A 144179-nucleotide genomic window follows, 5' to 3' on the forward strand; every position below is an offset into this window, starting at 1 on the left:
TGCCTTTCCGGACACCGGAGGATTAACCGGCACTTGAGGTGGCTACCATACACTGCCTGGACGCGGCTGCGCCAGGATTATCCTGTTGGACCTCCATTACTGTGAGTACCCCACGGTGGGAAAGCTACACTCCATTCTTTTTGGCCCTGCCAGTTTTGCCGAGCATACCAAATACACCGGCGCCTGAACATTGATCACCGGGTGCGCCTCAGAACTGCGATTGTGGTCTGGGCCCAACTGCTGTGGGACCCTAATTATTACTGCTGCGGCTGCAGATTAAAGTACTTTGCGGACTCTAGTCTTTTATTTTCTAAAATGGCTGACCACACCACTCCCCGCTCACTTACTCCGGAGACCCCGGAAAGCCTAATTGTACCGGTGCCCCCACAACGTTATACATGGTTGGGCACCTTTGGGGAGAGATATGAGGAGGATGGGTCAAAATGGGTAGAGGCCTACTGTGGCTGTTAGAGATCAAGAGATCTCCCAAGCCTGGTGAGACTTGGAGGCCAGATGCCCCTATTGCAAGACCGGCTACTGGACTGAGCCCTTGATTAGGCCACAGGGGCCCTTCTCTGATAAGGGTGCCAGTATCTCCTTAAGCACCACTAGGTCTGCAACACCAGCGCTGGTGATGACGCCACAAAACCCTATACCAACTTCCCCTGAAGAATCATCAGGGGACATACTGCTTTCTTCCTCCAAATCCTCCAAATCCTCAGAAAGTGAGGACCTCTATTCGACACCCGCAGAGACAGATACAGGGTATGCCGGGGAGGTGAAAGAGACAAGCACTATAGCTGAGCACACATCCCAAGAAGAATGTTGTCTGAGGCTACCACAGCAGATGTAAAAGTTGGAGGTACTGCTGAGAATGAAATGGCTGAAGCTCAGAGAAAATGTGAACTTCTGGGCATATCCATGTGCAAAGGAAGGGCGAGACCTATGAGCCAAGGAGAGCCAAGTTCAACTTCGTCCACAGGGAGTGGCATGTTGTTGGGAAGCGCTGTCCGATGCAGGTACCCAAATCCTAACTGGGGCCTGATGGATTTTGGCCCTCTACCAAAGTGCACCTTACCAGAAGAAGAATACAAGTTTCAGTCCTCAGCCTCAACTCCAACACCTAAAGGGAGGGGACAAAGTCTTCCACCGAAGTGGCCGTGCACTCCACCACCCCCATATGCCTTCAGTAAGGACAATTCCTGCTGGGTGGCGCCTGGGAGAGCTGACCCCGAAAGGTACAGAGTGGGATCTAGGGTCCAGAGACTTATCAACACCCAAATCTATGAGAAGTGGGGTTATTATATTCCGTACACCCCCGAGTGGGTGTATGATGAGGTCACCAAACACCTTGACAAGTGGCTGTATGGAGAGCTTATCCGGCAGGAGAAGCTCGGAGAAGGTGGTGTGCTTAAAAGGGATCCCGAGAGGCGCAAACAGGATGTCGATTATCTATATGATATTTCCCAAGAGTGGTGGTTCGGACACACCATCCTCAAGCACAGAGTCAAATCTTGTGGAAAGTATCAAGAGGAGCGTATGTTCGCTTTGAGCTCTGATCTCCCCAGTGGAGGATGCATTGATAAACCTCACCCAGCTTACTATGTGTCCTATGAGGTCACTAAGGCAAAGTATGAGAGGAACATGCATTGAAAACCCCATGCCGGTTCATTCCCATACCTGATGGGATTTTCCCCCGGGTGGGAGGTGGGTTGGTTTCCTAAAAAGTAAAGGAGTCACCCACTGCATTTTTGGGCACACTTCCTAAGGATAGTCTTCACAACTTAAATAACGCAACAGCATCGCGTCTAAATTAACGCAAATATCCTTTTAGTGAATCGTGCGTTAAGTCGCGAAAAATAAGATGCTCTAAATATTTTAACGCATGCTATAAATAGTGCTTGTTTTAACGCACCTTAGTGAGTCAACCCTTATGTGGGGATACAAACGGGGGCCTAATTTAAAAGATCTTTTAATGAAAACAGACCCCATTAAATGTTATGACTCTAGTTTTTGTCTCTTAAATACACTGAAAAAGGGTTGCTATAAGTGTGCAGGGTGCACAACATGTAGATACATGGCGCCAGGTAAATCATTTAGACATCCCCACTCTGGCAAAGAAATTAACATAAGGCAACGTATTTCCTGTACATCAACCCACGTGATTTATATAATTACTTGTCCCTGTGGTTTAACGTATGTGGGCATACACACAGGATCCTGTGTCACACACAGGATCTAGGAGCAGTTTAAAGAAGTTTATTCAGTGTCACTAAATAAACGTCTTTAAACTGCTCCTAAGTCCTGTGTGTGCGGATTCTGAACACTGGAAATTTACTTAGGCTTTGAGGGCTGTACCCAGGCATAACAGCTCCTAATAACGTGAGTGCCGACACTTCTCTCTATATAATATACTGTATATATATACATTCGCTATACACTCATACACTCCTGGATACCAGGAAAAATTCCCGGTGGGCCCTCCCTGCCGCCCTCCTGCTCACTCAGCCATTTTTTTTGTATGCCTTTTCCATGGTCATTCCTCATTTCTATATGAGAACAAGGAAAATAAATAGAATGAAGAATAAATGATATATATATGTATGGGGAAGTGATTAAGAAAAGAAATAATGTGAGTGAAGAGAGACGGAAAAATTGTTTGGATACTGGGCCCACAATGTAAGGTTTTCTGATGGGTCCCTGCCACCCCAGTCCGACACTGCACTCTGCAAAAGATACATAACCTTAATAAGAGGGGTAATATTATATTATTGTACCACTATTTTGACTTAGATTAGGCAAACCCAGGCTAGTAGCGTAGTGTAGAGCATATGTTACATGCAACCCTTAATTCTTAGGTATGGGCCTCCGGTATGTGGGAGAAATAAGATGAAGCTGAGGGTGTAGTTAAACTACAACTTGCTGTGTGCTGCGGATGGTATAAATGGGTGCCAGAGAGGTTCTTATGGTACATAAACTATAATACAGATTTATTGTCCAAGACAAGTAGTTGTGGAATCAGGGTAATGATATACTCACAAGACAAGCAGTAAGATGGTACAATTGAGGAAATGCCCTTAGGCAGAAGAGAGGGTATGCACCTTTTTATGCCACCTCTTGGTAGAGTCTGGGCCTGGATACACACCTTTCAACCAGTAACCCTTGGAAAGGTAGTCCAGGTAATAGGGACTCCTTCAGGTTGATAACCTCTAGTGGATGAGTCCTCTAGGTGAGTAGGATCAGGAGTTATACTGCCTATCACTATCTCTACTCCGTGCCCTGCACTGAGGCAACATTGCCAGATAGGAGACTACTCCTGGATCTAATCACTCCTTTGGTGGGGCTAATGGCTGCCCTTTCTAGCTAGAGCTGACTATGCTCACTCCTCCTAGAAAGTGCTATTAAATAATCTACTGTGCTTGCTTATCCTCGTTCACGGGGCCCTGTCCCCGACTTTCACTAGAGGTATAATGTCCTCTAGGGTACAATGGCTTCTGGGGCCTACAGTCTGCTCCCAGGCTCAGATGGAGCTCTGCTTGGGACACAGCATGCAGCCAAAAGAGGAAGCCACTCCTCCTTGCAAGACACTATATCAGTCTGCAAGGGGAGTGGTCAACCTGACTAAACCTATAGGGAGTAGTGTTAGAACTGTAACTCAAGTACAGGGGCTCTTACCCAATAGCAATTAAGTTGTGAAGAGGTAGGGGATACAGCCATAGGGAGCTTAACCCTATGGGTCCCTACAATATAAATAATAATAATAATAATAAAAAAAGATCTCCTTCACAAACACAGCAGATATTTCTGTACACACATCAATTAGGTCAGACGTTTACCTGAATGGGAAGGGGAATGAAGATAATAGTGGCTTAGCTGCTGTGTTTATGGTAAGCTAGTCTACTGGCTAGGCAAGGTTCCTGCCCCTGCAAATACATCTCCCTTAAACCTATTTAGTAAAATACTTCTTGAGGCTTCATTTCATACCTGCCAATATGACCCCTTAAAAAGGGGTTTTATAAAAAAAACAACAGTTTTTGTGTGTTTTTTGCTCTTTAATTGTTAGCAGTAACCACTTAGGGCAACAGCACACAGGACGTTGTGTCGCTAAATCTGCACGAGTGCAGGCGACAAGACATCCTTCCCACTGGCAGTAATGTGAATCCCCAGTACGAAAAAATACGCGTCACTTCCATTTTCTGAAGTAGCCCAAAGTTGCCTTATGAGGATGTTATATTACCTGCAGATTTACAGCAAAAGACAAAGATGTTATATAGGGCTTAGTGGATCTCCAAGTTACCAAGCACCTGCACCAAGTTACCAAGCACCTGTAGCCAAAAGTGGTCATTTACATTACCCTGGGGCACAAGTTCTAGAGAGCTAAGGGGCACAAGTTCTAGAGAGCTAAGGGGCACAAGTTCTAGAGAGCTAAGGGGCACAAGTTCTAGAGAGCTAAGGGGCACAAGTTCTAGAGAGCTAAGGGGCACAAGTTCTAGAGAGCTAAGGGACACAAGTGCAGTTATATTCTGCTCTACATGCTGGATTTCACCAAAATACTGAGCCTTCTCCCATGTGTGAATAACATGCATGTTAGGCAGCGGCTGGGGTCTGGTGATGGATTTCTACATCCCTCCTGCCCCTTAGCAACACAATGCTGACTAACACAATCAGCTACACAGCCTGTACACCCTAACTCTGTGTGACTTGATAGATCTAGAGCTTGTGTGGTGTAGATGTAATAATGGACGCCAGAAAGGTTCTTGCTGATGAACTAGTAACTTATTTATTATACAAGACACTTATGAGGTGGTGCAGCAGGGTATTATACTCACAGACACAGCAGGTTCACTTGAAAAAGGGCTTTGCCCGAAACATGTAGTGTAACACACTATTAAACACTAATTTGCAGCAAAGCCCTGCAGTGTCAGGTGTCCTCCATTACCCTATATCAGTGCTGTCCAACTTCTACGGTGCCGAGGGCCGGAATTTCTCTAGCATACATGGTGGAGGGCCGCTAATGAAAGCCAATTTTGACCACTCCCCTTTTTGAAACCACACCCACTTCAAGCTACACCTATTTTATCACAATGGTGGTAGCACAGCAAAATCCCAAATGCTTGGTCCTTACTGTGGAGATATCAACCATCATTCATATGTGAAAGAATTATGTCATATTAAGATATACCCTTAAATTCCATATGCCTCCTCCTCCCCTGTGGATAGCAGAGCAACCCCCAGTACATAATTACACACCTTAGGGACCATTTAATGGCTATTTCCAACTGCTAACAAACTCCCACAACAAACCCCCTGCCAGGTTCACCTCCCACAAGCAGCATAGGGCAAGCAGAGTATGGCACACACAGGAAGCACTCTGCCTGTCCTAAGCTGTCTGTGCGTGCCATACTCTGCCTGTCCTACCCTGCCTGTGTGTGCCATACTCTGCCTTCCCTATGCTGCCTCTGTGTGCCATACTCTGCCTGCCCTACCCTTCCTGTATGTGCCATACCCTCCCTGACCTATGCTGCCTGTGTGTGCCATACTCTACCTGCCCTATGCTGCCTGTATGTGCCATACTCTGCCTACAGTACCTATGTCTGAGGTGTGAAGAAGTAAACAATGGGAGTGATTACAGTCTGAGCCTGAGGTGTGAACACTGCAAGGGGTGAACAATGCAGGTATTAAAAGGTGTGAACAACACAGGGGATTACATATTTAAACAATACAGGAGGATTACAGCCTGAATCTGAGGTGAGAACCATGCTGTGGGCCAGTTAATCACAGTACTGATACCATTTAATGCTTACTCAAAGGAAAGCCATCAAAGCAGCCAGACAGGTGGGGGGCCACACAGAGGGGGGTCGCGGGCCGCCAGTTGGACAGCACTGCCCTATATGATGTCTACAGACACAGCAGGTATAGATATGGTCACAATGGAGAATAGCAGATGTGACACTTAAGGAACAGTATAACCCACTTGAAGGATGTGCAGAGTATTAGCTGGATACCTGAGATGAATACCTTTGCAATAATGGATTACTCCAGAGACGGTGGTCCAGTGGCAAAGTACTAAATCTCTGAAGAAAGCGGCTCGCAAAGCACCATGGTCAGCCAGAGAATGGATAAAACTCGAACTTTATTTACATTCTTAAAAACCCAGAACGCCCAGCTCAGAGATTTGAGTTTGCTCCCTTGGGCCACGGGTTCGGGGCTCCAAGCACCCGAACCAAATTTCGGCATCGGTGAGTGTGTGTATATTTATGTGATCTTCACTGCTTGTGTACTAACATTTGAGATATTTGGCGAGGGACCTGGGGTATTTACACCCAGGTCAATACCTATTTTAGGTAAAGATTTTTGTCTTTAACTCTGATCTCTTTTATAAATTGTCTAATTAAACTGTGTTAGCACACTATATATATATAAATTTTACTGAATTGGGTGTATTCTTTGAGGATTCAGTGGCAAAGTACTAACCTGAATCCTGTGTCTACTGGTCCCTTATAAAGGCAAACAGAGCCGGGGTAGGCTAAACCCTTAACACTCCTTTGATGGGGCTAAATACCTGCCCTTACTAAATAGACTAACTGTGCTCACCACTCCTAGAGGGTGCTATTATATACTTCTGACTGTGCTGGCTTGTTCTCGTTCACGAGGCCCTGTCCCCGACTTCAGATGAATGGTGATTCTCTTTACTGGGGCCTTATGCCTCCAGGCTCAATGGACTGATGCCTGAGACAACGGCAGCCAGAGAGGAAGACACTCCTCCTTGCAAGACACTATATAGTCTTCAAGGGGAGTGGTCAACCTGGGCTAAACCTATTAAGGATAGCTTAAGAACTGTAACCTGAGTATAGAGGGCTCTACCCTATAACAGTACAGATAAGGAAAGATAGGGAAGTAAAGCCATAAGGAGCTTAACCCTATGGGTCCCTACAATTATTTTCCTATGGTTTGATATTACACCTGCTTAATGAATGAAATCAGACTTAACTGTTCCAATTTGCTGGGCACAATCTATGAATAAATTAGCTTGCTGAACTGTAGGCTTGACATTTTAAAAGACTAAACACACAAAAAAATATAATAAAAGTGACAGAATAATGTAGTTGCAATAATATATTTTAAATTATGCCCCCTGATTCCATGCAAACCCATTTGATTTTTAGACTGATTTGAAGTGGGATATTAGATGGGAACTCCGCCCAAATACAACTTAAGTTTTTTGAAAAGTAAACATAATTTCAAACACCTTTGTAATATATATCAGAAAATAAGCAGCCTCTTCATGATTTTTAACTGAATATTATGGTTTGGAACAGTTACCTAAACCTGGCCCCCTGATCCCCTGCTGATCTGGCTGACTACTTTGAGACCGTCGTCTGTCCTCAGCCTGCCTTCAGCCTGCATCTTCCAAACCCCACAATTCCCTGCACACGTGATATAAGGAGCGGAAAATCACAGTGCAAAGCATTGTGGGTTATGTAGTTCCTGCATGCTGTCTGTAAGCTGTGGAGAAGTTGCTACAATTTGTAACATCAGTGTTTTAGCCCCTCCTCCCCTGCCAGGATTTTAAATGATGCAGAAAGATAAGAACTGTTTTGCAGCTGGATTTTGGCATATAAAATTTCATTTATTAATATAGATTACATTGATAGGTATTTACATATTTTTAAGTGTCCAGTTACATAGTTAATGCTCATTTGATTCATATATATCATTTTATTTGAACCAGTTCGTAATGCTTGGAACTGTCCTATAAGACGGCGCTTCTTTTATAGCTTTGCATACTTTGCAGTAATGGCTGTTCAATCTGGCAGGCGCCACTGGTTTTAGACTTCTCCTCCAGTAAAAATATTGTTTGTGTCTATTATCATCTTTGTCAAGTGCGTGTAGATAATCAGCAAGTCCCTTGGCAGTTGGAAAGTCATCTACATGTATGAATGCGTCAGGGGGTAAAAACCGCTCATAGTTAGCACGGGTGGGCCCCAACACAACAGGCACAGCCCACGATGCAAGTGCATTATGCCAGAGCTTCTCAGTTATGTAGTCTTCATGAATCGAATTTTCAAAAGCTAGATAAAATTTGTATTTGGAAAGAGTTTCAATATGTTTCTCTCTAGGAAGTGGTAAACGCTGGTTGCCAAAGACATCAACAGCTAGGTGATTCTTTAACTCCCCATAATATTTTACTCTTCTAGAATTTGGGTTCCAGTTACTGACTACCCAGGCTACTAGTTTTGTCTTCTCGGGGATGGAAACATTTTCTGTCCCATCATGCCTTTCTAACCAGCCATAAGGGGTAAAGATGTCTGAGTCAGCACGGTAAGTCATGGTCAGATTTATAAGTTTCTCCATGAAACCTGTGTTGGGATTGTGGCTTGGGGACTCCATGGTAAACCAAATCCAATATTGATTTGGGGGTCTTTGCATCTGCGGTAACTGGTTCTTAGATGAACATACATCTCTGCTGTGTAGAACAACAGCTGCTGCTTCTGAATACAAGCTGCGATTGACTGTAAAGAAACAACCAGTTCCATCGAACTGACTCGGGCACTGATTCAGGGGAAATGCAGTACCAAAGGGCCAAGTCCACAGCAAAATAATTTTCACTGGCTCCTCTGGCTTAGAAGGAACATCAGTCACAAAAATATCATCAGGTTTGACTTTGCCTTGGAATGTAGCAGAGAAGAAGAAAAATGCTACTACTACCTGAAAAGTGAAGAAAAAAAGACAATGTTTAAATGACAATGTCTGTATTTTCAGCTCCATTGTAAAAAAAAAAAAAGATTTCACTGCCTACAGCATAGTGAGCTTAATTATTTTAAGCAAGGAAAGCAGTTGAAATCTTCTCTCCAGCAATGGCTTTGCCCAATGTCCAAGTCGCTGGCACTAAAAGGGAACAGAGATAATAACAGATTAGCACACAAGATTTTTGCAGGTATTCATAAACCAGAAAAATTGGTTTGACTGTAACAGTTGTATGGTATTTATCTGCCTTAGGGGTGCCAAGCATCCGGTTTGGACCCAGACAGCCAGGCTTTTGGAAGGGCTGTCTGGGCCAAAAACTGCCTTACCTGTTTTCCTAATTTAAAAAGCTGGGCTGGACTTTCCTAGATTGATGTGGAGATTGGCCAGTCACCAATTGCAGCGTCATAGGCCCATCCCTGTGATGTCACAAGTCTGCCCTGGTGGAGTCACTGTCCCACCCCATGACATCACCCCTGCCCTCCTGCCCAACTTTCGGAAGGTGGAAAGGTGGCAACCCTAATCTGCCTATAGTGTCTAAGGTAATTTCAGAGTTTATATGTGTTAAAAAATACGCTTGGCCATTAAGTTAGATTCTTTATTGTATCACTAGGCTTCAATAACCAGAAAGCAAAACTGACACATTAGGGGTCTAAGACAAATGAGGGGTCACCGTCTCATGTCTCTCTAGCAGTATGGATGTCTCTCTAGCAGTATGGATGTCTCATGTCTCTCTAGCAGCATGGATGTCTCATGTCTCTCTAGCAGTATAGATGTCTCATGTCTCTCTAGCAGCATGGATGTCTCTCTAGCAGTATGGATGTCTCATGTCTCTCTAGCAGTATGGATGTCTCTCTAGCAGTATGGATGTCTCATGTCTCTCTAGCAGCATGGATGTCTCATGTCTCTCTAGCAGCATGGATGTCTCATGTCTCTCTAGCAGTATGGATGTCTCATGTCTCTCTAGCAGTATGGATGTCTCTCTAGCAGTATGGATGTCTCATGTCTCTCTAGCAGTATGGATGTCTCATGTCTCTCTAGCAGTATGGATGTCTCTCTAGCAGTATGGATGTCTCATGTCTCTCTAGCAGTATGGATGTCTCTCTAGCAGTATGGATGTCTCATGTCTCTCTAGCAGTATGGATGTCTCATGTCTCTCTAGCAGCATGGATGTCTCATGTCTCTCTAGCAGTATGGATGTCTCTCTAGCAGTATGGACAACTCATGTCTCTCTAGCAGCATGGATGTCTCATGTCTCTCTAGCAGTATGGATGTCTCTCTAGCAGTATGGATGTCTCATGTCTCTCTAGCAGTATGGATCTCTCATGTCTCTCTAGCAGTATGGATCTCTCAAATCTCTCTAGCAGCATGGATGTCTCATGTCTCTCTAGCAGTATAGATGTCTAATGTCTCTCTAGCAGCATGGATGTCTCATGTCTCTCTAGCAGTATGGATGTCTCTCTAGCAGTATGGATGTCTCATGTCTCTCTAGCAGTATGGATGTCTCATGTCTCTCTAGCAGCATGGATGTCTCATGTCTCTCTAGCAGTATGGATGTCTCTCTAGCAGTATGGACAACTCATGTCTCTCTAGCAGCATGGATGTCTCATGTCTCTCTAGCAGTATGGATGTCTCTCTAGCAGTATGGATGTCTCATGTCTCTCTAGCAGTATGGATGTCTCATGTCTCTCATGCAGTATGTGTGGCAAATGCCAGAGGGGCTGCTGTGATATACCTATACCCCTCAATTGTGCTAATTTAGCTCAGATGGTCCTGAGCAGAGGATCGCAGAATGGGCAGAAAGTGGGGAGCATTTAGGACAGATTGTGGTAATTTCTGGGCACAACTGGGAGTGACCAGGGCAGATTGGGATTTGTCCTAAAATGTCTTGATTTTTAGCATTCATGAAAGGAATATACATTATATTCCAGAGGCACTTGGGAAGCTGTTTAAAGCTTGCCCCCTGGGCTTTCTGTATGTGATGGTTGAACAATAACTAAAGTTGGGTTCCCCAACCAGTGGCTCGGGGACAACATGTTGCTCACCAACCCCTTGGATGCTGCTCTCAGTGCCCCCAAACCAGGTAGTTATTTTTGAATTCCTGACTTGGGGGCAAGTTTTGGTTGAATAAAAACAAGATTTGCTACCAAATAAAGCCCCTGTAAGCTGATAGTGTGCATAGAGCCTGCCTAATAGCAAATCTTAGCCCTTATTTGGCACCTCCATTAACTTTTATGATGCTTGTGTTGCTCTCCAAGTCTTTTTACATTTGACTCATGTGGCTCACGAGTAAGAAAGGTTGGTTATCCCTGAACTAGAGGATCACAGGTTGTACATCAAAATATCCAACTATAACACATCTATATAAATCTGTTTTGTCGTTTCCTCTGAGGCGGAAGATCCAGACAATATTCTTCTGAACACTCCTGTATATTTGTGCATAGAAGCTGAGACAAACATTTGCACAAACAGGGAACACACAGAGAACACTCATTCACGTAAGATTAAAACAAATGTGCAGCAAGTCTTCCAAGGAAAAGTTATATATAAATTATAAATAATACAGCAGCCGCCCCACTCAGCTTTTGCACTGTGCTCTCTAAAAAGTTGCAGAAGGGAAAATGTACTCTTACCTTTATTAAAAACAAAGCGAGGGAACTCTAGTTCCAAGGGATACATTCACTCCTCATTATAATGTTCCAATACCTTGATTACATAACTCAGTGATTTGCAAAACATTCCACATATTAACTGACTGATCAGTAAATGGCACAGAAACCATCGTTAGTAAGGGAGCCTGAAAAAAGACATTGAGTTGAAACCTCCCAGAACCTTCTATATCAGTGCTGTCCAACTTCTGCGGTGCTGGGGGCTGGAATTTCTCTAGCATACATGTTGGAGGGCCGCTAATGGAAGCCAGTTTTGACCACTCCCCTTTTAAACCACACCTACTTCAAACCACACCCATTTTATCACAATGGTGGTAGTGCAGCAAAAACCCAAATGCTTGGTGCTCACTACAGGGAAATCAACCTTCATTCATGTGTGAAAGAATTATATTATGTCATATTAAGACACACCCTTAAATCCATATGCCTCCTCCTCCCCTGTGGATAGCACAGCAACCTCCAGCATATAATTACACACCTTAGAGACCATTTAATGGCTATTTCCAACTGCTAACAAACTCCCAGAACAAACCCCTGCCAGGTTCACCTCCCACAGACAGCATAGGGCAGGCAGAGTATGGCACACACAGGCAGCACTCTGCCTGCCCTATGCTGCCTGTGTGTGCCATACTCTGCCTGCCCTGTCTGTGTGTGCCATACCCTCCCTGCCCTATGCTGCCTGTGTGTGCCATACTCTGCCTACCCTATGCTGCCTGTGTGCGCCATACTCTGCCTACCCTATGCTGCCTGTGTGCACCATACACACAGGTAGCATAGTCCAGGCAGTACATACAACGTCTGAGGTGTGAACAGGTGAACAATGTGGATGATTACAGTCTGAGCCTGAGGTGTGAACACTGCAGGGGGTGAACAATGCAGGGATTAAAAGGTGTGAACAACACAGGGGATTACATTTTTAAACAATACAGGGGGATTACTGCCTGAATCATAGGTGATAACCATGCAGGAGGCCAGTTAATCTCAGTACTGATACCATTTAAATCTTACACAAAGGTAAACTGGGGCCACATGGGTGCGGGGCCACATAGAGGAGGGTTGTGGGCCACCAGTTGGACAGCACTGCCAAGGGTTATGCTTTACTGTGGGAACAGAACTTTTGGAACTATTTTTAAAAAAAAATTTCTGTAAGAACACATATTTTTTCCTGATATATTAAAAAAGATTCTTAACTCTATGTTGAAAATCTTCTGTCCCCAATATTTAGATATGATGTGTAATAATATACATTGTGTATTGTTAATGCTGTTGATAATTGCTAGGAGTTATATCTTTGTATAAAATATGTCTCGCGACTATTCTGACTCGCGACTATTCTGAATCGCAACTATTCTGGAGTGCGAAATTTTTTACAGCAGAAATGACATAACGGAAGTGACGTCACGTGCTTTTTTCACGCGCTTGCGGTACCAAATGAAGTGCGTCTTATGGGTATTTAAACTTACATAGAATGCCTGCACATCAGAATCCCCTTGACAATGGACTGTGTTCCGAAACGTTGGGGTTTTCTCAATCCACACGTGTCTGCTTTTTCTGTATATTACATTTTGTCCTACCGGTGGTATGTATATTATGTATTGTAATTGTATTTATTGTTTTGTGAATATTTTCCATATAAAGAGCATTATATGTTAAACATACCATTTGCTGCCTTTTTGTGGTTAGTAGGTGTGCATTGAGTAATTGATTGATTTGTATTAATATTCTGTTTGCCCCTATGTGGGCTTGGGGAACAGATTCAGATTAAGGAGCATGTTAATGCAAGCATTGTAACAGAGATATAATAAGGATTTATATATTTAAAAAAAACTTTACAGAGACAATAATTCTAGATATAAATATTGTTTACATGAGTAATATGAATGAAGTACAGGTATGGGATCTGTTATCCAGAATGCTCTGGACCTGGGGTTTTCTGGATAAGGGATCTTTCTGTAATTTGGATCTCTGTGCCATAAGGCTACAAAAAAAACATTTTAACATTAATTAAACCCAACAGGATTGTTTTGCCTCTAATAAGGATGAATTATATCTTAGTTGGAATCAAGTACAAGGTACTGTTATATTATTACAGAGAAAAGGGAAATCATTTTTAAAAATTAGAATTATTTGCTTATAATGAAGTCTGTGGGAGATTGGCTTTCCGTAATTCGGAGCTTTCTGAATAATGGTTTTCCATATAACGGATCCCATACACGTAGCATATTTTTCCTTGCAATATGAATACCCAAGGCTTGCTACAAGGTGCACAGAATGCCCAACTAGGGAGATGAGAGATGTTTTTTCCAAGTGCTGGTACCTCTGGTGTCACAGAAACAGGGAAATGAATGCCTAGATAGGCTGTTAGTTTGCAAATAAAGCAACACTTTGGGGAGCAAAAATGCCAGTTTGGGGTCATAGGAATAAATAATGAAGGCTTATTTAAATTCCAAAAAAAGAGACCAACTGCTCTATAAAAGTATATAGTTAGAAGCTCTCCCATGCAAAGCCAGCTATTTGTAACTTCCTCCAATGTAAATTCACCCTCCTGCTGCCCTTTACAGGGGCCTGTGTTATAAGTAAATACGAACTGTTTTATTTACTGTAGCAAGTTAGAATTCTTATTTGATCCCAAGCTTCTCTTGTATTGCCCCTTACTCATTAACTGTTCTTGTCATTTTCATTATTGCCATGCTTTTCCTATTATAACCCAAAAGGATTGTATTAAAATGATTTCACTCACCTGACAACAATGCGACTTTAGAATCGAGGTGTCACTGGATCTTGTAGTTAGTGATATCCCAAATATATTTCTTAAAAAAAAAGACTGCCTTTAGCCTTGGGCTAGTATTTACTTAATGTGAAAGTCAATATAATGTAGTTGGCATAAATGCCATCCCAAATAATCTAGCAGCCTCTGTGTCTAAGGAACCAGCTCACATGAACCAGTCTGCTTGTGGCAGGAATTTCTCATCTAACTCTCCTATATATATATATTTATATACAGCAACGAAGAGATCCGCACTCACAGGACTTATAGAATTAATCTGGTGTTTATTGAGAAGACTAACGTTTCGGCTACCTCAGTAGCCTTTTTCAAAGTGACTCACACAGCTAAACCAGTGTCTAATTAACATTCAGGGGCGAGAGATTGGGATTGATATACATATCAATCCCAAAAAGCACTCTGTTTATTCTGATGTGGGGTGCATAGTCAAAAAATGACTATATATATGTATATATATATATATATATATATAGTTGAAGGATCAGCACTCTCTCTGTAATGTGTATCCTTTATTTTCACAATAACATATAGTATCTATTCCAATATCTATTCCTTTTATTTCAACTTTTCTCACTTTTTGCACCTGATGGTGAGGCCTATTTATCAAAATTCAAATTTGTGCAATTTTCGTGACTTTATCTACCATGAAAAAAATTACAAATTTAAAAAGCACCAGTGTTGACTTATTTATTATTTTTAGAGCTAATAAGTACAATTTGGGAAAATGAACAATATAGTTACATAGTTACATAGGGTTGAAAAAAGACCAGAGTCCATCAAGTTCAACCCATCCAAGTAAACCCAGCACACACAACCCTCACCTACCAATCTATACACGCACATACATAAACTATATATACAACCACTAATACTAACTGTAGATATTAGTATCACAATAGCCTTGGATATTCCAATTGTTCAAGAACTCATCCAGGCCCCTCTTATAGGCATTAACAGAATCTGCCATTACCACATCTCTAGGAAGGGCATTCCCCAACCTCACTGCCCTCACCGTGAAAACCCCCCTACGCTGCTTCAAATGGAAGCTCTGTTCCTCTAATCTAAAGGGGTGACCTCTGGTGCGTTGATTGTTTTTATGGGAAAAAAGAACATCCCCCATCTGCCTATAATCCCCTCTAATGTACTTGTACAGAGTAATCATGTCCCCTCGCAAGCGCCTCTTTTCCAGAGAAAACAACCTCAACCTCGACAGTCTCACCTCATAGTTTAAATCTTCCATCCCCTTAACCAGTTTAGTTGCAGTCTCTGCACTCTCTCCAGCTCATTAATATCCTTCTTAAGGACTGGAGCCCAAAACTGCACTGCATACTCACGGTGAGGCCTTACCAGGGACCTATAAAGGGGCAAAATTATGTTTTCATCCCTTGAGTCAATGCCCTTTTTTTATACAAGACAGCACTTTATTTGCTTTAGTAGCCACAGAATGACACTGCCTGGCATTAGACAACTTGTTATTTACAAAAACCCCTAGATCCTTCTCCATTAAGGAAACCCCCAACACACTGCCATTCAGTAGATAGTTTGCGTTTATATTATTCCTACCAAAATGCATAACTTTGCACTTATCAACATTGAACCTCATTTTCCAGTTTGCTGCCCAGTTTCCCAATTTTGTCAAATTGCTCTGCAAAGCGACATTTGTACAAAGGCCCCTAATTGTTATGACAAACAAAATGCACAAGGCTACCTCTGCTGTTAGTACTTTAATAAGTCCACTTGAATTTTAAATTTCTGCCTTGAGGATTGGTCATCGAGTGCCTGCTCTCATACATACACTTGTTACAGCTATTGCCCACCCTTGGTATAGTGCCAGTGTTCTCCCCTTGCCTAATGGCTCCTACCCCCCAAGCTATCTCTTTTGCATTGGAGCAGGTTGAGGGGCTGTATTTGCACTTCCTGCACTGGAAGAGCTGAATTTCTGTTACCTCTGGTAACCTGTACAACTGAAGAGATCATTTTATACATGGCCTACCTACAATGTTCAGTCCAGTAAAAAGTTTATAAGTTTAAGAAAACATTCTAATATAAAAAATTGATTGTATGAAACCATAAGAATAAACTTCAAAGATCAAATTTGTATTTTCAGGTTTTTCTTGCTTAATAATTAAAAACATTTGAGTTTAGGATCTTTGGGAGTTTTTGCACACAAAAAAATTGCGGCAACAATTCGAATTTGAGCATTGATAAATCACCCCCTAATTGCAGATGCGCATCTATAGAATGACATACTTACCATGATGAGCTGTGAGTATCTTTTGTTACGGGTGGGCAGCAGTAGCACTTCTACTAACCAGGATTCTTTCTGGTGCCAGTTCAGAAATAAACAGAACTCCCTAGAAATTGCTCATAGTGAATTGCTGTGAGTCCTTACGCACATGGGCATAGCAGCAGATACTAAACTAAACAAAACCGGCTAGTTGACCCAGAATTGCTCCACTCTATCCATGGGGTAAATCAGGCGCTGCTGTCCCATCTCCCTGCTCAGCTGCCTGTCCCAACTTCCCAAACCAAGCTGGAAATTCTGGGGGGGGGGGGGGGGGGGGGGGGGGGGGCTTGTGTGCATTTTGTCACAACTTATTTTTTTGTTTTTGCCCTCAAACATAAAAACTTTTGAATCTTTATTACAGCTTCTATCTAAGAAGCCATCCAGGCACCATTTTTGAAACAAATAGGGCTTTTTTCTATGAAGAACAGTTGTAGCATAGTGGACAGGAGCTTCTTTAACAAGTAATGTATACGCTATTGCAGAGTTAACCTCCATGTAATATTTCCTTTCCAATGCATTTTGGTGAAAGTTTTCCATTTCACAAATTCTTTTATGGTTTCGTAATCATTGATTACAAGTTTAGAGCATATATGTCAAATACAAGGCCCGGGGGTTTTATGTGGCCCTTGGTGAGTGTTTCTGACCATCCAGCCTGATCAATTTCCATTTTCCTCACATAGTGACTAAGCGGTATATTTATCATGCTGTGTAAAAAGTGGAGTAAAGCATTACCGGTGATGTTGTTCAGGGTAACCAATCAGCAATTAGATTTCAACAGTTAGAAAATCAAAGTAAATCATCTGATTGGCTGCTATAAACAACATCACCGGTGATGTTTTACTCCACTTTTTACACAGCATGATAAATATACTCCTAAGACTAAGGGGTATATTTATCATGATGTGTAAAAAGTGGAGTGAAGCATTACCAGTAATGTTGACCAAGGCATCCAATCACTAATCAGATTTTAACAGTAGCAAAGCATCTATTGGCTGCTATGAGCAACATCACCGGTAATGTGTTACTCCACTTTTTACACATTGTGAAAAATATACCCCTTAGTATCTTACTAAGTATATTAATAAAAAATTTGGCCCGCGACTTAGCCTGTGTTTTAGATTTCGCCCCCTTATATGATTGAGTTTGACACCCCTGGTTTAGAGAAAGACTGATGTATCCCATAATGCACCATCAAATGTTTATTTACTGGAGGTTAACAGTGGATCTTGGAAAAAGCGACTGAGGATGAATTAATGTGTGCAATGTTCAAACTAAACTTTGTAAAAAAAACCTTGACAGGCACCTAGACGTAAGGGATAATGTACCCTCCACTGTACTTTTTTATGAATATTAGAAGTTCTATTAACGTATAAAACCTACTGGGCTGCATGTTAAGCTTTTATAAAGGTCACAGAAATTTTAGTTAATAGACCTTTACATTTTAGCAAGCCATCTTTCTTTTAAGCCCATCTCTTAAGTGCCACTGGCACTGCACATGCTCAGTGTGCTCTGGGTTGCCGTTAAGAAGCCATGCTTTGGAGTTGTCAGAAAACATTAAAACATTAGCAGAAAGTGAAGTTACATCCTTCATCTGTATTGGGGCGTCTTCAGAGGCACAGATCTAAAGTGCTAGATATGTTCAAAAGATAAAAGAGGAGGAGCCCTTGTTACAACTGAGAACTATGTCCCAGTGGAACAGGCTGTTCAAAGACACTGGTATGTTGAATAACAGGATATGTTATCAGAGATTCCACCAAATATGCCTTTCGGTCTCTGTAATGCTCCAGCACTTTCCAGCATTTCGTCAATGATGTCTTCAGGGACTATTTGGACGTTTTTGTTATTATTTACTTAGATGACATCCTAGTTTTTTCTAAATCTGTGGCAGAACATCGAGTCCATATGGAAAAGATATTCTCTCAGCTCCGTTCTCACCAATTATTTGCTAAATTTGAAAAGTGTGAATTTGACAAGCCTTCTATTGAATTCCTTGGGTTTGTTATTTCCGCTGATGGAATTCAAATGGACCAGAAAAAGATCTCAGCCATTCTGGACTGGCCGGTTCCTGTGTCCCGAAAAGACGTCCAACGTTTTATTGGATTTGCGAACTTCTACAGGAGGTTTATTAAAGGCTTCTCACAAATTATTCTGCCTATTACTCGGTTAACCAGCTTAAATACTAAATTCTTCTGGACACCACAGGCTCAAGCCACTTTTGAGACTTTAAAAACTCTATTTACCTCAGCACCTATCCTTCAACACCCAGATCCAGCAAGACCTTCATCTTAGAAGTCGACGCTTCAGAATCTGCAGTAGGGGCTGTACTTTCTCAGAGGTTTCCTGCTTCTGGAGCCCTTCATCCGGTTGCCTATTTCTCTCGGAAGATAAATAAGTCTGAACAGAATTAAGATGTAGCCGATAGAGAACTCCTGGCCATCAAACTCGCTTTAGAAGAATGGTGGTATCTCCTGGAGGGTGGCCCTCATCCCATCTTGATCTATACTGATCATAAGAGTCTGGAGTATCTCCGTGTCTCCAAGAGACTTAGTCCTTTTGCCTCAAAATTTTTTGTTCATTCAATGCTCCTTGATTGACCAGATTAGACAAGCCTCAGTGTCCATTCCCTCTTGTTTGGATCTAATTCCTAAAGATGGACTATTCTTTTTTAAGGATAAGATCTTTGTACCTGAAAGCCTTCATCTAGAAGTCCTTCGTACCATTCACGACTCTAAGTTGGTGGGTCACCCTGGTATTAAGAAAACTATCATTCTAGCCAAAATACTTTTTTGGTGGCCAGGATTAACTTCAGACTGCACTAAATATACCAAGTCCTGTGAGATTTGTGCTAGATCCAAGGACTCACATACTAAGCCTTTGGTCTCACTGCTCCCCCTTCCAGTTCCTTCCAGACCGTGGGACTCCATTTCTATGGACTTTATTTCGGACTTACCTCCATCTTCAGGACAAACAACCATTTTTGTCTTAGTGGATCGTTTAACCAAGATGGCTCATTTTATTCCTCTTCCCAAGCTTCCCTCTGCTGCCTCCACCGCTGAATATTTTGTTAAGGAAATTGTTAGACTTCATGGGGTACCCGATGAGATAGTTTCCGACAGAGGAACTCAATTTACGTCTCAATTTTGGAGGTCGTTATGTCGAGCCTTGTAAATTAAGATGTCTCTTTCCTCTGCTTTTCATCCTCAATCTAATGGGCAGACGGAGAGGACCAATCAGACCCTAGAGCAATATCTATCGCCAAGATGATTGGGTTTCCTTGTTGCCCCTTGCAGAATTTGCATACGATAATTTTCATCACTACATTCAACAGTCTCCTTTCTTTGCCAATTACTGATTGCATCCTGCCATCTTTCCTTCTTCTTTGAATGAGATCTCAGTTCCTGCTGTGAAAGATCGATTATTATTTTTAAAAGAAAACTTCAGGACTCTTCAGGAAACTATCAAAAAGGCCCAAAAGAGCTTCAAGTCATATGCAGATAAAAAGAGACGCAAAGATCTAGAATTTAAGGTGGGCGATAAGGTGTGGCTCTCTTCTGCAAACCTTAAATTATCTTGTCCTACACGGAAGATGGGTCACCGTTTTCTTGGTCCTTTCGAGATCCTCAAGCAAATCAATCCTGTGGCGTTTCAGCTGAAGCTTTCTAGTTCATGGCGTATTCATTCAGTTTTTCATTCCGCTTTATTAAAACCGGTGACTGCTAATTCTTTTGTTGGACAGGTTCCTATTCCACCTCTACCCATCAGAGTCGACAGTCAAGAGGAATTTGAAATCGAAGACATCCTTGATTACAGGCTGAGAGGGAGACAACCTCAATATTTGGTTAAATGGAAGGGTTACGGTCCAGAAGAAAATTCTTGGGAACCAGCTTGTAATATCCATGCACCTAAATTATTACAAGATTTTCACCGGAAGTGTGTTCCTAAAGGCAAGATTCGCGTCTGAAGGCCGCTCCTAAGGGGGGGGGGCCATGTAAGGATACTCACCGCCGCTGAGTCCCCTTCCAGGCGCGTGGTACATGGTGAGTGAGAGTGGAACGCATAGCCCATTTACGTTTTGACGAGGGCACGCGCAATGACGCCATGAAGCACGCTACATCGGCGGGGGATTTAAAAAGCATTGCAAACAGTATACTGCGCTCGGTTATCGCTTCTTGTGTGCCCAGTGTTTACTTCTTGTTGAAATTTCTGGTATTTGACCTTCTGCCTGATCTTTCGCTTGTGAACCTTGCTGCCTGCCTCGACCCGGACCTGTTTTGACTACGCCTTCACGTACTCCTTGGTACCACGCTATTTGGTCTTCCAGCCTCTCTCCACTGCTGCGCTTCCTGTCTCACTCTCAGGTTAAGCCTCCAGCCTAGTGTGAGGTGCTTGTGGGTGGCAATCTCGTCGGACTCACCTGGCTTGACACATATGTATATATACAATGCATAAACACAATACCTATAGAAATGTACATGCAGTGTTAAGATAACGCAACCCTTTAGAACATTATTTAGAACACAAAGGCAAGGGATCAGATGAGAGTGAGTATTCCCAGCAGTGTCAGAGTTCTTCCGGGCAGGTAAAGGTGGCCATACACACTAAGATCGTCTTCCGATATCCCCACCTATGGGTGGGCAATATGGGGCTAATTCGGTCATTATATCTTAGATGGGATCAAATACAGGGTACGGTTTTGTTATTACAGAGAAAAAGGAAATACATTTAAAAATCTGAATTATTTGATTAAAATGGAGTCTATGGGAGACAGGCTTTCCGTAATTCAGAGTTTTCTGAATAATGGGTTTCCGGATAACGGATCCCATACCTGTATCACACTCGTAACACTATATACAAAATAAAATAATTGAATACAACACAACCCCTTTGGCTTTGGTGCTTTCCTGATAATTATATAAAACACAAGAGCCATTAATAACCAGTAAAAAATATATCTGCAGGTGTGTGCTGAAGAGGGTCTCCCATAAATAAATTAAATCAACAACGCAACCAAAAAAGAAAACCTCACTCATAAAGCACTACGGAAGGGTTTGTCAGTTAATCCTTTCTTGCAAAAGGTTTACTGTAATTGTGCAAATAGAAGGAAAAAAGAATACACAAAACACGTCACATGCGGAGATAAAGAACCCACATTAACCCTAAACAGGATGAGTGAGTTTCTTTTTCTATGTGTTATTTCTGTGTGTTATAAGATTGTAAATGTAGATTTTTCCTCTGGTCACAGTTACAGAGTACATGCTGAATTAAAGGTATGGACTGAACAGCTGAATTTTGAGCGACTTGGCCATAGGTGGATATGACCAAGAGCTTCTTAATTCTGCATCTACTGTGAGCTGAGAATAGGGATCAGCAGAGGAGATATCTGTCTGGGCAGAATAACTGAGATACACAGAGATGGCAGAACGGCTGACGTGCCCCTAGTGTGGAAAAATACTTTGTATAAATACTGCCAATGTTATATAAAATGCTCCTGTAAATGTAAATATATTTTCAAAAATGATAACAATAAAACAGATGCTCTGGTGAAGGTTCTGTATTTATATTAGGGATGTGCCAGCAACTGTAGAGGAGAGTTATCCTTATTAGATGGACTCTGGGTTGCTGTTGAGGAGCTACAGTTTGGGGCTGTCAGAAACAAATAAAACATTAGCAGAAAGTTACTTACTTCATCTGTATTGGGGCTTCTTTACAAGTACAGATCTAAACAAAACAAAACAAAAATATATATACTGTATATAAAGGTATAGGACCTGTTATCCAGAATGCTTGGGACCTGGGGTTGAAGGTATCAGTCTTGGGGGATAAAAAGGGATAACATTACAGCAAATTGCAGACAAATACAATAATTACACATGGAAAGGATGCTACTTTGCCAAAAGTATTTTGATTTTAAAGGAAAACTTTACCCCTGAACAATGTAGATCTCTATAAAAATACATCACATAAAACAGCTCATACATAAAACCCTGCTTCATCTAAATAAACCATGTTCATAAAATAGATTTTTTTTTTTAAATAGCAAACTGCCATATTAAGTATTAAAAATCACCCTCTAGGATCATACAATTCATGGTGCACACTAAAATTAGTTAGGTCACATCAGCGAATTAATGAACAGAGTTCTGCCTTTTGCTTCCACACAACTTCCTGTCTCATGTCCCAGTCCCACAGAAACTATCCCTCCTAATTGGTGGGTATAGGTAGTCCCTGTTTGGTATCATTGGGAAGCATGGGGCCTCATCATAACCAATATATGATTTATGAGGATGTGAACCTTAAAGCAAAGGAGATATGGATCCTTTTCTATAATCCATATTTTCTGTATGCTGTTCCCTCTTGCTGTTCTTTCAGGTCCACAAATGCCTTTCTTTGATCAACAGATCAAAGAAACCAATGGCCTCAGGTTTCCTGCCCCCAAATGGCTGGCTTTGAATTGTCTGCTCACTCTGCTGAATTTGTCACATTCCCACAGTCCCTGGTTGCATATTTAATTAACGGTCTCTGTGGGAGCCTGCAACCAGATGTTGATAGGGTTGAACAATTTACAATGCCAGGGCAATACTGCTGGCATGACACCTCCCCCTTCAAGAGTGCGCAAGGGTGTAAGGCCCACAGGCCAATAATAACCTTGCCACTACCAGTACGCATTAACCTTTGTACCAGTCTGGGTCATTACCAAAATTCATCTATTGAACAATCATGAAATCATTTATTGAACAATTGTAGCAATTATTTTACCTCCCAGGCCTAAACTCTCTTTCCTTAGGATTTTTATCCAGATGATCCATGGCACTGGAGTGGAAAAATATAGGCAACCGCATTATCAATATGTAGAAATAGGACATTAGGACATTTCTGTGCATTCAGCTACTAAGAAATGCCTTCCCTCCCCACCTCAAAAAGAGGGATTGTTTGTCCGTACATTGCAATATACTTCAAGCTGGCCAACTACGTCAAAGTCATCCCTTCTGGCCAGCCCTACACTGACTGACCTATATAAGTAATTTAAGATTAGTACTGAGCAAAGGGACTAAGTTTTACCTGCAGCATGCTTGCTTATAAGGTTAAAACTCCCATATGGTTGCCCTTTTATTGGCTCCATTGGGATCACCTGACTGTAGCTGGGAATAGTGGGGGCTACAACATGGAGCTGGCCACTGCTCCTGTATAAACAATAACACAAGAAAAAGGGAAAGTTGTGCTCAACCACTAAATTGTAAACCATTAGGCACAATGTTCACTTCATCCTTATTTTTACCCTCACTGCAAGGGGGGCCAGTGTGGGTACTAGGCCACAAACTGTAACTGCCTACCTTAGGCCCCTGGCCTCCTGCTCCCACCTGGTTATTTTCTGTCCCTGCAGTTACCTGAGTGCATGTGGGGCCCTCCTGCCGGTCCCTTGTCCCCCATTTCCTGGGCCTGAACTCGACACTGTTTGGCCGCCTTCCACCCAGTCTATGCCCACTTGGTCTGCACTGACTGCTCAGTTCTATACCGACATAAACTACTGGGTTCTACCCACATACCCTGCCCCTCTGGGCACACCGCTCTGTTTAGTAGCTTCCTAAGGGGCAACCGGTACTGTCAGCAATCCCTCCTTGACTCTGACTACCAGCCCCCCTCCCAGTACTAGTTCTGACACTGGAGCTATACCTGGCTCCCAGCTACCATCCTTGACCCCAGTCTGAGTGGCACTACCGACTAGGACCCTACTCTGAGTCCTAACCACCTGTCCTCCACACTCCTGCACTGACTCCTGAGTCTGGCCTATCTGCTGACCCCCACTCAAGACCTCAGGCAGTTTGGCTACAGGATCAGGGATCCCATGCTGGTTATCCCTCACTGCAGGTAAACTACCTGACTGCACCAGAGAGACTCCTAGGGGAAACCCTCCTCCTCCTTCTCTCCCTCCTTACCCCCACTTTGGGACACTTCTGGTTTGACACTCTCTCTTGTCTCCCAGTCCTCCCTCCCAGCTATCTCTGTACCTTACCGGTGGCAGTTACTGATTGAGGTGAGTTGTCACACTCCAGCGCAGCTGGACCTAGTGAGACCTGGTCATTGGGCACAAAAGCAGAGAGCATATTCCCGAAATCATTCCCCGACAATACATTGACAGGAATCTCATCAGACACTCCCACTTCCCTTAGACCTCTCCCCACAGCCCAATCCAAGTACACCTTGGCCACAGGCACCTTTGGTTGGTCCCCGCCCACCCCCCTTTATGGACAAAGTCTTCCTAGGAATAATGTCGATATTGTTGATAATCTCTGGACGCACCAGAGAAAAATTGGACCCCGAGTCTCTTAGGCCCTGAGTTACTTTGTCCCCCACAGTTATAGGCTGCATATGATGAGACAGCTTCTCCACCTTACCAGACACAAGCATTACCACTGGCTGTACCGGTGGGCTTGGTTCCTTCCTTAGTGGGAAGTCAGCCCTTACATGGCCCATCTGGTGGCAGGAAAAACATCGGAGGGCAGCTCCACGCTCTATGTTGGCACTAGATACCCCGAACAAAGACTTTTCACTGGACTGGGCATGCTGTGCTGTACCCCCTGGGTGATGCTCCTTCCTGCTTGGGGATCACTGTAGCAAAGGTCCCTTCCTGTATTGCAACCTGTTGGCAGTAAATGCGTCTGCGAGCTGTGCTGCTTGAATTTTTTTTTGGCTCCCGGTCTAGGACAAATTGCTGTACATCCACTGGACAGATACACAGAAACTGGTCCAGTATCATCACAATCTGTGTCTCTGCATGCCAGGAGTAAGTATTTGGCTGACAGGTCAGATATATTCGTGGGTGCTCCCTAGGCAATGTAAAAGTGTAAACTGATTACATTTTATTATATTTACAAAGCTTTTTATTTCCAGGAGGTTAGGCTCATACTCATTTTTTCATTTTTGAGACAGATCCCCTTTAATTGTTTAATATAACCACAGTAATGTACAATGAAAGTCCCATTCAGACCTTTGTTTCTGCATTTTATCACCTACGGTTCTAGAGCTTTGCCCTATATAAATACTGGCCTATAGGAATTTTATTGCACATACAGCATCGGAACATGAATAGTGACCAGAAGTAGGGGTTGGAATCCCCTTTGGGGATGATACAGTATATAACTAGGGTTGCCACCTTTTCTGGAAAAAAATACCGGCCTTTCTATATTTTTGCCTTTTTTCCTATTAATAACATTGGCATCAAGCATCATTTTTACCGGCTAGGCCACTAAATAATTAATATTTAATCTACCAGCCAGGCCACTAACTAATTAATATTTAATCTGCACTCTGTGTACTAGAAAAACTTTTGAATAAAGTTAACAGGAGTGGCTTTTTGTTAGCCTGGTATATGGGGGGGTGGGGGGCAGTGCTGAATAAACTAGGCTTCTGAACTTGCCCCATGACAGGAGCACCCCTGTATTTAAGCAAGATGACAAAACCGAAGTGGGAACCTTACCTCAGGTGGCAGTGCCCCCTAACTTACCAGGGGCGGAAAAAAGCCACTGCTGGTAACTTAAAGAGTTTGGTTATTAAGCCATGCACCAACCCCAGGACACCCTACATTGCTGGAAAGGTAAGCAAGGAAAGTGAAGGGGGGGGAGGGGGGTGGAAGCATCACAAAAGTTACCTCAGGGCAGTAAAGGGACAAGAATCGCCCCTTACTATGAGATGAGAATGCTGGAACAGAGAAAGGCTTCCTGAAATCCTGAAGAAATCCACTGATTACAACTCTGTTCTGATCCAGAGTGCATGCTGGGTGCTCCTTACAGCCCTATCCAGCAGGGAGTACTACCCTACGTAATAGCGGCACCGGTCTCATTCACTGGATCAATGAGATGAATCCTCTTTCTGTTCCAGCACCCCCTAAATGTTTGACACAGTTTTATCACAGAGAAGAGGCCTATGGGTGCTGGAGGTAACATTTGTGCAAGGCTTGGGGTGGGGGCAAAAAGTTTGAATGCCCAAGCCAATCATCCACCCTTACGCACCTATGCACTGATTCGCTCAACATGGCCACCATCTACGGTTGCCACCTGTCCAGTTTTCATCTTCCCCCTTTTTAAAAGGGATTGTCTGGGTTAAAACTACCTTTTGGGATTTCTTGTGACAAAAAATTTGGGATCTTTGCAACTTTTCTATGACTTTTCTCGTACTTTTTTTTAGTTCAGACTTTTTAGTAAATGTAAGACATTTGTGGAAACGAGTTTAGTAAATGTGCCCCTAAGGATTACTGGGTTCAGGAATGTTTACATCTGCAGAGATGGGCAAGTTTCCATAGTAACACTATTAAAGAACCTACTAGAAACACTAATATTATATTTCTATAATAGCACTGTTTAATTTTATGTTTAGTGTGATGGTTATTTCTCATACCACATGTTCAAAGGTTGGATTATATTGAATTTCTGATCTTGTACAAATAGGTTTTTGGAGCCCTTGAGCCAGGTTGGGGGAAAAATCCCTTATAGGGCCACAGCATGTCGACAGCACTCTTGTACAATAAACTAATGATGTTGTATAGAAATATACTACTTATGGTACAAGGCTGCCACCTTGTGGATTATCAGACTGTTCTGCAACTTCTCTCATTAGATTGCACAACCTGCTGCTGTACTTAAAGAGCTAATAAGCCCCCCTACTTACATTTAAACTATTGATCACTCTGCACTGCCCTCCTCCCCAAATGAATCACCCCAAGTTTGTAAATGTGAACTGCTCATTGGGTGGCAAATTGCAGAGATGCTCAGCAAGGTGAGAGTTGCAATGTTGGGCCACGTCACTTCTGGCTCCAGGTTCCACAATGGTGTTTGCAGACATATTAATGTTAATATGTCTTGTAAAAGGATCTTGGGTTTGATTCAGAATAGGGCACTCTTCTGCCTGCAACTGAAAAGGCAAAACTGAGTTTGTAGCAAGACAAAGAATTGCCGATGGGGATGGTGGAATTTAAATCAGTTTTTGGAATTGCCCTTATTGTATGAGAGCCCTGTACTCAGTGCTGTATTTCACTGTAGGGCGCCCAGGGCTGCCCCCATTCTACCTCCCCAGAACGCATGCATGCGCATCCTTTTCGCTCACATATGGAGCACTGGGACAGGACGCTTTTCTTCGAGGAAAAACTGTGCAGAAGGCTACACTAAAGGGAACAATACTCAGGACATGCTGAGTACCCTTTATAAACATGAAATATAACATACACAGCTCTTACATATCATAATGATGGACAGTGAAAACAAAGAGTTGAGTTTTATACATTCCAAAAGAAATGTTCTACAGAAGGACATGTGCATTGCTGAAGCTCCATGTAATAGCATCGTGCAATAAAGTATAATGCTTCTACTAATAATACTAACGCCATTTAATTATTCATTCAGAATTCATGAAGCTCTCATTTGTAAATTGATTCACATGTTAAAAATATCATTTGCTTGCTGCACTTGCAGAGCCCCTATTGCTGCTGTAGTTCTTTTCCCTTTACCCTTTTATATAGCCTCTGTACAGGCTCAGGACCTGGGGTTTTGCAGATAAAGGATCTTTCCGTAATTTGGAACACTATACCTTAAGTCTGCAAAAAATAATTTAAACGTGAATAAAAAGATGCGGGGGAGTTTGTATGTAAAGCCAATGGAATACCTTTAAAATCTTGCTTAGCAAGTATACAGGTCAGTATATTGCCCTTGTAAGCAAGGAAAGCCCAGTGAAACTTAAATGCTCAGTGTGGTCTAGACAGTTGTTGAAAAGACAACTTAGGGTTGTTGCAAATCATCAAGAAGAAAATGAGGTTGGCCTGTTATAGAAGCTGATGCTACAGGGCTGATTGCTAAATTCTGATGCAAATTACACTGGTTTCTGAGCTGCCATGTAATGAGAATCTGAACAAATTAATTAACAGTCTTGTATTGTGACATTTAAATTCTGTATATACTGTATATTGTGAGTCGACCCCTAAGCTCAGTAACTGACAGCAGCACAGAGCATGTGCAGGGAATCAGCAGAAAAGAAGATGGGGGGCTACTGGGGTATCTTTGGGGCCGCAAATCTTCCCTGCTAAAAGTCAATCATAATTAATTTCTGATGTGTAAATCACATTAGTAGTAGGAAAGTGCAATCAAAGGGTAAAATGTGAACTATCTACTAAATGGTAGTTAGTTGGGGGTATCCTTAATGGAGAAGGATCTGGGGTTTTTGTTGATAACAAGTTGTCTAATGCCAGGCAGTGTCATTCTGTGGCTACTAAAGCAAATAAAGTGCTGTCTTGTATAAAAAAAAGGGCATTGACTCAAGGGATGAGAACATAATTTTGCCCCTTTATAGGTCCCTGGTAAGGCCTCACCTTGAGTATGCAGTGCAGTTTTGGGCTCCAGTCCTTAAGAAGGATATTAATGAGCTGGAGAGAGTGCAGAGACGTGCAACTAAACTGGTAAAGGGGATGGAAGATTTAAACTATGTATGTATGTATATCTTTATTTATAAAGCGTTACTTATGTACGCAGCGCTGTACAGTAGAATACATTAATACAAACAGGGTGTTATTAAGATAATGGGCCTGATTCACTAAAGGGCGATAAAAATTATCGCACGCTTTTTCGCGTTAAAAAACGCAAAATAACTTGCGCGCGATTCACCATAGTATTATCGCGTGCGAAAAATCGCCATTTTCGCATGGGGTATTTCTCGCACTAGTTTTACCGTTTTGCGTTAATTTCCGCGCTGAAAAGAATACGATCGTATGATTCACTATAACTTTTGCGCGCTAAATATCGCATTCGGCTATACGAAAATTAACACCTACTACAGGCAGGCGAAAAATTATACAAAAGTACAGTAAATTATTTTTTGCAATAAAATATGGACTTACAGTGTTATTTATTCAAGTATGTGTTTCCCCCAGAGTGACGCAGCCGCCAGTTTGCAGCGAAATGTTCATTTTTAATACAGTAATTTTCCGCAAGTATTGGCGTGTATGGCTAACATGGCGTGCGTTCATTTGCGCAACTATTTCTATTTGGCTACAAGTGAGGAAATGTTTCGCCAGGCATGGATTCGCAGCAAATTTTTGGACGTGCGTTGAATTTTTTCGCGGCGGATTTTTTCATGCGTTTCGCAAAACAATGCGCCAATGGCAAAGCGCATGAAAAAATTCGCCACGCAAAAATTCACCGCACATCCACAAATTGATACAAGTGTCAAAAAATAATAGTCACGGGCAACAATTTTTTTGCCCGCACAACATTTTTGCCGTTTCGGGGATCTTTCGAAAGATTTGCTAATTTTTCACTAAAGAAACCAGAACACATTTGCTCATCACTAGTGGCTACCATTTATATGCATCTACTATTTATATGTGGCTAATATTTATATACACCATTTATATGCTTCGACAATTTTTATACACTATTTCTATGCTACCATTCATATTCGGCGATTATTTGCGTAATTTAGCGCATGTACAGGCAAATACCGCATTGAAATAGTCTTTCGCGAGTTAAATAACGCTTGCAATATCGCGCGTAAAAAAGCGCGAGTATGCTTATAGTGAATCGTGCGAAAAATCGCCAAAATTAAGCGGCGGTAAAAATTTTAGCGCACAATAAGAATAGCGCACGTTTTATCGCCCTTTAGTGAATCAGGCCCAATGATAAATACAAAGTATTACAATAAATAAAACATATAGTTGCAATAAGATAAGAGTCAAAGACGCAAGAGGATGGAGGTCCCTGTCCCATAGAGCTTACAAACTCTTTCTTTTCTCTTGAAGATGTATGGGAGATTTGTTGCCTATGGCAGACCTGGAAGTACAGTGCAGATTCTGCCACATTCTTTTTCAATTTAAATGAAATATGGACCATAATGGTATTTTATAAGGTAATCTGTATTACAAATCTCCTTCTTATTTATATGCATATGGATATTCAGGTTATAAGCATGCTGTTAAAGGAGAAGGAAAGCTACTGAGGTATTTTGGTATTGCCAATAGATTAGTCACTATAGTGCCACCTAGAACACTATATTTATTCTGCAGAAAGCTTTACCATACCTGAGTAAACAGCAATAGAAACTTTCTCCATTCATTTAAGATAGCAGCTGCCATTTTAGCTTGGTCTGACGTCACTTCCCTGCTTGCATCTCTCATGCTGCCTCTATTTCTCATTGCTGAGTGGAGGGAGAAGGGAGTGGGGAGGGGAAAGGAGGAAGCTGCACAGGCTTGTGCTGTGCCCAGAAGGATTTTGCTGAGAGAAGGAAGCCTGAAACAGAAGATCATGTGGACAGAATAAATGGAAAAAAATATGGTGTTTCATTTTAGAGAGGACTCAAAGCATCATTACAGTGAGTGGTTATTGGTATATTTACATAGACCTCACTTACATAAGCTTACTTAGTTTTTACCGTACCTTCTCTTAGGGCATATTCCATTACAATATAGAACCTAAGACTGAAGTCAGCCATTAACACAAAAAAAACCAGAAGAGGTTTCAAGGAGTTCAACGATAGGGTAAACCGATTCAAATTTTAGATAACAGATGCAGGGGATACATTCTGCCATGGCAATGATAGAGGTAAAGAGTTGCAACAGAGAGGGGAGACTGGAGACTGATACCCCATGGATTGTATAAGGAATAACTCCTATTATCTTGCGATACTGATATTCATCATTTACATATTTGTTTTAGGTTTTGTGTTTAAGAATGATCTTAAGTAAAAGTAAGTAAGTAGCGAGGGCATGCATGGGGCAGCAGTGGCTGTGTGGTGGGCCCTTGAGTTGGGTACCCACTGAGCCCTGGTTACCCCAGTCTGACTCTGCAAACATGTCAGAAAGAAAATGTGTCTTAACCCCACATTTAATTGACCTTTAAGCCGATTATCAGGTGAGTCTAAAAGAGCAAATATTCTCCCCAAATCTCATCCTATCTAGTCTACCATGTGACCCCCTGGCTACTGTTCCATGTGCGCCAACGAGGGCAACACCACCCCGTCCAGGGATGTCACTGCCCCCCTGCCAGGCTCTTGGAAGGGGGAAAGGTGCCAAGCCCTAGACCTATTTAAGGGGTCCAAGGGGACTTTAGAAGAGTAAAATGGTATTGAAATAAACGTTGTATTTGTTACACCAGGTCTACTAACTCATATTGGCCATTAAAGGGGTTGAGTTAACGTTTAGTATGATGTAGAGCAATGATCCCCAACCTTTCTTACTCATGAGCCATAGTCAATGTAAAAAGACTTGGGGAGCAACACAAGGATGATAAAAGTTCATGGAGGAGCCAAATAAGGGCTAAGATTGGCTATTAGGCAGGCTCTTTGCACACTATCAGCTTACAGGGGGCTTTATTTGGTAGTAAATCTTGTTTTTATTCAACCAAAACTTGCCCCCAAGTCAGGAATTCAAAAATAACTCCCTGGTTTGGGGGCACTGAGAGCAACACCCAAGGGGTTGGTGAGCAACATGTTGTCCCTGAGCCACTGGTTGGGGATCCCTGATGTAGAGAGTAATTTTCTTAGACAATGTTCAGTTGGTCTTTTTAAGAAGGTACCATTCACTGATCACCAGTTTAAAAGCAAACCTCTAATTGCTTGAATACTAAAGGAAGTTCAAAATATGCAGCTGTTATATTAACCAATACGTCTTCCTAAAGGCTTTGTGAGGAATAGTTCTGTAGCTTTGCCTTTAAGGGCAATGACAAACTATAGGGGTCATTTACTTACCCCCGGGGTGCAAGTGCAGAATGCTCCCTTTAGTGTTTAACTGTTACCCACTGCAGGTTGCTTCTTTATAAAATGAATATGATTTTTGGGCATTAATTGTGGGTGTACAACTACTTATGGTGCTAGCTACTGATGCTGACCTGAGATGAGTAGCGCGCATTTTACAACCAAAATGTTCCATATGGCATGGACATAAAGCTAACTCTATCAAGATATCTTTTATTTCCAGGGTGGAGCGATTAACAGACATTTTGGAAAACTCAAATATTTTGTTGTTTGTTAATTCCCATAACCTTTCAACTACCAACAGGGGCTTAATTTGATAATGAACTGTTCTGTCAATATCCTGACAGGTTTTGGGTGGTCTAAGCCCACACAGAGAAAAATATTTACTTTAAAAGTAAAAAATAACTTAAATAACACCCCAAAAATGTAGAACAATAGAACCTTTCACTCTACAATGATTTCTTGTTATCACAAAGCTTTTACCCTAAAATAAAGAAATAGAGGCATGAAGTAAGATAGGTGCACACAGGAATACACAACATGATGCTTAGTTTAGAGAAAAAATATAGGTTTGGTTCATTCTGGACAGTGTAGATGCTCCATAGAAAATGCACTAAATTCTGCAACACTAAAAAGTTAACTAGAAAGGGAAGTTTGAGAACTTCATGTTGGTTTCAAAAATGTCAAGTCACTGAATGATCTGATTGGCTGTTTTCATTACCTTGGACCACAGTTATATAGTAAAACCCACTGTGCAAAGTTTGTGGACTCTGGTTTTAATAGTGTCTGAATGGCAGCAATTTAAATTTCCCCACTGAAAGTCAAGTGACATCTGATTGGTGGTTGGTGGCTCCGCCCACATTTTCTAACCTGGAACTGCAGTTACCCAGTGATTAATGCTGCAAAATCTAGGAACCCTAGGCTTAATAGTTAAAGGACAATGAAGGGTTAATATAAATTAAAAGTCTAAAAGGCATTCTTTTTAAGTACTTACTGCATATCTAAATTCCCAGATCCCTGCTTGCTTCTCTGAGATATGGTGCTGGCGGCCTACAGCAGTGTGAAGGCTACAGTGACATCACTGAAATCTCTCTCCCCTTCCTGTAGGTGCCAGCGGCAGCCTTCCTATTCTCTGAGCATGTGTGTAACTTGATCCTGTCTCCTGTTCTGAGCTACACATGCCCACCAGCCAATCAGAAGCGGATCTGGCAGAGGGCAGGGGGGGAGGGAATGAAACACATGTGTAGTATGAAGCAAGGAGGGAAAGGAAGGGAGAATACCATTTTAGAGATGGCTGCCTGTTCTAGAAAATGTGAAGTAAGTGTGACTGAGTAAATATTTGATTAGGTGAGCCAAAAGTGTGGCGTTTTTACTAAACAATAGGAGGACTATTGGGCAGTATGCTTTTTACATTTTGACTTGCATTCTTCTTTAAAGAATGGCAGCAGTTTAAATTAATACCAATAAAAGTCAATAGGTGAATTGTGATTGGTGGTTGGTGGGTGTGCCCACTTTTTCAAAGTCACCCAGTGACAAACTGCAAAGTTCCCTGGTATAAATAGTGTGAGGATGACAGCATTTTAAATTTTTAACCAATGAAATTCAACAGGTGAAAGTGACCCAACCCACTTTATCTATTTTTGAACTGCTGTCCCCCAGTGACCAACTCTGCAAAGTTTGGTGACCATTGAAAGTAAATAGGTGAAATGTAATTGGCCGTTGGTGGCTACGCCTACTTTTCCTAACTTTGCAAAGTTTAACAACCCTGGATTTAATACTTAAATAATGGCATCAGTTTAAATATAAACCAATGAAATTTAATGAGTGGAAACAGATTGGCTGTTAGTGGCTCCACCCACTTTTCCTAAGCTTTAACCTTAGTCCCCCAGTGACAAACTGTGAAAAGTTTGGGGACACTGGCATTTAAGAATGGCAGCAGTTAAAATTTCCCTAGAAATCAATTAAAGAAATGTGATTGGCTGGTGGCTTCTCCTACTTTTTTGAACCTTGAATCCATAGTCACCCAGTGACTGACCAAACCAAAAAAAATTGTTATTCAAGTTTGGGCGGTGTAGCTTGTAAGAGTAAGCTGTAAAGCTGTAAGTGTGGCAGCTGTTTGATAATCTTCCTTGTCAAAGTCAATGGGAAAATTGGGGTGTTCCTCAAAAAAACAGGGGGCGGGATCACTTAGAAAAACACAAGCAACCTGCTCTGCTTTAGGGTGAAGAAGTGTGGGGAGTTTGGGTGTTGTACCCCTAAAACTGTAGGAGGAGTAGCGTTTAGAAAATGGGGGGCGCTAAGAAAAAGAGAAATAAGTGGAAGTAGAACAGTAGATCGGATTTTTTCAAACCAACATAATTAGTAGAAATAACACACACAGCACTAATACCAATCAAGGTTTGGGACATCAACACCATTCATTTTAATCAGTATTAATCAGTATTAATGTTCAAAAAACTTGACTTGTCTACTGCTTACTCAATATTTTTGTTAAATTACAGTGATCACTATGGATTAGTTGTAACTGATTGCTCCACATTTTATAATGCAGGAGTTTAATGTGGATACAGCGTCAGACTGGGCTGCTGGGGTACCGGGAACAAACCCAGTGAGCCCCAGCGGCCCAGATCCGATCAGATCCGATATCACAGGTAAGTTTCATTTAGGGGTGCTCGGGGGAGAGAGTCGGAGGGTGTTGGGGGCCTCTGGGGGGGGGTGTGAAGGCAGTAGGGGCCATTCGGGGGTGCAGGGGCCCCTGAGGCAGAAGCCCCGGTGGGCCCTGCACCCCCCAGTACGACCCTGTGTGGATATAAGCCTGACATGAGGCTGAATAGAATTACAATTAATTCTAGATAACACAGGTCTCAGACCATTTAAAATTACAGAACTATTTTCTCCAACTTGAAGAATTTTACAAGGGAGGTGTCAGATTGTCAGTATATACAGTAGTATTCAGGGTGCAGATATACTGGGGATTTGGAAACCATGGTTCTGATCACTAACAATTTAGAGGACCGAAGGAAATATTTACTATAGGCAGGGACACAAATGCTGGAGAGTCACAGGTGGCAGATTCAGGTTAAGAATATACTATGTTCTCCTGCCATCCTTTCACTTAAATAAAATCACTTGTTAAACCCCATTTTCTCCTAATTCCAGGAAGCAGAAGTGACTGCGCAACAGTCCAGCCTGAAAAACTAGCGAATAGAAGTGCCAGGCTGCCGTTAGTACTCTACTGTTACATGAAACGTCTGCCCCACTACTCCAGAGCAGATCAGCTCAACTCCACAGGCAATTTGGGGAAAAAAATAAATGTCTGCTCACTGAATCTTGCACAATTGGGTCCACTGTTAAAGGAGAAGGAAAGGCTAATAAAGAGTTAATCTCAAGCTGCAGGTATACCTTTAGTTGCCATTAAGTCCCCCCATATTTCTCCCGTTCAGATGATCAGCAAGCACCACAAAGTGATCTCCCTGCTTCTTATTTCTTTGCAATGGTGCAAGTGAAAACCTGAACTTTTAAGAAAAGTCCATTTAGGGATCACTATGTGGTGCTCATTGCAAAGTACCCTGAGCCAGTGCAATTTTCTACTAACAGAGTATCAGGTAAGTAATTAATATCACTAGAGAGAGCTTAACGTTTAGCATCCCTCTTCTTCTTTAACTCATAGGTTTGAGGATTGAAATGAACTATTCCTAGAACATTTCCTCCAACAAGTTGCAGTGGAGCATCTCAGCAAAGCAACTTACAATTTCATACCCCATCCTCTGTAGGTAACCAGCACCCCAGAACTTTCCCCATCATTGCAGACTTTCAGGATAAAAGTTGAGAAATGCATATAGAAAATATTGCACAACAATAAAATGTTCCTTCAGACTCAATATAAAATAAATCACATTTTATAGACCCATTTAGCAGCTTTTATTACTGCTAAATAACAGGTGTGTGTTCATAACTATTTCACTTTGCACTTCAAAGTCCAGTTTTCTATCTTAGTCAAACAATTTAGGCTTAATTATCAGCATATTGGAGGAAATGTTCTAGGAAATGTTCTAGGAATAGTTCATTTCAATCCTCACACCTACTAGGGATGCCAAATGTTAAAGGAACAGTAACACCAAAAAATGAAAGTGTATAAAAGTAACTAAAATATAATGTGCTGCTGCCCTGCACTGGTAAAAGTTGTGTGTTTACTTCAGAAAGTCTACTACAATTTATATAAATAAGCTGCTATGTAGCCATGGAGGCAGCCATTCAAAGGAGAAAAGGCACAGGCACATAGCAGATAACAGATAAAACACTATTGTATTCTACAGAGCTTACCTGTTATCTGCTATGTAACCGGTGCCTTTTCTCCTTTTTTCCAGCTTGAATGGCTGCCCCCGTGGCTACACAGCAGCTTATTATATAAATTATAGTAGTGTTACTGTAGCAAACACACCAGTTTTACCAGTGCAGGGCAACAGTGCATTATATTTTTATTACTTTAAAGCTCTTTCATTTTTTAGTGTTACTGTTCCTTTAAGCTCCCCTCTAGTGATATTAGGTGTGGGAATAGGCAAGATCAGAATTAAGAATATTGAGAGATGTAGCACAGGGTATTGCTTTTAACAGCACATTGAAGTTATGCTAAACTAAATGAGGGAATATTGACACTATGTTCTAGGCTTGCTGATAACCATGATGACAGCTGGATGAGTGGGAAAATGGCTCTTATTGAGATCAATCAGCTCTCCAACGAAGGAGTGTTAGGGGACATCCAGTTCCTAATTATTGTCCTTTTTAGTCACAAATGAGTTCTCCTGAGGTCCCTTTGCAAGTTAGTTGACACCACTTCATCTACTGCCCCTAGGAGGCAAACCTCTGGTGATAACATTTTGGGGAATCCAATCTTATCCTGTATGTAGCCCTTACTTCTTTCTGAAAGATGGAAATATGGGGCTAGGACTAGAACATATGATTAAAATTGACTTTGTGTTTTCTGCATTTGGGGCAGCCAGGAGTGTTTGTGTTACTCATATACCTAAGTAGGTCATATATAATTGGAGCAAAGTTTTAAATTTGATCAATCTGTCCCTAGTGGCTATTGGGAATTGGAAGGCTTTTTGTGTGCCTTCTTCCCAGGTGTTTTCCTCTATAGATGGAAAGTTCCTTTTCATTTCTCATGACCCTGGGTGAACGGGGGGGACTGAAAGGCATACAAACTGCCTATAAGATTTTTGTGGGATGGAGCATTCAGACTTGATTTATACACAGTTATCTGAATTAGGGGTGTCAGTGTAGAAAACTGTGCCATACATGCATGCCTCAGCTGCATATAAGCAAACTGAGGGATAGTTCAAGTGTGGTTGCTCTCCACTAATCTCATATACGTAAGTTGTCAAAGTGGGTGACATATGAAATCCCGGTGGGCCCTGGCGGCCAGGACCCAACCCTTGCCGGTGCTCCCTCTGCCAGAAGTTCCCCCCTGACGCGTTAAATTTACGTGCGCTCAGGGGAGGACGCCGGGTGGGAGCCCCTGTGGGGGGGGGTTGTTGGTATACAAGTGGATACAATCATTTCCAAATTTAACAGATAGTGTGATCATATAATTCATTTTTGAATTCCAAGTACCTTTCACCTCCCACCAGTTAGACATTTTGATGATTTTGGAATTAATCTACATGTATAATGTACAAAGGATCAAAATCAGGTAAAAAGAACCATATGGAAGATGATCCCTTATGCACTGCCCCACCAATATCAAAACAGTATCTGAAGTCACTGATAAAAACAGGCATTATGATGAGTAATTAAAGCCACTGGAGGATTTAGGTCCAAACATACATAGATGTTAGTTACTTGGTGTCTATTGGAAACCAATCCACACTCACCAGCACACCCTGGCCTTTCCACTCTGTTCCACCTGGTGCAAAGTACTTCTAGAGACGTCGGCACTCTCCACCATGATCCAAAATAGCACAAAATACCGGCACAACAGGATTTGTTTTAGCGGGATAAACCCTGCTGATTTTAATAGTAGCAAACCATGTAACGTTTTGGGGGCATGCCCCCAGAACGTGTCTGACGAAGGGGCGTGCCCCCGAAACGTTACATGGTTTGTCTATTGGAAACACCATAACACTGTCTAGCACAACTAAACCACGTGCAAGCTCTGTCCCATAAAATAAATAGGCAATCTTGCATCCAAATGCCCAAACTTCACAGCGTAACCTGCCAAATAAGGTATTCACCCAGCGTCAGACTGGGATGCCAGGGAACCACCAGAAAACCTTAGACCCTGGGCCCACACAAACTATTTTTCATCCACTTTTCACTAAACCTATATTTTCCTAGTTTTTTATCTTTATGTACCATAATCTATTCTTTATATTTAATAGATTTGTGCCCATAGAGAAATAGAAATGACCATGAATTAGGCCAAATGGCTAGAGGCAGGAGGGCCCACTGACACCTGGGCCCACCGGGAGTTTTCCTGGTATCCCTGTGGGTCAGCCTGACACTGTGTTTACCTAAGCGTTCTGCATACACTACAAGTGTGCCAGCATTGATAGCTTGTAATTAAGGTTTGGCTGCAAAAATAACTTCAAAATAGAAGGTAGTCACCAAGTTTTTATTATCTATTACATAACCTTTTCCTGCTTTTACTGATAATCCTGATAACTGGGTTTTTAATAAGGTTTATTACGTAACGTTTTGCTGCTGTTACTGATAATCTTGATAACTGTTTTTTTTAACAAGGTTTATTACATAAGAATATATTACATAAGTAGCAGGTGCCAATCCCCTTTTTAAAAGGGAACTCCACCCAAACACAACGCTTTTTGAAAAGCAAACATAATTTCAAGCAACTTTACAATATATATCAATTAAAAAGTATGCAGCCTTTTCATGATTTCTAATGTAATAATATGTAATAATATGGTTTGGAACAGTTACCTAAACCGGGCCCCCTGTTCTCCTGCTGATCTGGCTGACTACTTTGAGGCTCCAATAAAATGTAACAGTAGTCGCCTGTCCTCAGCCTGCCTTCAGCCTGCATCCTCCAAATCCCACAATTCCCAGCACACATTATGTCAATAGGGAAAGGAACATCACAGTGCAATGCATTGTGGGTCATGTAGTTTCTGCTTTCTGTAAGTTGTGGAGAAGTTGTTACAATTTGTGTTGTGTCAGGCAGGATATATTCATTTTAAATCAAATAAAAGATGAAACAGCAGTTAGAAATTATTGGGATTTATATTTTCCTTTTTTTCATTTGAAATTCAATTTTTTTAGAATCTCAGTTTCTTCTTTGACAAGAATACAGTACACACTGATGTGACCGTACTATAGAAATAGTGATTTTCTGTGGTTTGCTAAACATAATTGTGCTGCGGAGTACAGAGAGTATCAATGCTACATGGACTATATGGGCTAGAAACCAAATAAATAGATACAGAATTGATAGAAAGAGTTTAAAATCTAGTAATAGGGGGTTCTTAGGAACTCTCTGGGGAACATTTATTGCATGAACTTTCCATATTAGCAATCCTATCTTTGTGTTTAGTGTTTCTTGCAGTCCCTTGCTGTTCAAATTTGGAATATTTCCCTGGATTTTATAATTAAATTTATCCCATGTGAATGTTATTATTTGTTACAATTAAGGTTATCCTATATTTAGGATTCTAAGTCATTCTTTGGTGGTTAAGACCAATTTTAAACCATTTCCTGCAATTGACATCAGCATTCTATTTCTTTTACTTTTGCACCCCCATTATTTATATCCAAAGAATTCATTAGGTTTATTTAGCATAATGCAGTATTTTTCCCCCAGAATTCTGATGTCATTATGGACACAAAGGGGTGATGCTTGTGATGCAATTGCACCCGATTCTACAAAATGTGCACAACTGTGCTTTGATGCAAATTGGCCGCAATTTTTTAAAGTTTGTCTGGCGACAATTCTGGTGTTTTGCGTGTAAGTGAGGTAATTGATGTAGGGTGCTACCGCCTGGTCTGGAGGTGGCTCCAGGGACAGAAGGCAGGAAGGACTGAGAGGCGCCGAGCATAATTATAGGGGAGTGCAAGGAATGCAATTTCATGCAAATCCCTTAAATGAAAGTGGTTTTGTGCATAAATGGCTGCAGGCAAAGTGCATGGACTGCAAATGCACTTACAGATGTACGTGAGCCCCATAATATTAGTCTGAATTATTTTATTTTGTGTGGTTTAGATCTATTTGTTTTCCAGTTATGTCTTTGTCAGGCCTGAAATTTTAAAAAGCAGTCCAGTTGCTCAACTCACTGACCCCAGTAAGTAGGTTATTCTAGATTTTTATTTAATTAATGATTATATTATAATTTTTTCTGTTAAAGAAAAAGAAAAACTACTGAAGCAGTTTACACAGATCCACAAGGGGAAGTAGTACCCTGAGTGCCGATGTTTTCAGTGAACAGAAGAAGTGGCCTGGGTCTCAGGTGAATCATTATAACTTTCCTTCTTCCATAAACTATAGTACAGGTATGGGATCTCTTACACGAAAACCTAATATCCAGAAAGCTTTGAATTTCAGGAGGGTCCATTTAACTTAAATAATTATTTTGTCTGATTTCCTTTTTCTCTGTAATAATCAATTCTCTGTATGAATCCATATACTGTAGGTGGTCAAAAAAATCAAGAAAACCTCGGGTCCCAAGAATTCTGGTAATAGATCCCATTTTATAATAATAGATCCCACTTGTATTGCCAATCAATAGTATAAGTGAGAAAACCTCCAGAAGAGATTACTGAAAAATAGCATTTATTTCAGGGGTCCCCAACTTTTCTTACTCATGAGCCACAGTCAAATGTAAAAAGACTTGGGGAGCAACACAAGCACCATAACAGTTCATGGAGGTGCCAAATAAGGGCTTAGATTGGCTATTAGGCAGCCTCTATGCACACTATCAGCTTACAGGGGGCTTTATTTGGTAGTAAATCTTGTTTTTATTCAACCAAAACTTGCCCCTAAGTCAGGAATTCAAAAATCCCTGGTTTGGGGGCACTGAGAGCAACATCCAAGGGGTTGGTGAGCAACATGTTGCCCCTGAGCCGCTGGTTCACTGACTTATTTGGTAGTGGGTACTCAATATATTTTTATTTTTATTTATAAAAGTCTATAGTTGGAACCCTACTAAAGAGAAAATCTACAAAAAAATAACAAACAGTATTATGAATATGTATAATATGTCCAGATAAGATTGTTCCAAATGTAATTTATTTTATATGTGATAATCAATAGTGGTGCTATGGATCAAAGCTTTAAAACCACACCATGTTTCAAAACAAGACAGAATATATTTAAATAATGACCTAGGATTATGGCAGCAGATCCAGGTTACAAGTTTGGTTGCTTTAATTAAAATTAAGAAACAAAGTTATGAAACCTATAGCAAACATAATAAAAATTTTCAGCAAGTATGAAAATAAGCACTGAGAACCTGGCTGTGTGTATTCGGTTTAAACAGGATGTTCATTCAGGATGGACTCATTTCCATGGATTTTATTGTGGATTTACCCCCTTCCAAAGGGAATACTGTTATATGTCTCATTTTATTCGCCTTCCCACCCTCCCATCTGCAAATTCCCTTGCTGAACTCTTTGTATCTACAGGGCCAGATTTCCAAATTTGCCACCCCCGGTTGCACGCCCCCCCCAGGAGTGCGCATGCGTGAGCATGCTTGCGCGAACAGCAGGGGGGGGGATGCGTGCGCGCGCGCATGCATGGTAGGCCAAACTTGCATACGGAGCAGTGGGGAGAAGTCCCAATTGCTCCGTATGGGGACAAAAATTTTAAGATTTTGGTGCGGCGGGGCAGCAAGCCGCACCCAGGTTTCTGCCGCCCTACGCCCGGGCCTTTGTGGCCTTTCCACATATCCGGGCCCGTGTATCCAATATTTTAAGGCTCCATGGTGCCCCTCTTAACATTGTCTCTGATAGGGAGGTTCAGTTTGTTTAAAGGTTTTGGCAGCTTTTTGTGCACTGATGGGTACAGGTTTGTCCTTCTCCTCTGCTTATCACCCGCAGACTAATGGCCAGGCGGAAAGGACAAATCAGTCTCTAGAACAGAACCTCAGATGTTATGTCTCCAGTAATCAATCTTTATGGGCGGATTTTCTTCCGTGGGCTGAATTAGCATTTAATAATTCTACTCATTCATCCACTGGGGAATCCCCGTTTTTTTGTTGTTTTCGGTTATCATCCTATAGCATTTTCATTTTTTACTGCTTCCTCTGATGTGCCCGCAATTCTTTGGTTGATTATTTTTCTAAGATTTGGCAAGATGCTCAAAATTATTTATCTTCTGCAGTTGCTGTCCAAAAGAAAGCCTTTGATAAGTGTCATAAAATGTCACCGGAGTATCAGATTGGTGATAGATTCTGGCTTTCTTCTAAAAATGTCCCTTTGAAGGTTCCCTCTGCCAACTTAAGGCTAAATTTATTGGCTCTTTTTCTGTATCTAAGATTACAGTCCGGTTAGAACTTCCTGAGCTCAAGATTTCTAAATCTTTTCATGTCTCTTTGTTAAAGTCTGCTAGAACTGTTCGGCAGAGGTCTCCTCCTCCTCCAATATCTGTTGAAGGGCAACATGAATATGTGGTACAGAGGTTAGTGGATTCTTCTCTCTCCAGGGGTAAATTACAGTAATTGGTGCACTGGAAGGGTTATGGCCCTGAGGAGAAGTCTTGAGTTCCGGCTTCTAATGCTCGGGCAGATCCTCTTGTACGTCAGTTCCATGCTAGGTTTCTTGATAAATCAAGGGGTCCGGTGGCCCCCTCTGGAGGGGGGTAATGTAACGATACCTGGTGGGCTAGTGGGACTGTGGGGATACCCGCCACCTCCCGTACGGGGATGCCCGCCATCTTCTGTTAGGCGCGTGTCCTTCTTTTAACGCACATAAGTGCACATGCGTGCCTATTGTGCATGCCTGACCTCTGATTACGCTGACTTGTTCCCTTCCTTCCTGCCACATGGTTTGGTTTCTCTCCTTTTTCTCTCACTATAAGTCCTGGCAGCATCTGAGTAGCGAAGGGCTCCTCCTGACGTGAGAGGTGGTTGTTATAGGCGGAAGGGTGAGCCGTGATTGGACACTTGGCGCCTGTTCTGAGTTTTGGGATACCAATCGTGACAAAGGCTTTCACTACATTGTTGCATTGTGATGGTGTCTTTGGTTTCTTTTAGCCGTTACCCTAACTGAGATGTTTTGTTTGTGGGAAACATGTGTGACAAAGAGCATTACTCAGAAATCCTTGTTTCATTTACTGGAGATGTGTTTGCCATAGGTATAGTGTTTCTTATTGTTTTCAGTAGAATGCGGTACTGAATGGTGTTTTAACTGTGGTGTCTATTGTATGCTCAGCCTGCTGACAGTTAGTACGTTTTCTTTAGTTATATTTTGGGTTATATGTATAGAGCAGTGCTGTCCAACTTCTGGGGTACAGAGGGCCGGAATTTTTCCGACCTACGTGGTGGAGGGCCGATAATGGAAGCCAGTTTTGACCACTCCCCTTTTTGAAACCGTACCCACTTGAAACCGCACCCGTATTATCACATGACCATACCCATATTAATGGTTGAAGTACAGCAAAAACCTGCCATACTCTGCCTTCCCTACCTTGCCTATGTGTGCTATACTCTGCCTGCCCTACCCTGCCCTGCCTGTGTGTGCCATACTCTGCCTTCCCTACCCTGCCTGTGTGTGCCATACTCTGCCTTCCCTACCTTGCCTGTGTGTGCCATACTCTGCCTTCCCTACCCTGCCTGCGTATGCCATACTTTGACTGTGTGTGCCATTCTTGGCTGGTTTGTGCCATACTTGGCCTGTGTGTGCCATACTCTGCCTGCCCTACCCTGCTCTGCCTGTGTGTGCCATACTCTGCCTGCCCTACCCTGCCTGTGTGTGCCATACTCTGCCTTCCCTACCCTGCCTGCGTGTGCCATACTTTGACTGTGTGTGCCATTCTTGGCTGGTTTGTGCCATACTTGGCCTGTGTGTGCCATACTCTGCCTACCCTGCCCTGCCTGTGTGCCATACTCTGCCTACCCTGCCCTGCCTGTGTGTGCCATACTCTGCCTGCCCTATGCTGCCTGTGTGTGCCATACTCTGCTTGCCCTACCCTGCCTGTGTGCCATACTCTGCCTACCCTGCCCTGCCTGTGTGTGCATACTCTGCCTGCCCTATGCTGCCTGTGTGTGCCATACTCTGCTTGCCCTATGCTGTATGGCACACACAGGCAGCACACAGTGACACAATGCTGGCACTGCTCCTACAGTCTGCACAATAACTATATATTAAAAAACTTTTTAATTGCAGTACTACCTCAGTATATGTTCTTTTCGTAGGGTGAAGGGATAATTTGTGGGTTTCTACTGCTCCTGAGGTGTGAACAGGGGAACAATGTGGGTGATTACAGCCTGAGCCTGAGGTGTGAACACTGCAGGGGTTGAACAATGCATAGATTAAAAGGTGTGAACAACACAGGGGATTACATTTTTAAACAATACAGAGGGTTTACAGCCTGAATCTGAGGTGAGAACCATGCAGGGGGGGCAGTTAATCTCAGTACTGATACCATTTAAAGTTTACACAAAAGTAAGCCATCAAAGCAGCCAGACAGAGGGGGGGCCGTGGGCCGCCAGTTGACAGCACTGGTATAGAGTAAGAAAAATAAAGTAACTTGTACAGGTATGGGACCTGTTATCCAGAATGCTCGGGACCCGGGGTATTCTGGATAAGGGATCTTTCCATAATTTAGATCTCCATAACATCTCGACAACTTTGCGTTTAAACGGATGTTTGTTTCCATGACTCCTCTTTATTTTTCCCAAACAAGATTTGCTCCAGCAGCCATTTTAGGAGCACTGGCACTCATTCTTGGAAAACAATAAAGGGGCCCATTTACTAAACAATTTTCAGATAAATTTGTATGTTTTCTAAATGATAGAATATTTCGGAATGTGTGCGAAAATTTCATTAAAAAGTTTTTTGTGGTTTTCGGTAAATTTCCACGAAAAAATCATATTTTGCACAAAGATTACTAACATTTCAGGATTCGTTAATGCTTGGGTTACACTTTCATCGGGACTGTATATTCAGGTTTGATCTATTGAGTGCCATTGAGTCCTATGGAAGGCTTCCTAAGCCAGAACTGTTTTCGTGGTGTTTACAAACTTTTCAGCCTAAAAATGTTGTGCGATATTTTCATACGAACGATAAAAGCATTGTCAAGACATTTTAGAACCACAGAAATTATCATGGTTATTTCAAATTTATACCATATCGCGTTTCAAGGCCAGAAAAAAACACATTTTAGTAAATGTGCCCCTAACTGTAGGAAAGAAAACTGTGGTCATTAAAACAGGAACACTGGAGATGTGAACAGTGAAGGCACAGTGGAGGCCATATGGGACCATTATATCATAGACACATGATTCGTCACCTCTAGGAAATCTAACTTATACTTCACTTTGACTTTGTGGTCTTATCTGTGGAATAAAATGGAGAGTTCATGCCAAATTAAAAAAGACAGACATTTAAAACTGATAATTATTTGTAGGCATCATCATAATATAATGTTCTGTTGGAACTTTAATCTAGTCTACTAGTCGCCTTTCCCTAACCGCTGGGCCGGGAAAGCAGTTATAAGGTTACTGGTAAATCTGGTCTTTTCACCTGACTTCCCCATTGTAGGCTACATTCCAACAGCCTGGCTCTTTCTTCATCTGGCTTTTGCTCTGTCATGTATTATGTGGTCCTGCCTTGGTCTTGTTCCTGTCCTTTTTTTGTTGTTTTTGCCCACTTCATCATGGTCCAGTCAGTTCCACTCTGTCCTGCTCCATTCTCTTTTTCGTCACATGCTCCATCTAGTTCTGTTCTAGATATTCAGCCTCTTCTCCTTGTCTAGTCCCTTATTGTTCCCAAACTGCCCCTTGCCTGAAGGGCTCACTTGCTTCATATCTACTTTTTAGGAATTTACTGCCCCGTTTTGCTTCACCAGAAAATGTGTGGAATAAGTATGTGTTTCATTTAATATGTCCCTACTTCTTGAGTCTGTGAATATTACCAGGAAAAACTACTGTTGTATATTGCTTCTTGCTTCTGCCTGCCCTATGCTGCCTGTGTGTGCCATACTCGGCCTGCCTGCCGTACCCTGCCTGTGTGTGCCATACTCTGTCTGCCCTACCCTGCCTCTGTGTGCCATACTCTACCTGCCCTATGCTGCCTGAGTGTGCCATAGTCTGCCTTCCCTACCCTGCCTGTGCGTGCCACACTCTGGCTGCCCTATGCTGCCTGTGCGTATGACACACAAAGGCAGCATAGGGCAGGCAGAGTATGGCACACACAGGCAGCATACAGTGACACTATGCTGGTACTGCTCCTACAGTCTGCACAATAACTATATATTAAAAAACTTTTTAATTGCAGTACCACTATGTTCTTTTTATAGTGTGCAGGGTTTATTTGTGGGTTTCTACTGCTACTACAGGTGTGAGGATGTGAACAAAGTGGGGGATTACAGTCTGAGCCTGAGGTGTGAACAATTCAGGGGGTGAATAATGTAGGGTTTAAAAGGTGTGAACAACACAGGGGATTACATGTTTAAACAATACAGGGGGATTACAGCCTGAATCTGAGGTGAGAACCATGCAGGGGGCCAGTTAATCTCAGTACTGATACCATTTAAAGCTTACACAAAGGTAAATCATCAAAGCAGCCAGACAGGTGGGGGCATGCGGCCTGTGGGCCGCCAGTTGTGCAGAACTGCTATAAACTAAATCTCACCCACTGGTTTTTAAGGGCTCTGGCACACGGGGAGATTAGTCGCCCGCGACAAATCTCCCTGTTCGCGGGCAACTAATCTCCCCGAGTTGCCATCAGTTGCCATCCCACCAGTGAACATGTAAGTCGCCGGTGGGATGGCACACGCGGCGCGCGATTTTGGCAAATCGCCAAAAAATGCCTCGCAAGGCAACTTCGTTGATTTGCCGAAATCGCCTGCGCAGCGTGTACCATCCCACCGGCGACTTACATGTTCACCGGTGGGATGGTAGTTCGGGGAGATTAATCGCCCGTGACAAGGGAGATTTGTCGCGGGTGACTAATCTCCCCGTGTGCCAGAGCCCTTAAAGCAGAAGCCAGGATAATAGCTGATCAGATTACCAGAATTCCCTTTGGTTATTTGTATCTGCATGCAGTTACAGGGTAACCCTTTTGAAATAAAAAATAACAAAAGTGGTATAAAGGCGATAGCTTTATTGGCTAACTTAGATTAATCATAGCAAGTTTTCAGAACATTTTAGTTCCTTTTTCAAGCTGATTCCAATAAAGCTGTGGTGCTCTCTGATATATATACAACATTCAGCCCATGGATCAAATAACCAGAAAAAAGGAATATCTATCTATGTGGAAGGTGTTAACAAAGTCATATAAAAGGGGGCCTCAAGGGACAAACAGATAAGGTACAGGATAATGTGGATCAAAGTGGCTTGCCCACAGCTTGTGTCTCAACCTTTTCCCTTGTAGATTGTAAGCTCTTTTGGGCAGGGCCCTCTTTACCTCTTGTATCAGTTATTGATTGCTTTATATGTTACTCTGTATGTCCAATGTATAAACCCACATATTGTACAGCGCTGCAGAATATGTTGGCGCTTTATAAATAAATGTTAATAATAATATAAATTAGGGTAAGTTACTGAAGTGTGAAGTAAGAGGAATTCCATGTGATTAACTGGCCCAGTGTCTCTACAGATGTTTGTATTTCTGGCTGGGTGCAGGCAGTTCTTAATCTATATAATTTGCCATAAATCCAAGGCCCAGGTTCAGTACCTTCTCCAGAGAGTTGAACGTTTCCATTAATTTGTACTCCCAGACCTTCCTTTCATTCTCTGATTTAAAGTTTCCCTTAAGGACCAAGATTCTTAAATCGTTTATGGACTGGTGAGGGCTGTAAAAAAATGGTATCCTACTGGTGTGCATAGGTGGATTTTAATGAAGGCTAAGCCTCCCCAAACCAAATCATACGTACAGCCTCACTGACATTTTCCAGAATTGTATTTTAAAGCTTTTTGTCTCTGCCAAAGGAGCGGGCAGGGAGCAAGGCTGACTTCAGAATCAGTTCAGGTGAGTTACAGATGGGCGGAGTAAAGAGGAGGAAGTAGTGAGGGAGCAGCAGGAAGTGCACAGTTACTGCCCAGGGTGAGAATACGCTGTATATTAGCTGTGCAGTCAGCAGGTCAGGATCAGTTAATAAAATGTGTAATTGTAATTCTGTAAATATCTTCCTGCACAATGCCACTATCAGTGCATGGCTCATAATGTAAATTACTAACACTGAATGTTTATTCCCAACTTCAAATTGTGTATTTTCTGCTTGTCTCATTTCTTCAGACTGTTTATCAAATGCTACGTGCGGGGGAGTACAGAAAGGGAGTCAGTGCAGGCACATGGTGAGTGTATCTTATGATGTGAGTTTATAAATACATCTAATCTACTCCAGTCTGTGTGTATCAGCATTAGTTTGTGTGTTAAATACTGTATTTGTATGTTGTGTATATATCTGGGAAACTCTCTGTACAAGGGGTGTGTGGTAACTTGTTGACGACATTAAAGAAAGAGTTGCCAAAAAGCAGTGATCCCCCAAACTTAGCATCAATACCACATGTGGGCTTACACTCTATCTATTATGTATATATAGCGAGAATAAGAACATTATGGCAAGCAGCAGCAGTTTTGTGCAGGGCTGTCATGATATAGGCCTGTAAGGGTTAATCAAGCAGGCCAAGGTATCCCCAAATCTTCCCTAATGTGCCAGAAAGAGATATATAACAGGCCTCTGGTCACTAGGGTCTGGAACCAGCCATGTGTAAAGGCCTCACAACCTGGAATGCCCAGCTCTAATTCCTGGCTGATAAGAGCCATGCCATGTGGGGGAGTGAAAGCCCACGTGTGGTGACTTAGAGTTCACATTGGAACCCATCATAGGGGATGTGGAGGGCACACCATAACCCAAACTCACAAACATTTATTGTCCCAGAACCCATACCATTTATACTAGAGGTACCAAAACCCGAGTATACGTTTAATTTACTATAGCCTTTTATACAAGTCAAAACATCACTGGATTTGGGCACTCGGTTTGTTGGATAGGAATATCTGGGCAGGGGCAGGTCACACAGTAGGGATATTTAGTCTGGGATCATTCAGAACTGATGAATTTAATTTCATCTTTCTATTATGTTCCCACAAGGAGTTATGGACATTTGTATAATTGGTCCAGTCCATACACTCAGTCCATACACAGGAGGCCATAAAACTCACACTGTGTCCTGCTAATGGTGACTCCCCTTTCATTCCTGAGGGAGGGGGGAGTGTCCAGTTACCTGATCCCCTGCAAACTGGGATAAATAGTCAGCTCTTCTGACTATACTTGGATAAACTTTGGAGGACCAAATTCTATTGGAAGTTTATCCTGTGGTTTCCCCTACCCTCCAGGACTAGAAGGACTCTGCTTGGTACAGTATAGGACAGTATTCTATGTTTTTCCCTTTTATTTTGAAACTGTTTGTACTCATTTTACTGTATGTCCTTTTTGTAACATCTTGTTTTAAATTTGCACTGTTATACCTTTTATAATATTAAATATAAAAGTTTGTCCTTGATGCTCTTTAAAATGTACCTAACCTCCGAGTGTGTAACTGTGTTGTGTGCCTTAGCCCTCGGCATGCTGTGTGCTGATTAACCTTTTGACTGCTGGTAAGGAGAGTGTGTGTGTCAGTTCCTTACATTAACCCTTTCTCTACCAGTGTGCTTGGCATCTCTCATCGCCAGTGTAAGAAGTATGAGAGTGGTGGCAGCAAGTTGTGAATGAGTTTGTGAGTGTTGGTTGGTCTTTGGGGTGCTGTGACGCTAGTCTGACCTGTGTGTCAGGTGTGTGAGACTGAGCAGGGGACCCTCTAGACAGCCACGCCTAAAGTCACATGCGTCTGAAGTGGCGTAGTCATGACAAGGGCTAATAACAGTAATAACTTGTTTGGACTTGCAGTGCATCTTATATTTTGACTTAGATACCAAACTGTATCTGCAGCTACACAATGGTCATTGCTTTCTCAGAAAGTGTAATCCCTGTATTCAATGACTAGCACACATTTGTTAAAAAGATTAGGCACATCTTAAGTAAACTGTATTTACATCTCTGGCATTTCCAGAACATAGGAGTTTGTGTGGGCTCTGTGATATAATTGGACATGTTCTGACGCTATTGAAAGGGACCACCACCTAAAGGGTGGGTGCAGGGACCTCCATTCTCTGGCATCATTGATTCTTAACTTATTGCAAATGTATCTTGTATTTATTGTTATACTTTGTATTTATCTATTATTATATTAATAACCCCCTGTTTGTATTAATCTATTCTACTGTACAGCGCTGCGTACATAAGTAGCGCTTTATAAATAAAGATATACAAACATACATACATTCATACATACATACATACATACATAACAACACTCAAAGCAGACTTCCTTAACAGGGGCTACAACCCAAGGATTGTGGATCAATACATCCATACAGCCACCAGGATTCTCAGAAGTCAACTTCTACAATACAAACAAAAAACAGAAACAAATCAGATTCCTCTATTGGTCACATACAATCCCCAACTAAAGACCCTCAGAAAAATAGCCAAGGATCTAGAGTGTACACTTCATAAGGATGAGAGGCTCCAAAATATATTCCCAGACCCACCACTTCTGGCATTCAGGCAGCCCCCAAACCTAAAAAAAATAATAACAAGAAGTGCCTTAACCCTTTAAGTGCCAAGGGACGTAGATTCTACGTCCTAGGTACCAAGGGACCAAAGTGCCATGGGACGTAGAATCTACGTCCAATGGCACTGTCGGGTTTACAAGCGCTGCGCTCGCTTTTAAAGCAGCGCAGCGCTTGTAAAGCCTTCACAACCCCCTAGGCAACGAGCGAATGAAGACATACTTACGGATCCGGTCGCCCAGCCGCACCGATCCGGTCCCTCAGCCAATGACAGCAGTGGACACGCATTGATGACGTGTCCACTGCTGTCCCTTTAAATATCGCCGCCCCCGCGTCGCCTCTTCACTCCTGCTGCGCACATGTGACTGCTGGAGCCCCCCTGCTGCCTTCCTGCTGCCTTCCTGCTGGATTGGTCGCCCTGATTGCCTGCCTGCATTGTGTGAGCTGAACTACAACTCTCTAACCACTGTTTATTTTGCTTATTTCTATCTCAACTGTCTAAAAAAAATTTTTTTTTTTCCCATTTCTTCTTCTATCTTTGTCATTATTACACTTTTACACACATACACACTTATTTACAACTTTCCCAAGCACACACAGACACTTACACACACACTTACACTTAGAAAAAAAAAAAAAATCTTTCTTTCTTTTCTTTTCTTTCTTTCTTTGCTTTCTTTGGCAGTCTTTTTTTTTACTAAAACTTTATTTCTGATCTTGCTCTATAATTATCTGATTTATTTGGTTGCATTTTAGTGTTTTTTTTGCATTTTCATAATTGATTTCTGTTTTTGAATTATTCTATTGCACTGTAACTTTTTTATTGCTATTGGGTGCTGAATTTGCAGTGACGTTGGTGGATCCAGGGCTCTGGCCACTGATTTCATTGCAATAATTGTTCTTCTGTTGGTTTGAGTGGTTTTATTTGAATTTACTGATTTTATGGTGTTTTATCTTTGCATTGTTCTTTATTGTGTATTTAGTGCCCCTAAAAGGTTGCTTTTGCAGTGACATTGGTGGATCCAGGGCTCTGACCACCGATTTCATTGCAATTATTGTTCTTTTGTAGGTTTGGGTGGTTTTATTTGAATTTACTGATTTTATGGTGTTTTATCTTTGCATTGTTCTTTATTGTGTATTTAGTGCCCCTAAAAGGTTGCTTTTGCAGTGACATTGGTGGATCCAGGGCTCTGACCACCGATTTCATTGCAATTATTGTTCTTTTGTTGGTTTGGGTGGTTTTATTGGAATTTACTGATTTTATGGTGTTTTATCTTTGCATTGTTCTTTATTGTGTATTTAGTGCCCCTAAAAGGTTGCTTTTGCAGTGACATTGGTGGATCCAGGGCTCTGACCACCGATTTCATTGCAATTATTGTTCTTTTGTTGGTTTGGGTGGTTTTATTGGAATTTACTGATTTTATGGTGTTTTATCTTTGCATTGTTCTTTATTGTGTATTTAGTGCCCCTAAAAGGTTGCTTTTGCAGTGACATTGGTGGATCCAGGGCTCTGACCACCGATTTCATTGTAATTATTGTTCTTTGATTGCTTTTAGTGGTTTTATTCCATTTGGTTTCAGTTGTTCTAGAAAGATCCAGAGGTGCTAAGTTCAGATTGTTCTAGTAGTTTCTATTGCCAAAGGTTAACTCCTGGTCATCCCTTGCTGGCTTGAGTTTATCAAAAGGTTACAGTGAGGTTTTTTTTTCTAGCTTCTCCTATTACAAGTGTTGTCTTGCTTGCTGCTTTTTTTTTTTTGCTTGCTTGTTTTCACTTTGCCTGCTGATTGCTAGATTTGCAGTTGTCGGTATATTTCTGGCACAATGGCCAAACGGTTTTACAGCACCGAGGAAGCTGCTAGGTATTGCATGGACTCCAGCTCAGAAGAATTTAGCGATTCTGGGTCTGAGTATGTGCCATCTGACCACTCTACTGAGGAATCAGAGATAGACGATAGTGACACGGTTAGCGCAGAGGTTAGTAGTGGTGGCACGCTTACTGCTGAAGAGGCAGAGGCTGGTGGTAGTGCCCAAGATGTACCCATGGAAGTAGAAGAGGGTGAGGGTAGCACTGATGCAGCAGTTGGAGAGCCTGCGTGGGGGCCTCCCTGTAATTATGTCCCTGAAATTCCCCCTTTCACTGCAGTCCCTGGCCTCAGTGTGGACACCACTAATTTTGAAATTATAGATTTTTTTAATCTCTATATTACAGAGGCCATCCTACAGGACATGGTCCGTTACACAAATTTGTATGCTGAGCAGTATCTTGCCAGCAACCCTTTACCGGGTTTTTCAAGAGCCCAGGCATGGTATCCCACAAATATAAACGAAATAAAAAGATTCCTGGCTCTTACATTGGCAATGGGACTCGTAGAACGTAATTCTTTAGCTTCCTACTGGGATACCAATACAGTCCTTTCCATCCCTCTTTTTTCAGCCGTTATGCCAAGAAACCGTTATCAAATTTTATTGCGGTTTCTTCACTTTAACGACAACACAACGGCTGTTGCCCCTAATGAGCCCGGTTATGACAGGCTTTATAAATTGAGGCCCCTTATAGATAGCCTGTCTCAGCGCTTCGCAGAGGTTTACACCCCCTCCCAAAATGTCTGTGTTGATGAGTCCCTTTTGCTCTTCAAAGGGCGCCTAAAATTTCGCCAATATATCCCAAGTAAGCGTTCTCGCTATGGGATGAAATTTTACAAACTCTGTGAAAGCAGCACGGGCTACACTAGTTATTTCATGCTGTATGAGGGAAAGGACACTAATTTGGACCCCCCCGGTTGTCCCACTGACTTGACTACCAGTGGTAAAATTGTTTGGGAGCTCATAACTCCACTGCTGGGCCGAGGTTACCACTTATACGTGGATAACTTTTACACAAGCATCCCTTTATTTAGAGCCCTAAATTCTTTGGACACCCCAGCCTGCGGCACAGTCAACCGTAACCGCAAAGGACTGCCCAGGGAATTGCTGGATAAGAAACTGAAGCGTGGAGAAGTACATGCTCTAAGAAGCAATGAGCTCTTGGCCATAAAATATTCAGACACCAAAGTTGTTTTTATGCTTACTACTATCCACGATGAGACCATGATTGTCCAACACAGAAGTGGCGGTAGGCCCTCAAAAACAAAGCCACTGTGTAGTAAAGAATATAGTAAGCATATGGGTGGTGTTGATAAATCCGACCAAATACAACATTATTATAATGCCACCCGAAAAACCAGGGCCTGGTACAAAAAAGCAGCAATTTATATGATCCAAATGGCCCTTTATAATTCTTATGTCGTTTACAAGGCGGCAGTACCAGGCCCCAGATTGTCTTATTACAATTATTTGCTGCAGTTGCTCCCTGCCTTGTTGTTTGGTGATGTAGAGGAGGTTCCTGACATGCCAGGTAACGACAATGTTGCCCGAATGGTGGGTAAGCATTTTATAGCACAAATTCCACCAACACCTAAAAAAACATATGCCCAGAGAAAATGTAAGGTTTGCCGTTCCAAGGGTGTTAGGCGAGATGTCCGGTATTATTGTCCCAAGTGTCCTAGCAAGCCTGCTTTGTGTTTCCACCCATGTTTTGAAGTGTACCATACTGTGGTACACTATGAGAGGACTTGAATTTTGTGTTTTTATAGGTAGGTTATGGTTCTCTGGGTTTGTTGGTGGAATAAGGATTTAGCATATCAGAATAGTGAACTTGGCATGTTCTAGGTTTTTATGCACAAGGTTTCAGGACTCCAAACTTAGCTGTGCTGGCAAAGTGACGCTGTTTTTTATTTATTGAGTTTATCTATTCTGGCAGGTCCGTACTTTACTTATAACTAGGTTATAGATATATGTGATGAAAAGTTTGGTAAGGTGTGTCATATTGGCAAAAGTGTTGTTTTTTTTTTTAGTAAAGTAGGGATTTATGGTGTGTGATTTTGTTTTTTGCACAGGTTGTCAGAAAAACAAAGTGTGCTTGTAGCTTGTGGTTGTTTAGACTTGTTCTTGGGCATTCAGATTTTTGTGTTTGAGCTATGGTTATTCAGGCTAGTTGCAGTGTTTCTTTGGTTATGGGGTAGGACTTATATTGTGCTGTTGGTATAGCGAACTGAGGTGCTGGGTGACTGACAGGGCGCATGATAAAACTTGTGGTGTGTGATGAATCAATGAGATGTTTTTATCTCTAAAGCTGATGCCACAAGTCCTTTTACTGGCACCTCAAAAGCTTGCCTGTCAGCGCAGTTATCTGTGCATAGTTTTTTATATTACTTTGTATTTCTGGGCAGCATTTAACTACTGTAAGTGTAGGCCTTGAGTTTTTTGCAAAGGTTCTTGAGCACAGGATGACAGATACATTATGGTTTTTTGTGCTTGTAGTACAAATTGAATATCTACTGTATGTTCTGGTTAGGTTACACAAGTTGCAGTGGCTCTCTAAATATAAAAACTTTGCGTAATACTGGTGTGCCACTGGTGACTGCTGCACGGCACGTAATGGTGCACATAATTTTATCTCTGATGCTAATGCCCCAAGCTTTATTGTTGGCACCTAAATTCCTAACCTTTAGTGCAACTTCTAAGGACATTTGCATCATTTATGGGCCAAATTACTATGGATTTTTTGGCAAATATCCTTCTAAATGTGGTGCAGATTTTGTCATTTCTAAAGTAGTGTAGGAAGAAGCAAAAAACTGGTATCATAACACCACAGGAAAGATGGAACTCAAATCAAAGATGCTCCACAAAACAGAAATAGGTGAGTAAAGTACAATTTAGGGGTTTATTTGGGGGGGGTAAAGTAAAAAACTGCAAGGGGTGCATAGAGTGCATTTTCAGGTTTGGCGGCCATGTACTTATGTGCAACCAGACATATGGGGTGTAATTTTATTCAGGGTAACTTGCTAATTGATACTGAGCAAGTTTTTTGATAGTTGCCGTTGAGATTTTGGGGAGAAATCTAACTTTATATTTTTTTCAGACCAAGAATGGTGTCTCTAAATAGCTGAAGTTGTCTATTTTTAATCAATGTATAGTTTATATGGGTTTTTTTACAGTTAAGGGGCACTTTTGTCTGAAAAACTTTGAGATGTGCACATAAATTGCAGCCCCATTATTATGCATTGCCCCTGTTTTGGGGCATTTGGTGGCCACGTCTTTATGTGCACCCATACATATGGGGTATCGTTTTATTCAGGGGAACTTGCAGATTGATGTTTAGTAAGTTTTTGGTAGTTGCCATAGAGATTTTGGGGAGAAATCTAGGTTTGTATCTGTTTTTTCCTTGATTTCTGACCAAAGCACCGACTTCTGCAAGGGACTGCGGCCGCAATTTTCCATGTAGAAAGAGGAGAGTGGCGTCTCTGAATAGCTGATGGTGTGCACTTTTCAGAAATATATAGTTTGTGGGGGTTATTTTACAGGTATGGGGGGTTAACACTGAAAAACTGCAGGAAGTGCACATAGAGCTCAGTGAAATTGCCCTTTTGCATTGCCCCTGTTTTGGGGCATTTGGTGGCCACGTCTTTATGTGCACCCATACATATGGGGTATCATTTTATTCAGGGGAACTTGCAAATTGATGTTTAGTAAGTTTTTGGTAGTTGCTATAGAGATTTTGGGGAGAAATCTAGGTTTGTATCTGTTTTTTCCTTGATTTCTGACCAAAGCGCTGACTTCTGCAAGGGACTGCGGCCGCAATTTTCCATGTAGAAAGAGGAGAGTGGCGTCTCTGAATAGCTAATGGTGTGCACTTTTCAGAAATATATATTTTGTGGGGGTTTTTTTACAGGTATGGGGGGTTAACACTGAAAAACTGCAGGAAGTGCACATAGAGCGCAGCCCCCAAAATTTCAACTGAAATTGCCCTTTTGCATTGCCCCTGTTTTGGGGCATTTGGTGGCCACGTCTTTATGTGCACCCATACATAGGGGGTATCGTTTTATTCAGGGGAACTTGCAGATTGATGTTTAGTAAGTTTTTGGTAGTTGCCATAGAGATTTTGGGGAGAAATCTAGGTTTGTATCTGTTTTTTCCTTGATTTCTGACCAAAGCGCTGACTTCTGCAAGGGACTGCGGCCACAATTTTCCATGTAGAAAGAGGAGAGTGGCGTCTCTGAATAGCTAATGGTGTGCACTTTTCAGAAATATATAGTTTGTGGGGTTTTTTTTACAGGTATGGGGGGTTAACACTGAAAAACTGCAGGAAGTGCACATAGAGCGCAGCCCCCAAAATTTCAACTGAAATTGCCCTTTTGCATTGCCCCTGTTTTGGGGCATTTGGTGGCCACGTCTTTATGTGCACCCATACATAGGGGGTATTGTTTTATTCAGGGGAACTTGCAGATTGATGTTTAGTAAGTTTTTGGTAGTTGCCATAGAGATTTTGGGGAGAAATCTAGGTTTGTATCTGTTTTTTCCTTGATTTCTGACCAAAGCGCTGACTTCTGCAAGGGACTGCGGCCGCAATTTTCCATGTAGAAAGAGGAGAGTGGCGTCTCTGAATAGCTAATGGTGTGCACTTTTCAGAAATATATAGTTTGTGGGGGTTTTTTTACAGGTATGGGGGGTTAACACTGAAAAACTGCAGGAAGTGCACATAGAGCGCAGCCCCCAAAATTTCAACTGAAATTGCCCTTTTGCATTGCCCCTGTTTTGGGGCATTTGGTGGCCACGTCTTTATGTGCACCCATACATAGGGGGTATCGTTTTATTCAGGGGAACTTGCAGATTGATGTTTAGTAAGTTTTTGGTAGTTGCCATAGAGATTTTGGGGAGAAATCTAGGTTTGTATCTGTTTTTTCCTTGATTTCTGACCAAAGCGCTGACTTCTGCAAGGGACTGCGGCCGCAATTTTCCATGTAGAAAGAGGAGAGTGGCGTCTCTGAATAGCTAATGGTGTGCACTTTTCAGAAATATATAGTTTGTGGGGGTTTTTTTACAGGTATGGGGGGTTAACACTGAAAAACTGCAGGAAGTGCACATAGAGCGCAGCCCCCAAAATTTCAACTGAAATTGCCCTTTTGCATTGCCCCTGTTTTGGGGCATTTGGTGGCCACTTCTTTATGTGCACCCATACATAGGGGGTATCGTTTTATTCAGGGGAACTTGCAGATTGATGTTTAGTAAGTTTTTGGTAGTTGCCATAGAGATTTTGGGGAGAAATCTAGGTTTGTATCTGTTTTTTCCTTGATTTCTGACCAAAGCGCTGACTTCTGCAAGGAACTACGGCCACAATTTTCCATGTAGAAAGAGGAGAGTGGCGTCTCTGAATAGCTGAAGATGTGCACTTTTCAGAAATATATAGTTTGTGAGGGTTATTTCACAATTAGGGGGGTTAACACTGAAAAACTGCAGGTAGTGCACATAGAGCGCAGCCCCCAAAATTTCAACTGAAATTGCCCTTATGCATTGCCCCTGTTTTGGGGCATTTGGTGGCCACGTCTTTATGTGCACCCATACATATGGGGTATCGTTTTATTCAAGGGAACTTGCAGATTGATGTTTAGTAAGTTTTTGGTAGTTGCCATGGAGATTTTGGGGAGAAATCTAGGTTTTTTATCTGGTTTTTCCTTGATTTCTGACCAAAGCACTGACTTCTGCAAGGGACTGCGGCCACAATTTTCCATGTAGAAAGAGAAGAGTGGTGTCTCTGAATAGCTGAAGGTGTGCACTTTTCAGAAATATATAGTTTGTGAGGGTTATTTCACAATTAGGGGGGGTTAACACTGAAAAACTGCAGGTAGTGCACATAGAGCGCAGCCCCCAAAATTTCAACTGAAATTGCCCTTTTGCATTGCCTCTGTTTTGGGGCATTTGGTGGCCACGTCTTTATGTGCACCCATACATATGGGGTATCGTTTTATTCAGGGGAACTTGCAGATTGATGTTTAGTAAGTTTTTGTTAGTTGCCATAGAGATTTGGGGAGAAATCTAGGTTTGTATCTGTTTTTTCCTTGATTTCTGACCAAAGCGCTGACTTCTGCAAGGAACTACGGCCACAATTTTCCATGTAGAAAGAGGAGAGTGGCGTCTCTGAATAGCTGAAGGTGTGCACTTTTCAGAAATATATAGTTTGTGAGGGTTATTTCACAATTAGGGGGGGTTAACACTGAAAAACTGCAGGTAGTGCACATAGAGCGCAGCCCCCAAAATTTCAACTGAAATTGCCCTTATGCATTGCCCCTGTTTTGGGGCATTTAGTGGCCACGTCTTTATGTGCACCCATACATATGGGGTATCGTTTTATTCAGGGGAACTTGCAGATTGATGTTTAGTAAGTTTTTGGTAGTTGCCATGGAGATTTTGGGGAGAAATCTAGGTTTTTTATCTGGTTTTTCCTTGATTTCTGACCAAAGCGCTGACTTCTGCAAGGGACTGCGGCCACAATTTTCCATGTAGAAAGAGAAGAGTGGTGTCTCTGAATAGCTGAAGGTGTGCACTTTTCAGAAATATATAGTTTGTGGGGGTTATTTCACAGGTAGGGGGGGTTAACACTGAAAAACTGCAGGAAGTGCACATAGAGTGCAGCCCCCACATTTTTAGCTGTAATTGCCCTTGTGCATTGCCCCTGCTTTGGAGTGTTTGGTGCCCATGTCTTTATGTGCACCCATACATATGGGGCATCATTTTATTCAGGAGAAGTTTGTCTTTCAAATATGCCTTTGTTAGAAAATTTTTATGAGATTTTTTTTGTCAAATCCACATTTGATCATGCGTCCAAGTTTACGTTTTAGAAAAAAAAAAAAAATGTCATAAAAAGTTCCAAATTTCACAATGCACTGACAAAAGGTATTTGGCTTTTGAGTGAAAACTACATTGCACCTAGAAACCTGAAGGTCTGTAGTTTCTAAAGATACCAAACATGAGGGGATATTTTAGATTTACATATAAGTTATGCTGCATTAACTGTTACAAGCGCTTTTCTGCTTTGTTCTGGTGTGATATTGTACAAAGTATTGCTTTAGTTTGGGGGTTACTTCTGGACAGGAACTGTGGGGTACCACCACATATTTGGTATCGTTGGACTTGGGAGTATCAGGGCTTTTACAAACAACAAAAAAAAGTGTGTAAAATTAACTTTTCTATGGAAAAAAAACTCAAAATATACAGAAATTTTTCATAATTTTTTTTTTTTTACATATTTCACCCAAAATACACATCATATCTCCAGAAAAGTTATAAAATTTGGTATGTATGTCGAAGCCCAATTAGTGACGAAAAAAACGATATATAATTTCCCTAGTTTCATGGAGGTTTTCCTACCAAAAAACATTGTTAAAGTGAATGAGTACAAAATGCTTAAAAAACGTCTGGCACTGGGGGGAACCGAAATGACGAATTCGGCTGGCACTTAAAGGGTTAATACAACCCAACAAAAATGGAACTTATCCCTGTGGCAAAAAACATTGCAAACCTGCCCACACATCTGTAATTCAGACAAAATAAAGATTCCAGACACATTAGAGCAATACAGCATCCATGGCCAGTACCACTATTCTTCTTCCAATGTGGTGTACAAATACAGTGCACTAGATGCCCAACAGGAGGACTGTGTATAGGAGAGACTGGCCAAAGCTTGAGAAAGAGAAATACACACCACCGCTTTAACAAATAAAAAACTGGACACACCAGTAGGGAAACATTTTAACAGCCCTCACCACTCCATAAACGATTTAAGAATTTTGGTCCTTAAGGAAAACTTTAAAACAGAGAATGAAAGGAAAGTCTGGGAGTACAAATTAATGGAAACGTTCAACTCTCTGGAGAGAAGACTGAACCTGTGCCTTGGATTTATGGCAAATTATATAGATAAAGAACTGCCTGCACCCAGTCAGAAATACAAACATCTGTAGAGACACTGGGCCAGTTAATCACATGGAATTCCTCTTACTTCACACTTCAGTAACTTACCCTAATATATATCAAGCTACTTTAATCCACATTATCTTGTACCTTATCTGTTTGTCCCTTGCAGGCCCCCTTTTATATGACTTTGTTAACACCTTCCACACAGATATTCCTTTTTTCTGGTTATTTGATCTATGAGCTGAATGTTGTTTGGGTCTCTTGTTTAATGAATTTGGGTTTCTAGTTTAATTTGAAAAGGACTTTTATTATACAGCTTTTTATGTACTTTAAATATATAATCCTGAGACTATAGTTTAACTGGATTGGGCCCTACTCATGTGACTTTTCTATTTAGCACCTTTAACAATTTAGAACTATATTATCTAGGATTCCCTCTAGACTTAACAAACTAGAACAGTGATCCCCAACCAGTGGCTCGTGAGCAACATGTTGCTCGCCAACCCTTTGTATGTTGCTCCCAGTGGCCTCAAAGCAGATGCTTATTTTTTAATTTCTGGTTAGGAGGCAAGCTTTGATTGCATAAAACCAGGTGTAATTGCCAAACAGAACCTTCTGTAGGCTTCCAGTCAACATAGGGGCTATCAATTATAGCTATCATTGGCACCTCCAGGAACTTTTTTGATGCTTGTGTTGCTCTCCAAAACTTTTTCCATTTGAATGTGGCTCACTGGTATTAAAGGTTGGGGATCCCTGAACTAGAAGAATTACTAAGGATCCTTGTAATCAAATATATTAGTCTCCACAGAAAAATATACAATACTGGCCAAGATATGCTCATGAGATAGAATGCTGGGTCTTGTTGTATAAACCATAGACTTTCAGTGAGAGCTGGTTAAACACACAGAAAAATACATTAAAATTCAAATACAGGTATGAGACCTGTTATCCAGAATGCTCGGGACACGGGGTATTCCGTATAAGGGATCTTTCTGTAATTTGGATCTCCATAACTTAAGTCTGCTAAAAATCATTTAAATATTGAATAAACCCAATAGGCTTGTTTTGCCTCCAATAAGGATTCATTATATCTCAGTTGGGATCAAGTACAAGGTACTGTTTTATAATTACAGAGAAAAAGGAAATCATTTTTTTAAAATTAGAATTATTTGCTTATAATGGAGTCTATGGGAGATGGCCTTTCCGTAATTCGGAACTTTCTGGATATCGGGTTTCCGGATAAGGGATCCCATACCTGTACCATGTATTTAGGCGATGCAAAAAGTAATAATGTTTATTCTACCATGGAAAGGTATGTTGGGCTTTTTTGCACTTGGCCAGAATTCACAGAATTGATAAAAATAGTATATTTAAGTTAGAAATACTGAATCAAACAATTCATATTTAAGATACCTTTCTCCATGCATGCAGATTTGTTTTGTTTCTCTATTGCAAGCAGCTGAACAGCAGTCAACAATGTAATGTTTTTGGACAAAATCCTAAATAAGACGGATAGTTATTAAAATATACACAAAATAAATGATAAAGGTCAATTGTAAAGTTACTTAAAAAGGTCAGACCGAAAATGACAAATTTTACTTTGAATCACAATTATAAAAGAATGTTATCAAACTGGCCATACACTATACAATATCTATGGTGTTATAGTCTATTGCTAAGGTTAGTTACCTAGGTAGCTAGTGTATATCTCAGTGTGAGATAATCTATTCTCTGTCTGTAGGATCAAAATCAAATACTTGTACTAGAAAGAATATCGTGGAGTTATTACTATGGGGAATTTTAAAGCTGCACCACAAAATCATTTATGTAGAATCTGATCCTGCCAGAAAATGATATTTAGTTCTACTTTGTAAATTCTGCAACACCACGCTTACACATTGTAATTATATGCTACAATACTAAACAGATCCCTTTCATGTTTGGTGCGGGACAATTTGTTAATAATATTTTTTGGTAGCAGCATATGTTGTGGAAGTTTAATTGCGCAGTGTGTAAACGTAGATACCATTACAGCAATGTAAAAGAATTATTTCAACAAACTACAGTTAATCATAATACCTGTTTAACAAATGACTCAAACCATAAAATAACATTTTCTGTAGAAATGACAAAGGGAGGATACTCATTTCAATGTCATGTTTGTTCAACATACGCATGCATTTTCATTTATGCAATTAACCTCTAACCATAAATAGTAAATCAGTGTCGGACTGGGACCCCAGGGGCTCACCAGAGAACCAAAGACCATGGGCCCACTCTCCAAACTATTTTTCCTCCTTTCCTCACCCAACCTCTTTATTCTCCTAGTCTCTTTTATTTACATGCTAACATCTATTATTTCATCTATTTCTCCTCTTTGCTCCCATACAGAAATAGGGAATGACCATGCAATTGGCTAAATGGTCAGGTGCAGGAGGTCCCACTGATACCTGGGCCCACCGGGAGTTTTCCTGGTATCCTGGTCGGCCAGTCCCACTGAATAGTATATATTTCAAAAGTAATTAAAAAATTGCAAGTAATCAAAAAATGGCTCTTTCTCGTGCACCTTTATCTCTGACAGTCTTGTGTCAACATGTGGTTACAGTATGGAACATCACTTCAACAGTCCCGTATGGAGAGATATTGGTGGGTCACCCCTCATTGTCTTTTCTGTGTAACAGTCAGTTGCTGGGAAACATGTAAGTAGGGTCGGACTGGCCCACAGGGACCTGGGATGAATTCTGATGGGCTGGGGTGGGCCCCAGGCTTGTCCCTCCATTAAAGACGTATTACTAAGGTTGGCCTAGGCTACCAGATTACCCGAGGATCCATTGTGCACTGTTCAATACTGATTCTAACTCCTTGATAATGGGAAATATGCTGACTGATATGTAGGGAAAGAGCCCTTGTTGCTCTTAGTTTAAATTTATAGAGAGATCATTCACGTTCACATACCAGAACAATTCTAAAGCTAGACAGGCTGCATGAGTTAATTTTGGTTCTCAGCAAAACAATGTACTTACCCTATAAGCCTTTAGGCCAGCAGTAATCAAATTACCTATCTGTTCTGCATGATTAATGGACAAAGGGTTTAGTCATCCAATGTGCTAAATGCAAGGTATAACTGTTCAGCTCTAGCATATAGAATTTAACTGTCTTTGTTCAGAAACTGACAAACCCCTGTGCTGGAAATTCTTAAAAACTATTAGAAACATTTGCACGCAACCAGTGAAAATGGATCACAAACAAATATTCTACTTGCGAGTTATGTTGTCAAAACAGTCATCTTCAGGTTTTTTTTCAGCTTTGTGTGCAACTACCAAATCTCTATTAAAATGCCACTGGGAGGAACAAGAGGTACATATATATGTACTATAGCAAAAAAAGGAAAGTTGTGCTCACCGCTAAATTTTAAATTATTTAGTGGGAGTGCAATGAGGCTGTGACTACAAAATTCATAAAAACAAATATAAAAGGTCCTCTGGACCAACCCATTATCAATATATTAAGAATGTTAAGAAAGTTGTGCTCACCTAAATTTTAAATCATTAGGCAATGAGGCTGTGACCACAAAATACAGAAACAAGAGGTCCTTTTTGCCATTTGGGGGTTTTAACCTTAAAACCAAGTAAATTGCAAGTAAAACTCTCTCTCTCTCTCTCTCTCTATCTATATATATATATATATATATATATATATATATATATATATATATATATATATATATATATATATATAAAAGCAGGAACAGGCACTCACGTCAAAAATATAGCAATTATGCTTGGGTGCAGGTCCAGGCATAATTGCCCTTGTGGGCAGCTGTACATTGGCAAGATCTGCGATCTGCTTGGCACTGGCTACAGGTAAAGCCGTCACTTTATGCTTTATAAACATTCTCTGGCGAGTTTACACAGTATGGTTATTTACTATGTACCCCAGTGTGGGGAGGGGACCAAGAGAGACTTCATCTTCATCAAAGAGAATTAGCCGTCAGCCCATATGGTCTGACTGAACTTGTGTCCTATTCGTCTTTTGCTTTGCCTTGATCTCTATAAGTTTCTATTTATTTGGCTTGATCCCTTTAGGTTTAATACACCATGTCTGTATAGTATAACACCTCACTGTCTCTCATGTCGCCCTTCAGTAACATTATGAGCGGAGTAATGGGTAATTATTATTAAAGCCCATTGATTACACTGCCAGTGCCCAGCTACCACCAAAGTGACCTATATACTCTTGACGTGTCGCACACCTTCGTATCTGCACTGCTCATACATAGAGCGGTTCTACCGGATCCATACTTGTGGGAACATGCGTTCCTGGCATGTTTGGAGCGATCTTTACCTTCATTATATAGGTCACTTACTGACTACTTACCTCCTATTCCTAATGTCATAAAATCCCTCCTATAATATTGGTTCACAGCAGTAACTTCTGACACAATGTAGGGGAGTTGCAGTACAGCAATGTAGGTGGCTGGTTTTCTTAATCCGCCTTTACTTACCTTTTGTGTTATCCTTAATATCTATGTATATATCTGTGCTCCATTATGTCCTTTTTATTTATTTTTTCACTTTGTCTTATTTTATGTACATAATTTGTTTTCACCTTTACACTGTTATGTCATGTATATATATATACTGTATATATATATATATATATATATATGTATTCCAACTCAGTCGCACTCCATGTATAAAACATAGCATTTATTTATGATTTCTGTTAAAAACACTTCCGATGCATAGGAAATGACAAAGCAATGAGCTTTATAGGCATTCTGTCTGTATACTTTACCAGATCATTTTTGATATGCTGTATTTGAATGTTCCCTGAAAGAGTTACTGATGTGTTATTCTAGTTAGTTCTTATTCTACTTGTAGCCGAGGTAATGTGCTGACTCCTGTGTAGGTAGGACGCTATTGCGTCCTGTCTCCATGGTGACTCGACACGTCACATCCGGTTCTAAACTATATACGTTATTTCTTTACGAATGAACGCCATATGACATGTGGGAGCCACGATAAAGTGCTTGAAAAAGGGACTGCAATATTCCTGAAACGTCGCGTGAGTGTGGCAAACTGGCTTGTTAAGTATTTGCTTTGTCATTTCCTATGCATCGGAAGTGTTTTTAACAGAAATCGTAAATAAATGCTATGTTTTATACATGGAGTGCGACTGAGTTGGAATACATATTATGACACGGATGGACTCTCTGTGATATAATGCACCCTTTACTTAATGCTCTTAAATTTTTCTGAGTACGCCATATGTTGGACTATTTATATATATATCAGGGATGCACCAAATGCAGTGTAGGACTGGCCACCAGGATACCAGGAAAATTCCTGGTGGGTCGAGGTGTCAGTGGGCCCTCCTGCTCCTGACCATTTGTCCTAATTCATGGTCATTCCCTATTTCTGAATGGGAAGAAAAAGGAGAAATAGATGGAGGAATAGATGCTAGCATGAAAATAAATAAGACTAGGAGAATACAGAGGTTAGGTTAGGAAAGGAGGCCTATGGCCAAGATTCAGGATTGGAATTTGGCCAAGATTCTGCCTTTTTCAGCATCTTTTGCATATTTCCAAATGCATACATACTGACCTATCTATACACTCACATACAGACCCATACTGACCTATCTATCCACTCACATACAGACCCATACTGACCTATCTATACACTCACATACAGACCCATACTGACCTATCTATACACTCACATACAGACCCATACTGACCTATCTATACACTCACATACAGACCCATACTGACCTATCTATACACTCACATACAGACCCACACTGACCTATCTATACACTCACATACAGACCCATACTGACCTATCTATCCACTCACATACAGACCCATACTGACCTATCTATCCACTCACATACAGACCCATACTGACCTATCTATCCACTCACATACAGACCCATACTGACCTATCTATCCACTCACATACAGACCCATACTGACCTATCTATACACTCACATGCAGACACATACTGACATATCTATATACTCACATGCAGACCCATACTGACCTATCTATACACTCACATACAGACCCATACTGACCTATCTATACACTCACATACAGACCCATACTGACCTATCTATACACTCACATACAGACCCATACTGACCTATCTATACACTCACATACAGACCCATACTGACCTATCTATACACTCACATACAGACACATACTGACATATCTATACACTCACATACAGACCCACACTGACCTATCTATCCACTCACATACAGACCCATACTGACCTATCTATCAACTCACATACAGACCCATACTGACCTATCTATCCACTCACATACAGACCCATACTGACCTATCTATCCACTCACATACAGACCCACACTGACCTATCTATCCACTCACATACAGACCCATAGTGACCTATCTATCCACCCACATACAGACCCATACTGACCTATCTATCCACTCACATACAGACCCATACTGACCTATCTATACACCCACATACAGACCCATACTGACCTATCTATCCACTCACATACAGACCAATACTGACCTATCTATCCACTCACATACAGACCCACATGGAGTGCGACTGAGTTGGAATACATATTATGACACGGATGGACTCTCTGTGATATAATCGGTCATGCACCCTTTACTTAATGCTCTTAAATTTTTCTGAGTGCGCCATATGTTGGACTATATATATATATATATCAGGGATGCACCAAATGCAGTGTAGGACTGGCCACCAGGATACCAGGAAAATTCCTGGTGGGTCGAGGTGTCAGTGGGCCCTCCTGCTCCTGACCATTTGTCCTAATTCATGGTCATTCCCTATTTCTGAATGGGAAGAAAAAGGAGAAATAGATGGAGGAATAGATGCTAGCATGTAAATAAATAAGACTAGGAGAATACAGAGGTTAGGTTAGGAAAGGAGGCCTATGGCCAAGATTCAGGATTGGAATTTGGCCAAGATTCTGCCTTTTTCAGCATCTTTTGCATATTTCCAAATGCATACATACTGACCTATCTATACACTCACATACAGACCCATACTGACCTATCTATCCACTCACATACAGACCCATACTGACCTATCTATACACTCACATACAGACCCATACTGACCTATCTATACACTCACATACAGACCCACACTGACCTATCTATACACTCACATACAGACCCACACTGACCTATCTATCCACTCACATACAGACCCATACTGACCTATCTATCCACTCACATACAGACCCATACTGACCTATCTATCCACTCACATACAGACCCATACTGACCTATCTATCCACTCACATACAGACCCATACTGACCTATCTATCCACTCACATACAGACCCATACTGACCTATCTATCCACTCACATACAGACCCACACTGACCTATCTATCCACTCACATACAGACACATACTAACATATCTATACACTCACATGCAGACCCATACTGACCTATCTATCCACTCACATACAGACACATACTGACATATCTATCCACTCACATACAGACCCATACTGACCTATCTATCCACTCACATACAGACCCATACTGACCTATCTATCCACTCACATACAGACCCATACTGACCTATCTATCCACTCACATACAGACCCATACTGACCTATCTATACACTCACATACAGACCCATACTGACCTATCTATCCACTCACATACAGACCCATACTGACCTATCTATACACTCACATACAGACCCACACTGACCTATCTATCCACTCACATACAGACCCATACTGACCTATCTATACACTCACATACAGACCCATACTGACCTATCCACTCACATACAGACCCATACTGACCTATCTATACACTCACATACAGACCCATACTGACCTATCTATACACTCACATACAGACACATACTGACCTATCTATACACTCACATACAGACCCATACTGACCTATCTATCCACTCACATACAGACCCATACTGACCTATCTATCCACTCACATACAGACCCATACTGACCTATCTATACACTCATATACAGACCCATACTGACCTATCTATACACTCATATACAGACCCATACTGACCTATCTATACACTCACATACAGACCCATACTGACCTATCTATACACTCACATACAGACCCATACTGACCTATCTATCCACTCACATACAGACCCACACTGACCTATCTATCCACTCACATACAGACCCATACTGACCTATCTATACACTCACATACAGACCCACACTGACCTATCTATACACTCACATACAGACCCATACTGACCTATCTATACACTCACATACAGACCCATACTGACCTATCTATCCACTCACATACAGACCCATACTGACCTATCTATCCACTCACATACATAAACCATATATACCAACATCAATGTTACCTGTAGCTTTTCTTATCACAATAGGCTTGGATATATAGAGAAGACAAATAATAAAAATATTAAGGTGATAATTCAAATGATAAATGTATGAGGATTTAATAACACAAGAGTAATGGGAATCCACAGTTATATGAAATCCTACCATGCAGTCAGATGATAAAGGACAGAATTAACTATTAATGACAAATGGATACAATGAGGGCTGAGATGGCAAATGAGCAATGAAGTTGATTAAATGCCAAGTACTTGTGCAACAAAGCAAGTCATGTGAAATTGGCTGCACCCTTCAGTATAGGGTGGTTATATCACGGTACACTAAAATAATAAAAACCAGTAGAGGCACAATCCCATATTGCAGACTTATAAATAAACACAAGATAAAAATGCACTTACAAAAGTAAAATGTGCATTGGCATATTTAATATCTAGTTCCAGCCCATAACTGATAATGTGCACCATCAGAAGATGATGCAGTCTAACTGAATAACCAGTAGCACCAATCTTTACGGAGTTTCTTAGAGAAGGCTGGGTCATTACTGAGGATTTTGCTAATTGGGCTAAATAATAAAGTGACTCTTATAGCATTGGGCCCTTGTTGGAGCTTCTACTGGTTGCATCATATAAACACTAAAATACCATGAAAGCCACTATGTCTTAGATACCTATCAAGAAAACCATTAAAGCTTAATGTGTGGAGTAATAAATACAACTCTTGGGAGCAGATTTCTTCAAATTTGAGAAGCAAATTCAATTTTTCTCACCCTTGACTTGCATATTTATAATTAGTCACAAGAATTTTCTTGTTTGCAAAAATGCTCAACAAAATTTTGCAGGACTTTTATATCACATAAAAAAGGTGAAAAGGTAAAAGAAAGTTTCACGTGGTCTCAATGAGTCTTGACTATGTAAAGAAAGATATGAACTGAAACATGTCTCCATTAGTGTAATGTCATTTGTAAAAACAAATATATGAAGGAATGTATATTACTAGAAAAGAGCACGTGCATTTTTTTTCTTCCACGTTGATCCTTTGATTAATCTGCCCCTCGAGCCCTTTTTCGACTGTAAGTCAAAGGAATGAAATGTATCACGTACTTAACCTATTGCACAAAGCAATTTCCTTCAAACCTTGAGCTACGCCACTTACCCTTGCCCTGGAATTTGCCATTTACATTTAATTTGTTACATTAAACTGATCCTTCAGGAGATCCTTCCAGCAAACACAAGGTTATTCACTGTGAAAGGAGATTTCTTCTTAAAGGAGAACTAAAAAAAAATGGCTAAAAAAATGGGTTTCCTCATAAGGCATTCCATGCCTGAACTGACTGCTAGTCTTAAAGTTCCATATCCCTATAATAGTACTGATCCAGGCCTGCAAGGCTGTGCATGGTACCTTGCCATCTTGGATTTTGTTAAGACATTTTGTGAGTGTCAGTGACACGACACTTGCTCAGTGAGCTCTGGGCAGCTGTTGAAAATGCTTTGCTTAGGGACTGTTGCAAATCAAATTTGCAGAAAATAAGATATATCTGTAATAGATGCTGATGCTACAGGGTTGATTCTTAAACTCTAATGGAAATTAAACTGGTTTCAGAGCTGCCATGTAATGAGAATCTGAATTACTAATCAGCCTGATATTGTGACATTTATATTCTGAATATACAGCATGTTGTGTTCCGGTCCCTAAGCAGCATGGAGTATATGCAGGGAATCAGCAGACAAAGATGGGGCGCCACAGATCTTGGAAAAAAAAATATTTACACCAGCACACCCTTACCTCCTCCAGAGAATTACTACTTGGTGCACAGCCACCCAGGGGCTAAGCCCTGCTTGCACTTTACTTGTTGTGCTGGCTGAAACATTTTGACAGCGCTACAGATCTTCACATAATGTTCAGCATTTCCTGCCTACTTTCTATCTGTTTTTGTTAAGCTTTAGTTCTCCTTTTGGACGTGAAAAGAGTTTTATATAATAAAAGTTTTGAAATACATGAATTCTCTTCCTGAGCTGGTTGTACTGGAAGATACATTAGGAAGATACAAGAAGGAAGATACAAGAAGGAAGATACAAGACGGAATATACGAGAAGGAACATACATTAGAAAGATACAAGAAGGAAGATACATTAGGAAAATACAAGAAGGAAGATACATAAGGAAGATACATCAGGAAAATACAAGAAGGGAGATACATTAGGAAGATACAAGAAGGAAGATACCTTAGGAAGATACATTAGGAAAATACAAGAAGGAAGATACATTAGAAAGATACGAGTAGGAAGATACATTAGGAAAATACAAGAAGGAAGATACATTAGGAAGATACAAGAAGGAAGATACAATAGGAAAATACAAGAAGAAAGATACATAAGGAAGATACGAGAAGGAAGACACAAGAAGGAAGAAACATTAGGAAGATACAGGAAGGAAGATACATTAGGATGATACAAGAAGGAAGATACGAGAAGGAAGATACAAGAAGGAAGATACATTAGGAAGATACAAGAAGGAAGATACATTAGGATGATACATTAGGAAAATACAAGAAGGAAGATACATTAGGAAGATACGAGAAGGAAGATACATTAAGAAGAAACATTAGGAAGATAAAAGAGGGAAGATACATTAAGAAGATACAAGAAGGAAGATACATTAGGAAGATACAAAAAGGAAGATACATTAGGATGATACATTAGGAAGATACAAGAAGGAAGATACACTAGGAAGATACAAGAAGGAAGATACATTAAGAAGATACGAGAAGGAAGATACAAGAAGGAAGATACATTAGGAAGATACAAGAAGGAAGATACATTAGGATGAAACATTAGGAAAATACAAGAAGGAAGATACATTAGGATGATACAAGAAGGAAGATACATTAGGAAGATACATTAGGAAGAAACATTAGGAAGATACATTAGGAAGATACATTAGGAAAATACAAGAAGGAAGATATATTAGGAAGATACGAGTAGGAAGATACATTAGGAAGATACATTAGGAAAATACAAGAAGGAAGATACATTAGGAAGATACAAGAAGGAAGATACAATAGGAAAATACAAGAAGGAAGATACATTAGGAAGATACGAGAAGGAAGATACAAGAAGGAAGAAACATTAGGAAGATACAAGAAGGAAGATACATTAGGATGATACAAGAAGGAAGATACGAGAAGGAAGATACAAGAAGGAAGATACATTAGGATGATACATTAGGAAAATACAAGAAGGAAGATACATTAGGAAGATACGAGAAGAAAGATACATTAAGAAGATACATTAGGAAGATACAAGAGGGAAGATACATTAAGAAGATACAAGAAGGAAGATACATTAAGAAGATACATTAGGAAGATACATTAGGATGATACATTAGGAAAATACAAGAAAGAAGATACATTAGGAAGATACAAGAAGGAAGATACATTAAGAAGATACGAGAAGGAAGATACAAGAAGAAACATACATTAGGAAAATACAAGAAGGAAGATACATTAGGATGATACAAGAAGGAAGATACATTAGGAAGATACAAGAAGGAAGATACATTAAGAAGATACATTAGGAAGATACAAGAGGGAAGATACATTAAGAAGATACAAGAAGGAAGATACAAGAAGGAAGATACATTAGGAAGATACAAAAAGGAAGATACATTAGGATGATACATTAGGAAAATACAAGAAGGAAGATACATTAGGAAGATACAAGAAGGAAGATACATTAAGAAGATACATTAGGAAGATACAAGAGGGAAGATACATTAAGAAGATACAATAAGGAAGATACAAGAAGGAAGATACATTAGGAAGATACAAAAAGGAAGATACATTAGGATGATACATTAGGATGATACATTAGGAAAATACAAGAAGGAAGATACATTAGGAAGATACAAGAAGGAAGATACATTAGGAAGATACAAGAAGGAAGATACATTAAGAAGATACATTAGGAAGATACAAGAGGGAAGATACATTAAGAAGATACAAGAAGGAAGATACAAGAAGGAAGATACATTAGGAAGATACAAAAAGGAAGATACATTAGGATGATACATTAGGAAAATACAAGAAGGAAGATACATTAGGAAGATACAAGAAGGAAGATACATTAAGAAGATACATTAGGAAGATACAAGAGGGAAGATACATTAGGAAGATACAAGAGGGAAGATACATTAAGAAGATACAATAAGGAAGATACAAGAAGGAAGATACATTAGGAAGATACAAAAAGGAAGATACATTAGGATGATACATTAGGAAAATACAAGAAGGAAGATACATTAGGAAGATACATTAGGAAGATACAAGAAGGAAGATACATTAGGAAGATACAAGAAGGAAGATACATTAAGAAGATACATTAGGAAGATACAAGAGGGAAGATACATTAAGAAGATACAATAAGGAAGATACAAGAAGGAAGATACATTAGGAAGATACAAAAAGGAAGATACATTAGGATGATACATTAGGAAAATACAAGAAGGAAGATACATTAGGAAGATACAAGAAGGAAGATACATTAAGAAGATACATTAGGAAGATACAAGAGGGAAGATACATTAAGAAGATACAATAAGGAAGATACAAGAAGGAAGCTACATTAGGAAGATACATTAGGATGATACATTAGGATGATACATTAGGAAAATACAAGAAGGAAGATACATTAGGAAGATACAAGAAGGAAGATACATTAGGATGATACATTAGGAAAATACAAGAAGGAAGATACATTAGGAAGATACAAGAAGGAAGATACATTAAGAAGATACATTAGGAAGATACAAGAGGGAAGATACATTAAGAAGATACAATAAGGAAGATACAAGAAGGAAGATACATTAGGAAGATACAAAAAGGAAGATACATTAGGATGATACATTAGGAAAATACAAGAAGGAAGATACATTAGGAAGATACAAGAAGGAAGATACATTAAGATGATACATTAGGAAAATACAAGAAGGAAGATACATTAGGATGATACGAGAAGGAAGATACAAGAAGGAAGATACATTAGGAAGATACAAAAAGGAAGATACATTAGGATGATACATTAGGATGATACATTAGGAAAATACAAGAAGGAAGATACATTAGGAAGATACAAGAAGGAAGATACATTAGGATGATACATTAGGAAAATACAAGAAGGAAGATACATTAGGAAGATACAAGAAGGAAGATACATTAAGAAGATACATTAGGAAGATACAAGAGGGAAGATACATTAAGAAGATACAATAAGGAAGATACAAGAAGGAAGATACATTAGGAAGATACAAGAAGGAAGATACATTAGGATGATACATTAGGAAAATACAAGAAGGAAGATACATTAGGAAGATACAAGAAGGAAGATACATTAAGAAGATACAAGAAGGAAGATACATTAGGAAGATACAAAAAGGAAGATACATTAAGATGATACATTAGGAAAATACAAGAAGGAAGATACATTAGGATGATACAAGAAGGAAGATACATTAGGAAAATACAAGAAGGAAGATACATTGGGATGATACAAGAAGGAAGATACATTAGGAAGATACAAGAAGGAAGATACATTAGGAAGATACATTAGGAAGATACATTAGGAAAATACAAGAAGGAAGATACATTAGGATGATACAAGAAGGAAGATACATTAGGAAAATACAAGAAGGAAGATACATTGGGATGATACAAGAAGGAAGATACATTAGGAAGATACAAGAAGGAAGATACATTAGGAAGATACATTAGGAAAATACAAGAAGGAAGATACATTAGGAAGATACGAGTAGGATGATACATTAGGAAGATACAAGAAGGAAGATACAATAGGAAAATACAAGAAGGAAGATACATTAGGAAGATACAAGAAGGAAGATACATTAGGATGATACAAGAAGGAAGATACAAGAAGGAAGATACATTAGGAAGATACAAGAAGAAAGATACATTAGGATGATACATTAGGAAAATACAAGAAGGAAGATACATTAGGAAGATACGAGAAGGAAGATACATTAAGAAGATACATTAGGAAGATACATTAGGAAAATACAAGAAGGAAGATACATTAGGAAGATACGAGTAGAAAGATACATTAGGAAGATACATTAGGAAAATACAAGAAGGAAGATACATTAGGAAGATACGAGTAGGAAGATACATTAGGAAGATACAAGAAGGAAGATACAATAGGAAAATACAAGAAGGAAGATACATTAGGAAGATACAAGAAGGAAGATACATTAGGAAGATACGAGAAGGAAGATACATTAAGAAGATACATTAGGAAGATACAAGAGGGAAGATACATTAAGAAGATACAAGAAGGAAGATACAAGAAGGAAGATACATTAGGAAGATACATTAGGAAAATACAAGAAGGAAGATACATTAGGAAGATACAAGAAGGAAGATACATTAAGAAGATACGAGAAGGAAGATACATTAGGAAGATACAAGAAGGAAGATACATTAGGATGATACATTAGGAAAATACAAGAAGGAAGATACATTAGGATGATACAAGAAGGAAGATACATTAGGAAAATACAAGAAGGAAGATACATTAGGAAGATACAAAAAGGAAGATACATTAGGATGATACATTAGGAAAATACAAGAAGAAAGATACATTAGGAAGATACAAGAAGGAAGATACAAGAAGGAAGATACATTAAGAAGATACGAGAAGAAAGATACAAGAAGGAAGATACATTAGGAAGATACAAGAAGGAAGATACATTAGGATGATACATTAGGAAAATACAAGAAGGAAGATACATTAGGATGATACAAGAAGGAAGATACATTAAGAAGATACAAGAAGGAAGTTACAAGAAGGAAGATACATTAGAATGATACATTAGGAAAATACAAGAAGGAAGATACATTAGGATGATACAAGAAGGAAGATACATTAGGATGATACAAGAAGGAAGATACATTAGGATGATACATTAGGAAAATACAAGAAGGAAGATACATTAGGAAGATACATTAAGAAGATACAAGAAGGAAGATACATTAGGAAAATACAAGAAGGAAGATACATTAGGATGATACAAGAAGGAAGATACATTAGGATGATACATTAGGAAAATACAAGAAGGAAGATACATTAGGAAGATACATTAAGAAGATACAAGAAGGAAGATACATTAGGAAAATACAAGAAGGAAGATACATTTGGAAAATACAAGAAGGAAGATACATTAGGATGATACAAGAAGGAAGATACATTAGGAAGATACAAAAAGGAAGATACATTAGGATGATACATTAGGAAAATACAAGAAGGAAGATACATTAGGAAGATACATTAGGAAGATACAAGAAGGAAGATACATTAGGAAGATACATTAGGAAAATACAAGAAGGAAGATACATTAGGATGATACAAGAAGGAAGATACATTAGGAAGATACAAAAAGGAAGATACATTAGGATGATACATTAGGAAAATACAAGAAGGAAAATACAAGAAGGAAGATACATTAAGAAGATACAAGAAGGAAGATACAAGAAGGAAGATACATTAGGAAGATACATTAGGAAAATACAAGAAGGAAGATACATTAAGAAGATACAAGAAGGAAGATACATTAAGAAGATACAAGAAGGAAGATACATTAAGAAGATACAAGAAGGAAGATACATTAGGACGATACGAGAAGGAAGAAACAAGAAGGAAGATACATTAGGTAGATACGAGAAGGAAGATACAAGAAGGAAGATACATTAGGAAAAAACAAGAAGGAAGATACAAGAAGGAACATACATTAGGAAGATACATTAGAAAATACAAGAAGGTAGATACATTAGGAAGATATGAGAATCTCTTTGGGTAGAAATTTCAGTAGGGCTGAAGGTCTCAAAGAAAATGGTCATTGGTGTATGCTATAAACCACCCCGTATAGATGAGGGGGATGAGGCCCAGCTATTGTTGCAAATGGAGGAGGCTTCAACACTGGGTCAAGTTGTTATTATGGGGGACTTTAATTATCCGGACATTGACTGGAGTAATGGGGTGGCTAAGTCAGAAAAAGGTAGTAGGTTTGTAAATATGCTAAATGACAACTTTTTATTTCGGGCGATCAAGAACCTACTAGGAATGACTCTATTTTGGACCTGGTGATATCTAATAATAATGAACTTATCTCTAACATTTGTGTGGGTGAGCATCTGGGGAACAGTGATCACAACATGGTCTCCTTTGAGATAATGCTGCAGAGACAGCTCTATAAGGGAGTAACTAAAACGCTCAATTTTAGACGTGCAGACTTTGCCAGTATAAGGGTATCTCTGCAATGTGTCAACTGGGAAAGGCTTTTCATGGGGTTAGACACAGAAGGAAAATGGAACATCTTTAAAACATTGCTTTGTAGGTATACACAACAGTATATTCCCCTTGTAAGCAAGGAGAGGCATCGCAAAGCAAAACCTTTATGGCTGAATAAAAGTGTTATTGTCGAGGTTGGTAAGAAAAGACGTGCTTTTAGGGCATTCAAGTTAGCTGGGACAGCGGAAACTTTCATCAGGTACAAGGAAGCAAATAAAGCAGCAAAAAAGCTATCAGGCAAGCTAAAATAGAAATGGAAAGGGATATTGCAGCTAGGAGTAAAAAGAATCCAAAATTATTTTTTAATTATGTGAATAGTAAAAAAATGAAGCAAGAAGGGGTGGGAACCTTATTATCATGGGGGGGGGTAAGTTGGTTGATGAGAACGGGGAAAAAGCTGAAATTTTGAACTCTTATTTTTCATCTGTCTATACATCTGAGGAGCCAGATAATGAAGGCTTCCCTTGTAATATGCCCAGTTCTAGTAATTTAGCTACTGACGCATGGGTCACTCGGGAGGAAATTCAAAAGAGACTTTAACATGTAAAGGTAAACAAAGCTCCAGGGCCGGATGGGATTCATCCCAGGGTATTAAATGAGCTGAGCGCTGTGATTGCCAAACCTCTTCACTAATTTTTCAGGATTCATTGAGGTCTGGCATGGTGCCGAGAGATTGGCGGATTGCTAAAGTGGTGCCGTTATTTAAAAAGGGATCCCGTTCTCAGCCTGAAAACTATAGGCCTGTTAGTCTGACATCAGTAGTAGGAAAAATTTTGGAAGGGGTAATAAGGGATAGGGTACTTGAATACATTGCAGTTCACAATACTATTAGTTTGTGCCAGCATGGTTTTATGCGTAACAGATCTTGCCAGACTAATTTAGTCGCCTTTTATGAGGAGGTGAGTAGGAACCTCGATGCTGGAATGGCAGTTGATGTCATCTACTTGGACTTTGCTAAAGCGTTTGATACAGTACCTCACAGAAGGTTAATGATCAAATTAAGGAATATTGGCCTAGAACATAATATTTGTAATTGGATAGAGAACTGGCTGAAGGATAGAGTGCAAAGAGTGGTGGTAAATGGAACATTTTCTAATTGGACCAGTGTGGTTAGTGGAGTAGCGCAGGGGTCAGTCCTTGGTCCTTTGCTTTTTAACTTGTTTATTAATGACCTGGAGGAGGGCATAGAGAGTACTGTTTCTATTTTTGCTGATGACACAAAATTGTGCAAAACTATAAGTTCCATGCAGGATGCTGCCGCTTTGCAGAGCGATTTGACAAAATTGGAAAACTGGGCAGCAAACTGGAAAATGAGGTTCAGCGTTGATAAGTGCAAAGTTATGCACTTTGGTAGGAATAATATAAACGTGAACTATCTACTGAATGGTAGTGTGTTGGGGGTTTCCTTAATGGAGAAGGATCTAGGGGTTTTTGTTGATAACAAATTGTCTAATTCCAGGCAGTGTCATTCTGTGGCTACTAAAGCAAATAAAGTTCTGTCTTGTATAAAAAAGGGCATTGACTCAAGGGATGAGAACATAATTTTGCCCCTTTATAGGTCCCTGGTAAGGCCTCACCTTGAGTATGCAGTGCAGTTTTGGGCTCCAGTCCTTAAGAGGGATATTAATGAGCTGGAGAGAGTGCAGAGACGTGCAACTAAACTGGTTAAGGGGATGGAAGATTTAAACTATGAGGTGAGACTGTCGAGGTTGGGGTTGTTTTCTCTGGAAAAGAGGCGCTTGCGAGGGGACATGATTACTCTGTACAAGTACATTAGAGGGGATTATAGGCAGATAGGGGATGTTCTTTTTTCCCATAAAAACAATCAACGCACCAGAGGCCACCCCTTTAGATTAGAGGAACGGAGCTTCCATTTGAAGCAGCGTAGGTGGTTTTTCACGGTGAGGACAGTGAGGTTGTGGAATGCCCTTCCTAGAGATGTGGTAATGGCAGATTCTGTTAATGCCTTTAAGAGGGGCCTGGATGAGTTCTTGAACAATCAGAATATCCAAGGCTATTGTGATACTAATATCTACAGTTAGTATTAGTGGTTGTATATATAGTTTATGTATGTGAGTGTATAGATTGGTAGGTGTGGGTTAGGTGTGCTGGGTTTACTTGGATGGGTTGAACTTGATGGACACTGGTCTTTTTTCAACCCTATGTAACTATGTAACTATGTAACTATGAGAAGGAAGATACATTAGGAAGATACAAGAAGGAAGATACATTAGGAAGATACGAGAAGGAAGATACATTAGGAAGATACATTAGGAAGAAACAAGAAGGAAGATACATTAGGAAGATACAAGAAGGAAGATACATTAGGAAGATAAAAGAAGGAAGATACTAGAAGGAAGATACAGGAAGGAAGATATTTTTCCCCCTTCGAGACAAATTGGAGATGGCTTCACCTGGATTTTTTTTTTACGATCCTCTGGATTACAGGTTTCATCTGGGCAAAAAGGTTGAACTTGACAGACATATGTTAGCTAGTGATGAGCGAATTTTTTGCAGCGAATTTCCTCATTTCGCCATTTTCGTGAAACTTCAGCAAAATTTCGCCACAAAAATTCACAGCCACATCACAAAAATATCAAAATAGGCACGGTTGCGCCAAAATAGGTGTGGTCGTGGCAAAACAAATAAAGGCGTGGTTGTGTCAAAAAAGTTGCGGTCCCCTCAAAAAAGGCGAGTGTGCTTCAAAAAAAGTAATATGTGCAGCACCTGCGTTTGGCAAGTTTTTAGCCGTTTCACACATTTTTCCATAGTTTCACTCATTTTTTGGTGAAGCAAAACAGGACAGATTCACTCATCGCTAGTGTTAGCCGCAACTACTGTGTTACCTTTTCTTCTCTAGGGATAGATGTCCTCTTGCCATACATTTATGTTCCTTCATGTTGTGACGTATGTTTAGGTGCTGGAGTATTCTGCAAAGCCCTAGTTAAATTATGCATTTGAAACATTGATGATTGAGGCATTCAGTGAAAGTGAAGAGAATTAATATAGATCCGCCAAAATGCTCTAAAGAATACATGCAACGTCATTATTCTGTCTGAGAAAGCTGTGCGATATGCAGCAAAATGTGTAGCAGAAAGCATGGTTCTGGTGTGTGTGTATATGTGTGTGTGTGTGTATGTGTGTGTGTGTGTATGTGTATATGTGTGTGTGTGTGTGTATATGTGTATGTGTGTCTGTGTGGGTGTATGTGTATATGTGTATGAAGGTGTATGTGTGTGTGGGTGTATGTGTGTGTGTGTGTATGTGTGTGTGTATGTGTATATGTGTGTGTGTGTATATGTGTATGTGGGTGTGTGTCTGTGTGGGTGTATGTGTATATGTGTATGTGGGTGTATGTGTGTGTGTGTGGGTGTATGTGTGTGTGTGTGTATATGTGTGTGTGTATGTCTGTGTGTGTATATATGTGTGTATGTGTGTATATGTGTGTGTGTATATGTGTGTATATGTGTGTGTGTGTGTGTGTGTGTGTGTATATATATATATATATATATGTGTGTGTGTGACAAGTGTGGCCCATGTACTTTGCTGGATCAGGTACAGGTATGGGATTAATTTTCAGGAAACCTTAATCCAAAAAGCTCTAAATTACAAGAAACCCATTTCCTGTTGACTCCATTTTAATCAAATAATTCAAATTTTCTTTTTCTCTGTAGTAATAAAACAGAACCTTCTACTTGATCTTAACTAAGATACAATTAATCTCTATTGGAGGCAAAACAAGCCTATTGGGTTTAGTTAATTAATTAAATTAGTAGATTTAGGGTATTGAGAGCCAAATTACAGGACACCTCATGTGGAAAACCCCAGGTCCCGAGCATTCTGGGTTACGGGCCCTGTATCTGTACAAGGAAAAGTGCAACAGTAAATACAAAAATACAAAATTCATGTTGTATTCCTGAAATTGATTTGCTTCTAATTAAACATTTTACCTGATATTTCTCTTCTTCTTCCTAGGACCTAAATAGATATTTTTTTCTATTCTTGTCCCAGGAAATGACTTCAGTTCTTTAAATAGAAAAATGTTTCCCAGTGTAACATGAATATGATTTATGCTTTCTTATCATGCCCGTTCGTTTGTGTGACTTGGCTGGCCCACGTGTTGTATAAATATCTCCGGGAGTTGACCTTTTTCGAATCACATTTAATAAATCTGGTGACAGAAGAAGTACATGTTTGGCAGACAGAAATGTAGTTATATAACTACACATTTATATATGCCCTTAGGGTGAAGACACACAGAGCTACTCGTAGCAGCTACTTGTCACAACTACTAAAATAGATAACGCTGATCATTTACTGATAATTATCTCTACGTGTGTTTTAGCAGAGGCAATTCTCAGTATTCTCTATGGCAGGGTAGTTTCTGCAGTTTAGTAGCTATGAAAAGTAGCTGCTACCAGGCTTGGACTGGGGGGTGCAGGGCCCACCAGGCTGCCGCACCCCCCTAGTTGCCCCCTAGGCCCCAGGTGCATGCTACCCCGATCCGCCAAAGTTTTGCTCCCATAGGGACCTCTCCCCACTGCTCCATATGAGTTTAAATCAGCACCCGCGTGAATGCGTATGCGTGCGGGATGGGCGTGTGTGAGGGGGGGCAGTAAATGGGGTTGGCCTCGGGGCGCCCAAATAAGAATTCCGATGCTGGGTGCCTCCACCGGCCATGTCCCCCGCAACCCCACAGGTGCCCTGGCTGCTCCCCCTAACCCCCCCACATGGGACATCCTCCACTGAACGACAAATTGAAACGCGTCAGGGGAGGACACTGCTGGCTGCGGGGGGCAGTAAGGGGGATCGGGTCTGGGCCGCAGGGGCCCACTGGGTTTTCTCCTGGTATCCTGGCAACCCAGTCTGACCCTGGCTGTTACTAAGTAGGTCTCTGTGTCCTATGCACATATAACATTTCCATGCTATAGAAGGTAATATTATTTACTATTATCAGTTAGGTTATTGCAGTCGGAGCCAAAATCAGAAAACAATTTGTCATTTCCTTTGGGTTTGCCCACATGAGAGCTAAAAATTAAAGAAAATATTTAACAGCATCAGAGATTTCTGGTTAGCTATTACAATAAGTGCATTGTATGGAGTTATAAGAACATGCTCCTTACAGATCTGGGTAAAGCAGTCATTACACAACTGTACATACTGTATGTGCCAACCACATCAAGGGAACCTCTCTCTGGCAAGGCCCTGCCCTAACTGAGGCCTGTGGGAAAGCGGCGCTGACTGTTGGCTTGTGAATGTGTAATGAGAACAATGTCACACTCAACCTTAATATTAAAATTAATAAGTAAGCCTTTAAAAATACAAATAAAATGAGCAACAGTGTTCTTTAAACTTCTCAAATGCAAGATTAAGCTTTAATCCTGTGTTTGACCAAGAGATAAATAATGACAGTTTTATTTATTGGTAAATTTCTCATTTTATTTGGCAATCATTTTTTAAATATTTTGTGCACTCTCTCTTTAGGGGCATTTCTTGGGGAGAGGGGACTTTTACTTCATCTAGGAAAACTATACATAACAATGATAAACAGGTATGGAATTCGTTATCTGGAAACTTGTTATCCAGAAAGCTCCGATTTACAAGAAGGCCATTTCCATAGATTCCATTTTAATCAAATAGTTCAAATGTTATAACATTTCTCTGTAATAATAAAACAGTACCTGTACTTGATCCCAACTAAGCTATAATTACCCCTTATTGGGGGCAGAACAGTCCTATTGGGTTTATTTAATGGTTAAATGATTCCCTTTTCTCTGTAATAATAAAACAGTACCTGTACTTGATCCCAACTAAGATATAATTACCGTATATACTCGAGTATAAGCCGATCCAAATATAAGCCGAGGTACCTAATTTTACCTAAGAAAACTGGAAAAACTTATTATCTTGAGTATAAGCCTAGGGTGGGAAATGCTGCAGCTACTGTTAAGTTTCAAATCAAAATAAATACCAACAGAATAACATTAATTGAGGCATCGGTGGGGTATATGTTTTCAAATATAAGAAAAACAGTTAAACTAGCTCTGTAAGTGGAGAAGAGGGTCAACAAAAACAATATGAGTACTACCCCATGCTCATTGTGCATTGGCAAACTGGCAGCAGAGGACACGTAAGGGGAAATAAGTATGGAAGCGGCCAGGGCACTGGAGGGTCTGGTTGCGGGTGGCTAATTTGCACACAAAGGACAGAGGTTGCTAGTCTGGAGGGACCCATGGCACCCGACTCGAGTATAAGCCGAGGGTGACTTTTTCAGCACATTTTGGGTGCTGAAAAACTAGGCTTATACTCGAGTATATACAGTACCCCTTATTGGGGGCAGAACAATCCTATTGGGTTTATTTAATGGTTAAATGATTCCCCTTTCTCTGTAATAATAAAACAGTACCTGTACTTGATCCCAACTAAGATATAATTACCCCTTATTGGGGGCAGAACAGCCCTATTGGGTTTATTTCATGGTTAAATGATTCCCCTTTCTCTGTAATAATAAAACAGTACCTGTACTTGATCCCAACTAAGATATAATTACCCCTTATTGGGGGCAGAACAATCCTATTGGGTTTATTTCATGGTTAAATGATTCCCCTTTCTCTGTAATAATAAAACAGTACCTGTACTTGATCCCAACTAAGATATAATTACCCCTTATTGGGGGCAGAACAGCCCTATTGGGTTTATTTCATGGTTAAATGATTCCCCTTTCTCTGTAATAATAAAACAGTACCTGTACTTGATCCCAACTAAGATATAATTACCCCTTATTGGGGGCAGAACAGCCCTATTGGGTTTATTTCATGGTTAAATGATTCCCCTTTCTCTGTAATAATAAAACAGTACCTGTACTTGATCCCAACCAAGATATAATTACCCCTTATTGGGGGCAGAACAATCCTATTGGGTTTATATAATGGTTAAATGATTCCCTTTTCTCTGTAATAATAAAGCAGTACCTGTACTTGATCCCAACTAGGATATAATTAATCCTTATTGGAGGCAAAACAATCCTATTGGGTTTATTTAAGATTAGATTATTTTTTACTAGGAATACTTTCGTGGGAAAACATGTTTTTTTCAAAACCCATCAGTTAATAGACACTGGGCTAGCCCAGTGCTGGCCCAGTCTCACTGGCAGTGGGCTGTAGGGTGTTATGGGGGCCTGGCCATGCTGCACTAAAAGTGATAGATATCAGAATAGCACTCAGTAGTAAGAAATCCAAGTCCAACTTGGGACTCCTCCAGTTACATGGGAGTAGGGGAAACAATAGGTTACCTGAAAGCAGTTTTAATGTGTAGCGCTGGCTCCTTCTGAAAGCTCAGACTCAGGCACAATGCAATGGTAGAGTGAATTATTTGCTGTGTAAACCGTGCAATAGAAATAAAAAGTAAAAAAAAAGAATAATCCCGGATGAGACATCCCATAAGTATATTGTTTTTTTCAAACTAAACTTACATGTAATTCCACTTAGAATTAATAAGAAAAGAATCATACATTTTCATAATACATAGACATAAATTGGAAGCCTATTTTACAGACAACATATAGATTTGGAAAGTACACATTTGCTGGATACGTGGTTCAAATTGAGGTGATCATTATCATTTGGACGCAGCACCAGCAGCAAAGGCTATTTACTGAGAATTTTTTATGATATGGCTTGTAAGAAATGATTGCCAACTGAACAACAGCTCTTTCAGAAGCAATGTTTCTAGTTCTAGTCCATGCTGATCCACGTGGCTGCACTGCTGTAGGGCATGACAGCAAATACTGTCCATTCAGTAAAGTTGACAGCTGTGACAACTCTGTTTATTGAGAACCAGCATTACCATCAGGTACATTTATTTAAGATTTTCATCCATCTATGCAACTGCGTTTTTGTTGCATGTCAAAACTGCAACGGGTCCTGCAAGGTGTGTTTAGTTAAAGGTACAGTAACACCAAAAATTGTATGTATGCCTGAAAAACCCTACTATAGTTTAAATAAGCAAAGCTGCTGTGTAGCCATTCAATCTGGAAAAAAAGAAAAGGCACAGGGTACATAGCAGATAATAGATAAGCGCTATTGTTGTAAAAAATATTTTGCATTCATTATAGACGTGTCTCTATTTTTTTTCTCCCAACAAAACTGGTAAGTGCCTCTATATAAGGCAAAGAGGCAGGGAAGTAAATATATGATTGACAGCTGGGGCTTTTATTATACAGATTTATATGTCTGGGTGACAGGTCTCCTTTAAAATCTAGTAAGGGAGGCTCAGTCTCAAGGGTATTCCAAGTCAATGTTAGGAGTGATTCTGGGCTTCCTTCCCAGAATTCCTTCTGTTATGCCTACAGAGAAAACCTTTCCTAAGGGTTCCATAGGAAATAGGGAGTTACCTATCATGGGTGTTAATGGCCCTGTCTTGTTTGAAATAAGGTAAGTTCAAAACAGTTCAGCAGCTATGAGAGTGCTGCTATGGGAGAACTGATCTAATGTTGCTCATTATGGATCCATGTTTTTTCTTGGTTAGGTATGAAAGTACAAGTTTGTGAGTCTGGTACTGCCAGCCCCCCCCCCCCCTTTTTGTGCATGGAGAGCATTTCGTTTTTTTTGTTTGTTTTTTTTAAATCTAGGAAGTTTGAATCCAATCTAGGAAGGTCTTGTTTGCAGAGCAGATTATTACGGGGGTTCAATATAGGGGGTAGAGTTTTGACATATATAAAAAGATAAATAGAGTCCTATAATCCAAACTGAGGATAGGACCATGAATTAAGAACACATTAAATGATAATAATGTCGTATTATGTCATTGTCTACATCTCTACATTACATTTAGGCCAATATCTCCCATAGTAACATTGGGTCTGATGTAACTGCTTCACTGTCCAGGGTGCTGAACAATGGTAAATGGTTAAAGGAAAAGTAACACTAAAAAAAAGTAAAGTAAAAAATCTATTCTACCCTGCCCCAATAATTGCCCTATCCTGCAAACTATTTAGTATTTGGAATGCTTTATTACAAAATGCCTGTTAAAACTTGAAAAAAGGCGATACGGCGATGCAGGGGAAGCATCCACTATGCGGCGATCGATTGATCAATCCTAGTCTGACTCCTTCCTATACAGAAGGAAGGCTAGGATCTCTACTAGTTTTCATCATAGCTCTAAAATTTCACAATTTTTACGCACAATATGCAACAATTCTGATAAAGAGATTTGTGAAGTTCAGGAGACTTTTGTGAAGTACAGGAGACTTTTGATTGTTTTAGGCAGAGGGGTTACCAGCAGTCAACATTAACAGGTTCTTTAAATAGAGCCCACAAGCACAGTAAACACAAATCCAGTCTCAGTTGTAAAGAGGTTACTGACAAACAAAACAGGTTTATTATTACATATAAATACACAACTGGTTCAGCTGCTGTTAAATCTATTGTTGAGAAACATTGGCCCGTAATACAAAGTGACAAGAAGCTGTCTAAAGTTGCAACTCAAAAGCCTATGTGGGGATACAAACGGGGACCTTATTTAAAATATGTTTTAATGAAAACAGACCCCATTAAATGTTATGACTCTAGTTTTTGTCTGTTAAATACACTGAAAAAGGGTTGCTATAAGTGTGCAGGGTGCACAACATGTAGATACATGGCACCAGGTAAATCATTTAGACATCCCCACTCTGGCAATGAAATTAACATAAGGCAACGTATTTCCTGTACATCAACCCACGTGATTTATATAATTACTTGTCCCTGTGGTTTAACGTATGTGGGCAAAACACAAAGCACTTTACGTGAGCGAATGGGAAGTCACAGGTCTACCATTAAGAAAGCCTTTGAAACCGGCAAATCTGATTTACCTCTACCTAAGCATTTTTTAATGATGGGGCACAGGTTACCAGCTTTTAATTTCATGGGAATAGATTTGATCCCAGAGCCCAACGGGGGGGGGGGGGGGGTGATTGGGGATCGTGTGCTGCTTCAGAAGGAGATGTTTTGGATCAGAACTCTGGATACTGTTTCCCCCCGGGGTCTTAATGAGTATTGTTCCTTTGCCTCTTATTTAGATACCAGGTAATGTTTGGGTTCTACCTAGTACGCTTCAATCTCCGGTTCTATTATTGCAAGTGCCATTTTACTCTAGGTATTATTAAGTAATATTTTTGCAATGCTTTTATTATTATGTGTTAACATTGTGTATTTGTATTTGGTATTTAAGTCTCTTTATCTGTATGCACCACAATGGACTGCATTTTAACTTACGTTGCACCATCCATTTGGAATTCAAGTTTTACACATCTTCATGCACTATGATGTATTGCACTTTATCTTATGTTGCACTTTATAGAATATTAAGCATTATGCACTTTATTTTACAGATTACCTGGAATTATGATTGATTTTTATATATATACACAAACATTGACTTTACGTTTTCCATAGAGGACGTGAATAGGATCCTCTTCACTGAGACACCATCGGATTGTGCTGTGAGTAAACCTAAGACTGATATCTACCATGACATACTCCATCTGAAAAAAAGGGAGGTTGATTTACAGCTACACAGGGTTTTTCTCTCTAATTATCATAGACAGAGACTCATTCCTAGGGGGTTTCGCATTTCTAACATACCTACCATTGGCCGTAATAACCCGGATTTTTGCAGCAAGTGGTGCGGCATACTCAATCATTGTTCCTTTGATCTCATACTGCTAGTAACTGAACAGGTTGGCAAGGAACTTATCACTGTAAGAAATGACATTAAAAGTCTAGAAGAACAGTACCTAGACCCTTTGATCTCTGACGATAGCACTGACTGGGTGGACAAATTACAATCCAGCATTGACAAATACAGACAAGACTTGACTAGATTCAAACAGACAAAACTTCGTAAAGTCACTGACGACTATAGGAATAAAAGGGTGTACGGCTGGCTGTTGGGACTAAGACCTGACAGTAGACCTAGACCTCCCCTAAGAAAAAAGAGACTACCCAAATCCCTCATCACCGTAGATAGCTCAGACCAATCCACGGACTCGGATGGTGGGTCTAATATTGTTAGCAACAAGCCTTTTTTAGGGGTTACGACGCGATCCCAAAAGGACAGAGGAAGAGAAAGCGACAGTACACCAGACGGGGGGGACATAAACCCAAAGGGGAAACCACCAAAGGGGAGGAAAGCATAGTATTTAACCTCAGCTCACACACCCTAACTACGGGTGAACTCTCTTTGCTATCTAAGGGTCTTTCATTTGTTCCCAGTAATAAGCCCAATACGTTTGACACACTGGTGGACATTTATAAATTTCAGAGGAAACTCAGGTTAAAAGAACATTTTAGGAATACACCACAGGGTCCCCGCCCCCCGTTTAGAGCACATAGTACGTTTGAACCCCCCAACATACATGCTGCCATCAAAACCTTTGGGAAAGTCCTTAGTCTGGAAGCTAAAGCTGATCTAGGCATGACCAAGACATTTCCTAATTTATCGCCCTCTGAGCGGCAGGCTATTAAAACACTCAGAGAGGACGCAAACTTGGTGATTCGGCCAGCAGATAAAGGGGGTGCCATTGTAGTGCTTGATCTTGCTTATTATAAGCAGGAAATTCTGGGACAACTAGCAGACACCCAAACGTATAGACTCTTACCTTCTGACCCGACCGGTAGATTTAAAAAGGAACTGGATGGTATTCTCTCTGTAGCCCTCAATGCAGGCTGGATAGACAATGACACCTTTCAGTTTATGCAGAATGAATACCCCCGTACCCCAATTATCTATACACTACCCAAGATACATAAATCATTGTCAGCACCTCCGGGGAGACCCATTATTTCGGCAGTGGGATCTTTGTACCAACCTGTATCGTCTTACATTGATTATTTTTTACAACCACTAGTGAAAGACATGCCTTCATACACTCAGGACTCCACACACGTCATTTTAAAACTAAGGGAACTGGGTGAAATCCCCTCGGACTGCATCCTTGTAACCATGGATGTGAAAAGTCTATACACGGTCATACCACACGACATGGGCATTATGGCATCTAGACGGGCCCTCCTTACCAACACCTCTCTGCGGGTCCCCAGTGAATTTTTGCTGCAATTACTTGAACTTACGCTTACAAGGAACTTTTTCCGGTTTGATAATTCTTACTACCTCCAAATAGCAGGTACGGCCATGGGTAGTGCCCTCGCCCCGTCATATGCCAACCTGTTCATGCTACAGTTTGAATCTGAACACATTGTACCCCTGATAGGGGGATCCATCCTTATCTACTTTCGTTATATCGACGATCTGTTTATGATCTGGACGGATGGGATTGACAGCTTACTCTCCTTCCATCAACATCTTAATTCATTGGATAACCCAATAAAGCTGACCCTCAACTATCATGCTGACAATATAGACTTTCTCGACTTGAATATTTTCAGAGATAGTCTACGTTTAGGAACCAGACTTTTTCGCAAAGCTACCGACCGCAATTCAATACTCCACGCCTCAAGCAACCACCCTCCAGCTACCATTAGGGGCATACCGTATTCACAGTTCCTATGGACTATTAGGAACAACAGTAAACCAGACATAGCGGTGGAACAACTGCGAGATATGTTTATTAGGTTTCAGGAACGGGGGTACCCAGATACTATACTGGAACAACAGTTACAGAGGGCACTCCAACATACACAAAATGATCTCCTGGGGAAACCCAAGGAGACAAAGAAAGACCAACCATTGATTTTTACCACCACCTTCACGGCAGCATCCACACAATTCTCTAGGAAGATACATCAACACTGGCCGATGATCAATCAAGACGAATCTTTGTCATTACATCAATCCAGCAAACCCTTGATGGGATATAGGAGGAACAGTAGCCTCAGAGATCTACTTGTACGGACTGACTTTAAGGGCCAGAAAAAAGAGCCCTCAAACTGGCTATCAGCACAAAAGAAACTGGGCTGTTATAGGTGCCCAGACTGTGTTACGTGCTGCTGCCTTCTCACAGGTCCAGATTTCCCCCATCCCCACACTGGGAAAAGGATTAAGATCAGACACCGTTTATCCTGTACCTCCAGTTATGTGATATACATTATCACATGCCCATGTGGTCTCTACTACGTGGGTAAAACAGTGAATATGTTGAAAGAAAGAATAGGGAATCATCGCTCAGCAATCAGCAAAGCTTTAAAAGAGGGGTCTTCTATTCAACCGGTTGCTAGGCATTTTGCCCAGCAACAACACCCACCTCCAACCTTCAAATGCATGGCAATAGACCACCAGCTACCCCTCCTGAGAGGAGGTAATAGAGACTTGGCGCTTCTCCGCCGGGAATCCAGATGGATTCATATGTTGGACTGTGTGGCCCCCCGGGGCTTGAATGAAACACTACCTCTCGGCTGTTTTGTATAAATACGATGTACTGTTGGGTTCCTACTATGTTTGGGACACCTCTTTAACTTATTTTTGCCAAGCCTGTCAGTTTTTATGTTGTTCCTCTGATACGTTGTCTTCCCTGGCCTGCCATTCCTTAAGAACTATGCACACACACTGAATAAGGATTTACTAGACACACTATCCCTGCCTAATAACCGTTCCTGTGACGCTCCGTGACATTCACCTTTGACAGGGTAGCAGGTGTACCCTAGATTATGCCTCTAGTCCTTCAGCATGCTTCCGCCTGGCCCCCTTATAACACTCCATCCCCCTGAGTAGGGGGTCCCCAGTACGTGTGCCTATATGTGCTTAGAATGACAGCAGCGGGCCTTCTCCCAGGACCCCAACAGGAGCACCCCCTGCTACCCTCTGGATGGGCACGGAGTGTCTCCTGTGCAACATGGGTGTCTGCAAACTGGCGTCGCTAGCAACAGGGCGAGCGGAGAGCCACCGCGCGTCCTTGGTTGCTAGGCAACGCGCAAGTAACGGCGCATTTCTGGTGCTGCACGCACCGTTCGATTGAAGCACAATTCTGTGGCCTTAGGGGATTATTGGAGTACGGGGAACCCGGGAATTAGCTGCTGCCTCTTCTTCCTCCAAACCTCAGTATGGTAAGCAATATTAGGAACGTCCGGTATATTTGGGGGGCAGGGATGTGTAGTTCTGCATAGCACTCTCCACTCAGTTGAATGTGCAATACACCCCTTTGTCCTTTTTGTCTTACCCTTTCTCCCCTATGTGGTGTTTTTTACGTTTTTTGTTTGTTTGTTTTGTTTTTCTTGGTTTCACTATGAGCTGTTGGTTGCCTAGCAACACGTGTTTTGGTGCCACCCTGTAGCTTTAAATTTGTTTTCACATGCACAGTGCTGTTCTCCCTGATGAAAGTTCCTGGCTGGAACTGAAACGTTGGATTAATAAAGAACCATGCTTCAAGATTTTTTGTTATAACATTTTTATTCGCCTGATGCCATTATCCTAAAAGTCCTGTGAGTGCTGGCCTGTACTGCAGTTTGTATGGATTTTTTTGCTTTAGCACCCGGGCATTTGACTCTTGGTTTGTGGTGTGCTACCATCTACAAGGATTGTGTATATATATATTTAAATTTCCTGAGTACAGTCCTCAAAAAAAGTAAATTTCCAGTGTTCAGAATCCACACACACAGGATCTAGGAGTAGTTTAAAAAGTTTATTTAGCGTCACTAAATAAACTTCTTTAAACTGCTCCTAAGTCCTGTGTGTGCGGCGGATTCTGAACACTGGAAATTTACTTAGGCTTTGAGGGCTGTACCCAGGCATAACAGCTCCTAATAACGTGAGTGCCGACACTTATATATATATAGTGGTTTGTTCACATAAATAAAAATATTAAAATGATCCTTAAGTCCTGTGTGAGCAGCAACTAATCCTTTGAGAAAGGCTGGAACGCCAGCCGAAACGTCAGTCCGTGTTATAATCTGAAAATAAATTCTTTTTGCACTACATCAGTCCTGTGTGGAGCGGCCCGATTTGTTCGAGAAAACTCCCGGTGGGCCCAAGTGTCAGTGGGCCCTCCTGCTCACCCAGCCATTTTTCTTGTATGCCTTTACCATGGTCATTCCTTATTTCTATATGAGAACAAGGAAAATAAATACACAAAGAGAAAGAAAGATTGCCAGTGCTTAGCTTGCCTTTAAAAATGATTTTTTACAAAAAATGAGGTGTTAGTACCACACTGGCTAAAATATCTAAGCTCACGTGCCACGTCAAGGCCCCTCATTGTATGTGAGTCCTACACTACCTATTGACATTGAGTCTGTGATGCAATTAAAATAAAGTCCCCCAGCAAACAATGTGACTGAGTAGTAAGACCTGTTGCACCTACCTTTAGCTCAAAGGCTCTAGTGAGAAAGCAGGGAGCTTTTAAGCCCCAGCTCATTAGCACACACATGAAAGTGATTAATTAGTTTAAAGGCTACATAGCAGCTAGAAGCAAAATTTGGCTACAATTTGTACACAAAACACAGAAAGAAATCGCCAGCGCTCGGTCTAACCCACATTCTGGGGTTGACCAGCTGCTAAAAAAGATAAAAAGCCATTATTTATACACAAAGAGAAAGAAAGATTGCCTGCGCTTAGTTTGCCTTTAAAAATGATTTTAACAAAAAATGAGGTGTTAGTACCACACTTTGGCCAAAATATGTAATCTCAAGTGCTACGTCAAGGCCCCTCATTGTACGTGAGTCCTACACTACCAATTGACATTGAGTCTGTGATACAATTAAAAGAAAATAAATAGAATGAAGAATAAATGATAATACTGTATGTATGGGGAAGTGATTAAGAAAAGAAATAATGTGAGTGAAGAGAGAAGGAAAAATTGTTTGGATACTGGGCCCACAATGTAAGGTTTTCTGTTGGGTCCCTGGCACCCCAGTCTGACACTGCACTCTGCAAAAGATACATAACCTTAATAAGAGGGGTAATATTATAATATAAATAATAATAATTTAAAAAAAAGACTTCCTTCACAAACAGAAGGAACAGATATTTCTGTACACACATCAATTAGGTCAGAATTTTACCTGAATGGGAAGGGGAATGAAGATAATAGCGGCTTAGCTGCTGTGTTTATGGTAAGCTAGTCTACTGGCTAGGCAAGGTTCCTGCCCCTGCAAATACGTCTCCCTTAACCCTTTCCCTGCCAATCACGTAGCTCCTACGTGCTGGCATAAAAAGGCACTGAACGCCCAGCACGTAGGAGCTACGTTTTATTTACTTTGCACTCGTTCTCTGTGCTCGCTGCTTAATCCGAGCGCAGAGAGTGATCGCAATGTAAAGAACCCCCTAGACAATGAGCAATGGGGGGTTAACAGTGGCCCCTGGGGCGCGATCGCCCAGGGACCCCATAGAAAAAGTCGGACACGTAGATTTTACCGACTTTTTCTTCTCTATCCCTCACTTCCTGCACTCCCCCTCCGCCCCCCGCTTCCTGTAACGCTACTCGCCAGTTCCTGCTGCTGTGCCTGCGTCTCCTGGTTCCTGCTGCTACTACTGACCAGTTCCTGCTGCTGTGTCCTGCGATTTTCCAGTGATCTTCAGCTCTTGGACCCCAAGTAAGTGCTACATACACACACAAACACACATACACATACATATTGCACTAATACTCACACTTACACACACACACACACATACATTTGGGGGGGGGTTGGGGGGTTACAGAACTCACACTTACTTGCACACTCACACACATGCATTCAAAACACATTTTACCATGTGTACACACTCACTTACACACTTATGTAATTTTGTTAAAAAAAAAAATTTTTATCGCATCGTTTTTTTTCTTGCCTGAAAAAAGTGTTTTATTGCCATTGCAGATAGCGTATTCGCTAATCGCACTGCGCAATACCTTTTGTGTATTATTTTGGTGTTTTTATTAAATTTTCTGTGATTTTGGTGCATTTTTAGTCATTTTATTGCATTTTTAGCCATTTTATTGCATTTTCAGTTATGCATAGTTGTTGTTCGCTTGACTTTGTCTGTAAAACTAATTTGCCAAGCCAGAATACTCAAACTGTGATTCTGACTGCAGATATCACTAGGAAAAAAAAAACATTGATTTTAGGGTTTTTCTTTGTGATTTTAGCGATTTTATTGCATTTCATATTGTTCTTTGTTACCGGTCTTGCACATGGACATTTTGTCTGCTGTATTTCAATTTGGCTTCCTCCCCACGTACCCCATGTAGTTTGGTAAATCTATGCATATTGGGCATCAAACTGTTCAGTAGACCCCTGGTGTTCATATTTATGGTGTTTTATGTTGGTACGTTATGAAATGTGGGGTATATAATGGGGCAAAATGCAAGCTTTCTAACAATTTTCAGAAATGTTAGAAAAACTATTCTGTTTAGCATAGCTTTGTAGTTTGGTAGTTTGCAGTAGAAAGATATATTTACTCATTTGTTTTTTGTCAGAATGTGTACTTTCAGAAAATATATGGTTTTCTAGGGTCTCTGTACTGTTAGGGGGTCTTATGGCACATAATACACATACCGGGTGAAAAACTGCACAAGCCGGAGCATCATTCGTGAAAATTCATATGCACTATTTTCATTTGGGTGACCCTGTACTCTGCATAGTTTGGTAAATCTATGCATATAAGGCATCAAACTGTTCAGTAGGCCCCTGGCATTCATACTTAGAGTGTTTTATGTTGATACATTACAAATTGTGGGGGTACATAATGAGGTAAAATGCAAGCTTTGTGACGATTTTCAGAAATGTCATAAAAACCGTTCTGTTTAGCATAGCTTTGTAGTTTGGTAGTTTGCAGTAGAAAGATGTATTTACTCTTTTTTGTTTTGTCAGAATGTGTACTTTCGGAAAATGTATGGTTTTCTAGGGTCTCCGTACTGTTAGGGGGTCTTATGGCACATAATACACATACCGGGTGCAAAAACTGCACGAGCCGGAGCGTCATATGTGAAAATTCAAATGCGCTATTTTTATTTGGGTGCCCCTGTACTCCGCATAATTTCGTAAATCTATGCATATAGGGCATCAAACTGTTCAGTAGACCTCTGGTGTTCCTATCTGGTGTTCCTATCCTTTGTATGCAAGAAATTGTGTGAGATAAATGTGGCAAATTGCAACATTTTTAGTAGATTTTCTGAAATTTCATAGAAACCACTAGCTTTAGGAAAGCTTTGCAGATTGGTACTTTGGTGTAGAAAGGACTCTTTACCCGTGTTGGATTTGTCTGAACGTGTACTTTCCAAAAATATATGGTTTTCAGGGGTAACCCTATATTTCTGCAGTTTCTCTCCCACATAAAACTGCCTTTTTTTTTAATTAGGTAAAGTTAAGCCATGAAATTATTGTGCACAAGGTATATTTTGAGGTCTCCATGTGCTTTTATAGACCTATGTACAGTGGGCATCAAACTGTTCAGTAGACCTCTGGGGTTCATATTTAGGGTGTTTTATCTTGGTACCTAATGACCTATACAAAATAAGATGCTGCATATTGGAAGCTCTGAGGGGATTTTTGGAATTGTCATTAAAATTGCTAACTTTAGAAATGCTTTGCGGCTTGGTACTTTGGAGTAGAAACACATGGGTACCCATTTTAGATTCGGGGGAATGTGTACTTTCCAAAAATATATGGCTTTCTGGGGTGAGCGTACTTTTTTGTAGCTTTATCCCACACAATATGATGTAAATGTGTTGATTTTGCAGAAGCTGGAATGACAGAAATGATAGATCATATGGGGGTATGTTCACATTGGGGCCCCTACATGCCACATACTTAAGTAAACCTATACATATTGGGCATCAAACTGTTCAGTGGACCCCTGGCGTTCATATTTAGGGTGTTTTATCTGGTTACTTTATGACCTGTAGGAGATAAGATACTATAGACAGGAAGCTTTGAAGCGATTTTTAATACATTTCACAAATTTTGATAAAAACCAATAACTTTAGGAAAGCATTGCGACTTGATAGTTTGGAGTAGACAGACAGTTCTATCTATTCTGGATTCCACAGAATCTGTTCTTTCTAAAAATGTATAATTTTCTGGGATAAACCTTATGTTAGTGGAATTTGTAACCTTGAAATCTAAAGTATGCAGCTTTCTGGAGCAGTGCTTTGGAAATTTGGTAGTGTACTGCTGGGAGTTTTTGACCTATACAAGTGAGAAATCTCCATAAAACTATATATATTTAGTATTGGCACGTTCAGGAGACAGGGGACTTTCCAAATCAGTTGTATTTTTGTGCATGAAATAATTTTTGTTTCTGGTGTATGTGTTTATATTATGGAAAATATAATTTTTTTTTTATTTTTTAGACATTTAGAAGCCTATATCTTGTTACAGAATTGTAATTACACAAAAATTCCACCATATTTTGAAAGCTTAGGTTGTCCTGAAAAAAATGATATATAGTTTTCCTGGGTAAACTAAAAGTCCCCCCAAGGAAAAGCCCCTAAAGTGAAACAGTGCAAAATGTTCAAAAACTGTCTGGCAGTAGAAGTTCCACTTTGGTCCAAAACGGCTGGCAGTGAAAGGGTTAAACTTAATTAGTCAAATACTTCTTGAGGCTTCATTTCATACCTGCCAATATGACCCCTTAAAAAGGAGTTTTATAAAAAAAAAACAACAGTTTTTGTGTGTTTTTTGCTCTTTAATTGTTAGCAGTAACCACTTAGGGCAACAGCACACAGGACGTTGTGTCGCTAAATCTGCACGAGTGCAGGCGACAAGACATCCTTCCCACTGGCAGTAATGTGAATCCCCAGTGCGAAAAAATATGTGTCACTTCCATTTTCTGAAGTTGCCAAAAGTTGCCTTATGAGGATGTTATATTACCTGCAGATTTACAGCAAAAGACAAAGATGTACTATAGGGCTTAGTGGATCTCCAAGTTACCAAGCACCTGTAGCCAAAAGTGGTCATTTACATTACCCTGGGGCACAAGTTCTGGAGAGCTAAGGGGCACAAGTTCTAGAGAGCTAAGGGGCACAAGTTCTAGAGAGCTAAGGGGCACAAGTTCTAGAGAGCTAAGGGGCACAAGTTCTAGAGAGCTAAGGGGCACAAGTTCTAGAGAGCTAAGGGGCACAAGTTCTAGAGAGCTAAGGGGCACAAGTTCTAGAGAGCTAAGGGACACAAGTGCAGTTCTATTCTGCTCTACATGCCGGATTTCACCAAAATACTGAGCCTTCTCCCATGTGTGAATAACATGCATGTCAGGCAGCAGCTGGGGTCTGGTGATGGATTCCTACATCCCTCCTGCCCCTTAGCAACACAATGCTGACTAACACAATCAGCTACACAGCCTGTACACCCTAACTCTGTGTGACTTGATAGTTATTGTAGCTGCATGCTGTTATGATCAAATCCAGGAGGATGTCACAACATTTCAGACCAGAGTGCTTTGTTAATTATTTTCCTATGGTTTGATATTACACCTGCTTAATGAATGAAATCAGACTTAACTGTTCCAATTTGCTGGGCACAATCTATGAATAAATTAGCTTGCTGAACTGTAGGCTTGACTGGACATTTTAAAAGACTAAACACAAAATATAATAAAAGTGACAGAATAATGTAGTTGCAATAATATATTTTAAATTATGCCCCCTGATTCCATGCAAACCCATTTGATTTTTAGTTATTATGGAGTGGATGAACACTCCTGAACCCAGCGCTTCTTGATGAGAAATCCGTGTATGTGAATCTTCAATGTAGTAAAAGGTCAATGCTGCTTCCTCCTGGTGTCAGCTCCCCTTAAGATGAGCCTCAAAGTATATGTGCAGTAGTGTTGGTGGAAGCGCATAAAAATAAAAATGTAATATATAGTGCAGATCAATATAATAAAGAAATCCAAAAATTGATTAAGGAGGTGTGTGCTTAATTAAAACACCAATGCTTAGGTAAAGTGACCCCAATACCATAGGCTAATATAGAATCTATATCTGCTCACCAGAGCAACTTATAAAGAAGCATGTAGAATCATCCCAACCGGGCATTGATAGAAGAGGGATCCAGTCACACAATATATATGGGATGGAGAACAAGGCAAAATATAGTGTAAAAACGTTTATTATATTAAAATCCTGAACAGTGCAGGCTACTTACAATGTAGTAGAAATGTAAAAACATGGAACAGAAGAAGAGTCAATGGTAGCTCAACGCGTTTCGCGTGCTGACTGCACGCTTCCTCAGGATAAAAATTTATAAAATTTCATTTATTAATATAGATTACATTGATAGGTATTTACATATTTTTAAGTGTCCAGTTACATAGGTAGAATTTAATGCTCATTTGATTCATATATATCATTTTATTTGAACCAGTTCGTAATGCTTGGAACAGTCCTATAAGACGGCGCTTCTTTTATAGCTTTGCATACTTTGCAGTAATGGGTGTTCCAACTGTCAGGCGCCACTGGTTTTAGACTTCTCCTCCAGTTAAAATGTTGTTTGTATCTATTATCATCTTTGTCAAGTGCGTGTAGATAATCAGCAAGTCCCTTGGCAGTTGGAAAGTCATCTACATGTATGAATGCGTCAGGGGGTAAAAACCGCTCATAGTTAGCACGGGTGGGCCCCAACACAACAGGCACAGCCCACGATGCAAGTGCATTATGCCAGAGCTTCTCAGTAATGTAGTCTTCATGAATTGAATTTTCAAAAGCTAGATAAAATTTGTATTTGGAAAGAGTTTCAATATGTTTATCTCTAGGAAGCTGTAAACGCTGGTTGCCAAAGACATCAACAGCTAGGTGATTCTTTAACTCCCCATAATATTTTACTCTTCTAGAATTTGGGTTCCAGTTACTGACTACCCAGGCTACTAGTTTTGTCTTCTCGGGGATGGAAACGTTTTCTGTCCCATCATGCCTTTCTAACCAGCCATAAGGGGTAAAGATGTCAGAGTCAGCACGGTAAGTCATGGTCAGATTTATGAGTTTCTCCATGAAACCTGTGTTGGGATTGTGGCTTGGGGACTCCAAGGTAAACCAAATCCAATATTGATTTGGGGGTCTTTGCATCTGTGGTAACTGGTTCTTAGATGAACATACATCTCTGCTGTGTAGAACAACAGCTGCTGCTTCTGAATACAAGCTGCGATTGACTGTAAAGAAACAACCAGTTCCATCGAACTGACTCGGGCACTGATTCAGGGGAAATGCAAAACCAAAGGGCCAAGTCCACAGCAGAATAATTTTCACTGGCTCCTCTGGCTTAGAAGGAACATCAGTCACAAAAATATCATCAGGGTTGACTTTGCCTTTGAATGTAGCAGAGAAGAAGAAAAATGCTACTACTACCTGAAAAGTGAAGAAAAATAGACAATGTTTAAAGGACAATGTCTGTATTTTCTGCTCCATTGAAAAAAAAAAAAAAAAGATTTCACTGCCTACAGCATAGTGAGCTTAATTCTTTTAAGCAAGGAAAGCAGTTGGGATCTTCAGCAATGGCTTTGCCCAATGTCCAAGTCGTTGGCACTAAAAGGGAACAGAGATAATAACAGATTAGCACACAAGGTTTTTGCAGGTATTCATACACCAGAAAAATTGGTTTGACTGTAACAGTTGTATGGTATTTATCTGCCTTAGGGTTGCCAAGCATCCGATTTGGACCCAGACAGCCAGGTTTTCGGAAGGGCTGTCTGGGCCAAAAACTGCCTGCCCTGTTTTCGTAATTTGAAAAGCTGGGCTGGACTTTCCTAGATTGATGTGGAGATTGGCCAGTCACAAATTGCAGCGTCATAGGCCCATCCCCGTGACATCACCCCTGCCCTCCTGCCCAACTTTCAGAAGGGGGCAAGGTGGCAACCCTAATCTGCCTATAGCGTCTGAGGTAATTTCAGAGTTTATATGTGTTAAAAAAAAATCTTGGCCATTAAGTTCGATTCTTTATTGTAGTACTAGGCTTCAATAACCAGAAAGCAAAACTGACACATTAGGGGTCTAAGACAAATGAGGGGTCACAGACTCATACAGCCAAAAACCTATTAATCCTTCTAGCATCTGCAGGGACACACTTTGGAAATCCCTGTCCTATTTAGGGAGATTAGTTAGTGTTTGTCAGACAATTATACTATAATGTGATACACTGTACAGTCTATATGCAAACCATGAGATCATGAATTCAGGTGTTTGCTCCTCCGGGTGTTTCCTATAGCGATACACAGGGCCGCCATCAGAAATCACGGGGCCCCTCACAAGAAAATTTTCTGGGCCCCCCTCCCACCAGTACAAAAGGACTCACAGCCAGCAGGGCCCCCCCCCAATACATGGTAGCCAGCAGTGCCCCCCCAGTACGAATGTACCCCCTGTGCCCCCCTGATGGCGGCCCTGGCGATACATATTGCATCCGCAAAAGGCTCAAGTTAACTGACCTCCACAAATTAGTCCTGAATGTATTGTTGGCAAGCCAAGGAGAGATAGTCACCATTATTTAGACCAGGGATGAAACCAGGCCGGACTCATGAATTGAGACCCAGTACAAGACCAGTAAGTAACATTCCATGGCAGTCCACACCTTAATTATGTATAATATAACACTTCTCTCTGCAGTAGCATTTGTTTTCTGGGTCTGGTCTTAATTCATTTTTCTGTTATTCTCCTGCTGAGCCCAGAAATGGATAATAGAGACATAGAGCAGCCACTTTTTGTCTATTCATTTTAAGTTCCCATGAATCTTTTCTGTCATACCAACCACGTGTTTAGTGTTCTATTTTCTTCCTACTTTAGCCACACATGATTGATATTGCCCTTTCACTTTTGCTATTGCATCAGCACATTGGCATTACAGACACAAGGGCTCATATATGACCAAAAGTGCAGCGAGCCAAAGTGTCCTGTAACACTTTACTTGTCCTTTAAATATAGGAATGGTTTACTTTATACCATACATTTGCTATTCCTTTTACCTATTCCTTGCTATTCTTAGGGGTTTTCTATTTGTCTTGTCTAGAAACTATACTAGACTTATAAGCAAAGGGAACTCTGTCTGAAAGCCAACAGGGCAAAAGCCAAATGTTGAAATTTGAAATGATCACTTTCTTTCCTAGCTATTTTTTGGAAGCATTATCTGGAAACCTGTTATCCAGAAAGCTCCAAATTACAGGAAGGCCACCCCCCACAGACTCCATTATAATCAAATAATTCAGTTTTTAAAAATGATTTCCCTTTTCTCTGTAATAATAAAACAGTACCTGTACTTGATCCCAACTAAGATATAATTAATCCTTATTGGAGGCAAAACAATCCTATTGGGTTTATTTAATATTTAAATTTTTTTTAGTAGACTTAAGGTATGGAGATCCAAGGGAAGGAAGGACGAATCGGTTTGGCTAAAGTTTTTAACAGACTGATCTGCTTTAGGTTTATTCAGGGCTCAGAATCAGCTGTTTGGCTATAGCCTAAGGCTAGTGCCACATTTGGCTGTTTCTCATTAGGAATAGAACTAATCTGGGGCTAAAAGATTTTAGTGCAGAGTGAGGCAGTTAATTTTGGGTTACTATTGTTCGTGCCAGCCGGGGCATGAAAGTTAGAAAGATGTAAAATATATGAATTACAGCCAGCAATCCAATATACAGGAATACCTTTAAACTTGTATTGATATTACTGAACTTGATCTCTTAGGTAACAGAAAATGACACATTACTATTCAAGGTGAACAATTTCAGGCTTTGACCTTTTTGGTTCTGAAATCAATAACCTGGAATTTAAGGGGTCATTATTGCCCTGAAAAAGAAACAGGTTGTCTTTGTCTGAATGTTATTATGATGTAATATTCTGGCATTTAAATTATCATGTATGTATAAAGCGCCAACATATTCCACAGTGCTTTACAATAAATGGGTATTATACAGTGAACATACAGATTTAAATATAAGGCAACCAATAAGCGATATAAAAGGTAAAGATAAGTTTGAATGAGAAGCTTATAAAACCAATAAGAAGAATGACGAGAAACAGGGTCGGACTGGGCCAGGAAAAAACCCAGTAGGCCCCGGGGCCCACAAGGGGGGTGGGGGTTGGGCACATATGGCATTGACATAAAACCAATGAGAAATACTCGTCTGCACTTATGGAATTACTGGTGGAGCCACACAAACGGCTCTTTTATGTCTCTGTGACCAACTGTGCATCTGAAACCGTATTTGCATAGCATAAAACATGCATGGATACAATGGTTTTAGTATTTACAGATAGACAAATGGAGTCATATGTCGCCTGTGATAAAAAAAAACCCATCATGCACTCAAATACAATAGGGATGTTGCTGCCAACAAAGAGTTGGTTTGCAGTTAGTGAATGAACAGATATTATCTGCAAATGTAATGAAAATATTGACAGTTACTGGTGTGGGCAGCTATTTTATTTCCTGGCTTTTGTTTTATAGAAGAATGTAATGTAGAGACAGTTCTTAAACATGTCAAGCTTTATTGTTTCTCTTTTACACTCAGCATTTAGCCTCAGGCAAGCAGACCACATGGGGCCTGAGAAGGATATTTTGTATGTTTGTGCACTTACATAGGGGCACAATTGCTATGCAAACAGGTGGCATTTTGAGGTATGAGTAAATATTTGCCTGGTATGGATTCACATTGAAATTAGCATTACTGTGAGTGGTAAAATGTTTGAGAACTTGACCTTATGTTTTGTTTTGCCACTGATTTCAATGCGTTTTGAGTGGGAAAAAACTGGAGAAATAATAGCCACTGATTCCAATGTATTTGGCACAAGAAAGAAATGTCCAATTACATCAGCACATTTGATGTGCGAAAAAACAGCCATTGACCCCAATGTAGTTGGCAACAGGACAGTTTCTAACATGTCTATAGTCTAATGCCTTTTTATAGACTTATTGAGAGCAATATAAAGTAATATCCTTTGTGGGTGCCGTGCTATAACATGATGCTATTTCGTAGACTACTGCACAATTTACTTACAGACACGTGTCACTGGTCACGTGTGAAAAGGAGGGTGAACCGCAAACCCTCCGAATGGGGCGAATGGGCCCCCTCTGCCTCCTCCAATCCACAGTATGGTGCATTTTCATTGATGAGTACTGCAGTGTACAGAGTACAGTGTGTTGCAATGCAATGGAATTATAGTGTAATTGCTCTTGGGCAGTGTAACCATGGCCTTCAATTTGATGTACATTGGGGGCACTGCAAACAAAAAAGCCAATGTGCTATGGGTGGGCCCAGGTTTGTATCTAGGCACTAACTTTAAGCCAAGGACACACTTGTAGGCAGCTATTTGTCGCAGCCACAAAATAGACAATACTGATAATTAGATAAGCAAATCTGCTGAAAAATTCACAAAACTGCGAAAAATCTGAAACTCATTAATCAAAAGGTGACTTTTTTATGTGCAGCATTTTTACGTGTGACATATCTTTACACAAGCAACATTTTTTATGCACAACATTTTTTTAATTACTCCAAATGCATTAAAGTCAATGCGTTTTTAGCAAAGACAATTCTCACTATGGCAGGGTATTTTCTGGCATTTTGTAGCTGCTACAAGTAGCAGTGTGTGTCATAGCTCTATAGTGTGCTGTAAAAGTGGATCATCCTTTCTGTAATCCCAACTCTATTGTTCAGTTAAAACAATGTATTTATAGTAGAACTATATCATTTGCTTTTGTCCCAGTGTTTGTTATGGGTAATGTTATGCCTTCCACCAGCTTTTTGCCAGAGAACTAGCAGGTTGTCTTAAATCTGGAGTTAACTTTAATTGGCAGAACTTGCAGTGAATGCTTCAGTTACCAGAATCTGGAGGCCAGCTACTTGCACTTGCCAGAATTCACTTTTCATCTGCATCCCATCAGGACTTTATTACAGTATATATTTATATATACCTATCATTCCCAAGATGTAAAGGAATCTGCACTCACAGGGCTTATAATACAGCAAAAGTGATTTTTATTGTGGAGCATAATATAATAAGCTCTTTGTTTGTTGTGCCATGTAGGACTTTGCACTTACTTTTTAAGTCATAAGCTATAATGCTATTTTTCAGTCAACACTAAAGGGTATGTTTTTCTATCCCTTAATGCTCTAACACTTGTATCAGTGGTCATATAAGTGACCCCTAGTGATGAGCGAATTTTTTCGGCAGGCATGGATTTGCAGCGAATTTCCGCATTTCGCCATTGGCAAATTGTTTAGCGAAGCTTCCATGATAATTCACCGTGGTAAAATTTGTGTCATGGAATTTTTTTTATCGCACATCAAATTGGGCGTGGTTGCGTCGAAAAAGGGCATGGACGTGTCAAAATTGGGTGCGGTCATGTAAAAAAAGCACAGGTGACAAAAAATAGACGCGGGCAAAAAAAAATAGATGCGAGCAACAAAAAAAAAAATTGTGCGACAAATGCGTTTCGTGATTTCGGGACAGATTCGCTCATCACTAGTGACACCCTTTAGTTATATGTTTTCAAAGCTGGTGAGAGCTTTAAAGTCTCGTTACATTAACGGTTTGGATTCAGTTCAGTTTAATGTTAACGATTCTGAGGAATCCAAATGCTGCAAAAAGCTAGTATTCAGCCAAATTCTGGACTGATAAAAGAGAACATGTAAACATCATCTCACAAATACTGGATTCATTATCCGGAAACCCATTATCCAGAAAGTTCAAATTATGGGAAGACCAACTCCCATAGACTCCATATTAATAAAGTAATTCAGATTTTGAAAAATGATTTCCTTTTTCCCTGTAATAATAAAACAGTACCTTGTACTTGAAGATAACTAAACTGCTTGAATCTATATTGGTGGCAAGCCTATTGGATTTATTTAATGTTTAAATGTAATTTTAGTAGACTTACCCCCATATGTAATAAAAGGCACTTAGTTGCCCAGAAACAGTAACCCTTAGCAATAAGATGTTTGCTTTTAAGAAGGTGACCAATAAATGCTGCCTGCTAATTGGTTGCTATGGGTTACTGCTTCTAGGCAAACTTATTGCCTTTTATTACATAATCCCCTTAGGGTAGTAAGAGCCAAATTTTGAAAGACCCCTTATTTCGAAAACCCCAGGTCCTGGGCATTCTGGGTAGCAAGTCCCATATCTGTATAATCATAAATGGACATTTACTTTATTGATGAAGATGTAGGTTGTAGGCACAAAGATCATGATGTGGATGTTTGCCCCAAATGTTTTAATTACATTACACAATCACATTACATTTGTTAAATCTGGGTGAAGGATTGTAGGTCAGACTGCGGGCAGACTGGTTTTGTCAAGCGAGGATTCTGTTTGCAATGTTACAGGACTTTACCAGAGAAGGAAATGTATTAAAGGTTAAAGAAACTGTTGTGGGAAAACATGTTTTTTCAAAATGCATCAGTTAATAATGCTGCAGTCTGTTTTTTAAAAGAGCAAACATATTTTATTTATTTTTTCATATTTACCGTAATTTTAAAATTACACATGGGGCTAGCCATATTCTTCATTTCCCAGGGTTCCACAGCCATGTGACCTGTGCTCTGATAAAGTCCCGTCACACTTTACTGCTGCGCTGCAAGTTGGAGTGATATCTCCCCCCTCCCAGCAGCCGATCAGCAGAACAATGGGAAGGGAGTAAGAAATCTAAGTCTGGCTTCAGACTCCTCTAGTTACATGGGAGTAGGAGAAACAATAGGTTACCTGAAAGCAGATCTAATAATAAGCGCTGGCTCCTTCTGAAATCTCAGACTCAGGCACAAAGCACTGAGATGGCACCTACACACCAATATTACAGCTAAAAAAAATACATTTATTGGTTAAAGAATAAATTTTTAAATGGTAGGGTAAATTATTTGCTATGTAAACTGTGTAATTTAGGAATACAAAGTGCACCATAAAATCAAGTGTGTCGCAACAGGATCCGAAGTTCGGACCAGGCGACAATTAAAGGACAAGGGGTATTGAATTTCTCTAAAATGTCTTTAACAAATAATCAATTGTCAGTATTGAGTAGGGGTCTCAATTTTGTACCTACTTATAAGGGTGATGTGTTCAATGTACATACAGAACCCCCAAAGAAATCTGGAGGCAAATGATGAACCACTGGAGAGCTCCCTTATTTCTTCTTTATCGGCTAAGTATGATCTTTGTAGAAGTCTAGAAGTAGATATACACAACCAATTACTCAACCATCCCTTTTATTTTTTACACAAAGGGTTAAACAGCAAGTAAAAGCTTTACCTTGGTAAAGCCAAAGTAAGCAGTCTGTATATAATCTGACTAAAGGGGAAAATATGGCGCTAAACGAATTAGAAAAGAATAAGGATATTGTAATTAAACCTGCGGACAAGGGAGGAAACATTGTGATCATGAATAAAGATGATTATCATGTGGAAATTATGAAGATTATCAAGCTTGTAGTAACTAAGGCCGTGCAAAAGAGCATTATTACCCAGATACAAGCAGATTTTTTGCTCAATAAACATCCTGTGACACCTGTCATTTATGCCCTACCCAATATACATAAGGACCCAATACATCCCCCAGGGCGCCCGATTGTATCAGGAGTTGACTCTATTTTCCAACCAATAGCCATCTTTTTAGATCCAGGACAAGGTTTAAAACAAACCTTGTTCTTATCTGAACCGGTTAATGGGACTTTTCCATGTAGAAACTGTTCCCAGTGCAACAGTGTGATTAGAGGGGAGTGTGTTATGCATCCTAGCACAGGGAAAGCAATCCCAATCTCTGGGTACCATACCTGCTTAAAGGAACAGTAACACCAAAAAAATGAAAGTGTATAAACATAACTAAATATAATGTGCTGCTGCCCTGCACTGGTAAAAGTTGTGTGTTTACTTTAGAAAGTCTACTATAATTTATATAAATAAGCTGCTGTGTAGTATGGGGGCAGCCATTCAAAGGAGAAAAAGCACAGGCACATAGCAGATAACAGATAAAACACTATTGTATTCTACAGAACTTATCTGTTATCTGCTATGTAACCTGTGCCTTTTCTCCTTTTTTCCATCTTGAATGGCTGCCCCCATGGCTACACAGCAGCTTATTATATAAATTATAGTAGTGTTACTGTAGCAAACACCCCAGTTTTACCAGTGCAGGGCAACCGTGCATTATATTTTTATTACTTTAAAGCTCTTTCATTTTTTGGTGTTACTGTTCCTTTAAGTACTTTTGTAGTATATTACTTGAAATGCCCATGTGGCCTTGGTTACGTAGGTAAAACAATACAATGTACTCAAGGCAGAATAACAAAACATAAGTCGGATATTACTTTGAAAAGAAGTACCTCAATTGCCAGGCATTTTAATGAGAAAAATCATATAGCATCCCAATTGAGATTCCAAATTTTGGAGCATGTTCCAAGACCAAAAAGAGGTGGAAATAGAGAAAAAAAATTGCTACAACATGAAGCCAGATGGACATATAGACTCAATACAGTATCACCTAATGGCCTCAATGAACAAAGTGAATATCATTGGTTTTTGTAAATTTTACATAAGTGTTGGTATCTGTTTATTCTAGATATATATGGGGCTCTCCAGTTGGGGGGAGTATCATCTTTTGCCGCATTTTCTTAAGAAAAATTATATAACAGTGGATAGGTCCTCCCAAAGATACAGGGTGGACCTGATATACTCTATTAGGAAGGCACCTTGGTCGTGCGGTTCCAATAGTGAGAGAAATGTTAATATTGTGATTTTTTTGATTAGTAATTTTTCTATTTTTTATTTTAGGTATTGAATTTACTTATATGTACTGATACAGATGGTTGGCAAGATGGCGACCATTCTCACAATGTGGTTGGCACTGAATGATATTCACGTCAGCGTTTTGACACTAATTATGTAGAAATGCACGCAGATTTTTCTTTAATTTTTGCAAGATTACGCACGCACGGTGATATGTACCTGCTAAATTACGCACATTGTATGTACCTGCTAAATTACGCACATTGTAATTAATGCACATTTTTTCTGTGTGATCTAGCGTATTACGTCAGACGCCCATACGGAGGCGGGGGGTGGTGCCTATGGGTATGTAAGGGTGTTGGGCATTGCTATTGAATTGTGTGTACTTTTTCCACTGATGAAGAGAGCATGTAGCTCTTGAAACGGTTGGTCTCTATGTGCACTCCGCAATAAACAGGTTGGAGGTATCTTTTTACACCAGCAATTTCTTCTGTGTGCTTTTTCCTCCTTTCTTCTTGTGCTCACCATAAAATAATGACAAAATCCCTTTAAGCTGTTTTTTTCTGATGAAATGCAATATTTTTGATATTTTAATACATTTACAAAACCTTCCCATTTTAAAGATTTTAAAAGGTTTCTCCACTTTTCTCCAGAGCTGAAAAATGTTTACTTATCTGGCTCATTTATCAAAGCATTTGCCCACTTTTTTTTCCAAAAACTGTTTTTTTTAATCATATAGGCCAAAAACATTAAAACTGGTTTCAAATTCAGAAGACTGAGTTGAAAAGTCATGAAACGTTTTTGGCATTGTGAAAAATGCATCGCATTGCAAATTTAAGTCCTTAGAGCAGGGGTCCCCAACCTTTCTTACTCATGAGCCACAGTCAAATATAAAAAGACTTGGGGAGCAACACAAGCACCATATAAGTTCATGGAGGTGCCAAATAAGGGCTAAGATTGGCTATTAGGGAGTCTCTATGCACACTATCAGCTTACAGGGGGCTTTATTTGGTAGGAAATCTTCTTTTTATTCAACCAAAACTTGCCCCCAAGTCAGGAATTCAAAAATAACTACCTGGTTTGGGGGCACTGAGAGCAACATCCAAGGGGTTGGTGAGAAACATGTTGCCCCCAAGCCACTGGTTGCGGATCACTGCCTAATATTATATTTTATGCCACTTACCTATTGCAAAAAGCTTTCACTAATGATGAGAAAACTGCCTTGTTTGGCTTTGCTAAAAAATTTGAGAAACTAAAAAAATCCAATGAAGTTTCACCAAATGCATTGGCTTTTTTTCTTGTGCCAAATACATTGGAATGAATTGGGGTTGTTTATAAATGTATCACAGTGCAAATGCATTTGAATTAGGTTCTTTTGTGAATGTTTTTTCCATAAATGTCCGTTGTCCTTTTTTGAGGGGGAATTGCACTGCGTTGTGCACAAATATTCTCAAATTGCACTTAAGTGAGATGGGTGTTTGCTTGGCAATGGCCACTATGTGTGGTTGCGGTGCACAAATATAGCATTAATGGTGATTTGGTTATTATAAAAATGTTTATTCTTGTGCCAAATGATTTGAATTAATGGGATGTTATTTGTAGCATTTTTTTTCCAGCGCCAAAATGTGAATTTTTTTCCCGCTAAATTCTATCTGCGAAATTTGTCACCTGAATCTGTATCAGGCAAAAAGATTGCTTATCCTTGACTTTCATCTACAAACAAAGAATTTAAATTCCTTGTTCAGTAAATGAGCTATTCTGGGATATACCTGTAGAATTGTTGTCTAAACACCACGAGAAAAGTCCCTGGAAAATGTACCCAATAACAAACAAACTTTCTCATAAATTCTGTAGCCTACCTAGAAGTGAAAGTACCCGCGAACAGCACAGGAATCGATGCCAATAATTGACAATACTCTGTAGGGGGTAAAGTCTATAAAAACCAGCAGGTCAATATTAATAATAAACATGGGTGCAAAGAACCCTGATTATAAGGCAGATTTTTAAGAGAATTTGAAACGATGCCAGTTTTTATAGCTGCAAAACTTTTTAAAGCCAGTTTATTCTTTTGGCAACTTTATCACAAAAAAAAATCCCACAGCATAAAATGACGCAAATGTGCCTTTGTATATTGTTGCAGTTTTTTTACACATTTTTAGAAATGTAATTGCATTTTTTTTCTCACGACACAACCTTGAAAGAACACTCTGCTATAAAAAAATAAAACCACTTCAGCCCGTGCCCGTTGCTGTTGTGCATAAGGGACAATTTCATGCACTTATAAGCAGACACAAAAGGATGACCTTTAAAATCAACTTTCCATGTAAGAAGCGTTGCCTTTGTTATTACAGGAAGCCCTGAAGCTATAAACGCAGGGGCTGCATGACAAGGGATCCGAATGACCAGCAGCCAGATTACACTGGTTTATGTTTAAAGATTGGAAAAATCAGATGCAGCTGTGATTGGGTGAGAAGCAATAAGTTAAGGAGGAAGAAAGCTGGGCTGGGGGTGGAGAAGGATAGGGATGTGATGTCACAAGAGAAGGAGTTCACTTCCTATCTTCTGAACAGGTAGAAACATCCCACCCACCCTCCCATTATTTTTGCATATTTTGTAAAATGCCAGGATATTTTCTTCTTTATGCTCTCATATTATCTGTTAATAACAGAATGTGAATGTTTTCCTATATGCACTGTTATATTGTGGTTTCGGTAACACTATACAGTATGAATGTGAGAGTCTGCATGGTATTATTTATGTTAAATGAAAGTCAAATCCTTGATCCAGGGAACTTTCCGATCGCCAGGTGGGGTCAGGAAGGAATTTTTTCCCTCTTGAGGCATAATTGGCACAGGCTTCAGGCTGGGTTTTTTGCCTTCCTCTGGATCAAAACAGTTGATATATGTTAATGTATTTTAAGTTGTATCTGTCACAGCAGCGGTAGGACCTTGCCAGAGTACTGCACAGGAAATTTTAGAAGAGGGAGAAAGGAGCTTCTCTCCTTTGACTGCACGGTGGGTTGATTATACAGACGCTACTACTGCTTGTGCTAGGTGACAGCTTGCTTGGATTTCCTATCATCGAGGCACTGCAGATTCAGGACCGGCAGCAGGGCTGCTGAACTTCTCTCATGGTGGGAGATGCAGCTCCTGCTGGTAGCAGAGTTTGGGGCCATCCTCTCTGTAGGTAGAGGCAGCCTAATACTCAGTGGTGGATATAATGACATAGTGCTGATCTCAAGTCTTCAGTAAGGAACAGCAGAGCATAGTAGCGATCTCTTATGGAATTCTGGCTTTGAATATTGCCTTGGGGTGAGGCTGGCAAGGTCCTATTTATTTGATAAAATGTGAATAAATGCTGTGGCCTCTTTTTAACCCATTTCCGGCTCCTGGTGTTTTATTAATGTATGTAACAATGGGGTTCAGAGGGATGACTGAAGGCGAAGGGCAATTGAGGAGTCCCCTTGTCAAGAGAAATACATTGCCAATAGGAGAAAGTTTTGCAGTCCGTTTATTCTGTTTACATTAGTTGTGTTTCTCTCTGCAGTGAGTTGAAAATATTTGCCTCATTGCAAAAACATTAAAGCATAACCTTAACTGGAATGACAAAGCTACTAATACCACCTTGCATTTAGTTTGGGAAGCAAGCACTTCCCAGAAAAGTTTCTCATTTTAAGGCTAATGCACCGCAGGGAGATACTGTAAGTTGCCCTCTGCTACCACAGGCCAATAATCTCCCCAGAAATGCCTTCCCACTAGTGATGAGCGAATCTGTCCTGTTTCGCTTCGCCCAAAAATTCACGAATTGGCAAGAAAATTTGGGGAAAAAAATAGCGAAACGTGTTTGTTGCGCAATTTTTTTGTCGCCCGTGTCTATTTTTTGTCGCCCGTACTTTTTTTGACGAGGCTGTGTCCAATTTGACGCACAACAAAAAGGATTTGCAGAATGGGCAGGACTTAGCAGAAAGTGGGGAGCATTTAGGACAGATTGTGGTAATTTCTGGGCATAACTGGGAGTGACCAGGGCAGATTGGGATTTGCCCTAAAATGTCTTGATTTTTAGAATTCATGAAAGGTATATACATTATATTCCAGAGGCAATTGGGAAGCTGTTTAAACCTTGGCCCCTGGGCTTTCTGTATGTGATGGTTGAGCAATAACTAGAGCAGGGTTCCCCAACCAGTGGCTCGGGGGCAACATGTTTCTCACCAACCCCTTGGATGTTGCTCCCAGTGCCCCCAAACCAGGTAGTTATTTTTGAATTCCTGACTTGGGGGCAAGTTTTGGTTGAATATAAACAAGATTTCCTACCAAATAAAGCCCCCTGTAAGCTGATAGGGTGCATAGAGCCTGCCTAATAGCCAATCTTAGCCCTTATTTGGCACCTCCATGAACTTTTATAATGCTTGTGTTGCTCTCCAAGACTTTTTACATTTGACTGTGGCTCACGAGTAAGAAAGGTTGGCGACCCCTGAACTAGAGGATCACAGGTTGTACATCAAAATATCCAACTATAACACATCTATATATGGGCCTGATTCACTAAAGGGCGATAAAAATTATCGCACGCTTTTTCGCGTTTAAAAACGCAAAATAATTTGCGCGCGATTCACCATAGTATTATCGCGTGCGAAAAATCGCCATTTTCGCATGGGTTATTTCTCGCACTAGTTTTACCGTTTTGCGTTAATTTCCGCGCTGAAAAGAATACGATCGCATGATTCACTATAACTTTTGCGCGCTAAATATCGCATTCGGCTATGCGAAAATTAACACCTACTACAGGCAGGCGAAAAATTATACAAAAGTACAGTAAATGATTTTTTGCCAAAAAAATATGGACTTACAGTGTTATTTATTCAAGTCTGTGTCTTTTTACTCAATTTTACTAAAGTCTTGGCATGTATGGAATTTCGCTACTAATATACAGTACTATAGCGGTGAATATGTTGTCGCCAAAATATACTGTACTGTAGCGGCGAATATTTTTTTCGCGCAAAATACATTACTATGTATATTTTGGCGATATTTTTTTTTCGCAATTTTGTAATCTCGCGAATTGCGGACATTTTGTGGCGATTTTGTAATCTCGTGACATGTGCGACTTGGGGCCATTTTGTGTCATTCAGCCAAACTGAGAGGACCATGCCTGGGGTTTCTGACTTGCTACCAGGGGAGAGGCGCTATATTATCAGCGTGCTCCTGCGTGCAGGATATGACCACCCACCTCCGGGGGACTTAGGGGTCCACGAGAGGAAGAGGGCAATCCTGGCTGAGCTAAGACAAGGTTTGCTCGCCAGGTTTGCCCTTGATGTGGGCCCCCGCCAGCTCCGGCGGCTGTGGTCCGACCTTAAGCGCAGGAGCCCAGAACTGGTCGCTGAAATTAGAGAAGGTAATTATTGTACTTTATTATGCTTTTACAGTATACGTTCAGTAAAAGATTTAGCAAGTAGTTTGAACTAAAGGTACAAATGTAAGAAATGTCAGGGATGATGAAAGTAACATAGTAAAATAGTAAGTTGGGTTGAAAAAAGACATACGTCCATCACGTTCAACCATAATGCCAGTGAGGAACTGAAATGTTGCTCACAATAAACCTCTGAATATTATTTCACATCTTTGTGACTCCTTGTCAAAATCCTGTGTGTGCTGTCACCCCATGCCTGTCTAGATTTTGTTTTGCCACAGGCACCCAGGTGTTATTGTTCTTTATGGTGTGCAGCTTCCCAGCACTTCCTATTGTATATATATATATACACATCTATTTTCAAATACATATGCATAAATAAATTTAAAGCAGGGGGGAAGCAGCAGGGAGCGGCCCATAGTGTGAGTCATTTGGGGGAAGGGCCATAAATGTTTTAGGGGGCCCTGGCTAACAATGTCTGTGTGTCCTTTGTATTGATGTGAGGGTTCACAGGGGGAGGGGCCATTGGGGGCATGGGAGGAGGGGGGCCCAAAAAATTTTGTTGTGAGGGGCCCCGTTATTTATGATGGTGTATGAATGTATATATATATATAATATATTACACAAAATAACATCTTGCAATACTATTTCACAGAACTTCAGCTGGCGCCTCCTCCCCAGGCCCAACCCCAGGCCCTCCAGGCTCTACCGGCCCCAGCGGCCCAACCTCCTGTGGCCCATCCACCGGCCCCAGAGGCCCATCCACCGGCCCCAGAGGCCCGACCTGCGGCCCCAGAGGCCCGACCTGCAGCCCCAGAGGCCCAAGAACTGGCCCCAGAGGCCCAAGAACTGGCCCCAGAGGCCCGACCTGCGGCCCCAGAGGCCCGACCTGCAGCCCCAGAGGCCCAAGAACTGGCCCCAGAGGCCCAAGAACTGGCCCCAGAGGCCCAAGATCTGGCCCCAGAGGCCCAAGAACTGGCCCCAGGACCATTGGGTGAAGACCCAGAAGAGGCCTCCGAGGCCGAATATGCCCCCGAGGCCCCAGGGTCCCCCGAGGCCCCAGACACCCCCCCCTTCTTTCCTCCCCCAGTTTACCCTCAGTTTCCCCCCAGGCCCTTGGGTTCTCCCCCCAGGCCCCGGACTCCCCCCAGGCCAAGCGCTGGGCGCCAGGTTCTCCTGCGGGACCATCAGTGCAGGAGGACCTGGCCAACGTGAAAGCTGAGCTGGCCCAGCTCCGGGGGGAGGTGGCTCAACTCCAGAGGGACGTGCGAGAACTCAAGGGCAGCAAGCCCTAAGTTTTTTTCCCCCCCTTTTTTATTTTAGTATTTTAAGTAAAAGTTTTTATTTTTCTACTTTTGAACTGAGTAATGTGTCATTATTTATCCTTCCTTGATATGGTATTCTATACTTTCATGTAGTTTCCCCTACACTCTTTTTTATCAGTAACACATCAATATGCTATATGGGTTAAATGTTTGCAAATATTCTGCCAACAAATTAGTCTTTAGCCCATTTTGCTGAATAGTAAAACTTGCGTTAATTAGTACGCAGCGTATTTTCTGGCGAGTGGGATAACTGCCAATCCAATGTTTTGTTGCCAGAATAATTGCAATATTATATTTGTTCCCATTTAATAAAGTGCCCATAACATATTTGCCATTTATTCTGTGTCTAAAATCTCTAACTTAATTTAAGCCACTTTAGCAAACAGACCCCTAAGTATTTGGCTAAATATTCTTAAATGCCCCCCCCCCCCCATTTTATTATCTCTAGCACTTCTTTTTTTTTCTTACTTAGATTTTTATAATTTTTGGGGGGGTTTTTTGCAAATAAACTTTTATACAGCACCTCTCTAGCACTCTGTGCTCTCCCAGGGCAAAATGTCGCCATTTTTATGCTGCCGATTGTCGCGTATTTCATGCGATAGGTTTGTCGCGACAATTAGCGCATGCGAAAATACCGCGCACGCTATTTATCGCATTGAAATACCGCGCGTAAAAAAGCGCGAGTATGCTTATAGTGAATCGTGCGAAAAATCGCCAAAATTAAGCGGCGGTAAAAATTTTAGCGCACAATTAGAATAGCGCACGTTTTATCGCCCTTTAGTGAATCAGGCCCTATATCTGCTTTGTCATTTTCTCTGAGGCGGAAGATCTAGACAATATTCTTCTGAACACTACTGTGTACTTGTGCATAGAAGCTGAGACAAACATTTGCACAAACGGGGAACACACAGAGAACACTCATTCACGTAAGATTAAAACAAATGTGCAGCAAGTCTTCCAAGGAAAAGTTATACATAAATTATAAATAATACAGCAGCCGCCCCACTCAGCTTTTGCACTGTGCTCTCTAAAAAGTTGCAGAAGGGAAAATGTACTCTTACCTTTATTAAAAACAAAGCGAGGGAACTCTAGTTCCAAGGGATACATTCACTCCTCATTATAATGTTCCAATACCTTGATTACATAACTCAGTGATTTGCAAAACATTCCACATATTAATTGACTGATCAGTAAATGGCACAGAAATCATCGTTAGTAAGGGAACCTTCTACATGATTATCTAGAGGGGACAAACAACATTAATCTGGCAGGACCCAGAGTAAACCAATTCTTTTAAAACAAATTCTTACTTTTAGGAGTCTGAAATGTAACTGGGTCACCATGCCTGTCTTTCCTAACTTATAGCACCCGCAAACGTTGCTGTACAGTGCCCACTGACGGGGAATTCAGTTGAAAGGGGAAACTCACCTTCACAAAAAGTATTGCTTTTCCAGTTTGCCACAAACAGCTATTTTTTTTTTTTCAACATCTTGGTTGACATACCATTTATTTCTAGTCGGTACATTTAAAAATCCTTTGCATTTTTTTATTGACGCACATTTTTTACTATTTAAACAGAACCCCACCCTGTGTGAGTCCAACAACAATATCATGAATGGCTTTCATAACCCAAAACTACCAGTATTTTCAGCTAAAATAAATCATGTTTTTGAAAAATGTTGCCATAAGTGTAGGCTAAGTGAACATTACACAAAAGAGCTTGTTGGGCATTTGTATTTCCATTTGGTTCTTTTAAGTCAAGCAAAGCCCTTTCAGGGAAAGAATAAATGTGTGTGTACAGATATATATTTATACACATACAGACAGTGGGAGGGATCTATGTATAATAGAACTTTTGTTTCAACACAATGGCACCCCAGGTTTCTCTTTGTAAAGAATTGCACCCCTACCCTCTGATTGGCGCCTCTATACCCAATATATATAATAACAGAACACGGGCAGATATTAAAACATTTCTGATCTTCAGAATATTCTGATTGAACTATTACAGATTTAAGCAACTGGTCAGTGTGCACTCATTTTTTAATTAGAGAACGGAGGAAGGAATTCTACATTCATGTAATTAGTACCTTTATTTCTTTATTATTTCTTTAATTAGTACCTTTATTTCTTCTGACACAAGCTAAAACTGAATGTTACCTATAGCAAATGCCTTCACTCCTCGCCCCTTACCCCACTTAGATAAGCACTTCCCTGCTCCAACGGAGAAAGCAATACATTGTATTTGTGTTTCACTTCTTTTAACCAATAATATCAAAATCAAAGCTTGTTTTTAAAAAGAAAAATCTAGGGACATTGCTACATAAATATTTATAACTCTGAAAGACTGCACAAATATGTACCAAACTGTAATACCCCATTTTTTACATTTACAGTAGAATACCGTGCCCAAATGTGCCTTTCCTCGGGTCCACAGGTATGGGAACTATAATTTGTTTCACCAAAACTTTAGTCTGCTAAAAATCATTCAGATATGAAGTGAACCCAATAGGATTGTTTTGCCCCCAATAAGGGGTAATTATATCTTAGTTGGGATCAAGTACAGGTACTGTTTTATTATTACAGAGAAAAGGGAATCATTTAACCATTAAATAAACCCAATAGGATTGTTCTGCCCCCAATAAGGGGTAATTATATCTTAGTTGGGATCAAGTACAGGTACTGTTTAATTATTACAGAGAAAAGGGAATCATTTAACCATTAAATAAACCCAATAGGATTGTTCTGCCCCCAATAAGGGGTAATTATATCTTAGTTGGGATCAAGTACAGGTACTGTTTAATTATTACAGAGAAAAGGGAATCATTTAACCATTAAATAAACCCAATAGGATTGTTCTGCCCCCAATAAGGGGTAATTATATCTTAGTTGGGATCAATAAGGGAAAAGGGAATCATTTAACCATTAAATAAACCCAATAGGATTGTTCTGCCCCCAATAAGGGGTAATTATATCTTAGTTGGGATCAAGTACAGGTACTGTTTAATTATTACAGAGAAAAGGGAATCATTTAACCATTAAATAAACCCAATAGGATTGTTCTGCCCCCAATAAGGGGTAATTATATCTTAGTTGGGATCAAGTACAGGTACTGTTTAATTATTACAGAGAAAAGGGAATCATTTAACCATTAAATAAACCCAATAGGATTGTTCTGCCCCCAATAAGGGGTAATTATATCTTAGTTGGGATCAATAAGGGAAAAGGGAATAATTTAACCATTAAATAAACCCAATAGGGCTGTTCTGCCCCCAATAAGGGGTAATTATATCTTAGTTGGGATCAAGTACAAAGCACTGTTTTATTATTACAGAGAAAGGGGAATTTTAAAAAATTATCTAATTAGAATAATTTGCTTTAAATGAACTCTATGGGAGATGACCTTCCTGTAATTTAGAGCTTTTTGGCTAATGGGTTTCAACATAAGGGATCCCATACCTGTACTAGTAGTATTAATGAGCATGTTAATGCAAGGATTGTAACAGATATATAATAAGGATTTATATATTTTAAAAAAACTTTACAGAGACACTAATTCTAGATATAAATATTGTTTAAATAAGTATTATGAATGAAGTACGGGTATGGGACCCATTATCCAGAATGCTCTGGGGTTTTCTGGATTAGGGATCTTTCTGTAATTTGGATCTCTGTGCCTTAAGGCTACTAAAAAAACATTTTAACATTGATTAAACGCAACGGGATTGTTTAGCCTCTAATAAGGATGAATTATATCTTAGTTGGAATCAAGTACAAGGTACTGTTTTATTATTACAGAGAAAAGGGAAATCATTTTTAAAAATTAGAATTATTTGCTTATAATGAAGTCTGTGGGAGATTGGCTTTCCATAATTCGGAGCTTTCTGGATAATGGGTTTCCATATAACGGATATCATAACTGTAGCATATTTTTCCTTGCAATATGAATATCCAAGGCTTGCTACAAGGTGCACAGAATGCCCAACTAGGGAGATGGGAGATGTTTGTTCCAAGTGCGGGGACCTCTGGTGTCACAGAAACAGGGAAATTAATGCCTAGATAGGCTGTTAGTTTGCAAATAAAGCAACACTTTGGGGAGCAAAAATCCCCAATTTGGGGTCATAGGAATAAATAATGAAGGCTTATTTAAATTCCAAAAAAAGAGACCAACTGCTCTATAAAAGTATATAGTTAGAAGCTCTCCCATGCAAAGCCACCTATTTGTAACTTCCTCCAATGTAAATTCACCCTCCTGCTGCCCTTTACGGGGGCCTGTGTTATAAGTAAATACGAACTGTTTTATTTACTGTAGCAAGTTAGAATTCTTATTTGATCCCAAGCTTCTCTTGTATTGCCCCTTACTCATTAACTGTTCCTGTCATTTTCATTATTGCCATGCTTTTCCTATTATAACCCAAAAATGATTTCACTCACCTGATGACAATGCGACTTTAGAATCGAGGTGCCACTGGATCTTGTAGTTAGTGATATCCCAAATATATTTCTTAAAAAAAAAGACTGCCTTTAGCCTTGGGCTAGTATTTACTTAATGTGAAAGTCGATATAATGTAGTTGGCATAAATCCCATCCCAAATAATCTAGCAGGTGCTCCAACAGCCTCTGTGTCTAAGGAACCAGCTCACATGAACCAGTGCTTATCTGTGGCTGGAATTTCTCATCTAACTCTCCTATAGCCACTCCCTTGGGTAAACCTGAATGACTTACTACATCTTTTCTCTTCTAGCACATATTGTTTAACTATATATATATATATATATCTATATATATCAATCACAAAACGCACTCTCTTTATTCTGATGTGGGGTGCATAGTCAAAAAATGACAATATATATGTATATAGTTGAAGGATCAGCACTCTCTCTGTAATGTGTATCCTTTATTTTCACAATAGCATATAGTATCTATTCCAATATCTATTCCTTTATTGCGACTTTTCTCACTTTTTCCTCCTGATGGTGAGGCCCATTTATCAAAATTCAAATTTGTGTAATTTTCGTGACTTTATCTACAATGAAAAAAATAACAAATTTTAAAAGCACCAGTGTTGACTTATTTATTATTTTCAGAGCTAATAAGTACAATTTGGGAAAATGAACAATATACATTTGTACAAAGGCCCCTAATTGTTATGACAAACAAAATGCACAAGGCTACCTCTGCTGTTAGTACTTTAATAAGTCGACTTGAATTTTACATTTCTGCCTTGAGGAGCTCATTGAGTGCCTGCTCTCATACATACACTTGTTACAGCTATTGCCCACCCTTGGTATAGTGCCAGTGTTCTCCCCTTGCCTAATGGCTCCTACCCCCCAAGCTATCTCTTTTGCATTGGAGCAGGTTGAGGGGCTGTATTTGCACTTCCTGCACTGGAAGAGCTGAATTTCTGTTATTTGGTAACCTGTACAACTGAAGAGATAATTTTATACATGGCCTACAATGTTCAGTCCAGTAAAATAATTATACATCACTGAAATGATGCCAGTTAATGACTTGCCAGACTTGTTCTGGGCGATACAGACATTGTCTGGGTTTAAAAAGTTTATAAACAGATTACAAATGGGTCAGGCCAACCATAATAATTCTGATCATGTACACACAACCTCAAAATCTTATGGAATGTCTTGTACAAGCACAATCACCACTTGCACACATATTCTCACTCAGTGAGACTTACCCCTTCACTTTTACAGTAACAATCACAAGTACCTTTTACACTTATATTCACAAAACAAGTTTTATTTATGTTAAGTAAAACAAGAAGAAAAGAAAAAAAAGGGAGGGAAGAAAGGGGGGAAAGTCAGGGTTTACAGCATTATGGGTACAGTTTATAACAATATACAGTATCCAAGTTGTAGGTACAAAAGCTTGAAGAAACATTATCTGAATGTTAACAGAAGCCTTATAAAAAGAGCAGTTTTTACAAAGCAACAAGGTATGTATTGATCTAAGCCATCCCTCTAGGCTTGGTATGTTAGGGGTCCCACAAATGTACTTTTACAATCAAACACAGTTGCTCAAACAGAGACTCTTACACTAATTCCCCTCATTCCACACATACACACTACAGAGAAACAATCTTGAATCACTTACTTTCTTATGTGCACAGTTGCACCTATATCTCATGATTCCAATCTTAATTACTCAAATGATTCTACTAATTCAAATATTTTCTGTTACGTTCACACTGAAAGAATTACACAATCTCTCACTTCCTTATTCTTTCACAATCACAAGACCCAAAACTGATTTGCTTTGTTCACAGCCAGAGAGGTGAGAAAGTCTTCTCTTCTCACAGTACATCCTCTATTGATGACAGAGAGGACGCTGGTAAAGAAGGGATGTGAGAGCCAAAAATGCAGAATGAAAAGAATAAAAAAATCCAGAATTCAGGCAAAACTAATTTTATACACAGCATAGAATGTTCATTCCAATTAAACAATTACATGCTAATTAAATTGACAATCAGTGACTTGTTATACTTGTTTAAGATCTGGTAAAGAAATTGGTTGGTTTAAGAATGTTAACAATACCATGCTGAGTCAGGCCAGCCATACGGTTCTGTGTATGTATATCTTCTGGTAACTCCCAAGAAGGTCCATGCTTCCTTACCAGGCAGGCAATAGCAAGATCGAAGCTCAGTTTATAACTAATTATCTATTTTCACAGTGGGAAGATCTCCAGGCAACTCCCCAGGAGTTTCGCACCATTCAGAAAAGCACAATGGTCACAGATATCCACCCAGCTGCCAGAAATAATAACTTCTCAGATCTTGCACTCACTGTAGTCAGGCTCAAGAGTTATCTTAGTACCCCCAAAGACACAATTTTATTTCAGTTTTCAAGAAGCAATCCATAAAATCTTTATATCTGCAAGGAAGCTTTTTCTGTTGTAACTTCCAGTCTCAAAGGCTGATAATAAATTAAAAATGTTAGAACTGGCACCTACATGTTTAACTGCATTCATAAATAGCTAACGTATAGAATGTGCAGTAAAATGTCATTAAAAAACAACTACAAAGTTAATGTAAAAGCATCCAGGGTTATTACATAAAAGAGATAAAGTAGCAATAAGGAAATATCAGATAACTTGAAAGTTTATCTGAGAGCATCTACAGTAAATATAGCAGTTCCTCGTTGCTCAGGGCAAATCTTAAAAATCTCAAAAAAGTATCAGTTTAATCACACCAAAGTGATGAGCGAATTTTTTCGGCAGACATAGGGGCACATTTACAAAAGCATGAGCGATTTTTTCGGGCGTCCGCACGACTTTTTCGGACGTTTGCACGAAAAAATCGGAAAGGTTTTACCGCTGTTTACAATTGTTCGATACGAAAATTTTGTGACTTTCGGATCGCCAATACGATATTATCGTGACTAATACGATTTTTTCATAAGCATTTTCGTGATATTTGCGATCTTCCGAAAATTCAAGGTTGCCTCAGAAAAGGGCCCAACCCCATCAAAATAGACATGCAAAATATTTCACCGTTTCGCACATTTTTCAGCGAAGCAAAAATATATATAGATTTGCTCATCACTAATCAAAGTTAAAGATATATCCATTATAAGTCTTAGGGCGAAGACACACGGGGCCACTTTTAGCTAAGCAAGTTGCTGCGACTAATCTCGCCGACTTTTCGCCATAGAGCATGAGCATCGCTGCGACAATTCGCCCGACCTAATTTCCAAAAAGTTGCGGCGACTAATCGCCCCGTGTGTCTTCGCCCTTAATATAGGCAGCACAGAAACTTTTACACCTTTGCAATTATCTGCAATAGGAAACCCTTGAGGGAACTGAATATGAAGCCTAGAAAAGAACCACTTTGTAATTCTGACCTCACTCAGTCTGTGTATATGATACTTACATCATGTGATCAGGCATATTCTCACTTCCCTGCTCCTTTTCTTTAGGCATGGTGGTCACAAAGCAACTTCAGATTACCCATGTGAGTCCAGTTGTACATAACTACACTGTAGATAAGACTCTCCCAGACAGTACCTCAGTAGCATACAAGGCATTGTGAAAGCAACTGAGCCAACACATATTTAGGTTGCTGTCACATTCACACACACACTAGGGTCAGTCTCATCAGGTGCCAATTAACCTGCCAGTATGTATTTAGCATGTGTGAATAAAACTGCAGTACCCGGAAGAAACTGACAGAGAATAGTATTCTATGAGGTTTGCTCTAATCTTTCCATCATATCAACCTTTGTATTGTATCCCTGCACCTTAGACTTTCTCAAACAAAACACAAAACAGATTCCCCTTATTTGCAGAAACGGTGCCACTGGGATATCGGTTATGAGAAAATAGATAGTGACCATAAACTTTTGCCTTCACTGCATTTTTTCTTCAAGTTCATTTTTTGGTTTTGATCATTATCATTTAGCTGAGTGGCAAACACCTCATGGGTTGGAATGCCACCCTTCCAGAGCATAAATATGTCATCATTATAGCAGCATCAAAGGGCAACATGTGCCTCACCCAAGCACACAGCTGTTATTTTCCGAATGTGACACATCCCCACTTTGTCCAAAATTTGTGTGCAGTTGTAGTGCTATGGAACTATTACGTTCAAAAACTGCAGTAATAAGGAAATTACTGTCAAGGAAATAAACACCCACAAACATGCTACTTTACTAAACAAAATGGCTACAGACAAACAATCCTAAAGAATACACACAATGCTACAGTACTACAGTGAATAAACTGTTATTGCAATTGGAAAATACAAGGAGCATCTATTCACTGTCCATGAACTCAAAGCCCATACATACCATTTTTCTAGACTACTTTTGATTGGTGGAAAATTTGCAGAGAGGAAGGTTCATATTTTCTGGTTGGTTAAAGAATAAAAATATAGTCGAAAGACGTATGCAGAGGTATTCAATATCCAATATGCTGAGGTACAACTGATGCACCTGAATTCAAATAGTTTATATAATACTGAATCCTCCTAAAAGACTGATTTACTAAAGTGCATTCATTTTTATTGCACGCTTTTTGGCGTTAAAATAGACGCGAAAATTAACGCGCGATTCACTACAGTATTACTGCGTGCGTTAATTTGTGCGCAAACACATGCATTAATTTTACCGCATGCGTTAATTAGTGCGCCAAAATAGCACTAACGCATGATTAACAAACACTTAGATGCGCTAAATATCGCATTAGTCTATGCGAAAATTAACACCTACTTGGGCCAGGCGGTAATTATAGAAAAGTACAGTTCATGAGCTTTTGGCAATAAAATATGCACTTTGCAGTGGGATTTATTCAAGTCTGTGTTGGCCCTAGAGTGATGCAGCCTCCAGTTTGCAGGGAAAGGGGCATTTTCAGTACAGTAATTTTCCGCAAGTAATGGCCTGTATGGCTAACATGGAGTGCGTTTATTCGCATGACTATTTATATGCAGCTACTATTTATATGCTACTATTTATATGTGGCTACTATTTATATGCAGCTACTATTTATATGTGGCTACTATTTATATGCTACTATTTATATGTGGCTACTATTTATATGCTACTATTTATATGTGGCTATTTATATGCTACTATTTATATGCGGCTACTATTTATATGCAGTGACTATTTATATGCGGCGACTTTATACGCGGCGGCTATTTATACGCAGGGCAAAATACTGCACGAAAATAGTCTTTGCGACTAAAATAACGCATGCAGTATCGTGCGTAAATTAACGCAAGTATGCTTTTAGTGAATTGTGCGTTAAGTTGCGAAAAATTAGGCACGCTAAAAATTTTACCGCATGCTATAAATAGCACACGTTTTAACGCATTTTAGTGAATCAGCCCTTAATTGCCTTACAAAGGTAACAGAGAGCAACTTCCACCTTTGAGGAGTTACATACAGCAAATTGGGGAATCTGATTAGAGTACCTGGTGGCCCAGTATCACAATCTAGTGAACAAATGTGATTTTATAGGACCTTTAATGAATCAAGTCAGTTGATTGCTCATTAGGCCTACATGCCAAAACTAGGGGGCACATTTACTAATCCACAAACGTCCGAAAGCGTCCGAATGCCGCGACAGCGGCGAAAAAGTCGCAAAATTTTCGTTTCCAATCTGATTTTTTCCCATTCGGGATTCGGATTCGAGGATTAGTAAATGTGCCCCTAGGACTCTGATTGAGATAATCTCTAATGCCAATATTCTAGTAAAGTAATATATTTATGCCTTGCAAGCAACACTTTTCAATGGCTAGAAGACTGTCTAAAGGTTCCTTAAACATTATCAGACTAGCCTCCAAATATATATATATACAGTGGAGGAAATAATTATTTGACCCCTCACTGATTTTGTAAATTTGTCCAATGACAAAGAAATGAAAAGTCTCAGAACAGTATCATTTCAATGGTAGGTTTATTTTAACAGTGGCAGATAGCACATCAAAAGGAAAATCGAAAAAATAACTTTAAATAAAAGATAGCAACTGATTTGCATTTCATTGAGTGAAATAAGTTTTTGAACCCCTACCAACCATTAAGAGTTCTGGCTCCCACAGAGTGGTTAGACACTTCTACTCAATTAGTCAACCTCATTAAGGACACCTGTCTTAACTAGTCACCTGTATAAAAGACACCTGTCCACAGAATCAATCAATCAAGCAGACTCCAAACTCTCCAACATGGGAAAGACCAAAGAGCTGTCCAAGGATGTCAGAGACAAAATTGTAGACCTGCACAAGGCTGGAATGGGCTACAAAACCATTAGCAAGAAGCTGGGAGAGAAGGTGACAACTGTTGGTGCGATTGTTCGAAAATGGAAGGAGCACAAAATGACCATCAATCGACCTCGCTCTGGGGCTCCAAGATCTCACCTCGTGGGGTGTCAATGATTCTGAGAAAGGTGAAAAAGCATCCTAGAACTACACGGGAGGAGTTAGTTAATGACCTCAAATTAGCAGGGACCACAGTCACCAAGAAAACCATTGGAAACACATTACACCGCAATGGATTAAAATCCTGCAGGGCTCGCAAGGTCCCCCTGCTCAAGAAGGCACATGTGCAGTCCCGTCTGAAGTTTGCCAATGAACACCTGAATGATTCTGTGAGTGACTGGGAGAAGGTGCTGTGGTCTGATGAGACCAAAATAGAGCTCTTTGGCATTAACTCAACTCGCTGTGTTTGGAGGAAGAAAAATGCTGCCTATGACCCCCAAAACACCGTCCCCACCGTCAAGCATGGGGGTGGAAACATTTTGCTTTGGGGGTGTTTTTCTGCTAAGGGCACAGGACAACTTATTCGCATTAACGGGAAAATGGAAATCCTGAACGACAACCTCCTTCCCTCTGCCAGGAAACTGAAAATGGGTCGTGGATGGGTGTTCCAGCACGACAATGACCCAAAACATACATCAAAGGCAACAAAGGAGTGGCTCAAAAAGAAGCACATTAAGGTCATGGAGTGGCCTAGTCAGTCTCCGGACCTTAATCCAATAGAAAACCTATGGAGGGAGCTCAAGCTCAGAGTTGCACAGAGACAGCCTCGAAACCTTAGGGATTTAGAGATGATCTGCAAAGAGGAGTGGACCAACATTCCTCCTAAAATGTGCGCAAACTTGGTCATCAATTACAAGAAACGTTTGGCCTCTGTGCTTGCAAACAAGGGTTTTTCCACTAAGTATTAAGTCTTTTTTTGTTAGAGGGTTCAAAAACTTATTTCACTCAATGAAATGCAAATCAGTTGCTATCTTTTATTTAAAGTTATTTTTTCGATATTCCTTTTGATGTGCTATCTGCCACTGTTAAAATAAACCTACCATTGAAATGATACTGTTCTGAGACTTTTCATTTCTTTGTCATTGGACAAACTTACAAAATCAGTGAGGGGTCAAATAATTATTTCCTCCACTGTATATATAGGTATGGAATCCCTTATCCAGAAACCCGTTATCCAGAAAGCTCCAAATTACAGAAAGCCCATCTCCCATAGACTCCATTTTAATCAAATAGTTCAGAATTTTAAAACTGATTTCCCTTTTCTCTCTAGTAATAAAACAGCACCTTGTAATCGATCCCAACTAACATATAAATAGTCCTTATTGGATTCAAAATAATCCTATTGGGTTTAATTAGTGTTTTATTGATTTTTTTAATAGACTTAAGGTATGGAGATATAAATTATGGAAAGACTCCTTATCCGGAATACCCTTGGTCAAGAGCATTCTGGATAACAGGTCCTATACCTGTACCAGGAAGGAGCACTCAAAGGACTCAAAAATGTCTCATTATAGCAGTCAATGAAAGATCCCCTGTGCAGGATTGAAATGTTGACTGCTATAATAAAACCTTTCTGATCTTGTACAAGTCCCTAGAGTGCTCCTTCTTGGCACATGTATATTTTTTTAAAAGGAAACACTGGGCATTCATGCTTTTATTTTTGTTAGTGTACTAAATTACTAACGTGTATCATATATATACATATATAATTAGATATAGAATTATACATAGAATATATAGAATAATTACATATAGAATTTTTTTGCCAGGCATGGATTGGCTGCAAATTCATCATTTCGCATAAAAAATGTCTCACTGGACAGATTTACTCATCACTAGGGGGCACATTTACTAACCCACGAATCCGAATTGGAAAAATTCCGATTGGAAAACGAACATTTTGCGACTTTTTCGTATTTTTTGCGATTTTTTCGTCGCCGTTGTGACTTTTCGTGAATTGTTGCGACTTTTTTGTAACCATTACGACTTGCGCGAAAAGTCGCGACTTTTTCGTGGCCGTTACGATTTGCTCGTAACTTGTCGTGACTTTTTCGTATTGAGCGCTCGTAAGCGGCGGGCGAAACTTTCAGACTTAGCATGATTTTGGAAGCCTCCCATAGGGCTCAATGGCACCCTGCAGCTCCAACCCGGCCCAAGGAAAGTCTCCCATAGGGCTCAATGGCACCCTGCAGCTCCAACCCGGCCCAAGGAAAGTCTCCCATAGGACTCAATGGCACCCTGCAGCTCCAACCCGGCCCAAGGAAAGTCTCCCATAGGGCTCAATGGCACTCTGCAGCTCCAACCCGGCCCAAGGAAAGTCTCCCATAGGGCTCAATGGCTCTCTGCAGCTCCAACCTGGCCCAAGGAAAGTCTCCCATAGGGCTCAATGGCTCTCTGCAGCTCCAACCCGGCCCAAGGAAAGCCTCCCATAGGGCTCAATGGCACTCTGCAGCTCCAACCCGGCCCAAGGAAAGTCTCCCATAGGGCTCAATGGCACTCTGCAGCTCCAACCCGGCCCAAGGAAAGTCTCCCATAGGCCTCAATGGCACTCTGCAGCTCCAACCTGGCCCAAGGAAAGTCTCCCATAGGGCTCAATGGCTCTCTGCAGCTCCAACCTGGCCCAAGGAAAGTCTCCCATAGGGCTCAATGGCTCTCTGCAGCTCCAACCTGGCCCAAGGAAAGTATCCCATAGGGCTCAATGGCACCCTGCAGCTCCAACCCGGCCCAAGGAAAGTCTCCCATAGGGCTCAATGGCTCTCTGCAGCTCCAACCTGGCCCAAGGAAAGTCTCCCATAGGACTCAATGGCACCCTGCAGCTCCAACCTGGCCCAAGGAAAGCCTCCCATAGGACTCAATGGCACCCTGCAGCTCCAACCTGGCCCAAGGAAAGTCTCCCATAGGGCTCAATGGCACTCTGCAGCTCCAACCCGGCCCAAGGAAAGTCTCCCATAGGGCTCAATGGCACTCTGCAGCTCCAACCTGGCCCAAGGAAAGTCACCCATAGGACTCAATGGCACTCTGCAGCTCCAACCTGGCCCAAGGAAAGCCTCCCATAGGACTCAATGGCACCCTGCAGCGCCAACCTGGCCCAAGAAAAGTCACCATACTGAAGCTTGAATGAATCCAAAACTTTCGAACTCGGCGCGAAAGCTGCGAAAAAGTCGTAGCGCAACGAAAAAGTCGCAAAACATTCGTAATGGCTACGAAAAAGTCGCAACAATTTCCGAAAAAATCGAAAAATACCGATCATTACGAAAAAAACGCATTCGGACGCCTTTGGACCGATCGTGGATTAGTAAATCAGCCCCTAGGACTAACATGTACAAGACATGCACAGGACAGAAATCTTAACTCTTACTCAAAATCCTTGTAGGATCCTTTGCAGATCAATTTCAACACTTATAGTTATGCACAGTCAGCATCAGAGAGCATAAAAGCAACAATAAAATAGGAAAAAAGATGGAGGAAAAGGATAGTTAAAGGTGAAGGGGAAGAGGGAAGTAACCATTTAATTGTTAATTGCTGTACAAGCAAAAGCATATGGCTGTTGCGTCACTAGCTTCTATGATAGATAAATAGAGATTGCAACACTGTAAACTGTTATTGTGTATAGCGTATAAAGTCCCAATTGATGTTCTTAGAATGGGCTATTGAACCGAACAAAATCCCCATATCAGTTCCAGGATCAAAGTTCATACAGTAAACTGAATGTCTCATTATAGGAGCCCAACTGACCTGCAAAGGGTCCTACACAGGGCATGTGTTGAAGTGTCTGTCCTACATTGGCCACAAGCAGCTGCGCTCTACATAGGTACAACTGGTATCCCGGTAAAGGATCACAGGTAACAATGGAGAGTGCTAGTCATGATGAACATTGATAAGCTCCTAATTGCCTCATAGACCAACTTTTTATGCTTATTCTGACATTTTATATATATATGATATTAGTCTCTCTTTGTAAAACAGGTTTGACAGCATTGGTCTAGTGAGCGTTAGACTATAGAAAGTCAATATTTGATTTGTTGCTATTAGTTACTGCATTATTGCACTTCTCCCTATTTCAATAGAGGTTAAGGGGTGTTAATACAACCATAGTATTCTTACACACTGTGCAATCGATATTTATTTTTACTCTTGTGATATTTCTATTTTTGGTAACTTGTCACACAGCCCTCCATCTTTTGTTTCCAACTGCTCAGACCTTTGGACCATGGTTGCTAGGGTCACTGGCGTCAAGAATATTTCTCAGCAACGTTATCAGCCTTTTTTGATAATGGTGTATATATGGCTTAGTCTTCTAGCAAGAATGTTCAGTTAAACTGTAGGTGCTGCTCATTAGTATTTCAGTGTTTGCTAGTCTCTAGTATTAGCACATTCACCCTATTTAAAAGTAGAAGTAAGATTCAGTTGGATTCCTGTCCCTACCATGTGCTGTATCTTTATCTTTAACATTTGTTAAATGTTAGACACATTTGTGATGCTTTCCTTTTTTACTGTGCTGCTAGCTGGGACTGGTAAATTTATTTTACCATTGTGTGCATAACCAGTAAAACTGGCTAGACACTCTGCACCCCAAGGTCTAACCATACCCTTACCCCCCTCAGAAAGAGTAGTGGGTATAGACCAGAGGAAATAGGAAGGGAGTGGAAAGGCAGGAGCTAGTCTCAGTATGAACCTTTTAAATCAAGGCTTATTGGTCAATTTTCTAATTTGTGATTTTTTTTAATTCACATAAACTCAAAATTTTACCAAATTTGAATGTTTGCTTATTTATTAAAACATTCTAATATAAATGAAAATGATTGTATTAAACCATAAGAATAAACTTCAAGGATCAAATTTGTATTTTCAGGTTTTTCTTGCTTAATAATTATCAAACATTTTGAGCTTTTGATCTTTGGGAGTTTTTGCACAAAAAAAATCAAATTGTGGCAAAAATTTGAATTTGAGCATTGATAAAACACCCCCAAATTGCAGATGCGCATCTATAGAATGACATACTTACCATGATGAGCTGTGAGTATCTTTTGTTACGGGTGGGCAGCAGTAGCATTTCTACTAACCAGGATTCTTTCTGGTGCCAGTTTAGAAATAAACAGAACTCCCTAGAAATTGCTCCGGATTGGGAAGATTATGAATCACATAGTGCAGGGCTGTCCAACTGGCGGCCCGCGACCCCCCTCTGTGTGGCCCCCCACCTGTCTGTCTGCTTTGGTGGCTTACCTTTGTCTAAGCTTTAAATGGTATCAGTACTGAGATTAACTGGCCCCCCTGCATGGTTCTCACCTCAGATTCAGTCTGTAATCCCTCTGTATTGTTTATTCATGTAATCCCCTGTACTGTTCACACCTTTTAATGCCTTCATTGTTTCCCCCATGCATTGTTCACACCTCAGACTCAGGCTGTAATCACCCACATTGTTCACCTGTTCACACCTCAGACATTCCCTCTGACACATCCAGCATTGTGTCTCTGTATGCTGCCTGTGTGTGCCATAGGGCAAGCATAGTGTGGCACACATAGGCAGGGGAGGGCAGGAATAGTATGGCACACATAGGCAGGGGAGGGCAGGCATAGTATGGCACACATAGGCAGGGGAGGGCAGGCATAGTATGGCACACATAGGCAGGGGAGGGCAGGAATAGTATGGCACATATAGGCAGGGGAGGGTAGGCAGAATATGGCACACACAGGTAGGGTAGGGCAAGCAGTACTCTGCCTTCTCTATGCCTCCCATACGCTGCCTGTGTGTGCCATACTCTGCCTTCCCTATGCTGCCCGTGTGTGCCACACTCTGCCTGCCCTTAGCTGCCAGTGTGTGCCATACTCTGCCTGCCCTTTGCTGCCTGTGTGTGCCATACTCTGCCTGCCCTATGTTGCCTGTGTGTGCCATACTCTGCCTGCCCTATGCTGCCTGTGTGCCATACTCTGCCTGCCTTATGCTGCCTGTGTGTGCCATACTCTGCCTGCCCTATGCTGCCTGTGGGAGGTGAACCTGGCAGGGGTTTGTTCTGGGAGTTTGTTAGCATTTGGAAATAGTCATTATATGGTCCCTAAGGTGTGTAATTATATGCTGGGGGTTGCTGTGCTCTCCACAGAAGAGGAGGAGGCATATAGATTTAAGTGTGTTTCTTAATATGACATAATATAATTCTTTCACATATGAATGAAGGGTGATATCCCTTCAGTGAGCATCAACCATTGGTTTTTTTTGCTGTGTTGCCACCATTAATGTGGGGATGGTCTTAAAAGCTCTTGTGAGAACATGGGTGTAGTTTGAAGTGGGTGCGGTTTAAAAAAGGGGAGTGGTCAAAACTGGCTTCCATTATCGGCCCTCCACCATGTAGGCAAGAAAAATTCCGGCCCTTGGTACCACAGAAGTTGGACAGCACTGCCATAGTGAATTGCCGTGAGTCCTTACTCACATGGGTATAGCAGCAGATACTAAACTAAAGGAAACCGGCTAGTTGACCCAGAAATGCTCCACTCTATCCATGGGGTAAATCAGGTGCTGCTGTCCCATCTCCCTGTCCCAACTTCCCAAACCAGGGCGAAAATTCTAGTGGGGGCCCTTGTGTGCATTTTTGTTACAACTTATTTTTTTGTTTTTGCCCTCAAAATCAAAAACTGGTGAATCTTTATTACAGCTTCTATGTAAGAAGCCATCCAGGCACCATTTTTGAAACAAATAGGAATTTTTTTCAATGAAGAACAGTTGTAGCATAGTGCACAGGAGCTTCTCCAACAAGTTAGGGCAATGTATACGCCATTGCAGAGTTAACCTCCATGTAATATTTCCTTTCCAATGCATTTTGGTGAAAGTTTTCCATTTCACAAATTCTTTTATGGTTTCGTAATCACTGATTACAAGTTTTGAGAAAGACTGATGTATCCCATAATGCACCATCAAATTTATTGGAGGTTTACAGTGGATCTTGGATAAAGCAACTGAGGATGAATTAATGAGCGCAATGTTCCAACTAAACTTAGTGAAAAAACCTTGACAGGTACCTAGACATATCACTTAATGAAGGTATAATGTACCCTCCACTGTAATTTTTTATGAATATTAGAAGTTCTATTAACGTATAAAACCTACTGGGCTGCATGGTAAGCGCTTTTATAAAGGTCACAGAAATTCAAGTTGATTTCTAATAGACCTTTACATTTTAGCAGGCCGTCTTTCTTTTTAGTCAATCTCTTAAGTGCCACTGGCACTGCACATGCTCAGTGTGCTCTGGGTTGCCGTTAAGAAGCCATGCTTTGGAGTTGTCAGAAAACATTAAAACATTAGCAGAAAGTGAAGTTACATCCTTCATCTGTATTGGGGCGTCTTCAGAGGCACAGATCTAAAGTGCTAGATATGTTCAAAAGATAAAAAGACAAGGAGCCCTTGTTACAACTGAGAACTATGTCCCAGTGGAACAGACTGTTCAAAGACACTGGTATGTGGAATAACAGGATGTGTTATCAGAGATTCCACCAAATATAGTTGTGCAACTTGCTGCCATCATATGAATATCAATGAATAATGAATGAATAATGATCATACCATATGTATACAATGCATAAACACAATACCTATAGGAATGTACATGTAGTGATAAGATAACTCAACTCCTTAGAACAATATTTAGAACACAAAGACACAGAGTTCTTTCAGGCAGGTAAAGGTGACCATACATGCTAAGATCGTCTCTCAATATCCCCAGCTATGGGTGGGCAATATGGGGCTAATTCTCTGGGGCCAAACAATCAAATTAGAATGATGGGTATAGGTGTCCGTCAGTTTGGGGACCGTATCTGCTCATTGATCCGACTAAAAATCAAACCTGTCTGATTGAGATCTGGCCGAATTCAGTCGGGCAGGCCTGTCGGTAGTCCCCATACACGGGCCGATAAGCTGCTGAATTGGTCTAAGGGACCGATATCAGCAGCTAGAATCGACTCGTGTATGGCCACCTTAAGTTGCCTATGTGGCACATTCAAAAGGTGCAAAACCATGTAGTCCTGGATTGAAATACAGGTATGGGACCCATTATCCAGAATGTTCGGGCCCAAGAGTATTCTGGATAAGGGGTCTTTAATTTGGAGTAAGTATACTAAAAAATCAATAAAACATTGATTAAACCCAATAGGATTTTTGCATGCAATGAGTATTCATTATATCTTAGATAGGATCAAATGCAGGGTACAGTTTTGTAATTACAGAGAAAAAGGAAATCAATTTAAAAAATCTGAATTATTTGATTAAAATGGAGTCTATGGGAGACAGGCTTTCCGTAATTCTGAGCTTTCTTGATAATGGGTTTCAGGATAACGGATCCCATACCTGTATCACACTTGTAACACTATATACAAAATAATTGAATACAACCCCTTTGGCTTTGGGTCTTTCCTGATAATTATATAAAACACAAGAGCCATTAATAAGCTCTAAAAAATATATCTGCAGGTGTGTGCTGAAGAGGGTCTCCCATAAATAAATTAAATCAATAATGCTACCAAAAAAGATAACCTCATTCATAAAGCACTACAGAAGGGTTTGTCAGTTAATCCTTTCTTGCAAAAGGTTTACTGTAATTGTGAAAATAGAAGGAAAATAGAATACACAAAACATGTCACATGCGGAGATAAAGGGCCCAACATCAGCCCAAAACAGGATGAGTGAGTTTCTTTTCCTATGTGTTATTTCTGTGTGTTATAAGATTGTAAATGTAGATTTTTCCTCTGGTCACAGTTACAGAGTACATGCTGAATTAAAGGTATGGACTGAACAATTGAATTTTGAGTGACTTGGCCATAGGTGGATATGACCAAGAGCTTCTTAATTTTGCATCTACTGTGAGCTGAGAATAGGGATCAGCAGAGGAGATATCTGTCTGGGCAGAATAACTGAGATACACAGAGATGGCAGAACGGCTGACGTGCCCCTAGTGTGGAAAAATAAATACTGCCAATGTTATATAAAATGCTCCTGTAAATGTAAATATATTTTCAAAATTGATAACAATAAAACAAATGCTCGGGTGAAGGTTCTGTGTTTATATTAGGGATGTGCCAGCAACTGTAGAGGAGAGTTATCCTTATGAGAGCCACTGATCCTGTTTTGTGATGGGCAACATTTTTCATCAGGAATGAGTTTGTGGCAGAATTCCATGTTTGTATTAGTGAATTATTTCCTGAAATAACAGCAAAATTTCACTGTGAAAATTTTCACCATGAAAAAGTGCAATGTGAGAAGAAAGCAGAAAAAAGGCCCATTGACTTCAATGCATTTTGTGCAGAAAACACACAGAAAAAACACACATTTACTTTTGTGAATTTTTTCACAAATTTTTCTGCAAAACTCATCAAAAAATTCACTCATCACTAATCCTGGGTCTGGGCCGTTGGGGCCCACTGGGGGGCCCAGTCCAACCCTGCTGCTGTCATTTTTTAAGGCTATTAGAAGTTCTATGAACATGAAAGCCTACTAGGCTGTATGCTAAGTGCTTTTATAAAGAATAAAGAACTTTGAGGTGATTTCTAATAAACCTACTTTTAAGATGGACTCAATAGATGGACTCTGGGTTGCTGTTGAGAAGCTACAGTTTGGGGCTGTCAGAAACAAATAAAACATTAGCAGAAAGTTACTTACTTCATCTGTATTGGGGCTTCTTTACAGGTACAGATCTAAACAAAACAAAACAAAAATATATATACAGGTATAGGACCTGTTATCCAGAATGCTTGGGGCCTGGGGTTGAAGGTATCAGTCTTGGGGGATAAAAAGGGATAACATTGCAGCAAATTGCAAACAAATACAAAAAATTACACATGGAAAGGATGCTACTTTGCCAAAAGTATATTGAATTTAAAGGAAAACTTTGCCCCTGAACAATGTAGATCTCTATAAAAAATATATCACATAAAACAGCTCATACATAAAACCCTGCTTCATCTAAATAAACCATGTTCATAAAATAGATTTTTATAGTAGTATGTGTTGTTGGTTACTCCTAAATAGCAAACTGCCATATTAAGTATTAAGGATCGCCCCCTAGGATCATACAATTTATGGTACACACAAACATAGTTATATAGTTACATAGTTGAGTCCATCAAGTTCAACCCTTCCAAGTAAACCCAGCACACACAACCCACACCTACCAATCTATAAACTCACATACATAAACTATATATACAAACAAATTAGTTAGGTCGCATCAGCCAATTAATGGACATAGTTCTGCCTTTTGCTTCCATACGACTTCCTGTTACAGATAAAGCTGCATTATTTCCTGTCAGGTGATCTCTGAGGGAGCAAACATGTAAAAGGGCAATATTTACTGTGCTGATATATACAGTATATTGCCCCTTAGTAGCAGATAAACTATCTGTTGGTAATCACTCTGATTGAGCAACTCTCAATTAATAACTGCAATGGCAGGCATTAAGAAAAAAAAAAAGGGATAGGAAAGGAAAAGGATTCATATTAACCACGTATTAAGGAGGATGTGGCATTAGCTTGGCAGCATTAAATGGTCTCTTCTGCATGGTCAATGCAATATTTTATCTGAATTTCTAAAAGTCTAAAAGACTCATAAATTCAGGTGTAATTTAGAGACTAGAAGTTTAGGAAGACTGCAGAGCCTATATAACCCTCCCACACAGAGGCATAACTACAGAGGGAGCAGACCCTATGGTTGCAGGGGCGGAGTGTTGGGGCGTGTAGAATGTGATGAGGAAACAAGTACATCCATCCTATCTTATTCCCACCCTGGTACACTAAGGGACACATTTACTAATCCACGAACGGACCGAATGCGTCCAAATGCGTTTTTTTCGTAATGATTGGTATTTTGCATTTTTTTTCGTAAATTGTTGTGACTTTTTCGTAGCCGTTATGACTTTTTTGTAAATTGTCGCGACTTTTTTGTAGCCATTACGATTGTGCGAATTGTTGCGACTTTTTCGTAGCCGTCGCGCCGAGTACAAAAGTTTCGGATTCATTCAAGCTTCAATATGGTGACTTTCCTTGGGCCAGGTTGGAGCTGCAGAGTGCAATTGAGCCCTATGGGAGACTTTCCTTGGGCCAGGTTGGAGCTGCAGAGTGCCATTGAGCCCTATGGGAGACTTTCCTTGGGCCAGGTTGGAGCTGCAGAGTGCCATTGAGCCCTATGGGAGACTTTCCTTGGGCCGGGTTGGAGCTGCAGAGTGCCATTGAGCCCTATGGGAGACTTTCCTTGGGCCGGGTTGGAGCTGCAGAGTGCCATTGAGCCCTATGGGAGACTTTCCTTGGGCCGGGTTGGAGCTGCAGAGTGCCATTGAGCCCTATGGGAGACTTTCCTTGGGCCAGGTTGGAGCTGCAGAGTGCCATTGAGCCCTATGGGAGACTTTCCTTGGGCCGGGTTGGAGCTGCAGAGTGCCATTGAGTCCTATGGGAGGCTTCCAAAATCATGCAAAGTCTGAAAGGTTTGCCCGCCGTTTACGAGCGCTCAATACGAAAAAGTCGCGACAATATATGAGCAAATTGTAACGGCTCCGAAAAAGTCGCGACAATTCGCGCAATTCGTAACGGCTCCGAAAAAGTCGCAAAATGTTCGTTTCCAATCCGAATTTTTCCCATTCGGATTCATGGATTAGTAAATGTGCCCCTAAGCATACAAATCCCTTACAACCTAAAGACCTGAACTTAATTCATGTTGAACTGATTGTGCCTGTCTGAACAGTCAATACCCAAAGGTCCTCAAGTCTAGGTCTGGTGATGATCCATATTAGAGTCTTATATAGCACAGAGGCCCTTTTAAAATCTTCTTTATAGAGGGTGTCTGAGTCCCTCCAACCTGGGGCAGTCTCTTCCACCAATGCATCACTTGCAAAATCTGGTTGCTTTGTTTCGTTGAGTTCTGGTGGAACTTCCATGGTCTACTTAGAGTTGGCGCCATTTAAATAAAACTTACTAGTCGAGGCTCTCCTGATGTTAGGAGGCAGACCGGTGTTTTCAACAGGCAGAGCAATGATACAAGTGGCCAGAGGGATGACATAAGTGGCCATACATATTCTCCAACATTCAGTGAGGGAAATGGCAGGCCAAGGGCAGAACAAGAGGGCATTACAAATTTACTGCCAACTACATTGAGTGGCAACATATCTGCAGTGCAGGATTGCTGTATGGTAGAGTGTCACAAACTACCTGGATTTGAACCAGGGAACCAGTGTTTATTGGTAGCTGCTCCTCCAGGTTTAGCCACAGGCAGGGCCGCCATCAGAAATCACGGGGCCCCTCACAACAACATTTTCTGGGCCCCCCTCCCACAGGGCCACTCCCCCAATGGCCCCTCCCATCAGTACAAAGGACACACAGACATGAGACATTGGTAGCCAGCAGTGCCCCCTAATACATTTGGTATATTCTGCACACTGCAATAAATTTATAATAAATTTTGTATATATGCTTATAAGTTGTTGTTGTTAACAACATATGGAGATGGACTTGGTAATTAAAGGGGTGGTTCACCTTAAGGTTAACTTTTAGCATGGTATAGATTTGCCTATTTCTTTATTATTTGTTTTTTATTGTTTTAGAATTATTTGCCGATACCATAGAACTTACCAATGTTAAAATGTACCTATATCTTTCATAACTCTACCAGACTGCACTGTTAACATATATACGTTTATTTTTTGTTATTGTTACTGTACAATCAACACTGTCAAAACCTAATAAAAATATAAGTTACAAAAAAAAGAATTATTTGCCTTCTTTCAAGCATTTAAATAGGGGTCACTGACCCTGGCAGCCAAAAACTGTTACTCTGTGAGGCTACAATTTTATTGTGATTGCTACATTTTATGACTTATCTTTCTATTTACCCCCCCTCCTATTCATATTCCAGTCTATCTTTCAAACCACTGCCTGGTTGCTAGGCTAAATTGGACCCTAGCAACCAGATAGCTTCTAAAATTCTAAACTAGAGAGCTGCTGATCAAAAAGCTAAATAATTCCAAAATCCCAAATATTAAAAAATGAAGACTAATTTCACGTTGTCTCATAATAGTACTCCATACATCATACTAAAAGTTAACCTAAAGATAAATTCCCCCTTTAACAGGCAGTAGCAGTCAGTATTGCTAGGGCCGCCCTGTTTTCTCACCCTGGCTCTAAGAATATTAGCTGTGATCATTTCTCTGCACTGTAAAACTGTCACAAAATAAATTGTATTCCCCCCAGGATGTTTTAATTGCATCCAAATATTATAATTATAATATTAGCCTACTAGTCCTACAACTCCCAGCACCCTCACCCAACTCCCAACAGGAGGGACAACGGTAGGACTGAAGATTGCTATTGGCATATAGAATATGCATATGGGGGGGGGTTAACATTGCAATGCAAAACAACACAACAATGAGGCTATGGTTCCATTGCAGACTTTATTATTCACGCACAAGATTGGGACCTGGCAGATATATATGTATAGCATGGGCTGACATTGCTAGATATTGGCCAGAGAATGTGTGTGTTTGTGCAGGGCCCCTACCCCAACCCCACCGGCGTCTTCTTCAGCTCCTCCAGCTGCTCCTCCTGCAGGCAATAGCCCAATCAAAGGCTATTAAACATCAGTCTGTTGTTAGAGCCTTGTGTCCTGTGCCTGAATTGTTCCTGTCCTGACAATCCTGCTTTGTAAGTTCTGTTCCTGCTGTGTCCCTGTTTCCTCTGATCTGACTCCCTACATTTTATACTTTGATAAAATGATATTGTTATCAGCATTATATTATTAATAGGTGCCACAGGTATTGGATTTGGTGTGTTTACTAGAGTGTGTAAACATGTTAATCTCAGTTTCTTTATTCATTTAATTACAAAATGGTTTTAAATACAGCCAAACATGATGGTGTATGTTGTTTACTTATCAAAGTACAGCTGTGAACACTGCACTTACAATAGACCAATTTTTATTTACAGATAAAATAGCTTAAAAATAAAGGAAAGCTCTAAAGCACTTGGGTGTCCTGGTGGCAAAAATCAACCAAGTGTCTCTTAAAAATCCCACTTTTTGGTCACTTTCTCTGCCCTTCTTGTTGGCAGGGTCAGACTGGCCCACAAGAAGGATTGAACTTGATAGACTCTGGTCTTTTTTCAACCCTATGTAACTATATAACACAACTAGCGATGCTGGCTGCCAGCATATCTCTATTCTTGCATGGATTTTTGGCAAAATTTGCATTTTCACAAGTGCCAAAATGTTTTCATGAATCTGTGCCAGGGTTTTGCCATGCATTTTGTTAGGGAAAAAACTGCTTTATTCCGCACAGGTATAAAAATGTAATAAAAAACCCATTGACTTTAAATGCCCCTTTCATGACAAAAAACACCCACTGACTTGCATTTGGCACAAGACAAATGTCCATTCAGTAAACTTATTGGTAAATTTGTAAAACTCTCTTGTTCTGCCCCAATCGGCTCCCATTTTTGCTCATACTTAAGCTGGCCATACACATGTAGATTTTTAAAAGATCTTTTTGTTATCAAACTACCAAGTTTGAAACAATGGTTTAAAAGTACAATTTGATATTGTCAAGTGAAGCTAGATAAGCAGAGAGCATATTCCCCAAATCATTCCCCGACAATACATCGAAAGGAATCTCATCAGACACTTCCACTTCCCTTAGACCTCTCCCCACACCCCTATCCCAGTAACCTTTGGCCACATGCACCTTTGGGTGGTTCACACCCACCCCCTTTACGGACAAAGTCTTCCTAGTAATAATGTCCCCAGTGTTGATAATCTCTGGACGCACCAGAGAAAAATTGCACCCCGAGTCTCTTAGGCCCTGAGTTACTTTGTCCCCCACAGTTATAGGCTGCATATGATGAGACAGCTTCTCCACCTTACCAGACACAAGCATTACCACTGGCTGTACCGGTGGGGTTGGTTCCTTCCCCTTCCTTAGTGGGCAGTCAGCCCTCACATGGCCCACCTGGTGGCAGGAAAAACATCGGAGGGCAGCTCCACGCTCTACTTTGGCACTAGATACCCCAAACAAGGACTTCTCACCGGACTCACCTGCTGGTGTTGCAGAATAAGCTGCAGCCGTGGGTTAGGGTCCGATGAGCCCAGCTGTTGCAAAGCCAGTTGTAGGGGTGACCCTGCACCACTCTGGGAACTGTCGCTGCTGCTATCCTCTGTGTGGTATTGTCCAATGACAATGTCCATTATTTGGCCCTCCTGGGCAGTACCGGACAGGGTTGCAATAAGCCAATCCTTGGTCTGGCCTGCCACGGCAATCCCTCTCTGCTCACAGAGTCTGGCCAGCTGTTCCTTGCTCTGCCTCTTATAGGATGCCATCTCAGGGGACAAATGATACCAAACATGAGGGGTGTCTCATGTCCCAGTCCCCCAGAAACTATCCCCCCTAATTGGTGGGTATAGGTAGTCCCTGTTTGGTATCATTGGGAAGCATGGGACCTCCTCATAACCAATATATGATTTATGAGGATGTGAACCTTAAAGCAAAGGAGATATGGATCCTTTTCTTTAATCCACATTTTCTGTATGCTGTTCCCTCTTGCTGTTCTTTCAGGTCCACAAATGCCTTTCTTTGAGCAACAGATCAAAGAAACCAATGGCCTCAGGTTTCCTGCCCCCAAATGGCTGGCTTTGAATTGTCTGCTCACTCTGCTGAATTTGTCACATTCCCACAGTCCCTGGTTGCATATTTAATTAACGGTCTCTGTGGGAGCCTGCAACCAGATGTTGATAGGGTTGAACAATTTACAATGCCAGGGCAATACTGCTGGCATGACACTCATTTTCCAGTTGGCTTCCCAGTTTCCCAATTTTGTCAAATCGCTCTGCAAAGCGGCAGCATCCTGCATGGAACTTATAGTTTTGCACAATTTTGTGTCGTCAGCAAAAATAGAAACAGTACTCTCTATGCCCACCTCCAGGTCATTAATAAACAAGTTAAAAAGCAAAGGCCCAAGGACTGACCCCTGCGGTACTCCACTAACCACACTGATCCAATTAGAAAATGTTCCATTTACCACCACTCTTTGTACTCTATCCTTCAGCCAGTTCTATCCAATTACAAATATTATGTTCTAGGCCAATATTCCTCAATTTGATCATTAACCCTCTGTGAGGTACTGTATCAAACGCTTTAGCAAAGTCCAAGTAGATGACATCAACTGCCATTCCAGTATCGAGGTTCCTACTCACCTCCTCATAAAAGGCGACTAAATTAGTCTGGCAAGATCTGTTACACATAAAACCAAGCTGGCACAAACTAATAGTATTGTGAACTGCAATGTATTCAAGTACCCTATCCCTTATTACCCCTTCCAAAACCTTTCCTACTACTGATGTCAGACTAACAGGCCTATAGTTTTCAGGTTGAGAATGGGATTCCTTTTTTTTTTTTTTTGAAAGGTGTATTTTATTAATTTTCATACAAACAAAAACATAAAATAACACATTTTACAATACAATTAAGAAAATGCGCTGGTCTTTCTTTTCAGGTCTATCTTTAAGGTTTGTTACAGACACTAAAGGGGTAGGTGTAACATTACAAAGTGTGAGCATGAATCTGGCAGCAGTTTCAGGATATTGGGTTCGTCAACCTACTGAACTAAGTGTTCAGGATGTGATAGAGAAAAGTGGGAAGACGCTGGGGGTCTTACAATGTAAATGGGAGTGGAGTCCTTTAGTTTCTCTCTAGGTCACACCAAGGGCCCCAAACTTTGTCAAATTTATCAGGTGCGCCCCTAGTCTCATATGTAAGTTTATAGAGAGGAACAACGGTATTCACTAGATTCTTCCAGGCTGTAATGGTGGGGAGAGTTGGGCCCATCCAGTGCATTGCAACTGTTTTTTTTGCATAGAACAGGAGTATTCTGTAGCATATCCGGGAACTATTTTGAGCAATTATACTGTCTAGGACTCCTAGCAAGCAGGTTTCGGGAGCAGTCACAGTAGGGAAGGCTAAGTTATCCGATGAATATTTAGTGACTGCTGACCAGAATTTAGCGATATGCGGACATGACCAGATCATGTGAAAAAAGTTAGCAGGGCTTGTTATGGGCAGTGATCTGTTGGGGTACGGCCCATCTGGTGCAACCTTAGTGGTGTGATATACAGGTGATGGAAGGTTTTCTACTGTAATAATCTGTCTCTGGTAGATACAGAAATAACAACTCCACGTTAGTAATTCGACAGTCTCTCGGCACCATGACAGACCTCATTTAATCCAGAAAAATTGAAGAGTGAAATGAAGAGGTTTGGCAATCACAGCACTAAGCTTGTTTAATACCCTGGGATGAAAACCATCTGATCCTGGACCTTTATTTACCTTTACATGTTCAGGATTTTTTTTAGTTTCCTCCCGAGTGACCCACGCGTAAGTAGCTAAATTACTAGAACTGGGCATATTAAAAGGGAAGCCTTCATTAGCTGGCTCCTCAGATGTATAGACAGATGAAAATAAGGTTCCCACCCCTTCTTGCTTCATTTTTTTACTATTCACATAATTAAAAAATAATTTTGCATTATTTTTACTCCTATTTGCAATATCCCTTTCCATCTCTGTTTTAGCTTGCCTGATAGCTTTTTTGCTGCTTTATTTGCATGTATTTCCTTACCGACCTCGACAATAACACTTTTATTCAGCCATAAAGGTTTTGCTTTGCGATGCCTCTCCTTGCTTACAAGGGGAATATACTGTTGTGTATACCTGCAAAGCAATGTTTTAAAGATGTTCCATTTTCCTTCTGTGTCTAACCCCATGAAAAGCCTTTCCCAGTTGACATATTGCAGAGATGCCCTTATACTGGCAAAGTCTGCACGTCTAAAATTGAGCGTTTTAGTTACTCCCTTATAGAGCTGTCTCTGCAGCATTATCTCAAAGGAGACCATGTTGTGATCACTGTTCCCCAGATGCTCACCCACACAAATGTTAGAGATGAGTTCAGTATTATTAGATATCACCAGGTCCAAAATAGAGTCATTCCTAGTAGATTCTTGAACTGTCTGAAATAAAAAGTTGTCATTTAGAATATTTACAAACCTACTAGCTTTTTCTGACTTAGCCACCCCATTACTCCAGTCAATGTCCGGATAATTAAAGTCCCCAGTTGTGAAGCCTCATCCATTTGCAACAATAACTGGGTCTCATCCCCCTCATCTATACGGGGTGGTTTATAGCATACACCAATGATCATTTTCTTTTTACCCTTTAGCCCTGCTAAAATTTCTACCCAAAGGGGTTCCACATTTTCCTTAGTAATGTCTTTATTACATGGCTTTAAATCTGACAACCCCTCCACCCTTTTTAATCTCTCTCTCCCTCCTAAAAAGCATGTAACCATTTAAATTCACAGCCCAGTCGCATTTTTCATCCCACCAGGTCTCAGTGATACCAATTAAATCATAATTTTCAATACATGCAATAGCTTGCAGCTCCCCTAATTTACCCGAAAAGTTTTGTGCATTAGCCAGCATGCAGCAGAGATTACTACTTCTCCCTCTGATGTTTACATTAGCTAACGGAGAGTTAG

The 144179-nt window shown here is 40.5% G+C and overlaps 2 protein-coding genes and 1 pseudogene across 4 annotated transcripts; all 3 read right to left on the reverse strand.

The window, feature by feature from the left end:
* Positions 1-7609: 7609 nt before the first annotated feature.
* fut6.2 (fucosyltransferase 6 gene 2) lies at positions 7610-14331 on the reverse strand. Of its 2 annotated transcripts, XM_031899926.1 has the most exons (2): positions 14155-14331; positions 7610-8889 (listed from the first exon to the last, which is right to left on the reverse strand). In XM_031899926.1, the coding sequence occupies exon 2, from the start codon at positions 8767-8769 to the stop codon at positions 7720-7722; it is 1050 nt and encodes a 349-aa protein (XP_031755786.1). In that variant the 5' UTR covers positions 8770-8889; positions 14155-14331; the 3' UTR covers positions 7610-7719.
* An 8907-nt stretch (positions 14332-23238) lies between these two features.
* LOC116410494 lies at positions 23239-89358 on the reverse strand (annotated as a pseudogene).
* A 9325-nt stretch (positions 89359-98683) lies between these two features.
* Positions 98684-119551, reverse strand: fut6 (fucosyltransferase 6). Of its 2 annotated transcripts, XM_031900633.1 has the most exons (3): positions 119305-119551; positions 106462-106583; positions 98684-99962 (listed from the first exon to the last, which is right to left on the reverse strand). In XM_031900633.1, the coding sequence occupies exon 3, from the start codon at positions 99843-99845 to the stop codon at positions 98796-98798; it is 1050 nt and encodes a 349-aa protein (XP_031756493.1). In that variant the 5' UTR covers positions 99846-99962; positions 106462-106583; positions 119305-119551; the 3' UTR covers positions 98684-98795. The 2 variants fall into 2 exon arrangements, with proteins under 2 accessions (XP_031756493.1, XP_017948723.1); XM_018093234.2 differs by lacking the exon at positions 106462-106583.
* Positions 119552-144179: the final 24628 nt, after the last annotated feature.

This window comes from Xenopus tropicalis, chromosome 4 (assembly GCF_000004195.4).
Source record: "Xenopus tropicalis strain Nigerian chromosome 4, UCB_Xtro_10.0, whole genome shotgun sequence".
In the NCBI taxonomy this organism is placed as follows: Eukaryota; Metazoa; Chordata; class Amphibia; order Anura; family Pipidae; genus Xenopus; species Xenopus tropicalis.

What these genes read in the sequence shown, in the direction of transcription:
- fut6.2 (XM_031899926.1), bottom strand. Translation starts at nt 8,769, where the DNA reads ATGGAGCTGAAAATACAGACATTGTCATTTAAACATTGTCTTTTTTTC.
- fut6 (XM_018093234.2), bottom strand. Translation starts at nt 99,845, where the DNA reads ATGGAGCAGAAAATACAGACATTGTCCTTTAAACATTGTCTATTTTTC.